Genomic DNA, 121,913 nt, shown 5'->3' on the forward strand with positions numbered 1-121,913 from the left:
AAGATAGCTGCTGATTAAATTGCCGTTATGATCTCTAGAAGATCTCTGGACGATTTTTACTTAAAAGTTCCACAGGATTTTGATTATTTGGGTCTTTCGGTAAAGTCACGTAAATAGGTTCAAAGATAATAACAAGAAAATTATTTTCTTTGAACCCATCTACGTGACTTTACCGAAAGACCCAAAGAATATGAATTCCTGTAGTCACGAAAGCTTTGAGTCAAGATTTAACTGCCTCTACGGGGAGGGTTTCCACACAACTATTAGATATTTTAATAAAATTCGAGACCAGAAGGCTCATCTGGTTGAGTCGCTAACATTCCTGAAGAGATGCCACGACACTAAGGTAATACCGATCGCCTTTACATTAACATCTGCTGCTGTCACTTCTCCCAATGCTAAGCGGATCTTGTTCAGGGCCGGCTTAAACCTGATCTCAGAGAGAATAAGATTGCTCCGATGTGAACTAGATAATTTAGACAATACTCTCCTGAAATAACATTTAACATTGACGGGAAAAATGTCTACATCTGATTGGGAACATGTAGATAACATAACAGCTTCTTCAGCTGCCTCAATGTCAGTTAAATGCAAAGATAACCTGATTTCCAAGTTCAATCTTTCCAAGAAGAAGCCGGATCCACACGTTAAATAGTTAGACGTTGACAAGATTGTTATCAATCAGAGTAACGGTCTAATTTCCGACAGCCTAAAATTGCTTCTAGCAGACGTGGCAAGATCGGAAAATGCTGCAATCCTCAAACGCTGACACCTATGAACAACATTAGTAAGGATGAGCGCTTTGAGCTTTCCGAATTATACAAGAGAGATGACATCGTCATCCTCTCAGCCGACAAGGGCAAGGCCACAGTCATCATGGATAAAACCACATACAATAACAAGATTCAGGACCTACTTAATGATGGTAGCTATACAAAATTTTAAGAGATCCCACCAACAGCCCCGTTACAAAAAACAACTATCATCACCGATTCGACATCTTTAATCGAACCAACCAAGTGGTTTTCCTTAAACCCTCTGCTGCTAGACCACCCAGATTGTATGGCTTACCAAAAATACGTAAAGAGGGTACAACCCCTTCGTCCTATCGTCTCCACTATTGACTCGCCCACGTACAAACTGGCCCGATTTCTATCTGAGACCTTACAACCATTCACACTTAAAGTGAGGGAAAAAAGTATTTGATCCCCTGCTGATTTTGTACGTTTGCCCACTGACGAAGAAATGATCAGTCTATAATTTTAATGTTAGGTTTATTTTAACAGTGAGAGACAGAATAACAACAAAAAAATCCAGAAAAACGCATATCAAAAATGTTGAAAGGTGATTGGCATGTTTAATGAGGGAAATAAGTATTTGACCCCTTTGCAAAACATGACTTAGTACTTGGTGCCAAAACGCTTGTGGGCAATCACAGAGGTCAGACGTTTCTTGTAGTTGGCCACCAGGTTTGCACACATCTCAGGAGGGATTTTGTCCCACTCCTCTTTGCAGATCTCCAAGTCATTAAGGTTTCGAGGCTGACGTTTGGGAACTCGAACCTTCAGCTCCCTCCACAGATTTTCTATATGATTAAGGTTTGGAGACTGGATAGGCCACTCCAGAACCTTAATGTGCTTCTTCTTGAGTCACTTCTTTGTTGCCTTGGCCGTCTGTTTTGGGTCACTGTCATGCTGGAATACCCATCCACGACCCATTTTCAATGCCCTGGCTGAGGGAAGGAGGTTCTCACCCAAGATTTGACGGTACATGGCCCCGTCCATCGTCCCTTTGATGCGGTGAAGTTTTCCTGTCCCCTTTTCAGAAAAAACACCCCCAAAGCATAATGTTTCCACCTCCATGTTTGACGGTGGGGATGGTGTTCTTGGGGTCATAGGCAGCATTCCTCCTCCTCCAAACACGGCGAGTTGAGTTGATGCCAAAGAGCTCAATTTTGGTCTCATCTGACCACAACACTTTCAGCCAGTTGTCCTCTGAATCATTCAGATGTTCATTGGCAAACTTCAAACGGGCATGTATTAGTGCTTTCTTGAGCAGGGGGACCTTGCGGGCACTGCAGGATTTCAGTCCTTCACGCCATAGTGTGTTACCAATTGTTTTCTTTGTGACTATGGTCCCAGCTGCCTTGAGATCATTGACAAGATTCTCCCGTGTAGTTCTGGGCTGATTCATCACCGTTCTCATGATCAATTGCAACTCCACGAGGTGAGAACTTACATGGAGCCCTAGGCCGAGGGAGATTGACAGTTCTTTTGTGTTTCTTCCATTTGCGAATAATCACACCACTGTTGTTAATTTCTCACCAAGCTGCTTGGCAATGGTCTTGTAGCCCATTCCAGCCTTGTGTAGGTCTACAATCTTGTCCCTGACATCCTTGGAGAGCTCTTTGATCTTGGCCATGGTGGAGAGTTTGGAATCTGATTGATTGCTTCTGTGGATAGGTTCTTTTATACAGGTAACAAGCTGAGATTAAGAGCACTCCCTTTAAGAGTGTGCTCCTAATCTCAGCTCGTTACCTGTATAAAAGACACCTGGGAGCCAAAAATATTTCTGTTGAGAGGGGGTCAAATACTTATTTCCCTCATTAAAATGCAAATAAACTTTTAACATTTTTGACATGCGTTTTTCTGGATTTTGTTGTTGTTATTCAGTCTCTCACTGTTCAAATAAACCTACCATTAAAATTATAGACTGATCATTTATTTGTCAGTACGCAAAAGTACAAAATCAGCAGAGGATCAAATACTTTCTTCCCTCACTGTAAGACCACCTCAGCATTACTTGGTAGTGTTAATTAAGGACATCTAACTATCTCCAGGTGATTTGCTCTTTAGTTTCGATGTAGTCTCTTTGTTTACCAAAGTTCCTGTGCCTGACACCATTGCAATTATTGAAGACTTGGTCCACCAAAGACTGAATGCTGATGTAGCAGCCCTGGTGAGACTGCCTCACCAACACTTCACCTGGAATGGAACTTTCTACAAACAAATTGAAGGTACCCAATGGGTTCTCCCTTATCTCCAGTTGTAGCCAATGTTTTCATGGAAAAATTTGAGATAGATTTCATCCAGACATCCACCCTACGTCCTTCCTTATGGAAGAGGTACGTGGATGACACGTTCGTCATCTTGCCACATTGCCCACCAGCTCTGAACCAATTCCTCAACCACATCAATTCCATACACCCAGCCATAAAATTCACCATGGAGGTGAAAAAGGAATGGAAGCTACCATTATTAGATGTTTTAATCGAAAGGAGACCAGATGGCTCAATGTCTACAGGAAAGCCAACCATACAGATGCATATCTAAAACCTGACTCCCACCACAATCCTTCCCAGAAGAATTCCCTAATCAAAACTCTACACCATAGAGCTCAAAGTATTTCCGACCATCATCACCTAGCCAGTGAACTGAAACATGTACACCAAGCTCTCAAGATGAATGGATATTCAAACTACACAATCCGTAAAGCTATCACCCCAATCGTTGGGAAAGAACCATCTGAGGACCCAATCAAAACCATCACCTTGCCATACATACAGTGAGGGGAAAAAAGCATTTGATCCCCTGCTGATTTTGTACGTTTGCCCACTGACAAAGAAATGATCAGTCTATAATTTTAAAGGTAGGTTTATTTAAACAGTGAGAGACAGAAAAACAACAAAATCCAGAAAAACGCATGTAAAAAAATTTTATGAATTGATTTGCATTTTAATGAGGGAAATAAGTATTTGACCCCTCTGCAAAACATGACTTAGTACTTGGTGGCAAAACCCTTGTTGGCAATCACAGAGGTCAGATGTTTCTAGAAGTTGGCCACCAGGTTTGCACACATCTCAGGAGGGATTTTGTCCCACTCCTCTTTGCAGATCTTCTCCAAGTCATTAAGGTTTCGAGGCTGACGTTTGGCAACTCGAACCTTCAGCTCCCTCCACGGATTTGCTGTGGGATTAAGGTCTGGAGACTGGCTAGGCCACTCCAGAACCTTAATGTGCTTCTTCTTGAGCCACTCCTTTGTTGCCTTGGCTGTGTGTTTTGGGTCATTGTCATGCTGGAATACCCATCCACGATCCATTTTCAATGCCCTGGCTGAGGGAAGGAGGTTTTCACCCAAGATTTGACGGTACATGGCCCCGTCCATCGTCCCTTTGATGCGGTGAAGTTTTCCTGTCCCCTTTGCAGAAAAACACCCCCAAAGGATAATGTTTCCACCTCCATGTTTGACGGTGGGGATGGTGTTCTTGGGGTCATAGGCAGCATTCCTCCTCCTCCAAACACGGCGAGTTGAGTTGATGCCAAAGAGCTAAATTTTGGTCTCATCTGCCCACAACACTTTCAGCCAGTTGTCCTCTGAATCATTCAGATGTTCATTGGCAAACTTCAGACCGGCATGTATTAGTGCTTTCTTGAGCAGGGGGACCTTGTGGGCACTGTAGGATTTCAGTCCTTCACGGCATAGTGTGTTACCAATTGTTTTCTTGGTGACTATGGTCCCAGCTGCCTTGAGATGATTGACAAGATTCTCCCGTGTAGTTTACGGCTGATTCCTCACCGTTCTCATGATTAATTGCAACTCCACGAGGTGAGATCTTGCATGGAGCCCCAGGCCGAGGGAGATTGACAGGTCTTTTGTTTTTCTTCCTTTTGCGAATAATCGCACCACTGTTGTTACCTTCTCACCAAACTGCTTGGCAATGGTCTTGTAGCCCATTCCAGCCTTGTGTAGGTCTACAATCTTGTCCCTTACATCCTTGGAGATCCCTTTGGTCTTGGACATGGTGGAGAGTTTGGAATCTGATTGATTGCTTCTGTGGACAGGTGTCTTTTATACAGGTAACAAGCTGAGATTAAGATCACTCCCTTTAAGAGTGTGCTCCTAATCTCAGCTCGTTACCTGTATAAAAGACACCTGGGAGCCAGAAATATTTCTGATTGAGAGGGTGTCAAATACTTATTTCCCTCATTAAAATGCAAATCAATTCATAACATTTTTAACATGCGTTTTTCTGGATTTTGTTGTTGTTTTCTGTCTCTCACTGTTCAAATTAACCTACCATTAAAATTATAGACTGATCATTTCTTTGTCTGTAGGCAAACTTACAAAATCAGCAGGGGATCAATTACTTTCTTCCCTCACTGTACGACCACCTCAGCATTACGTGGTCGCGTTAATTAAGGACATCTAACTATCTCCAGGTTATTTGCTATTAAGTTTCGATGTAGTCTCTTTGTTTACCAAAGTTCCTGTGCCTGACACCATTGCAATCATTGAAGACTTGGTCCACCAAGGACTGAATGCTGATGTAGCAGCCCTGGTGAGACTGCCTCACCAACACTTCACCTGGAATGGAACTTTCTACAAACAAATTGAAGGTACCCAATGGGTTCTCCCTTATCTCCAGTTGTAGCCAATGTTTTCATAGAAAAATATGAAGCAGATTTCATCCAGACATCCACCCTACGTCCTTCCTTATGGAAGAGGTACGTGGATGACACGTTCGTCATCTTGCCACATGGCCCACCAGCTCTGAACCAATTCCTCAACCACATCAATTCCATACACCCAGCCATCAAATTCACCATGGAGTTGGAAAAGGATGGGAAGCTACTATTATTGAATGTTTTAATCGAAACGAGACCAGATGGCTCAATGTCTACAGGAAAGCCAACCATACGGATGCATATCTAAAACCTGACTCCCACCACAATCCTTCCCAGAAGAATTCCCTAATCAAAACTCTACACCATAGAGCTCAATGTATTTCCGACCATCATCACCTAGCCAGTGAACTGAAACATGTACACCAAGCTCTCAAGATGAATGGATATTCAGACTACACAATCCGTAAAGCTATCACCCCAATCGTTGGGAAAGAACCATCTGAGGACCAAATCAAAACCATCACCTTGCCATACATACAGTGAGGGGAAAAAAGCATTTGATCCCCTGCTGATTTTGTACGTTTGCTCACTGACAAAGAAATGATCAGTCTATAATTTTAATGGTAGGTTTATTTAAACAATGAGAGACAGAAAAACAACAAAAAAAATCCAGGAAAACGCATGTAAAAAAATGTTATGGATTGATTTGCATTTTAATGAGGGAAATAAGTATTTGACCCCTCTGCAAAACATGACTTAGTACTTGGTGGCAAAACCCTTGTTGGCAATCACAGAGGTCAGATGTTTCTAGAAGTTGGCCACCAGGTTTGCACACATCTCAGGAGGGATTTTGTCCCACTCCTCTTTGCAGATCTTCTCCAAGTCATTAAGGTTTCGAGGCTGACGTTTGGCAACTCGAACCTTCAGCTCCCTCCACGGATTTGCTGTGGGATTAAGGTCTGGAGACTGGCTAGGCCACTCCAGAACCTTAATGTGCTTCTTCTTGAGCCACTCCTTTGTTGCCTTGGCTGTGTGTTTTGGGTCATTGTCATGCTGGAATACCCATCCACGACCCATTTTCAATGCCCTGGCTGAGGGAAGGAGGTTTTCACCCAAGATTTGACGGTACATGGCCCCGTCCATCGTCCCTTTGATGCGGTGAAGTTTTCCTGTCCCCTTTGCAGAAAAACACCCCCAAAGGATAATGTTTCCACCTCCATGTTTGACGGTGGGGATGGTGTTCTTGGGGTCATAGGCAGCATTCCTCCTCCTCCAAACACGGCGAGTTGAGTTGATGCCAAAGAGCTAAATTTTGGTCTCATCTGGCCACAACACTTTCAGCCAGTTGTCCTCTGAATCATTCAGATGTTCATTGGCAAACTTCAGACCGGCATGTATTAGTGCTTTCTTGAGCAGGGGGACCTTGTGGGCACTGTAGGATTTCAGTCCTTCACGGCATAGTGTGTTACCAATTGTTTTCTTGGTGACTATGGTCCCAGCTGCCTTGAGATGATTGACAAGATTCTCCCGTGTAGTTTACGGCTGATTCCTCACCGTTCTCATGATTAATTGCAACTCCACGAGGTGAGATCTTGCATGGAGCCCCAGGCCGAGGGAGATTGACAGGTCTTTTGTTTTTCTTCCTTTTGCGAATAATCGCACCACTGTTGTTACCTTCTCACCAAACTGCTTGGCAATGGTCTTGTAGCCCATTCCAGCCTTGTGTAGGTCTACAATCTTGTCCCTTACATCCTTGGAGATCCCTTTGGTCTTGGACATGGTGGAGAGTTTGGAATCTGATTGATTGCTTCTGTGGACAGGTGTCTTTTATACAGGTAACAAGCTGAGATTAAGATCACTCCCTTTAAGAGTGTGCTCCTAATCTCAGCTCGTTACCTGTATAAAAGACACCTGGGAGCCAGAAATATTTCTGATTGAGAGGGTGTCAAATACTTATTTCCCTCATTAAAATGCAAATCAATTCATAACATTTTTAACATGCGTTTTTCTGGATTTTGTTGTTGTTTTCTGTCTCTCACTGTTCAAATTAACCTACCATTAAAATTATAGACTGATCATTTCTTTGTCTGTAGGCAAACTTACAAAATCAGCAGGGGATCAATTACTTTCTTCACTCACTGTACGACCACCTCAGCATTACGTGGTCGCGTTAATTAAGGACATCTAACTATCTCCAGGTTATTTGCTATTAAGTTTCGATGTAGTCTCTTTGTTTACCAAAGTTCCTGTGCCTGACACCATTGCAATCATTGAAGACTTGGTCCACCAAGGACTGAATGCTGATGTAGCAGCCCTGGTGAGACTGCCTCACCAACACTTCACCTGGAATGGAACTTTCTACAAACAAATTGAAGGTACCCAATGGGTTCTCCCTTATCTCCAGTTGTAGCTAATGTTTTCATGGAAAAATATGAAGCAGATTTCATCCAGACATCCACCCTACGTCCTTCCTTATGGAAGAGGTACGTGGATGACACGTTCGTCATCTTGCCACATGGCCCACCAGCTCTGAACCAATTCCTCAACCACATCAATTCCATACACCCAGCCATCAAATTCACCATGGAGTTGGAAAAGGATGGGAAGCTACTATTATTGAATGTTTTAATCGAAACGAGACCAGATGGCTCAATGTCTACAGGAAAGCCAACCATACGGATGCATATCTAAAACCTGACTCCCACCACAATCCTTCCCAGAAGAATTCCCTCATCAAAACTCTACACCATAGAGCTCAATGTATTTCCGACCATCATCACCTAGCCAGTGAACTGAAACATGTACACCAAGCTCTCAAGATGAATGGATATTCAGACTACACAATCCGTAAAGCTATCACCCCAATCGTTGGGAAAGAACCATCTGAGGACCAAATCAAAACCATCACCTTGCCATACATACAGTGAGGGGAAAAAAGCATTTGATCCCCTGCTGATTTTGTACGTTTGCTCACTGACAAAGAAATGATCAGTCTATAATTTTAATGGTAGGTTTATTTAAACAATGAGAGACAGAAAAACAACAACAAAATCCAGGAAAAGGCATGTAAAAAAATGTTATGGATTGATTTGCATTTTAATGAGGGAAATAAGTATTTGACCCCTCTGCAAAACATGACTTAGTACTTGGTGGCAAAACCCTTGTTGGCAATCACAGAGGTCAGACGTTTCTTGTAGTTGGCCACTAGGTTTGCACACATCTCAGGAGGGATTCTGTCCCACTCCTCTTTGCAGATCTTCTCCAAGTCATTAAGGTTTCGAGGCTGACGTTTGGCAACTCGAACCTTCAGCTCCTTCCACAGATTTTCTATGGGATTAAAGTCTGGACACTGGCTAGGCCACTACAGGACCTTAATGTGCTTCTGCTTGAGCCACTTCTTTGTTGCCTTGGCCGTGTGATTTGGGTCATTGTCATGCTGGAATACCCATCCACGACCCATTTTCAATGCCCTGGCTGAGGGAAGGAGGTTCTCACCCAAGATTTGACGGTACATGGCCCCGTCCATCGTCCCTTTGATGCGGTGAAGTTTTTCTGTCCCCTTTGCAGAAAAACACCCCCAAAGCATAATGTTTCCACCTCCATGTTTGACGGTGGGGATGGTGTTCTTGGGGTCATAGGCAGCATTCCTCCTCCTCCAAACACGACGAGTTGAGTTGATGCCAAAGAGCTAAATTTTGGTCTCATCTGACCACAACACTTTCAGCCAGTTGTCCTCTGAATCATTCAGATGTTCATTGGCAAACTTCAGACGGGCATGTATTAGTGCTTTCTTGAGCAGGGGGAACTTGCGGGCACTGCAGGATTTCAGTCCTTCACAACATGGTGTGTTACCAATTGTTTTCTTGGTGACTATGGTCCCAGCTGCCTTGAGATCATTGACAAGATCCTCCCGTGTAGTTCTGGGCTGATTCTTCACCATTCTCATGATCAATTGCAACTTCACGAGGTGAGATCTTGCATGGAACCCCAGGCCGAGGGAGATTGACAGTTCTTTTGTGTTTCTTCCATTTGCTAATAATCGCACCACTGTTGTTACCTTCTCATCAAGCTTCTTGGCAATGGTCTTGTAGCCCATTCCAGCCTTGTCTAGGTCTACAATCTTGTCCCTGACATCCTGGGAGAGCTCTTTGGTCTTGGCCATGGTGGAGAGTTTGGAATCTGATTGATAGCTTCTGTGGACAGGTGTCTTTTATTCAGATAACAAGCTAAGATTAAGAGCACTCCCTTTAAGAGTGTGCTCCTAATCTCAGCTCGTTACCTGTATAAAAGACACCTGGGAGCCAGAAATATTTCTGATTGAGAGGGGGTCAAATATTTATTTCCCTCATTAAAATGCAAATAAACTTTTTTACATTTTTGACATGCGTTTTGCTGGATTTTGTTGTTGTTATTCTGTCTCTCACTGTTCAGATAAACCTACCATTAAAATAATAGACTGATCATTTCTTTGTCAGTAGGCAAACGTTCAAAATCAGCAGAGGATCAAATACTTTCTTCCCTCACTGTAAGACCACCTCAGCATTACTTGGTAGTGTTAATTAAGGACATTTAACTATCTCCAGGTGATTTGCTCTTTACTTTCGATGTAGTCTCTTTGTTTACCAAAGTTCCTGTGCCTGACACAATTGCAAATATTGAAGACTTGGTCCACCAAGGACTAAATGCTGATGTAGCAGCCCTGGTGAGACTGCCTCACCAAAACTTCACCTGGAATGGAACTTTCTACAAACAAATTGAAGGTACCCAATGGGTTCTCCCTTATCTTCAGTTGTAGCCGATGTTTCCTTGGAAAAATTTGAAACAGATGCCATCCAGACATCCACCCTACGTCCTTCCTTATGGAAGAGGTACGTGGATGACACGTTCGTCATCTTGCCACATTGCCCACCAGCTCTGAACCAATTCCTCAACCACATCAATTCCATACACCCAGCCATCAAATTCACCATGGGGTGGAAAAGGATGGGAAGCTACCATTATTGGATGTTTTAATCGAAAGGAGACCAGATGGCTCAATGTCTACAGGAAAGCCAACCATATAGATGCATATCTAAAACCTGACTCCCACCACAATCCTTCCCAGAAGAATTCCCTCATCAAAACTCTACACCATAGAGCTCAATGTATTTCCGACTATCATCACCTAGCCAGTGAACTGAAACATGTAGACCAAGCTCTCAAGATGAATGGATATTCAGACTACACAATCCGTAAAGCTATCACGCCAATCGTTGGGAAAGAACCATCTGAGGACCCAATCAAAACCATCACCTTGCCATACATACAGTGAGGGGAAAAAAGCATTTCATCTCCTGCTGATTTTGTACGTTTGCCCACTGACGAAGAAATTATCAATCTATAATTTTAATCGTAGGTTTATTTGAACAGTGAGAGACAGAAAAACAACAACAAAATCCGGAAAAACGCATGTCAAAAAATGTTATAAATTGATTTGCATTTTACTGAGGGAAATAAGTATTTGACCCCTCTGCAAAACATGACTTAGTACTTGGTGGCAACACCCTTGTTGGCAATCACAGAGGTCAGACGTTTCATGTAGTTGGCCACCAGGTTTGCACACATCTCAGGAGGGATTTTGTCCCACTCCTCTTTGCAGATCTTCTCCAAGTCATTAAGGTTTCGAGGCTGATGTTTGGCAACTCGAACCTTCAGCTCCCTCCACATATTTTCTATGGGATTAAGGTCTGGAGACTGGCCAGGCCACTCCATGACCTTAATGTGCTTCTGCTTGAGCCACTTCTTTGTTGCCTTGGCCGTGTGATTTCGGTCATTGTCATGCTGGAATACCCATCCACGACCAATTTTCAATGCCCTGGCTGAGGGAACAAGGTTCTCACCCAAGATTTGTTGGTACATGGCCCCGTCCATCGTCCCTTTGATGCGGTGAAGTTGTCCTGTCCCCTGAGCAGAAAAACACCCCCAAAGCATAATGTTTCCACCTCCATGTTTGACGGTGGGGATGGTGTTCTTGGGGTCATAGGCAGCATTCCTCCTCCTTCAAACACGGCGAGTTGAGTTGATGCCAAAGAGCTAAATTTTGGTCTCATCTGACCACGACACTTTCAGCCAGTTGTCCTCTGAAACATTCAGATGTTCATTGGCAAACTTCAGACGGGCATGTATTAGTGCTTTCTTGAGCAGGGGGAACTTGCGGGCACTGCAGGATTTCAGTCCTTCACAACATGGTGTGTTACCAATTGTTTTCTTGGTGACTATGGTCCCAGCTGCCTTGGGATCATTGACAAGATCCTCCCGTGTAGTTCTGGGCTGATTCTTCACCGTTCTCATGATCATTGCAACTCCACGAGGTGAGATCTTGCATGGAGCCCCAGGCCGAGGGAGATTGACAGTTCTTTTGTATTTCTTCCATTTGCGAATAATCGCACCACTATACTCTTAGCTCTTTCGGTAAAGTCACGTTGAAGGGAAACAACAAAATAATAAAATATATATAAAACAATAAAAATTCTCACGACGTTTCGACCATAACACAAACGGTCGTCTTCAGGTGTGTTGGTTTGCATAAATTTATTTTTAAACGTTGCATTTATTTAATTATAAAAAAACGTTAGCGCCACGCGCAGCGATTTGGCAGTTTATTTAGGACTAGTCCATCTATATTCTGAAAAGAGGAGGAGGGAGACGAAATTTTTTATTTATTAATGTATGCTGTCTGAAAGCCACTGTAAGCGTGAACAATCAATTAAGACCTGAAATGGGTTATCAAATCTTTCCAATGATTGCTAAGATAGAATCCATCTTCTCGGTTGAAATTGTCTCTGTGCTTGTATATGTGGATAGCCTCATGAACGAATCTCTCATGGTAGCCAGATGGCTTACAAAGAACCTCTGTCTTGGAAAAGTCAATGCCATGTGAGCCTACTGAATCATAACAATGATATGCCACGGCCGAGGTGTTGGTCCTACCGTGTTTAAGGTCTGCTTTGTGTTCACGAATGCGGTCCGAGACATGGCGTTTGGTTTCTCCAATGTAACTACTACCACAGAGGCAACTTAGTTTGTAGACACCAGGGTATTGTATGTCCGGAATCACATCTTTTACAGACGGAACCAGATCAGGGATTTTATGTAATGTGTTAAAACGGACCTGGATCTTGTGTTTATTCAAGATTTTGGAGATCTTTTTTGTGATCCCCGCAATGTAGGGTAAAGTGATGGTTTTGAAAGGCTCCTCAAGAGGGTCCTTCTTCATGGTTTGAGTGATAGCTTTGCGGATTGTATAGTCGGAGTAACCATTAGCCTTAAGAGCTTGGTGTACGTGCTTGAGTTCACTGCCTATGTGTTCCTGGTCGGATTTGCATTGGGCTCTATGATACAGAGTCTTGATGAGAGAATTCTTCTGTGATGGATGGTGGTGGGAATCTGGTTTCAGATAAGCATCCGTATGGGTAGCTTTCCTGTAGACAGAGTGGCTCATTGAACCATCAGGTCTCTTTTTAATTAGGACATCCAAAAAAGGTAGCTTGCCATCTATTATATATTTTATTATTTTGTTGTTTCCCTTCAACGTGACTTTACTGAAAGAGCTAAGAGTATGGATTACTGCAGTCACGAAAGCTTTAAATCAAAATTTAATTGCACCACTGTTGTCACCTTCTCACCAAGCTGCTTGGCAATGGTCTTGTAGCCCATTCCAGCCTTGTGTAGGTCTACAATCTTGCCCCTGACATCCTTGGAGAGCTCTTTCGTCTTGGCCATGGTGGAGAGTTTGGAATCTGATTGATAGCTTCTGTGGACAGGTGTCTTTTATTCAGATAACAAGCTAAGATTAAGAGCACTCCCTTTAAGAGTGTGCTCCTAATCTCAGCTCGTTACCTGTATAAAAGACACCTGGGAGCCAGAAATATTTCTGATTGAGAGGGGGTCAAATATTTATTTCCCTCATTAAAATGCAAATAAACTTTTTTACATTTTTGACATGCGTTTTGCTGGATTTTGTTGTTGTTATTCTGTCTCTCACTGTTCAGATAAACCTACCATTAAAATAATAGACTGATCATTTCTTTGTCAGTAGGCAAACGTTCAAAATCAGCAGAGGATCAAATACTTTCTTCCCTCACTGTAAGACCACCTCAGCATTACTTGGTAGTGTTAATTAAGGACATTTAACTATCTCCAGGTGATTTGCTCTTTACTTTCGATGTAGTCTCTTTGTTTACCAAAGTTCCTGTGCCTGACACAATTGCAAATATTGAAGACTTGGTCCACCAAGGACTAAATGCTGATGTAGCAGCCCTGGTGAGACTGCCTCACCAAAACTTCACCTGGAATGGAACTTTCTACAAACAAATTGAAGGTACCCAATGGGTTCTCCCTTATCTTCAGTTGTAGCCGATGTTTCCTTGGAAAAATTTGAAACAGATGCCATCCAGACATCCACCCTACGTCCTTCCTTATGGAAGAGGTACGTGGATGACACGTTCGTCATCTTGCCACATTGCCCACCAGCTCTGAACCAATTCCTCAACCACATCAATTCCATACACCCAGCCATCAAATTCACCATGGGGTGGAAAAGGATGGGAAGCTACCATTATTGGATGTTTTAATCGAAAGGAGACCAGATGGCTCAATGTCTACAGGAAAGCCAACCATATAGATGCATATCTAAAACCTGACTCCCACCACAATCCTTCCCAGAAGAATTCCCTCATCAAAACTCTACACCATAGAGCTCAATGTATTTCCGACTATCATCACCTAGCCAGTGAACTGAAACATGTAGACCAAGCTCTCAAGATGAATGGATATTCAGACTACACAATCCGTAAAGCTATCACGCCAATCGTTGGGAAAGAACCATCTGAGGACCCAATCAAAACCATCACCTTGCCATACATACAGTGAGGGGAAAAAAGCATTTCATCTCCTGCTGATTTTGTACGTTTGCCCACTGACGAAGAAATTATCAATCTATAATTTTAATCGTAGGTTTATTTGAACAGTGAGAGACAGAAAAACAACAACAAAATCCGGAAAAACGCATGTCAAAAAATGTTATAAATTGATTTGCATTTTACTGAGGGAAATAAGTATTTGACCCCTCTGCAAAACATGACTTAGTACTTGGTGGCAACACCCTTGTTGGCAATCACAGAGGTCAGACGTTTCATGTAGTTGGCCACCAGGTTTGCACACATCTCAGGAGGGATTTTGTCCCACTCCTCTTTGCAGATCTTCTCCAAGTCATTAAGGTTTCGAGGCTGATGTTTGGCAACTCGAACCTTCAGCTCCCTCCACATATTTTCTATGGGATTAAGGTCTGGAGACTGGCCAGGCCACTCCATGACCTTAATGTGCTTCTGCTTGAGCCACTTCTTTGTTGCCTTGGCCGTGTGATTTCGGTCATTGTCATGCTGGAATACCCATCCACGACCAATTTTCAATGCCCTGGCTGAGGGAAGAAGGTTCTCACCCAAGATTTGTTGGTACATGGCCCCGTCCATCGTCCCTTTGATGCGGTGAAGTTGTCCTGTCCCCTGAGCAGAAAAACACCCCCAAAGCATAATGTTTCCACCTCCATGTTTGACGGTGGGGATGGTGTTCTTGGGGTCATAGGCAGCATTCCTCCTCCTTCAAACACGGCGAGTTGAGTTGATGCCAAAGAGCTAAATTTTGGTCTCATCTGACCACGACACTTTCAGCCAGTTGTCCTCTGAAACATTCAGATGTTCATTGGCAAACTTCAGACGGGCATGTATTAGTGCTTTCTTGAGCAGGGGGAACTTGCGGGCACTGCAGGATTTCAGTCCTTCACAACATGGTGTGTTACCAATTGTTTTCTTGGTGACTATGGTCCCAGCTGCCTTGGGATCATTGACAAGATCCTCCCGTGTAGTTCTGGGCTGATTCTTCACCGTTCTCATGATCATTGCAACTCCACGAGGTGAGATCTTGCATGGAGCCCCAGGCCGAGGGAGATTGACAGTTCTTTTGTATTTCTTCCATTTGCGAATAATCGCACCACTATACTCTTAGCTCTTTCGGTAAAGTCACGTTGAAGGGAAACAACAAAATAATAAAATATATATAAAACAATAAAAATTCTCACGACGTTTCGACCATAACACAAACGGTCGTCTTCAGGTGTGTTGGTTTGCATAAATTTATTTTTAAACGTTGCATTTATTTAATTATAAAAAAACGTTAGCGCCACGCGCAGCGATTTGGCAGTTTATTTAGGACTAGTCCATCTATATTCTGAAAAGAGGAGGAGGGAGACGAAATTTTTTATTTATTAATGTATGCTGTCTGAAAGCCACTGTAAGCGTGAACAATCAATTAAGACCTGAAATGGGTTATCAAATCTTTCCAATGATTGCTAAGATAGAATCCATCTTCTCGGTTGAAATTGTCTCTGTGCTTGTATATGTGGATAGCCTCATGAACGAATCTCTCATGGTAGCCAGATGGCTTACAAAGAACCTCTGTCTTGGAAAAGTCAATGCCATGTGAGCCTACTGAATCATAACAATGATATGCCACGGCCGAGGTGTTGGTCCTACCGTGTTTAAGGTCTGCTTTGTGTTCACGAATGCGGTCCGAGACATGGCGTTTGGTTTCTCCAATGTAACTACTACCACAGAGGCAACTTAGTTTGTAGACACCAGGGTATTGTATGTCCGGAATCACATCTTTTACAGACGGAACCAGATCAGGGATTTTATGTAATGTGTTAAAACGGACCTGGATCTTGTGTTTATTCAAGATTTTGGAGATCTTTTTTGTGATCCCCGCAATGTAGGGTAAAGTGATGGTTTTGAAAGGCTCCTCAAGAGGGTCCTTCTTCATGGTTTGAGTGATAGCTTTGCGGATTGTATAGTCGGAGTAACCATTAGCCTTAAGAGCTTGGTGTACGTGCTTGAGTTCACTGCCTATGTGTTCCTGGTCGGATTTGCATTGGGCTCTATGATACAGAGTCTTGATGAGAGAATTCTTCTGTGATGGATGGTGGTGGGAATCTGGTTTCAGATAAGCATCCGTATGGGTAGCTTTCCTGTAGACAGAGTGGCTCATTGAACCATCAGGTCTCTTTTTAATTAGGACATCCAAAAAAGGTAGCTTGCCATCTTTATATATTTTATTATTTTGTTGTTTCCCTTCAACGTGACTTTACTGAAAGAGCTAAGAGTATGGATTACTGCAGTCACGAAAGCTTTAAATCAAAATTTAATTGCACCACTGTTGTCACCTTCTCACCAAGCTGCTTGGCAATGGTCTTGTAGCCCATTCCAGCCTTGTGTAGGTCTACAATCTTGCCCCTGACATCCTTGGAGAGCTCTTTCGTCTTGGCCATGGTGGAGAGTTTGGAATCTGATTGATTGATTGCTTCTGTGGACAGGTGTCTTTTATACAGATAACAAGCTGATATTAGGAGCACTCCCTTTAAAAGTGTGCTCCTAATCTCAGCGCACATTACACGCAACCTTTCAATAAATCGGCCACATCCCCCGCCATGCCAGGCCACACAAAATTGAGTCAGAGTGTGGCGAGAGTCTTGTGCATGCCCAAGTACAGCAACCGTTCGTGCACAGCCAATACAATTCTACGTTGTAGGGCAGTGGGCACAACCACGTTGTAACGGCACAACCCGCCGTCCCAACACAACAACAGTCCTTCCCGCATAACGACTGATGCAACGCCTCCCCGGCCTCCGATCACCACCGCCGCGCTGGCCTGCTGACGCAATTTAAGGAGAGAGATGTCTTCCACCTGGAGACGCCCCCATTCCATGAGGTCCAATCCGAGGACGGCGTCCCGCGCGACAAAATCGGTGGCCGTCGCGTGGGGGGGAAGAGGGGCTACCTCAGCCAATGCCGCAAGGGGTGGGAATACACAGTCGGTCGGCGCTCTACAGCGCCCCAAACCCTGGAACCACATGCACCTGTCGCTCGGTGGTAGTCGCGACAGGGCATCTGCATACAAATTCTGGGTCCCCTTCCGGTATGACACCGTGAAGGAGTAATCCTGCAAGATCTCCAGCCAGCATGAAAGTTGGCCCACTGGCTGGTCCACACGTAGCGCGTACTGCAGTGCCGCGTGGTCATAGCGCACCAAAAAGCCTCTGCCATACAGATAGGGCCGATACTGTTGGACGAAATAAATGATGGCGAGGAGTTCTCGGCGCGTAACGCAATAGCGTTCGGCCGGCGACAGCACCCTGCTGCCATATGCTACGATGCACTCCGCCTTGTCTACCACCTGGGACAGGACCTCGCCAATGCCGGTGTTGCTTGCATCTGTATCCAGGATGAACGGCACGGCGAAGTCGGGGTAGCGGAGGGGCGTTAACCAAGGCATCGCAGAGCGCGATAAACACGGCCTCCTCCTCTCCCCAGTAAAACTTCCGGCCCTTAGCTGTCAAGGTGTGAAGGGGCTTAGTGATGGTGGTGAACCCGGCGACAAAACGGCGATAGTACGACGCAAAGCCAATAAAATTGCAGACCTCCCCCACCGACGTGGGGGTAGGCCAGCTCTGAACACACCTCATTTTGTTGGGGTCCGTTGCAATGCCAGATTTACTAACAATGTGCCCCAGGTAGCGTACGGATTTCTGGAGCAGGTGGCCACCCACATTTTCAGGAAGACGGCACGTAGCCAGACGAGATGTTCCTCAAACGTCCGAATGAAGACGATCACGTTGTCAAGGTATATTAAGCAAGAGTCCCACTGGAGACCCACCAGCACCAGCTCCATCAGCCGTTGGAACGTGGCGGGAGCGGAGTGGAACCCCATCGGAAGCCGGTTAAATTGGAAGAGGCCTTGAGGCGTACGGAAAGCAGTTTTGGCCTTAGAGGCTTCGTCGAGTGGCAGTTGCCAAAAACCCGGACAGGAGGTCCAAGGTGTAAAAATAGTGGGCAACCACCAAAGCGTGTAGGGAATCGTCCATCCGTGGGAGGGGATAAGCATCTGCCTTGGATATCTTATTCAGCTTGCGAAAATCGACGCAAAACCACAAGCTGCCATTATGCTTTTTAACAAGCACAAAAGGGGCTATAGGAATAGGTTTTACCCTTTTAACTGGCACAAAAACTGACACCTTTATTCAAGGCATCATGTTTGCAATGACCACAACACAAGCAGTCAAAATGCAAACAAAAAAGACAACTCTGATAATAATATGCACTGTCCTTGAATTTGATTGGTCCACACCCGAGACAGCTTTTCTTAGAGCCTAGTCTCCATTGGTGTTGGACCAGAAGACGCCAAAAGGCGTAAAACTCAAAAACAGCGCACTATCAGAGTATTGAGGGCTCGGGGTGAGCATTAACATTATGAGACCTCCTTTGCCAGAAACAAGATATAGGAATAGGTTTTTAGGCTCCTCATGGGCTGGTGGATGGCAAGATGATATCCGCGTAGAGCATCTCGTCGACTGCCAGCCGCACGTGCTCCTTCTCCGCCAGGCTAAGGTAATAAGGGTTCTGTTGGATGGGAGCGGCATCGCCCGTGTCGATGTGGTGGCTTAAGAGTATGGTACGCCTGATATGAAACTTCCCCGTGCTAAAAATGCCTGCGAATTCGCGCAAAAGTGCCTTCAGCTCGATCCGCTGGGGCTAGGACAAATCCGCATACCCTGAACAAAGCGAATTGAGCCACCCCTCGTCCAGGTGCACCTGCGGCGGCGTGCGTGGTGGGAAGTGCAGGGAACGCATGTGTAGTGGCCTTATTGACGTCGAAGACTGTTTACTTGAGGCAACACGTATTTATTACAGATACTTCAATTACAGTAGCGACCCTGATACTTGAAGAGGTAACAGTCTCTTCACCCGTACTCTATAGAGGGAAGTGTTCCCCGAGCTTAAGCCCACGCTAGCTCCCTAGTTCCAGCCACACGAGTCCGGCCCTCAGAAGGACATCGGCCCTCGTGGCTCTGGTGTCGCACCCTGGCTTACTTTGCCCGGCCCTCAAAAGGGCAGCGAGTCAAAGGAGTTCCAGGGTCTGGCTAGTCGATCTTCATTCTTCACTGGCTCTTCATCTTGACTGGGTCGAACCCCCCCTCAGCTCTCCGGGTTCCGCCTTTCATACTGTCTCTCACTGAGGGGCGGGGCTGGGAGGGATCACAGCATCCCCCACAGCTCCCCAGGGTGGTGGCCGTAGGAGACGTGTTTGTGGCCACCGTTATACAACCGCGTGTCACCCTCCTGTAACACCTCTACACATGCGCAAGTACGGAGCCTTCCTGAACGATCAATGCTTCCGACCCGGTGTTAAGGACCTGAATGAAGGGTTCCTGGGTAGTGGACACCAGAGTTAGAGCTGCGACTAGCGATGCACTGTAGGCTGACTTCCCTGGCATTACCTCCCGTGGGCACTAGTCCACTCACACCGCATGTAGGCTCTATTGTCATTGCAAATGTAAAAGTAAAGAGTGTACACACACGAAATGGAGAGCGACTCCGCACTATTTAGTACAATAACGAGGGCAGAAATGTAGCATTAGTTAAAAAAATATGGAGGACTAACATTTCGGACCCAGGAATGCGACCCTTTATTTTCCACAATGTCTTCTTGTTGACCAGTTTTCTCTAACGCTACATTTTTCAGGAAAGTAACCCCCGTGTTCGGCAAAGTCTGTCTGTATGACCAAAACATAATTTTGTCCAGTCATCGCAGATTCTACTTTTGACCCTTGCACACACATTGTACCATGTAAACTAACCATCTAAAAGGCACCCATGATTATGTAAAAAATTGCAATATTTCACTGATTTACTGCAATATTTACTGAAAGCTCATCTCTGGCTGGATGACGCCTACCGCTGCATGCACTCCTGCAGTGAGAGGAGCCTGCGAGTACAGTGAAAGCGATGGAGATTCTTTGTGTCATCCTCCTGGTTACAGATCTTCCCAGACTCCACTTCACACGTGCAGCACTCTCCACCCACACCTCCACATCCACACACTCATGGTGGTGGCCTCGTTCTCCTTCAGTCTCCTCCTGCTTCACACTGCTTCCATAAACTTGGATGTCTGGTCGTGGAGTTATACCTTCATCTTAATATTTCACCTTCACTTCTTCACATTTCACTTTCACTCCTGGCCACGTTTCAAAGCAAGGGCGTATTTTTATTAGTTTTTCATGAGAGGACTCATTGCAGAACTTTAGCTTTCACTTGGTGATTTCAACCTCATCTTGTGGATTTTCTCACGTATGCTTCGAAATTCTGACCATGCAAATTAATTTCCACACAGCGCACTTGAAGGCCTTCTTACCCTGCGTGTTTTCTTGGGTACATTAAGATATCGTAAATCTATAAATGACGTCCGACACAGTGCAATTGAAGCGATTTTCAGGTGTGTGTGTTTCCTTGTGACTGTGGAGATTGGATGACCTTGAAAATACCTCCCTGCACATGGTGCACTTGAAGGGTTTCTGACCAGTGTGTGATCCATGATGTAGAAATATTGGCTGCATTGGTGCCTTTTATAACCAGACTTTGTTGAATGTCTGCAGATATACATTACACACACGCAGTACACCCAGCAGATATACATACACATCACGCGAAATTAGATGTTCTGATCCCAGGTGAGGTGACGGGAAGCAAAGAAACCCAGCAGATCCTGCAAGGACCGAAGGTGGACGTGCGACGATGCTGATGGATCACAACGGGAACAAATTATCTGCTATAGTTTTGGTTATTGCTGTTGTTCCTTCAGTTGTCGCTGCTGTTGTGCATACCTTTGATCAACGCCAGGAAGTAAAGCCCATTGGGAAGTGCAAAATGTTGGTGGTCCAGTCCCATGAGGGATTAACGCCTTTGATCAACGCCTTTAATCAGCGCCTTTCATTGATTGTAAGACTGTGTGATTGTAAGACTGTGTGTATGTACACTCGTGTGTCAATCAGTCTCGCGCTAGAAGGGCAATCTGCAGAGCAAGGAGGTGAGCGTCCAACCTCAGTAAAATGCCTCTCCCCCCTAAGATCCAAATCTTTTATCTTTCATGCTTAAGGTAATGGACCCGTTGTTCTTATGTCTGAATATATTAGTGCATCTGCGTAATTGTGCGCATACCTTTTCAAAGATGCGCATATCTCTATGTAATTAAGTGAATATTGCGAAAGAAGTTCCAACATAAATACGTCTAGACGACGAGGGTAACTTATTCTATTCAATAAGCCAAAATGTTTATAATTTCGGTCATGAACTTTTGAATAATCACCTTATTCATACAGCTTATAAGAGTGGTTTATAATCATGGATTGAGTGTGAGTTCATTCATGAGCAGTATTTGCTCAGGAAAACATCCCCGATGACACTTAACCATACACAATTATGGTTAAACAAAGTAAACTGTAGTCTCTCAAGTTCAGCTCAGACAAGATCATCGAAATTATTTTCAAAGACGTCTGAGGTCCTTAGCCATGGCTGGGCTTCGGCTCAACTCATAGAAATCATGAGCATATTTGGGACAACACTGTGCTTGCCTATATTATTTTCAAAAACGCCAGATAATCACTGATCATGACTTAAAATAGCTTATTTCAGCAAATTATTGCGTAACATTATGCTTTAACGTGTTGTGTATGTATTTCGTGTTTAAAATTTGTTTACGATATGAAACTGGCATAAATAAAGCCACTGTATATAGTATTTGACACTGAAATCAATCATATCTACTGTTTTTGTCACGCACATGGTGCCGATCGCCGGAGTGGTAACAGCCTTCAGAGCGGTTTCCCGGAACCGCCGGATAATGGTAAAAGCCAGATAATCGTCTTGAATAATATGCAAAACCGGGGGTCGGATATGCTAACTGGGGGTGCAGTATTAGATTCGCATTAGAATTATTAGAATCACACTATGCTTGTATGTATGATTTATATATATGTATGCCACACCGGGGGTCGGAAATGTGAACTGTGGTGTGCGGGATTAAAAATGCATCACAATGATTAGAATCAACCTGTGGTCCTATTATAATCACATTTCCCACTGCTGGGTAAATGTGCCATCTCAATGGAATCGAATATCTCTATACAGTATATATAAAATAAATTACCGGCACAGGCCTATTCAAAACTTACAATTACAATAATGATTGTCATAATTACTCTTGTAATAATTGTACATTACGCACAATTAAAAAATATATGCAAAACATGTAAAGTATACGGAGACCTACTTCCTCCGTACAATGGATAATATTCGTGGCAAAAGTCAATGTGTTAAATTGAGTGCTAGAGTTTGTTTGAGTTTTTTACATTGATGTGGTGCTTCGTGATCATTTAGGATTACTTGTTGAAGTGGTTTATAAGAGGGTTCAATTCCTGATATTACTGTCGTGCTTAAGTGGCCCTGTTGAGCTAAATTTGGAATGAGTCTGCGTTGACCACTATGCTCAACATTTTAAACATTGGTAAAAACGACTTCAGATAATCTATTTCAGGATGTACATGTGAAGGGGAATATAGAATAGAAGGATGTGCGAGAGTGGGTTAATCATTATCAAGATTGTGCAAAAAGAAAACCTCTTTCCAACGCATACAGTCCCCCTCACCCCTGCAGTCGATCACAGTGTCAAGGGTAAACGAGCTGGGGGCACTGGATATCCTGGGTCCATTCCTTAAAACATCAAGGTGAAATAAATATTTTCTTGTTGGGACAGAGTACTTGTTGGCCCGTCGCATGGTCACTACAAAATATGATGGCTGTGACTATAGCAGAGGCCTTTCTCCACGAGTATGTATTGGACAAAGGCCACCCTGAAAAACTGCTCACAGACCAGGGTCGATATTTTTATGCTAAACTGTTGTGTGATGTCTGTGATATCATGGGCACTAAGAAAATTCGAACTTTACCATACCACCTTCAGTGTGAAGGACAAGTAGAGGGGCTTAACCGCACGCTGTCCGCAATGTTGTGGCATGTTGTCACGGATGATCAGATAGACTGGGACTGACACATTCCAGGAGTCTGAGGGGCATACCGTAGCGCGCCACATGCATCGACCGGGCTCTCCCCCTTTTTTATATACGGTAGGGACCCTGGGCCACCTATTGAGGACCAACTGGTAGCTTTCCCTGCTAAATCGGTTTCGTGGCCAGCATCCCTCAGGCTGCCACTAGAAAAGCTGCGAGATGCTCGCGAAGCTGCGCTAGCGGAGTCTAGCAGATCGCAATCAGTAAACGAATGCTTGTGAAAAAAGACAGAAACACCAGTGCCTTCGAGCAGGCGGATCGGGCCTGGTTACACTGTTCCCAGGTCCGGGTGGGCATGTCAGCTAAACTGCACTGTCCCTGGCAGGGCCCGGTAGAGTTTGTCCAAATTCTCTGACCGCAAAGTGTAAGCATCCAGATGGGATGCTGGCGATGGGTGGTCCACCCGAGCCATCTGAAACCTTATGAGGAACCACCGACACAAGATGTTATTCCAGTTCAGAAGGGTCAGATTTGGGAGTGTCATGACGAAAGCCGGGAAAAAAAGAATCCTCCTCGGGAAAATACTGCCCCAGCACTCTCTTCCCCTCTTCTCAGGAACAACCACAATGAGGATCATCAGGATGGTGGAGGCCGACGGAGTCATCCGAGAAAGTGCCAGGGAAGTGCGTCGCTGGGACCAACGTGTCATTCAACCACACACACACATTGTCGGGTTGCAGCAGATGTGAGGGTACCATTGGTTTTGTATTGCTTCATGTTGTAATGTTCAACCTTAACAGGGTAGCCAATGCAAAGGTTAGCTTCGTTGACCATACCCGTGATACGAAGCAGTAAAATTGGGTCACAGCGCCTCCCCCCCCCTTGCTTCAAGAGCCTATGTTATGCGTTGACCTAAAAGTTCAATGCTAAGAATCCCATGTTCCCAGGGAAAATTCACTTGTGAGATCCCAAAGTAGGGGGCTGTACAAGAGAAGATCCTGGAAGGGCCCGTTGAGATGATTGAAAACAGGTGGCCGGAAGGCACTGTCATAAGTGTTATAATTAAGTGGGGGGCCTACTGTCCGATAGCAGCAGAATCGAACGAGTATATAAGGGGGAGTGAGGCCCGCCGTCGGGGCGCTTGCTTGGGGACTAATCGACGACCAGAGGTGGATGACATCAGGGTCGACTGTTCGAGATCGACATAGTGGAAACCATTGGGTTGACTGTTCAAGACTCAACTTCGTGGAAACCACCGGGGCTGAAAATAGCCATAGTCATGACGAGTGTGGCAGTCGTTACAATCAGACTGCATATACGTACGGAGATATAAATATCAACTCACCTGAAAATGGATGGACCATTCCTTCACACAAGTCTGCCCTTTAACTGGCAGCATCGTGGCTGCCCGCTGATCACACTCACTACGCCCAGGGGAGGGTCTCTGTCCACTCAGTGATGCTGTTAGCATCCCTGTAGTTCACTGTTGTGGTGCATTTACACATTCATCAACTTGTGTATGTATTTACACACGTGGCTCGCACATTATTTAATATCTATTTCGACCACGTAGCTAGTGAAGCATTCGATGGATTAACCGGAGGAATTTACATCTGGTACAGATACAATGCGAAGCTGATCAATCCGGGTGCGGTCAAGGGATGGCACCCTATTGGTCAACCACGTTATGTATGCTGATGATCGGGTAATTGCTGCTCACTCAGAGGAGGAGTAGATGGCGCTGCTGCTGAACCTGGAGCTTACCATCAGCTCCACTAAAACTAAGCACCTGCCTGGGTATTTGTGCCATCAGACACTCCACCCCCACAACTCCCAATTGGTGATGGAGCAGTTGCGGACAGTGGAGAGTTTTCCATACCTGGGTAGTATGGTCATGACCACCTTCGGTTTGACAGCAGAGGTCTCCTCCGAATTAGTCGAAAAAACATCATCTTGTCATCGGCTGCGTAACGCTGTGTGGAAGCTACCTGGTCTGTCGCTCCACATAAAGCTTCAGGTCTTCTCAGCCAAGGTCATGCCCTCCCTCCTCTATGCTTGCGAAACTTGGACCCTCTTAATATAACATCTTTGCCAGTTAGAAACAGGCTGGCCTTCCTACAATCCATCCTGGGTTTAACCTAGCTAGATTTGTGAGGAGCTCACAAATCCGTAAAAGATCTGGACAAAGTCCCATCGGTGAGCTCCTCCGGCAGGCAAGGCTGCGTTGGCTGGGTCATGGAGCCTGCATATCCCAGCCACCGCATGCCTAAACAGCTTTTGTTCAGCCGGATAGAGGGGCTAAATGGGCATTTAGCCCCCTCTATCCGGCTGAACAAAAGCAGCATGGACTAGAGAAGAGATGGAGTGATGTGTCACAAGAGAATGTCGAGATGAGTGGACTTGCCGATCGGCCTCTGTGGAGGAGGCTCGTGAAGGGCGCTACTGGGCAATTTGAGGCAGTCGCCCTCCAGCAACAACGGAGGGCAGAGAAGCGACGGTCCGAACGAGTGGAGCGCCTGGTTGCTAAAACATAGCCAGTCGACGCATGGCACCTGGGTCTGTCCAGTGACCTGCCAACGGGTGTTCGACATTTCACGTGGCCTTAACGTGCACCTAGCCTGGCACAAGCGTCGTGGTGACGTCACCACCACTTTGTAGCGAATGGCGGTTTTTGTTGTATGTTTATGTACACAACGTCTTGGGAGGGAATCAGTGGGGAGAGGTGCGTAGCGGCTCTCGCAAACAGCTCCCCCCTCATTCCACCCCTCCCTCTGTATAGCGCTGTGGATTGCGTGTCAGGGGGAGATGTGTCAGGCACAGGAGTGGAGGAGCCCCGATCGAGAGTGACAGGAGGAGGGAAGAGAAGCAGAGGAGAGGAGAGATGGGCGTGGTGCAGCGCGGCGTGTGCAGTGCGGGTGGCCACGAGGTCGACTCAAATGTGATGTTGAGAATGGTGGAACGTGTGGTTGAGGCACCTATACCCTCTCTAGCCTGTGCTGTTGGAGTCTCGCAGCGCGACGCTGGGCTGTGTGAGGGCGAGAGAGAGGCGTGCACAGGAGATTCGGCCTGATGCCACGTGGAAGATGGCATCTTCTGCAGCGTTGCATGAAGTATAACTCCGGCTCTGTGCAAGATTGCTGAGCCCTGAGTTGCCGATAAGCGATGGTCGGGAGTGTAGTAATCATAGTCTTACATTGGAGGGAATAACATGGTAAAATATTGTGTAGTCACAGACACAGGAGCGGGTTTAAAAACATCTTAATGTCATTACGGTGGGCACAGATGAGCCTTAAATAAGTTTACAAACATCGCAGAGTTCAGGGCAGAGAGCTAGTTTACATTGGTAATATGGCAGGCTTCAGGTGAATTGGTTCACTGGTCGGGCGTTTTCTAAATGTCAACAGGTGTGCCTTGATAAAGTGGTTTCACAGGAGGTTATTTTTAAAGGTAAAGCATTGGCTAATGTGATCATGTTTTTTTTTCCAGGCGGAGACAGAGTGCTTGATGAACGTTATTAGGTAGTTTTAGTCATTCAGGCAGAAAGAGTCACGGGAATGGTATCGATAGGTTACAGGGATTGCATTAAGTTCTGTGTTTTAGAGTTTAGACAGTGGTATTTAGGCCAACATAGTATCCACATGTGGTGGTTCGTGCCCTGCATCTACCGTGTGCCGTTGTTGAGGAACCTCCCAGGGCCTCCACATTTCCACAACCTGTGGGCCTTCGATGTCTCCAGTACCGCCGAGTAGGGAGGCGACAAGCCCCCCAGGCATTCGCGGTCACTTCACTGCATCGGATCCCAGGAGTCAAAGAGGCTGCTCCTGGGCAGCTCAAAGGTGGTGAGGCCGCGAGCCACGACCCTCTCCTCGGACTGGGACGGCGACCCCGAGAGTCGACTTACTGCAGTCACGAAAGCTTTAAAATCAAAATTTAAATCAAAATTTACCCCCACGCCGTTCGTTGGGTGGTGGACAAGAGCGCTGTTGTTTTTTTTGTGTGATTATTTATTCGTGTTGCCTGAGATGTTAGCGTGGTTTTCGACCGAGTGCTCTTGAGAGAGTGCGGGCCGGGCTTGAGACGGTGCTCCGAGCGCGTCTCTTTTGAGAGAGGCGCTCACGGTCCGCGAGCCTCACAATGAGCCGCTCGCTTGAGCTGCCATCAAGTTGTGATGGCCAGGCCGCTTCTGAAAAGGAGCCACAGTTGGGGCCTTGCCTGTTAAAATATATAATAACTTCGTCTTGGTTGAGTAGTTTTATAGTCGTGGCGGCAAGCCTGGATGCCCATCATTTTGAGGGTGCCTCAACGTCTGGCCTGTCCCCACGTTGCGCGTCGTTCCCCGCTTGATATTCCCCGTGTGGATTCTGGGTTCTTGAAAGACGAAAACGAACCACCGAGGAGCTGAGTTTCACCGTGGTCCCTAGCACTCAAATCTGCGAGCCATAAGCTGACGTTGACCGCGCACCCTAGCCGGGAAAACTGTCTGAGGCAGAGTTTCACCGCGGACCCTAGCACTCAAGCCTTAGAGCCATACGCTGACATTCTCTGCGCACCCTAGCCCGGAAAATTGTCTGAAATAAGAGTTTCACCGCGGACCCCTTACCATTGAACTCTATGAGTCGGCCTCTGATATTCACCGCGGACCCCCTTGAACCATTTTAACGCTTGGGGAGTCGGCCTCTGAGATTTACCGCGGACCCTGGAGCTGGAATCTGCCGCGCGGGAGTGAAACTGCGGGGCCGCGTTGCGAGCGACGGCGGCGACGAAGAGGAGGAGGCGAGGAGGAGGAGGCCAAGAGGAGGAGGAGGCCAAGAGGAGGAGGCCAAGAGGAGGAGGACGCCAAGAGGAGGAGGAGGAGGCCAAGAGGAGGAGGAGGCCAAGAGGAGGAGGAGGAGGCCAAGAGGAGGAGGAGGAGGCCAAGAGGAGGAGGAGGAGGCCAAGAGGAGGAGGCCAAGAGGAGGAGGAGGAGGCCAAGAGGAGGAGGAGGAGGCCAAGAGGAGGAGGAGCCCAAGAGGAGGAGGAGGAGGAGCCCAAGAGGAGGAGGAGGAGGAGGCCAAGAGGAGGAGGAGGAGGCCAAGAGGAGGAGGAGCCCAAGAGGAGGAGAAGGCCAAGAGGAGGAGGAGGAGGCCAAGAGGAGGAGGAGGAGGCCAAGAGGAGGAGGCCAAGAGGAGGAGGAGGAGGCCAAGAGGAGGAGGCCAAGAGGAGGAGGGAGCCACAGGTATCGCGACTGGGTGCGTTGGGAATCGTGACCTCGTTTCCCCCATGGCCGCGATGTTCAATTGAGGGAGCCTCACCTCGCGTGTGCGCTTGTGTGGCACAACCACCACTGCCGACGACCACCACCACCATTATCACCAGCATCATCACTATCATCACCACCATCATTATCACTATCATCACCACCATCATCATCACTATCATCACCACCATCATCATCACTATCATCACCACCATCATCATCACTAGCATCACCATCATCATCACTAGCATCACCATCATCATCACTAGCATCACCATCATCATCACTATCATCACCACCATCATCATCACTATCATCACCACCATCATCATCACTATCATCACAATCATCACCACCATCATCACTATCATCACCACTATCGTCATCATCACTATCATCACCACCATCATCACTATCATCACCACTATCGTGATCATCGCTGTCATCACCACTACCGTCATCATCGCTGGCATCACCACTATCGTCATCATCGCTGTCATCACCACTATCGTCATCATCGCTGTCATCACCACTATCATTATCACTATCATCACCACCATCATCATCACTATCATCACCACCATCATCACTAGCATCACCACCATCATCACTAGCATCACCACCATCATCATCACTAGCATCACCACCATCATCATCACTAGCATCACCACCATCATCATCACTAGCATCACCACCATCATCATCACTAGCATCACCACCATCATCATCATCACTATCATCATCACTATCATCATCACTATCATCACCACCATCATTATCACTATCATCACCACCATCATTATCACTATCATCACCACCATCATCACTATCATCACCACCATCATCACTATCATCACCACCATCATCACTAGCATCACCACCATCATCATCACTAGCATCACCACCATCATCATTATCACTATCATCATCATCACTATCATCACCACCATCACCATCATCACTAGCATCATCACTATCATCACCACCATCATCACTATCATCACCACTGTCGTCATCATCAATATCACCACTGTCGTCATCATCAATATCATCACCACTTTCGTCATCATCAATATCATCACCACTATCGTCATCATCGCTATCATCACCACTATCGTCATCATCGCTATCATCACCACTATCGTCATCATCGCTATCATCACCACTATCGTCATCATCGCTATCATCACCACTATCGTCATCATCGCTATCATCACCACTATCGTCATCATCGCTATCATCACCACTATCGTCATCATCGCTGTCATCACCACTATCGTAATCATCGCTGTCATCACCACTATCGTCATCATCCCTGTCATCACCACTATCGTCATCATCGCTGTCATCACCACTCGTCATCATCGCTGTCATCACCACTATCGTCATCATCGCTGTAATCACCACTATCGTCATCATCGCTGTCATTACCACTATCGACATCATCGCTGTCATCACCACTATCGTCATCATCGCTGTCATCACCACTATCGTCATCATCGCTGTCATCACCACTATCGTCATCATCGCTGTCATCACCACTATCGTCATCATCGCTGTCATCACCACTATCGTCATCATCGCTGTCATCACCACTATCGTCATCATCGCTGTCATCACCACTATCGTCATCATCGCTGTCATCACCACTATCGTCATCATCGCTGTCATCACCACTATCGTCATCATTGCTGTAATCACCACTATCGTCATCACCACTATCGTCATCATCGCTGTCATCACTATCGTCATCATCGCTGTCATCACCACTATCGTCATCATCACTGTAATCACCACCACAGTCTATTATCACCACCACCATCATCATCATCATCACCATCATCACCATCATCAACACCACCATCACCATCATCAACACCACCACCATCATCATCACCATGATCAACACCACCACCACCACCACCATGATCAACACCACCACCACCACCATCATCACTATCATCACTATCACCACCATCATCACTATAATCACCACCATCATCACTATAACCACCACCATCATCACTATCATCACCATCACTATCATCACCACGACCATCATCACCACCACCACCAGCATCACCACCATCATCACCACCATAATCACCATCATCACCACCATCATCACCATCATCACTATCATCAACACCACCACCATCATCACTCTCATCACTATCACCACCACCACCATCATCACTATCATCACCACCACCATCATCACTATCACCACCACCAATCACCACCATCATCACTATCATCACCACCAACCACCACCATCATCACTATCATCACCACGATCATCATCACTAGCATCACCACCATCATCATCACTAGCATCACCACCACCATCATCACTATCATCACCACCAATCACCACCATCATCACTATCATCACCACCAACCACCACCATCATCACTATCATCACCACGATCATCATCACTAGCATCACCACCATCATCATCACTAGCATCAACACCATCATCATTATCACTATCATCATCATCACTATCATCATCACTATCATCACCACCATCACCATCATCACTATCATCATCACTATCATCACCACCATCATCACTATCATCACCACTATCGTCATCATCACTATCATCACCACTATCGTCATCATCGCTGTCATCACCACTGTCGTCATCATCAATATCACCACTGTCGTCATCATCAATATCATCACCACTGTCGTCATCATCAATATCATCATCACTATCGTCATCATCGCTATCATCACCACTATCGTCATCATCGCTGTCATCACCACTCGTCATCATCGCTATCATCACCACTATCATCATCATCGCTGTAATCACCACTATCGTCATCATCGCTGTCATCACCACTATCGACATCATCGCTGTCATCACCACTATCGTCATCATCGCTGTCATCACCACTATCGTCATCATCGCTGTCATCACCACTATCGTCATCATCGCTGTCATCACCACTATCGTCATCATCGCTGTCATCACCACTATCGTCATCATCGCTGTCATCACCACTATCGTCATCATCGCTGTCATCACCACTATCGTCATCATCGCTGTCATCACCACTATCGTCATCATCGCTGTCATCACCACTATCGTCATCATTGCTGTAATCACCACTATCGTCATCACCACTATCGTCATCATCGCTGTCATCACTATCGTCATCATCGCTGTCATCACCACTATCGTCATCATCACTGTAATCACCACCACAGTCTATTATCACCACCACCATCATCATCATCACCACCATCATCACCATCATCACCATCATCAACACCACCACCACCATCACCATCATCAACACCACCACCATCATCATCACCATGATCAACACCACCACCACCATGATCAACACCACCACCACCACCATCATCACTATCATCACTATCACCACCATCATCACTATAATCACCACCATCATCACTATAACCACCACCACCATCATCACTATCATCACCATCACTATCATCACCACCACCACCATCATCACTATTATCACCACCACCACCATCATGACTATCATCACCACCTTCATCACTATCATCACCACCACCATCATCACCACCAATCATCACCGCCACCATCACTATTATCACCGCCACCGTCACTATTATCACCACCACCGTCACTATTATCACCACCACAGTCAATATTATCACCACCACCGTCACTATCACCACCGTCACTATCACCACCGTCACTATCACCACCACCGTCACTATCACCACCACCACCATCATCACCACGACCATCATCACCACCACCACCAGCATCACCACCATCATCACCACCATAATCACCATCATCACCACCATCATCACCATCATCACTATCATCAACACCACCACCATCATCACTCTCATCACTATCACCACCACCACCATCATCACTATCATCACCACCACCATCATCACTATCATCACCACCAATCACCACCATCATCACTATCATCACCACCAACCACCACCATCATCACTATCATCACCACGATCATCATCACTAGCATCACCACCATCATCATCACTAGCATCAACACCATCATCATTATCACTATCATCATCATCACTATCATCATCACTATCATCACCACCATCACCATCATCACTATCATCACCACCATCATCACTATCATCACCACTATCGTCATCATCACTATCATCACCACTGTCGTCATCATCAATATCACCACTGTCGTCATCATCAATATCATCACCACTGTCGTCATCATCAATATCATCATCACTATCGTCATCATCGCTATCATCAACACTATTGTCATCATCGCTATCATCACCACTATCATCATCATCGCTATCATCACCACTATCGTCATCATCACTATCATCACCACTATCGTCATCATCGCTGTCATCACCACTATCGTCATCATCGCTGTCATCAACACTATCGTCATCATCGCTGTCATCACCACTATCGTCATCATCGCTGTAATCACCACTATCGTCATCATCACTATCATCACCACTATCGTCATCATCGCTGTCATCACCACTATCGTCATCATTGCTGTCATCACCACTATCGTCATCATTGCTGTCATCACCACTATCGTCATCATTGCTGTCATCACCACTATCGTCATCATCGCTCTCATCACCACTATCGTCATCATCGCTCTCATCACCACTATCGTCATCATCGCTATCATCACCACTATCGTCATCATCGCTGTCATCACCACTATCGTCATCATCGCTGTCATCACCACTATCGTCATCATCGCTGTCATCACCACCATCGTCATCATTGCTGTAATCACCACTATCGTCATCACCACTATCGTCATCATCGCTGTCATCACTATCGTCATCATCGCTGTCATCACCACTATCGTCATCATCACTGTAATCACTACCACAGTCTATTATCACCACCATCATCACCATCATCATCACCATCATCACCACCATCATCACCATCATCACCATCATCAACACCACCACCATCACCACCACCATCACCATCATCAACACCACCACCACCACCATCATCACCATGATCAACACCACCACCACCATGATCAACACCACCATCATCACTATCATCACTATCACCACCATCATCACTATAATCACCACCATCATCACTATAACCACCACCACCATCATCACTATCATCACCACCACCATCATCACTATTATCACCATCAACACCACCATCATGACTATCATCACCACCTTCATCACTATCATCACCACCACCATCATCACCACCAATCATCACCGCCACCATCACTATTATCACCGCCACCGTCACTATTATCACCACCACCGTCAATATTATCACCACCACCGTCACTATCACCACCACCGTCACTATCACCACCACCACCATCATCACCACCATCATCACCACCATCACCACCATCACCACCACCACCACCATCATCACTATCATCACCACCAATCACCACCAACCACCACCATCATCACCACCACTATCATCACTATCATCATCACCACCACCATCATCACTATCATCACCGCCACCACTATCATCATCGCCACCACCATCATCACTATCATCACCACCACCACCATCATCACTATCATCATCACCACCACCATCATCACTATCATCACCGCCACCACCATCATCACTATCATCATCGCCACCACCATCATCACTATTATCACCACCATCATCACTATTATCACCACCATCATCACTATCATCACCACCTTCATCACTATCATCACCACCACCATCATCACCACCTATCATCACCATCACCACCACCATCATCACCACCAATCATCACCGCCACCGTCACTATTATCACCGCCACCGTCACTATTATCACCGCCACCGTCATTATTATCACCGCCACCGTCACTATTATCACCACCACAGTCAATATTATCACCACCACCATCACTATCACCACCACCGTCACTATCACCACCACCATCATCACCACCACCATCATCACCACCACCACCATCCTCACCATCATCACCATCACCACCATCATCATCACCACCATCATCACCATCATCACCACCATAATCACCATCATCACCACCATCATCACCATCATCACTATCATCAACACCACCACCACCACCACAATCATCACTATCATCACTATTACCACCACCACCATCATCACTATTATCACCACCACCACCACCATCATCACTATCATCACCACCACCATCATCACTATCATCACAATCAATCACCACCATCATCACTATCATCACCACCAATCACCACCAACCACCACCATCATCACTATCATCACCACCAATCACCACCAACCACCACCACCATCATCACCATCATCACTATCATCAACACCACCATCATCACTCTCATCACTATCACCACCACCATCATCACTATCATCACCACCATCATCACTATCATCACAACCAATCACCACCATCATCACTATCATCACCACCAATCACCACCAACCACCACCACCATCACCGTCATCACTATCACACCAATCACCACCAACCACCATCATCACCATCATCACTATCACACCAATCACTATCATCATCACCACCACCATCATCACTATCATGATCACCACCACCATCATCACTCATCACCAACACCACCATCATCCCTATAATCACCACCACCATCATCACTATCATCACCACCATCATCACTATCAACACCAGCACCATCACTATCATCACCACTACCACCACCATCATCACTATTATCACCACCACCACTATCACTATTATCACCACCACCATCATCACTATTATCACCACCATCATCCCTATCATCACCAGCACCATCACTATCATCACCACCACCACCACCATCATCACTATTATCACCACCACCACTATCACTATTATCACCACCACCACCATCATCACTATTATCACCACCACCATCATTATTATCACCACCATCATTATTATCACCACCATCATTATTATCACCACCATCATCACTATCATCACCACCTTCATCACTATCATCACCACCACCATCATCACCACCTATCATCACTATCATCACCACCACCATCATCACCACCAATCATCACCGCCACCATCACTATTATCAGCGCCACCGTCACTATTATCACCACCACCGTCACTATCACCACCACCATCATCACCATCACCACCACCACCATCATCACCACCATCATCACCATCATCACCACCATCATCACCATCATCAACACCACCACCACCATCAACACTCTCATCACTATCACCACCACCATCATCACTATCATCACTATCACCACCACCATCATCACTATCATCATCACCACCACCACCACCACCATCATCACTATCATCATCACCACCACCACCACCATCATCACTATCATCATCACCACCATCATCATCACTTATCATCACCACCATCACCACCACCATCATCACTATCATTACCACCAATCCCCACCAACCACCACCATCATCACTATCATCACTATCATCACCACCATCATCACTATCATCACCACCACCATCATCACTATCATCACCACCACCATCATCACCATCATCACCACCATCATCAACACCACCACCATCAGCAACACCACCACCACCACCATCATCACCATGATCAACACCACCACCACCATCATCACCATGATCAACACCACCACCACCATCATCACCATGATCAACACCACCACCATCATCACTATCATCACTATCACCACCATCATCACTATAATCTCCACCATCATCACTATAACCACCACCACCATCATCACTATCATCACCACCTTCATCACTATCATCACCACCACCATCATCACCACCAATCATCACCGCCACCGTCACTATTATCACCATCACCGTCACTATTATCACCACCACCGTCACTATTATCACCACCACCGTCACTATTATCACCACCACAGTCAATATTATCATCACCACCATCACCATCATCACCATTACCACCATCACCATCATCACCACCACCATCATCACCACCACCACCATCCTCACCATCATCACCATCACCACCATCATCACCACCATCACCACCATCATCACCATCATCACTATCATCAACACCACCACCACCACCATCATCACTCTCATCACTATCACCACCAACATCATCACTATCATCACTATCACCACCATCATCTCTATCATCACCACCACCATCATCACTATCATCACCACCAATCACCACCAACCACCACCATCATCACCACCACCATCATCACTATCATCATCACCACCACCATCATCACTATCACCACCACCATCATCACTATCATCATCACCACCACCATCATCACTATCACCACCACCATCATCACTATCATCACCACCACCACCATCATCACTATTATCACCACCACCACCATCATCACTATCATCACCACCTTCATCACTATCATCACCACCATCATCACTATCATCACCACCTTCATCACTATCATCACCACCACCATCATCACCACCTATCATCACTATCATCACCACCACCATCATCACCACCAATCATCACCGCCACCGTCACTATTATCACCGCCACCGTCACTATTATCACCGCCACCATCACTATTATCACCACCACAGTCAATATTATCACCACCACCGTCACTATCACCACCACCGTCACTATCAACACCACCATCATCATCACCACCACCATCCTCACCATCATCACCATCACCACCATCATCACCACCATCATCACCATCATCACCACCATAATAACCATCATCACCACCATCATCACCATCATCACTATCATCAACACCACCACCATCATCACTCTCATCACTATCACCACCACCATCATCACTATCATCACCACCACCATCATCACTATCATCACCACCAATCACCACCATCATCACTATCATCACCACCAACCACCACCATCATCACCATCATCACTATCACACCAATCACCACCAACCACCACCACCATCATCACCAACATCACTATCATCACTATCATCATCACCACCACCATCATCACTGTCATCATCATCATCACTATCATCACCACCACCATCATCACTATCATCACCACCACCATCATCGCTATCATCACCAACACCACCATCATCACTATTATCACCACCACCATCATCATTATTAACACCACCATCATCACTATCATCACCACCTTCATCACTATCATCACCACCACCATCATCACCACCTATCATCACTATCATCACCACCTATCATCACTATCATCACCACCACCATCATCACCACCAATCATCACCGCCACTGTCACTATTATCAGCGCCACCGTCACTATTATCACCACCACCGTCACTATCACCACCACCACCACCATCATCACCATCACCACCACCATCATCACCATCATCACCACCATCATCACCATCATCACCATCATCACCACCATCATCACCATCATCAACACCACCACCATCAACACTCTCATCACTATCACCACCACCACCATCATCACTATCATCATCACCACCACCACCATCATCACTATCATCATCACCACCACCATCATCACTATCATCATCACCACCACCATCATCACTATCATCATCACCACCATCATCATCACTATCATCACCACCAATCACCATCATCACCACCACCATCATCACTATCATCATCACCACCACTATCATCACTATCATCACCACCACCATCATCACTATCATCACCACCACCACCATCATCACTATCATCACCGCCACCACCATCATCACTATCATCACCGCCACCACCATCATCACTATCATCATCGCCACCATCATCACTATCATCACCACCATCATCACTATCATCATCACCACCACCATCATCACTATCATCACCGCCACCACCATCATCACTATCATCACCGCCACCACCATCATCACTATCATCATTGTCACCACCATCACCATCATCACTATCATCACCACCACCACCATCCACACTATCATCACCATCATCACCACCACCACCACCATCATCACTATCATCACCACCATAATCACTATTATCACCACCACCACCATCATCACTATTATCACCACCACCAGCATCACTATTATCACCACCACCATCATCACCACCAATCATCACCGCCACCGTCACTATTATTACCGCCACCGTCACTATTATCACCACCACAGTCAATATCACCATCACCGTCACTATCACCATCATCATCACCACCACCATCATCACCATCATCACCACCACCATCACCACCATCATCATCACCACCATCATCACTATCATCATCACCACCACCATCATCACCATCATCACTATCATCAACACCACCACCACCATCATCACTCTCATCACTATCACCACCACCATCATCACTATCATCACTATCACCACCACCACCATCAATACTATCATCACCACCATCATCATTATCATCTCTATCATCACCACTCGTCATCATCACTATCATCACCATTATCGTCATCATCACTATCATCACCACTATCGTCATCACTATCATCACCACCATCGTCATCATCGCTATCATCACCACTATCGTCATCATCGCTATCATCACCACTATCGTCATCATCGCTGTCATCACCACTATCGTCATCATCGCTGTCATCACCACTATCGTCATCATCGCTGTCATCACCACTATCGTCATCATCGCTATCATCACCGATTTCGTCATCATCGCTATCGTCACCGCTATCGTCGTCATCGCTATCGTCACCGCTATCGCCATCATCGCTATCATCACCACTATCGTCATCATCGCTATCATCACCACTATCGTCATCATCGCTATCGTCACCGCTATCGTCATCATCGCTATCATCACCGCTATCGTCATCATCGCTATCATCACCACTCTCGTCATCATCGCTATCATCACCACTTTCGTCGTCATCGCTATCGCCCCCACTATCGTCATCGCTATCGTCACCACTATCGTCATCATCGCTATCGTCACCACTATCGTCATCGCTATCGTCACCACTATCGTCATCATCGCTATCTTCACCATCGTCATCATCACTACCATCACCACCACCATCGTCATCATCACTACCATCACCACCACCATCATCGTCATCATCACTACCATCACCACCACCATCACCACCACCATCATCATCACTACCATCACCACCATCATCATCATCACTACCACCATCATCACTATCATCATCACTACCATCACTACCACCACCACCATCATATCATCACTACCATCACCACCACCATCATCATCACTACCATCACCACCATCATCATCATCACTACCATCATCATCATCACTACCATCACCACTACCATCATCATCATCACTACCATCACCACCACCATCATCATCATCACTACCATCACCACCACCATCATCATCATCACTACCATCACCACCACCATCATCACTACCATCACCACCACCATCATCATCACTGCCATCACCACCACCACCATCATCATCACTGCCATCACCACCACCATCACCACCACCATCATCACTACCATCACCACCACCATCATCATCACTACCATCACCACCATCATCACTGCCATCACCACCACCATCATCATCACTACCATCACCACCACCATCATCATCACTACCATCACCACCACCATCATCATCACTACCATCACCACCACCATCATCATCCTCACTACCACCATCATCATCATCATCACTACCATCACCACCACCATCATCACTACCATCATCATCATCATCATCACTACCATCGCCATCACAATCATCACTACCATCACCACCGCCATCACTATCATCACTACCATCACACCGCCATCACTATCATCACTACCATCATCACCGCCATCACTATCATCACTACCATCACCACCGCCATCACTATCATCACTACCATCACCACTGCCATCACTACCATTACCACTATCCCCATCACCATCATCATTACGACCACTATAAACATCACCATCATTAAAGCCATCACCAGCATCGTCAAAACCATTGCCACCTCACCATCATCATCACCATTACCATCAGCACCACCATCAAAACCATCATCAACTTCATCAACACCATCACCATAACTACCACCATCGATACTACTCTCATCATCAATATTATCACCATCACTACCACCATCCCCACTGTCATCCCTACCATGCCGAAAGGGGCCCGGTTCTGTTCTTTGGGTTTCTGGAGAGATGTTAACTCAACTGCTATACAGGAGGTCGTGGGTCCGATCCCGACCCTGACGCCTGCTCTATATTTTGAGTTTGCGTCTCGCTCCGTGATTGCGTGGATTTTTCTCCGGGTCCGTTTTTTTCCCTCTACATTTAGAAACGTGCGTTTGGCGTATTTGGCTGCTGCTATAAATGTCCACGCGATGATGATAAGCCACTTCGTTGAGCTGTCATTTGTGACAGCCAGGTCCCTTCTGGAAAATTAACTACATAGCTCAATTGGGCCTTTCACCTGGTAAATAAAGTGGAGTTTTAGTTTTGATCACCTCTGGAACCTTGATCAGGGTCTAGAGTTTCTTGAGATCAACATCTCGCTCCAGTGGGATTCGTTACGTGGCCATGTGGTAGCTGTCCCATGTGGTTGCGTGTTGCTTGCCCCGTGTGGCTGTGTGTGGTTATTGCCCCGTGTGGCTGTGTGTGGTGATTGCCCCGTGTGGCTGTGTGTGGTGATTGCCCCATGTGGTTGTGTGGTGATTGCCCCATGTGGTTGTGTGTGGTGATTGCCCCATGTGGCTGTGTGTGGTGATTGCCCCGTGTGGCTGTGTGTGGTGATTGCCCCATGTGGCTGTGTGTGGTGATTGCCCCGTGTGGCTGTGTGTGGTGATTGCCCCGTGTGGCTGTGTGTGGTGATTGCCCCATGTGGTTGTGTGGTGATTGCCCCGTGTGGCTGTGTGTGGTGATTGCGCCGTGTGGTTGTGTGTGGTGATTGCCCCGTGTGGCTGTGTGTGGTGATTGCCCCGTGTGGCTGTGTGTGGTGATTGCCCCATGTGGCTGTGTGTGGTGATTGCCCCATGTGGTTGTGTGTGGTGATTGCCCCATGTGGCTGTGTGTGGTGATTGCCCCGTGTGGCTGTGTGTGGTGATTGCCCCATGTGGTTGTGTGGTGATTGCCCCGTGTGGTTGTGTGTGGTGATTGCCCCGTGTGGCTGTGTGTGGTGATTGCCCCGTGTGGCTGTGTGTGGTGATTGCCCCATGTGGCTGTGTGTGGTGATTGCGCCGTGTGGCTGTGTGGTGATTGCCCCATGTGGCTGTGTGTGGTGATTGCCCCGTGTGGCTGTGTGGTGATTGCCCCATGTGGCTGTGTGTGGTGATTGCGCCGTGTGGTTGTGTGTGGTGATTGCCCCGTGTGGCTGTGTGTGGTGATTGCCCCATGTGGTTGTGTGGTGATTGCCCCGTGTGGTTGTGTGTGGTGATTGCCCCGTGTGGCTGTGTGTGGTGATTGCCCCATGTGGCTGTGTGTGGTGATTGCGCCGTGTGGCTGTGTGGTGATTGCCCCATGTGGCTGTGTGTGGTGATTGCCCCGTGTGGCTGTGTGGTGATTGCCCCATGTGGCTGTGTGTGGTGATTGCGCCGTGTGGTTGTGTGTGGTGATTGCCCCGTGTGGCTGTGTGTGGTGATCGCCCCGTGTGGCTGTGTGTTGATTGCCCCGTGTGTCTATGTGGTGATTGCCCCGTGTGGCTGTGTGGTGATTGCCTCGTGTGGCTTGTAGGTTGTGTGGTGATTTCTCCGTGTGGTTGTTTGGTGATTTCTCCGTGTGGTTGTGTGGTGATTGCCCCGTGTGGTTGTGTGGTGATTGACCCGTGTGGCTGTGTGGTGATTTCTCCGTGTGGTTGTGTGGTGATTGGCCCGTGTGGCTGTGTGGTGATTGGCCCGTGTGGCTGTGTGGTGATTGGCCCGTGTGGTTGTGTGGTGATTGCCCCGTGTGGTTGTGTGGTGATTACGTAGGTAAAAAATAAAACAACAAAAATCACGACGTTTCGGTCACAACACAAGTGGCCTTCATTGAAGGCCACTTGTGTTGTGACCGAAAAGTCGTGATTTTTGTTTAATTTTTTACCTATGTGACTTTACCGAATAGAACCAAAGAGTATGGATCCTTGCAGTCACGAAAGCTTTAAATCTAGAATTGTGTGGTGATTGCCTCGTGTGGTTGTTTGGCTGTGTGGTGATTGCCCCTTGTGGTTACATGCGGACATTTAACCCCCCCCCCCCCCCCCAGGTGCTGCAAGTCCTCGAGGCACCCGCTGAGATGTCAGGGTTGGAGTTGCAGGCGCACGGCGCCCTCATCAAGTGCGAGGAGGAGGTGGAGCAGCAGCAGCAGGAACAGCTGGAGGAGGAGGAGGAGGAGGAGGAGGAGGCGGGTACACTCATCTGCCAGTGGCTGGGAAGCCCCGGGGTGCGCCCACCCCTCACGGGGGCTTTCGCTAGTGGGTGACTCCCCTCCCTGCACTCAGACTCATCTCTTTACAACCGCTGCTGCTGCTTTTTGCTGATGTGTTTAGTTTTGAATAACCCAACCGGTAATGGATATCCATCACCTCCCCCCACCCCTGCTGGTACTGGCACCCGATTGGCTCACAAGTGACGACGTCACATTTACTCCCTCTGAGACAGAAACAGGAGGATTTCTCCAAAACTGTGGCCGTCACCTGATGAGGCTGAGTTGTAATTACCGCGAAAACGTCTCGGTACTCGAATTGTAAATGTTTTAGTGAGTTTATTTTTGAACACACCGGTGTGCTGAACTAGTAATGAATTGGCACGTTTTGCTTACGTGACAAGCCTTACTCCATTGGCTGTGTCGGGTTTAACGATGCATTTACGTGATCTAATGCAAAAACCTCTTATGAATACTATTGGGATGCAGGAGGTCGTGGGTTCGATTCCGGCCCGAACCCCTGCTGTATATTTGGAGTTTGCATGTTCTACCCGTAGACATGTGGATTTTTCTCTGGGTCCTCCGGTTTTTCCCTTAACATTTAGAAACATCCTCTTTTGTTCTTTCGGTAGTCACGTAGGTATAAAATTAAATACAAATGTATTTTATTTTATACCTACATGACTTTACCCGCAGTCACGAAAGCTTCAAATGAAGATTTAGAAACGTGCGTTCAGAGTAATTTGACTGCGAGAAATTTCCACACGATGTGCCACTTTGTTGAGATATCATTTGTGGCCAGGTCACTTCTGCTGCATAGCTTAGTGGGCTTTACCTGGTAAAAAAATTATATTTTGCCAATCATCCCAATCAGTCCTCCCATGGCACCTGGTTCTGTCCCTGTCACCTGACAGCACTTCGACATTTCACATGGTCTCAGAGTACACCTGGTCTGGTACGGCACGGGCGCAGTGGTGACATCACCGCCACTTAGTGGCGAATTGGCGGCTGTTGTGTGTGCACATGTCTGGTAGTGCAAGTGTGGTGGTGTGCATGAGTGTTTGTCTTTTGTGTTCGTGGACAGTGGTTGTGCAGTGGTTTGCCTAAACCTTGACTAGCTTTTTTTACATTTCATCTTCTGTTTTTGCAGTGGAAATAGCTCTCTTGTGTAGACTCAATGATTTTGACTTATTTTTCAACTTATAAGTTAATTTGATTGACAGTTATGTCGGTAAACAGTAGTTTTTTTACGGAATGGATTGAAAACGTTAACCGAGGGACTTCTGTACCAGAGATGCTTACAAAACCAGTAATGGGCCTCCCATAAGTCGATTCAGCCATGAAGGAGACAAAGGCGGCCAGGAGTGGCACTGTCCACACCACCGACTTGTGTGCCATGCTGGCCTTCATAGGTGCTGCAACACTTGCCCCAACAGTCTCTGTGGGTTAATCGGTGGAATCTTTGTTTTTATGGTTCTGCCAGCTCTGGGGGGAGACGACATCCATGCCACCACTTCCAGCGATGCCATAGAGGCCTTGCCAGATGCTCGTGGGAGCTGGGAGTGCACTGAGGAGGCGGTGAAGATGGAGAACATGAGCCAGGGTGGGTCCCCTCCTCCTCCCCTCCCTCCTCTCTGCTTCCATGTGCATCACCGAACATCCAGAAAACCACAACTCACCCAAGGGGTATCACCAAACGTTATCGCGAAGTTGTTGATTGGTATTAGCCCCCCGTTTATAAATCTACAGTTCCCCATGGTCGCTGCACCGCGAAGTTGGTCTCATGTGGCTTGTGACGACGCTTGAACGGAGGTAAACCAGGAAACACCGCCGCCGAATGGTAAAGTTCATCGAGCGATCGACACGTGGCTTGGCCGCTGGCTTGGGCGGACTGGTGCAAGGCCTTGCCTGGGATTGGTTAGAGAGAGACCCCATGAAGAGACTTGGGAAGGAGCTCCGTGATACCGTCTCCCTTCACGCCTCGTTCTGAGGCTCTTCTGGCTGTCTGAGTTCCTTTTCGTGGCAGTTCCGATGGCGCAATACAGACAAAATCTTCACCATCACTATAATCACCATCACTACCATCACTACCATCATCACCGTCACTATCACCACCACCACTATCACCACAATTACCACCAACAACAACCGCCAATTGCCACTAAGTGGCTGTGATGTGACCGCAGTGCTTTAAAGCTACATGAGGAGTGGAGGGGGTTGAGTGTTTGATGACACAAAATACCCAGGCAGGTGCTTAATTTTAGAGGGGCTGATGGTAAGGCCCCACCTCTTAGTAGAACACTCCAGGTCTCCTGGCTCTGTCAAATGGGGTGTGGCCAGGAGACGCCATAGACGCCTGTCCTCACGGGGCCTCCGGCACAAGCTTAGTTGGGTGACTGGTGATTAAATTGAAGGTGGAGGGGTTACCAGCCCCTCGCACCCATCTAGAGCCCCATGTTAGCTGCTGTGGTGGCGACCGTCAAGTACCACCGAGGAGGTAGGGAGGGGGTTGTTTTTTTGCCAGACACCATCATCCACCCTAACCAATCCACCATTACCACCAATACAGGTCGAGTCTTAACGGAGCGTTTGTGATTCGCAGTGGCGGCTCTGCGGCGCCCCGGCGACGAGGACGGGGGCTACTCGTGCCCCATCTGCTTCGAGGAGTTCCTCACCGAGCGCTCGATCCAGACCCACATGAGGAAGCACACGCGGCCGCCGCCGCCCGTTCGCATCCGTCGGGGCGAGCGAACCCACATCTGTACCACGTGCGGCAAGGGCTTCATGCAGTCGTCCAACCTCAAGATCCATGAGCGCACGCACACGGGCGAGAAGCCCTACAAGTGCACGACGTGCGGCAGCGCCTTCACCCAGTCCAAGGACCTCAAGCTGCACGAGCTGATCCACACGGGCGAGAAGCCGCACGAGTGCGCCACGTGCGGCAAGGCGTTCCGCAGCATGTCGCACCTCAAGAGCCACGAGCTGATCCACACCGGCGAGAAGCCCTACGTGTGCTTCGTGTGCGGCGGCGCCTTCACGCAGTCCAGCAACCTGCGCAAGCACCAGCGCATGCACACGGGTGAGAAGCCGCACGTGTGCGCCACGTGCGGAAAGGCATTCAAGCAGACGTCGTACCTCAAGATTCACGAGCGCATCCACACTGGCGAGAAGCCCTACGTGTGCTCCGTGTGTGGCAGCGCCTTCATCCAGCCCAACGACCTCAAGTTCCACGAGATGATCCACACGGGCGAGCGGCCGCACGAGTGCCCGACGTGCGGCAAGACGTTCCGCAAGCACTCGCACCTGCGCAGCCACGAGATGATCCACACGGGCGAGAAGCCCTACGTGTGCTCCGTGTGCGGCAGCTCCTTTATCCAGGCCAGCGACCTCAAGAAGCACCACCGCATGCACACGGGAGAGCGGCCGCACGAGTGCACCACGTGCGGCAAGGGCTTCCGCAAGGTGTCCTACCTCAAGGTGCACGAGCGCACACACACTGGCGAGAAGCCCTTCAAGTGCGAGGTGTGCGGCAGCGCCTTCATCCAGGCCAACGACCTCAAGGTCCACGAGATGATCCATACGGGCGAGCGGCCGCACGGCTGCACCGCGTGCGGCAAGACGTTCCGCAAGCTGTCGTGCCTCAAGAGCCACGAGCGCACGCACACCGGCGAGAAGCCCTTCAAGTGCACCATGTGCAAGAAGGCCTTCATCCAGGCCAGCAGCCTGAGGAAGCACGAGAAGGTGCACGCCGATGATTAAACGCTGCGGCCTAGGTGTCGGCCGGGCTGAGACTACCAAGATCGGCTTCCCTGGACCGGGATTAGCCCCCGGCGGCTGCAGACATTTTTAACCTCACCTTGGCCCATTGCCAGACCTGGGTGGGGTTATGACCATCTGCAAGAGATGTGGGCGAGAGCAAGTATTGATCTCGTCAACTAGTATTTTTAATCACTCTGGCTCCTTGCTGGCATAGATCAGTCATCTAAGGTGCCATTACACACAAAATGCAACAAAAATGTTCAGAGAAAATTCGTGTTTTGAAATCTAGCGTAAAAGCAAGAACACAATTCCTAAATGAATTTCCCCACCACCTTAACCATCTTCCTCACCACAATAATAAAGTGGAATTAAATTACTGAAGACCATGATCAGAAAATAGAAAGCCATTACACAGATGTAGAACAGAAGTGACCATGAAATAGCGATCATGATGTAGAACGTCCTGGTCAAGAACCCGGGAGTGAGGATCGGGGGAGGTAGGCAGTGAGGAACGTCGTGGGCCCAATGGCGTGGAAAAGTTGGAGCTTGGCTGCCTCTGTGCCATGACCTCTTAACACCCACGAGTGTCTCCCAAGGTGACAGGAGCCGCAAAGTTAATTGTTTGCACCAACGTAGAGTTTCCATTGCGTAGCATAACCTGTGGTGGAGCTGTTGTATTGAGATAGAGAATATCCATTAAACGTTGCAATCGTGAACAAACTTATTCTAGATTTCGGATTAATTCGGTCATGCATGTGAACAAGTGTAGAGTTGGAGATCGGACCCCTCTTGACGCATGTAGGAGTCGGACAGAGTGCAGTCAAAGCAAGGCACAGAGATGTGTGGAGCCACTGAACAAGGCAGACTTGTGAACAATTTAAACTTGAGGGACAATACGATGCAATGGGGGAGAGGCTGGGACGATCGAGGAGATGGGGAGGCAATCGGCCCGGAGCAATCGCCAAAGATGCTCGGCAAACTGCGACGTGAAAGGAGGAATATCGCTGATGGGCTGCGTCTGGCTGAAGGTGCTGAGGAGCCCGCATCGAGAACGGTGAGCGCCTCACATTCATTTGACTTGTCCAAACTTTATTTCTTGAGCGGCGTGAAACCGGGAACACCTGCTACAAAAATTTACTCTGAAGTGGGAGGAAACCAGTCTCCTACAAAACCACCGGTAGCATTGTGACCTGCAAACCTTCGGCGCCTAGAGAGGCATGGATGCAGACACGATGAAGGATGTGCAGTTTGTGTATCTCATCGGGTTATAAAGGACTGCTACTATATACTCTAAGATAGAACATAAAGAGCGTGAAAACGTGCATATTGAAAACCATGACCTCAGAGTGACTAGGACCGCCAGGCATCGAGCCAAACCCAGCGGCAGAAGTCGTGAAGTCGCCCTCCTGGGCAGATGCACGAGTGGTGCCCAAACCACGGACAGACCGAGGGCACCCAGGTCCCCAGTTGGCTGCTCCACGTCACGCATGGAGGGAGATGAGAATGAGAGGCTTCAGGAGACTCAGTCAGTCGCTCGGGAGATGGAGAGAGGACACCAAGTCGATGTCTGTGAAAGAAAAGTGCTTTAACTCATCGGATTCCTCTAGTATAAATAGATATTCTGATTCTAAGTTGGTGCTGGTGTGTGTGGAACCATTGGAGCTCATGGAGAAGAGGTGGCTCCAGGCTCTCTGGGTTTGTGAACTCGTGGGAGCAGTTGGAGGAGGAGCAGCAGGAGGAAAAGGAGGAGCTGTGGAGGCTCTGGATAGGAGCCTCGGCGTGGGGATCTGGGCCGCGGTGCTCAATGTCATCGGACGCGCCGGGGCCGAGAGCCGGGGTCGACTCTCGCACCGCCGTGTGAACTGCTCCCAGCGTGTAGTAGAATGCCGCTCCCCTTGGGGCAAAACATTGATCGCCCCGGCTGCTTCCCACTGGCAATAATGTCTTTCAATTTCGGCGTGGAGAAGCACATCTGCTGTATAGTTTTGGGAGTGCCACCAACTTCATGGCTGTGACATCCAGTGTCGAATAAGGCAACATCCCTTGGTGTCCTTGTCGACAGCGAACTGACATTCGCCACTCGCATCAGGCGCCTGACTAGACGCTGCTTCTGCCAGCTTCGACAACTGTGCACAGTCCGTCGTGCTCTGATTGTGGAGACTGCCAGAATGCTCGTCCACGCATTCATCATCGGCCGCGTAGACTACTTCAAGAGCATCTTCGGCTCTGCACTCGCTGTTCGCCTGCGGCCACTCCAGTCGGTGCTAAATGCTGCAACTCGTCTGATAGTTAAAAAACATAAATATTTTCCGATCACAAGTTTGATACGTGATGAGCTGCACTGGCTACCTATTAAATACAGGATTGTGTATAAGTTATGCTTAATTGTCTTCAAGAGTCTTCATCAATCTGTTCCATCCTATCTTACCAGCTTCAACAGACCCAAATCGACTCTGACTACGATCTGCGGCTCGGGGTGACCTGCTGTACCCGCGTGTAAATCGTGTGTGATACGGCCAGCGCAGTTTTGGGATCTCCCGCCCAAAGACATGGAACACGCTGCCAGCTCATGTTTGAGATTCATCCCTGAGTCTGAGCCAGTTCTGCAACAGACTCAAAACTGTTTCAGAGAGCCTTCTGCAATATGTGATTAATGCACATTCGTGATGGACTGGACTCATAAGAGTGCGCAATAACAAACATTCTTACTCCGATTAGCACGGTTGGCTATGTACGGTGTGAAATAAGTTAAACGTACATACACAGACATGCTTCAAAAAGGATAACATTGACATCACCTCAAGCCCACTGAGTATAGAGGAGTTGTCCTTTGGCAGTGATTGTGGGGAGAGGATTTCCCATCTGATGTATTGGTGCAAGCCAAAGCAGAGATGTCGAGTACGGGCAGAGGGTAGAGCGTTTGGCTTGCGATGAAGAGGCTGTGTGTTAACTAAATCCTCTTGCCAATGTGGCCATAGGATTGATTTAACAACTGTAGTCTGGTTGAGGTACTGTTATGGAACAGTGTAGTTTCCACATGTCTTTATAGAGGACGCGAGTGTGACTTCATGTGGACTTTGATGTCCCGGTGACTTGATGAGCCACACTACAGGTATGAACCCATGCAAACAAACCAACTGAGAAGGGACCCTCTTGCAAAAGAGAGCTGATGCTGCGGCGGTGGTGGTCACTGTACGGGGACTGATGACAGACACTGCTGGAGAGAGATGGCGTTGCGGTGAGTGGCGAATGTTGTGGATGTGGGTTGCTCGTTCGCTTCTAGTTTCCCAGTAGTCATCGGGGCCACTACATATAGTATCGTCGCGGAGTCCCAGCCTTCACACGCACGCTTGCGCCACATTTTAACCCATTTCCTACATGACGGCTAGGCATGGGAGGGGGGGGGGGTGGGATATTTGGGGGGGGGCAGGGGTATGGCAGGGGTGATTGTAGTGGAGGGGGGGTGGTGGTTGTAGCCGAGCCGATTGACCCGTAGCGCCTGGGTCAACGTGGGGGTCGCTGGGACTAATGGGGTTGAAGGATCGCGAGCCGCTGCCCATCTGCACCTGGGGGACGGATGGTGTGCAGTCGCGCAATGTGCTCCGGTGTATGCAGGCACGTGTAGTCTTAGAAATGTTCTTCATTGATGTTGGTCAAATGTAGTGTTGGTGTATTTTTTATGCTTTTGTTGCGCTGTGCTGCGTCTAGAGTAGTGCTTGAGTACGGGAGTTGCGTGTCCGTGAATTTGGGAGTAAAAACAAACTTGGCTCAACATAAGACCGGTCTGATGCATTTGTGTTGCTGCTCCTATTAACTCCTCACAACGCTTACGCGATAACGTTCTCAAACCCACGTGGGGGGGGGGGGAAGTCACTGCCTGGGCCACCCACCTGGGCCAATACTGTCTTCCCACTTGGTGAGAACATTTCAAACTGGAGCGAGAGTCGCCCTATGAGAGTGGCCCTGGGAGGCAATGCCGCACTGGGTGGGCGGAATGCCTCTTGCATGCTGTGCAGAGATTCGTCAGTGCCTTCCAGACATCCTTTAGCGTTTTATTCTTAATGCAGGAAGAATCCGAGCGGTCATTTGGTTGCGGAAGTGAGACCATTAACTCTCTAAACTTTACGGCATCAGCCCCCCCCTGTCCAGCCTGAGCGTTGCTTGTGACGGAGGAATTGAGAAGTTCTCTGCAGGTCGTCCACGTGGAGAGCCCCTGGCGCAAGGTGTCACGTGTGGCCTCGGCACTGGCAGTGATTTTGGAATGTGCAGGTCCCGCCGGACGAGGTTGGGATGTATGAACCTGCAGACCAACGCTGGGCACGAGGGATCCTCTCTCCTCTCTCCTCTCTTTTCTTCTCTCCTCTCTATTCCTCTTCTCTCTTCTCCCCCTCTGTCCTCGTCTCCTACCACCACCTCTCTCCTCATCTCCTTTTCTTCTCCTGCTCTTCCTCTCCTCTCCCTCTTCACTTCCTCTCTTCTCTCTTTTCATCCTCTCTCCTCCTGTTCTCTTCCTCTCTTCTCTCTTTTCATCCTCTCTCCTTCACTCTCATCCTCTTCTCACACTTTTAATTCGCTCCCACCGGTCGACCACACCTTCCCCGCTTGAAGTGCGGCTCAACACTGAACTGCGGCTCAACACTGAACTGCAGTAGTCCCCCGGTTAAGTAACATTGGTTGACTACGTATGGTGTGAATAGGGACTCCCATGGTTTCGACGAATGTTACAAATGTGATGAACGCTATGTTTATGTTATGCAGGTGGATTAATGTTTAGATATATTGAGTGTTTCAATGTTACAATAAACTATGTTTTTAGGGTTAAACAGTTCAACTTCCGATCGTCTTGGAACGGATTAATGCTTTTAACATGTAATTCCTACATTCGGTTTAACAGTTATTTCGGCTGACAGCAGTTTTTGTGGAACGCATTAAAAACGTTGAGGGACTACTGCACTCTTTTCTTTCACGGCTCTCTCGCCATCACAGACCTCGTTCCGTTTCTCCTTTCCCACCAAATTCATCGAGCTCCAGGCCAGACATTGCACTTGTCGTTACCACGGGAGGTGGCATGAGTGCTTTTTAATCTCTTCGTGTGGCCAGCAGCAGTAACTTCCATGGTGACTCTCTTTTGATGTAGTGGGGTTACATCAAGTTATTCACTCCTATTAGCTGTGCAAATGAATTTGAAATGTTTTTCCACCTTGTGTGGTTCCGATATCTGCTCTGGCTTGGCATAGACCGGATCAACGCCGGGGCGGCGATGGTGGTAGTGGCTACGCACGTGGCTGTCTGATATCCCACGCTGTAGAGACAGCGGCGAGGGTTGGTGGATCACGTGCATGTGAAGCTACCCTTCCATGTGTAAGTCTTAAACAGTCGGACTTTATTTATTCAGGCACGAGACACGCGCGTCTTCAAAGATTCCCTTTTCTCCAAGTGTCCCGAGGTCTACCGCTTCCCCCTCGTATATCCCTCAAGCCCCTTTTCTCAAAGGTTCCTTGACCAATTTTCCTTCCAGCCAATCACCTTCCACTTTCCCACTCTTTCCATTGGTATTTCTCCAGTCCCTTCAATTTCCATTCCTCTAACCAATCCCATGTCATGCCCATTCAGTACCAATCAGCGGCCGCCATTTTGTTGTCCGAGCGGGAAATTGTTGCCGACAAATTTGACTCGCCATTGGCGGCTTCTATGGGGGCGCTGTCCCAACGAAAGTGCCTGCCTCCCGTCCGCGAATTTGTCGCCGTGGGAGGCGACTGGACGGAGTTTCGGTGCCGCTTCAGAGCTGCTTGCACCTTGGTCGGGTGGTCCGACGCGGAGGCTCTGCGGGCCCTGCCCACGGCGCTAGATGACGACTCCCTGGTGGCGTTCGATGCCATCCCCTAGTCGGACCAGGCTACTCTGCCTCGGGCATGCGCTCAAACGGTCGCCATTTTTGACCCGCCATCCAACACGCGCCGCAGGGTCGTGCTGCGGAAGCGAGGGGAGGCCGAGACGCTTCTCGCCTTCCGCAGAGCGCGCTGCTGGCCTTGGGCCACATGGCGTACCCGCGCATGGAGCAGACCGCTGGATTCCCTAGCATTGGAGAGATTGCTGTCGCTGGCCCAGGAATTGAGCATCGCTCTTCCCGTCACAGAGGAGGACAACCTGTCGTCCCTAAAGGTGGCCCGCTGCATCCAGGCGCACATCAACTTGCAGCGGTGGCCCGGGGTAGCTGCTTGCGTGGGGGTCCCGGAGGATGTGGTAGGAGCCTGCGCCACTGGAGCCGGAGCGGGCCTGCACGTCGTTCATCCAATGCCCATGCGGGAGGAGAGTCGAGGGGGAGCGGCGGGAGAGGGGGAGGACCCCCTTCCAGCGTGGAAGTCCACGACCGCCTGCTTCAAATGCGGCCAGCTGGGTTACATCGCCATGGGATGCCGGAACAGCACCGGATCGCCCTCTTTTTTTTTTTACTTCCTCCGCCCCGCCGACAACCGCTTCCTCAGCCTCGCAAGATCCCAGCGCCTGATGCCCGGAGACCCACCGACGGCACCTCCGAGGGACGGACCGGGTGTAGGGGACCGGTTGCCATCTTCTTCCCGGGAGGGGCCGCGGCCGTTTGCGTAGTGTCCCGGCGGTCCCCTGTACGAAAATTCCCATTCTAGATGAGGGCCCGGCGGCTTCCTTCTGTTGAGCCGCTCCCTTTCCGTCATTCAATTGAGTTCCGACGCCGTCTGGCGGATAGCCGCAGACGCGAGCCGGACTGTGACTACTGGTTGATCTGGGGTCCTTCCCGATGCTCGTGGGCTGCGGCACGCTGGCGGATGTCAGAAATTGTTCATTTGCGGTTCGGGTTCATAGTTAAAAGTTCCCGAAGTTTAAACCTCCCTGTTAGGTAAATTGCTTTAGTGCATTCTTGCGAGTTTCCCCTCTCCGTGTGTATGTCAGCCGAGGCGGCTGGTTTTTTTTTCACGGGGGTGGGGGGGGGGGTGATGCAGTTCTGGCCAGGATATACACGATAGGGGGGATCTAGGGGAAATGTCACAGAAGGGGCCCACCAGGAACCCGCTAGTGAGTTCTAGAAAGGGGGCGTGGCCGGGGCGGAGCGAGGCCACGCTGACAGTATGAGAGGGGCCCCTGTGGGGGACCTCGAGGCTGTCGTGCTGCTGAAGTCCATCGTCACCGTTCTTCTTGTCGTTTTCATCATTCTCGTCGTTTTCACCATTCTCTTCGTCGTTACCATCTCGGGGCGCCGCCAGTCAGACAGCCTACCAACTGTTCTAACTAAGTGGCGTCGCCGATAATAGATGGACTCAATATTAAAAGTGTTAACCCCGATGGTGCGCATTAAATAAAGAAGTGCCTGCAAGTCTTATCGTCTCCGAGTTAGTCACTACACAAGGAAGAACATGCAGCAGCAGTATTCGAAAATATTATTTCAGAAGTGCTTCAACTTTGCTGAAACACCTCTATTCCTGATATTAAGTTGGAATCCGAAAATGTAAACTATAAACCATTTATATTTTTCCAGGTAAGGCCCACTGAGCTATGTATCTCTTTTTCAGAAGTGTCCTGGCCACAAATGATCACTCAACCAAGTGGCTTATGTGGAAATTTATAGCAGCTAAATACTCTAAAACGCTTGTTTGTAAATGTGGAGGGAAAAGCCGGAGGACCCGGAGAAAAATCGTGACCACGGGGGGAACATGCAAACTCCAAATATACAGGCGTCAGGGTCGGGATCAAACCCACCACCACCTGTATATCAGGCGAGGGAGTTAACATTTCGCCAGTGGTGCCCAAATTTATACGAACGTCGGTTCGCATACAGCTGGAGCCCATGGACATACGCTTGACGGATGACTACGTATGGTGTGAAAGAAGTTCGACATACGTACTTGCATGCGCTCGTGTGTCTGGTTGTAAGCCAAGCCTCGTCACAGGACCAATGGAATACATTTTTGCTCTGGGAGCTTTTAATGGGAATCCTGTGTGATAGGGTTGCCACCTTTACCACAGACCAAGCCGAGATGCATTCCTCGTGTGTTTCAAGCAAGACGCACGAGTGTCTGTGTTTGAAAGAGCGCACTGCTGTTGGCACATATGCAGATATCTCGGGCAACCTTGGTCAATACGAACAGCGATGCACAGCAATGCAGGTCAACGCAGTTCCAACAGATTCTGGGACAAACAAAACCCTGCCACATGACCACAAGACAGTTCCAGGGTGGGTGGAATGGGTTGTGTTCATAAGGCATTGGTAACGGTGCACAAGCACAAACAATAACACAACTTGACACATTCCGTGTCAATAACGGCACCGTGTGTAACCTAAACGTGAAAGATTATATGCGGCACCTTTCAGGCAATGATCCTTAATAGCATAAGCATTATTGATTGAACAATTGCACACCCGTGTGAGCAATTATAACTAGAGTGGCGGGTGTGTACATCATTCCTACTGAATACAGTGGTTAGTGGAGGAAGCGTTGGTCTCTTTGAGGTTGGTGGAGGGAGTGGTGATCTTGTGGAGATGAGTGGAGGGAGCGGTGGTCTGCATCTGGAGGTCGGTGGAGGGAGCAGTGGTCTACTCATGGAGGTTAGTGGAGAGAGCAGTGGTCTACTCATGGAGGTTAGTGGAGAGAGCAGTAGTCTACTCATGGAGGTTAGTGGAGAGAGCAGTAGTCTACTCGTGGAGGTTAGTGGAGAGAGCAGTTGTCTACTCATGGAGGTTAGTGGAGGGAGCAGTGGTCTACCCATGGAGGTTAGTGGAGGGAGTGGTGGTTTGCACATGGAGGTGAGTGGAGAGAGCAGTGGACTACTCGTGGAGGGAGTTGGTCTACTTGTGGAGGGAGTGGTGGTCTACTCGTGGGGGTCAGTCGGGTTTGTGCGAGGTCCGCGTCTCCGCCGCTACATGCGGATGTGTGCATACACCACTGAGCTGTCCTCCACTGCGGGCATTCTTGGCCTGGCTGCTGAAGCTGCTGAAGCTGCTGCCGCTGCCCCAGATCCTCCGTGCTGCAGCTCGGAGTAGAGAATCTCCCCGGGCCGCACCTACGTGCACAGAGCCATGGTGAGGACTCCACGGAGAGTGAGAAGAGAGGGCTCTGCTGCCCACCATGGTGAAACCTATGGCCCGTGCACCGTGCTAGTCCACTTTTATCTCACCAATGATGACATTGAACACGCTGCAGCAGTCCACACGCTGCTGTATTCTCTTGTGGCACGATTCCCTGGTTTGAACTTTCTAACAGGAATATAAATACAATGTAGCCTGTCGCTTGGTTACATTTTTGGCATAACTGATCCAAGGCTGTCGGGCGCTCTTAAGCTTCTGCACGCCCCCGGTGGCTCTTGTGACGTGTGCGGGCAACGATCACGACTTGATCGTCAGCTTAGGGTTGGGATAGCTAACCAGGTACCTGACTCGGCCTGGCGCTGAGCCCCCCTGTCTGCTGGTTCTAATGCAACTCGCCTTGGGTGGAGTCCACCTGGCCCTGCTTTCACACGTCTGTGGACCTGCCCTGGCGTAGACTATGGCCATCGTGCATGGAGGGCAGTAGTGCAACGAGCGTAGTGGCAGGGGGTGCCTTGCCCTCCCTCCCCCTGGTGACCAAAGCTATAAGTTAATAACCCCTTGACAACCACCATACGATTTCGGGAGCTGTAGTGGATACATTTTGCGACAGACGGAGTGCCCCTACAGCGTTAAACGTTCGAGACCATGAGCGTAATGACATGTGAGTAGGGCAAGAGGACCCGTGATATATAATTGCCTCTAGGGTGGGACCATGAAAAGAGACAAAGAAAATGTTGGGCCCCAGCAGACCGATTGATGCTGATGTCACTTCGGCCACTCTCCCAGGGCCTTTTATGCGAGAGCTGTGCCCTTGTACCATGGGCTTATTCTGTGTGTTCTGTGCCCGGGCAACTAAATTAAAACCTAAACTTTTTATTTTACCAGGTAAGGGCCACTGAGCTAGTCTCTCGATTAACGTGGTCAATCCGTTCCACAAAACTACTGTTAATCGATATAACTGTTAATTGAATTCACTTATAAGTTGAAAAATAAGTACAAATCACTGAGTCTAGAGGTCGATCTATGTTCCCACCCTCACCTGTGGTCATGAGCTTTGGATAATGACCGAAAGGATGAGATCATGGGTACAAGGAGCCGAAATTAGGTTTCTCCGCAGGGTTGCCGGGTTCTCCGTGATTGAGTGAGGAGCTCGGTAATCTGCGAGAGCCTCAGAGTTGAGCCGCTTCTCCAGATCGAAAGCAACCAGTGCAGGTGGTTCGGGCACCTGGTACGGCTGCACCCCCGGTAGACTCCCCCTGGAACTCTACCAGGCATGTCCCACTGGGCGAAGACCCCTGGGCCGGCCTCGGACATGCTCGGCTGGCCTGGGAATGCCTGGGAATTCCCCAGGAAGAGCTAGATTCTGTCGCCAAGGAAAGGGAGGTCTGGACCGCCCTAGTTGACATGCTGCCGCCACGACCCTCACCAGGACAAGCGGTTTGAGAAATGAACGAACGTTCTGTTTCCACTGTAAACAAAGCCAGTCGTGATCTGAACCGCTCATAAATGGTCATCGCTGATCGGCTGAGGGCATAGCTCAATCCTACTTGTGGGCGCTCGAATTGGCCGAAATTGACGCTCGAGTGCATAATGTAAACATAGCTTTAGTCGGAATGTTAACGTTAGTCGGCATGTTAACATTGGTCGGCATGTTAATGTAAGTCGGAATGCTAACATTAGTCGAAACCATGGGTCCTATGGGAGGCGAAATGTTAACCCAAAAACCGTGAACCGATGTCACCGTTAACCGAAGGACTACTGTTGCTCCTGGCCACAAATGATGACTCAAGCGCCTTATCATAACGTGTAAATTTATAGCAACCAACTACTCCAAACGCACGTTTCTAAATGTGGAAGGAAACAAAGCGGAGGACCCGGAGGAAAATCCACGCGGCCACAGGGGAAAACATGCCAACTCCAAATATAGAGGAGCAGGCATCAGGGTCGGGATCGTACCCACGACCTGCATAACCAATCGAGGGAGTTAACATCTCCTAGCTGCCGCGGCACCAAGAGCCAGTCTGGCGCCGGGCTCCTGGGCAATATGTGGGTTGACCATACCCAGGTCACCCAAGTTCACATCTGGGCTCGCGTTCACGGCTGCACTCGGCACGAGAAGCGACGACCTCCCTCCTATCGCGTAATGTGACCAAGGCGTACACGCGGCAGTGGATCCCACTTTGTGACCATCTCTCAGCCCCTTCTCCGTTCCTGGGGACCCGTGGCACTGGGGCTGTTCCTGGGCCAGTCCTGGTTACTGGGCCGGTCGAGTACGGCTCCCAGTGGCAATGGAAACGTGGGCCTCCTCAGGACCCGGCTCTCGCTGTGGGAGAAGGGGAATTGCGGCTGCACCTCATCCGTGGGGATCTCCTCCTGCTCCTCGTTCCTCACCTCCCTGCGTGGCTCCACTGTGCCTGAGGGAACAAATGCAGTTACAAAGGAGATGTGTCACGTGATGTTGCAACGTACGCGGATTGTAAATGTAAGAAGTTTACCGGAGTGAAAAATTATTCTAAACATTTTTCTTTTACAAGGTAAAGCCCACTGAGCTATGTCGCTCTTTTTCAGAAGTGACCTGGCCACATATGATAGCTCAACGAAGTAGCTTATCACGTAGAAATGTATAGCGAAATACTCTAAACACACGTTTCAACCTCTATATATACAGCAGGTGGCAGGGTCGGGATCGAACCCACGAGCTCCTGTATACCAGGTGAGGTAGTTAACATCTCCTAGCCACGGCGTCGAGATATTTCATGCAAGCACCGAGTGACCGATGGGCTGCATTTCTGGGCTTATGGACCGAGCGATGTCTGCCATTACCAATTTTTTAGGCAGCAAATGATGGCAGGGCTCTCGCACCCTTCTCCCCGTGTTGTGGCTGAGGCCACGGGAGCCCTGGAATGTGCCGCACTCCTCTCCCTCACGCGGGGTCCACTCAACGGCGCAGTGACGTCACACGGGCAGCAGCAGAGCACTGCCCTTTCGAGCCAGTTCGATTCCATCTCCGGGCGTGGAAGTTGAAGCATTGGCAGCAACTTGCTTAAATGTCCCCAATTCACCCATTCACCCTACACACCACTTCTTCCCACTCTGCAGTGGTGATAATGGGTCAACTGGCAAATCACTCAGTGTGGTGGGATGTAACGTGGGCACGCCCACCTGGTCTATGGAAAAGTGCTTCCTCGGTCACAATTGAATGGGAAATGGCTATCGCTGCAGAACACGATGTCCATTGTTATGGAGACTGGACACGAAGTCGAATACGCCATTTGCCTCCTTCACACATCAGTCCCTCTGAATAAAACATAAATATATGTGCTTGTACACATCCCATCAGCCACACGGTCTTCTGAGATTTGATTATTTCAGCAGCATTGGTTCAAGACTCGCAAAACCGTGGACAGGTTTCGACAAACTATTAAAGATCTATATTTTTATTGTACCAGGTAAGGCCCACCGATCTGCTCTAAAGCTTATTTTTCAGAAGCGACCTGGCCCCAAATTATTGCTCAACGAAGTGGCTCATCATGTGGACATTTAAGGCAGCCAACTACTTTAAACCAAATACATCCAGCATCTCATCAGCAGAGTCAGGCCCGCTTGAAACGATGCTGTTGAACTTCCAGATGTGTATAGGCAAGGACTGGTTGTGACATTCAGTGCGGGATCCATCTCGGTAGCGGTACCTGCCCGATTAAATGTAGAAGTGCCATAATTTGGCTCGCAGGGAGAAGGCAGTGCAACAAAGTTTCCAACTGTATGGGTGTAGAGTTTATTCCCACACTTATCATTAATTGGCTATTAGGAAGCCACTTTTAAATCATCTATATTGAAAACTAGTTTCTTGAAAACTGCTTGTGTTTAGTTTGTTGTTCTTCGCCCGCACCTACTATTAGCACGGTTCCATATGAATGGTGTGAAAGAAGTTCAACATACACATCCGCGAAAACATCTTAAAATACAGAAACCCAATGTGTGCAGGACCATCATAAAAAATAGTATCCCGACTCCGTGCGTTTCTCCCCGGGTTTAATAAGCACACAATTCATGATATTCTTCCTTGTGGCTGCTGATGTACACGCAGAGCAACTACAATTTAACATTCAGGTGGTCAAGCCATATAACTGCGCGAGGAGCAGTGAAGCAGAGTATCACCATAATCACCGCCTCCTTCGTATTTGTGGATCGGTGCACTGCGTGGTTATAAGTTGGTGTCCGCTCTGTTCTGAATGGCCACAGTCGCACCACACAGGAGAGTTTTTTTCAAGTTTCCATTTGTGCATCGGCATCTACTGCCAAGGTTTGTGCAGTGGGATCTTCTGGAAGACAAATTAGGGATCTTCTGGAAGACAAATCTGGGATCTTCTGGAAGACAAATTTGGAATCTTCCGGAAGACAAATCTGGGATATTCTGGAAGAACAAATCTGGGTTATTATAGAAGAACAAATCTGGGATCTTCTAGAAGAACAAATCTGGGATCTTCTAGAAGAACAAATCTGGAATCTTCTGGAAGAACAAATCTGGAATCTTCTGGAAGAACAAATCTGGGATCTTCTGGAAGACAAATCTGGAATCTTCTGGAAGAACAAATCTGGGATCTTCTGGAAGACAAATCTGGAATCTTCTGGAAGACAAAACTGAGATCTTCTTGAAGAACAAATCTGGAATCTTCTGGAAGAACAAATCTGGAATCTTCTGGAAGAACAAATCTGGAATCTTCTGGAACACAAATCTGGGATCTTCTGGAAGACAAAACTGGGATCTTCTAGAAGAACAAATCTGGAATCTTCTGGAAGAACAAATCTGGAATCTTCTGGAAGAACACATCTGGGATCTTCTGGAAGACAAATCTGGGATCTTCTGGAAGACAAATCTGGGATCTTCTGGAAGACAAAACTGAGATCTTCTTGAAGAACAAACCTGGAATCTTCTGGAAGAACAAATCTGGGATCTTCTGGAAGACAAATCTGGAATCTTCTGGAAGAACAAATCTGGGATCTTCTGGAAGACAAATATGGAATATTCTGGAAGACAAATCTGGGATCTTCTGGAAGAGAAAACTGAGATCTTCTTGAAGAACAAATCTGGAATCTTCTGGAAGAACAAACCTGGAATCTTCTGGAAGAACAAATCTGGGATCTTCTGGAAGACAAATCTGGAATATTCTGGAAGAACACATTTGGGATATTCTGGAAGACAAATCTGGAATATTCTGGAAGACAAATCTGGGATCTTCTGGAAGAGAAAACTGAGATCTTCTTGAAGAACAAATCTGAATCTTCTGGAAGAACAAATCTGGAATCTTCTGGAAGACAAATCTGGGATCTTCTGGAAGACAAAACTGGGATCTTCTAGAAGAACAAATCTGGAATCTTCTGGAAGAAAAAATCTGGAATCTTCTGGAAGACAAATCTGGGTACTTCTTGAAGACTAATCTAGGATCTTCTCGAAGAACAAATCTGGAATCTTCTGGAATAACAAATCTGGAGTCTTCTGGAAGAACAAATCTGGAATATTCTGGAAGATAAATATGGGATCATCTGGAAGACAAAACTGGGATCTTCTGGAAGAACAAATCTGGAATCTTCTGGAAGATAAAACTGGGATCTTCTGGAAGACAAATCTAGAATCTTCTGGAAGAACAAATCTGGAATTTTCTGGAAGAACAAATCTGGAATCTTCTGGAAGACAAATCTGGGATCTTCTGGAAGACAAATCTGGGATCTTCTGGAAAAACAAATCTGGAATCTTTTGGAAGACAAATCTGGAATCTTCTGGAAGACAAATCTGGGTACTTCTTGAAGACTAATCTAGGATCTTCTCGAATAACAAATCTGGCATCTTGTGGAAGAACAAATCTGGAGTCTTCTGGAAGAACAAATCTGGAATCTTCTGGAAGATAAATATGGGATCATCTGGAAGACAAAACTGGGATCTTCTGGAAGAACAAATCTGGAATCTTCTGGAAGATAAATCTGGGATCTTCTGGAAGACAAATCTAGAATCTTCTGGAAGAACAAATCTGGAATTTTCTGGAAGAACAAATCTGGAATCTTCTGGAAGAGAAAACTGAGATCTTCTTGAAGAACAAATCTGGAATCTTCTGGAAGAACAAACCTGGAATCTTCTGGAAGAACAAATCTGGGATCTTCTGGAAGACAAATCTGGAATATTCTGGAAGAACACATTTGGGATATTCTGGAAGACAAATCTGGAATATTCTGGAAGACAAATCTGGGATCTTCTGGAAGAGAAAACTGAGATCTTCTTGAAGAACAAATCTGAATCTTCTGGAAGAACAAATCTGGAATCTTCTGGAAGACAAATCTGGGATCTTCTGGAAGACAAAACTGGGATCTTCTAGAAGAACAAATCTGGAATCTTCTGGAAGAAAAAATCTGGAATCTTCTGGAAGACAAATCTGGGTACTTCTTGAAGACTAATCTAGGATCTTCTCGAAGAACAAATCTGGAATCTTCTGGAATAACAAATCTGGAGTCTTCTGGAAGAACAAATCTGGAATATTCTGGAAGATAAATATGGGATCATCTGGAAGACAAAACTGGGATCTTCTGGAAGAACAAATCTGGAATCTTCTGGAAGATAAAACTGGGATCTTCTGGAAGACAAATCTAGAATCTTCTGGAAGAACAAATCTGGAATTTTCTGGAAGAACAAATCTGGAATCTTCTGGAAGACAAATCTGGGATCTTCTGGAAGACAAATCTGGGATCTTCTGGAAGACAAATCTGGGATCTTCTGGAAAAACAAATCTGGAATCTTTTGGAAGACAAATCTGGAATCTTCTGGAAGACAAATCTGGGTACTTCTTGAAGACTAATCTAGGATCTTCTCGAATAACAAATCTGGCATCTTGTGGAAGAACAAATCTGGAGTCTTCTGGAAGAACAAATCTGGAATCTTCTGGAAGATAAATATGGGATCATCTGGAAGACAAAACTGGGATCTTCTGGAAGAACAAATCTGGAATCTTCTGGAAGATAAATCTGGGATCTTCTGGAAGACAAATCTAGAATCTTCTGGAAGAACAAATCTGGAATTTTCTGGAAGAACAAATCTGGAATCTTCTGGAAGACAAATCTGGGAACTTCTGGAAGACAAATCTGGGATCTTCTGGAAGAACAAATCTGGAATCTTTTGGAAGACAAATCTGGAATCTTCTGGAAGACAAATCTGGGTACTTCTTGAAGACTAATCTAGGATCTTCTCGAAGAACAAATCTGGCATCTTCTGGAAGAACAAATCTGCAGTCTTCTGGAAGAACAAATCTGGAATCTTCTGGAAGATAAATATGGGATCATCTGGAAGACAAAACTGGGATCTTCTGGAAGAACAAATCTGGAATCTTCTGGAAGATAAATCTGGGATCTTTTGGAAGACAAATCTAGAATCTTCTGGAAGAACAAATCTGGAATCTTTTGGAAGACAAATCTGGAATCTTCTGGAAGACAAATCTGGGATATTCTGGAAGACAAATCTGGGATCTTCTGGAAGACCAAATTTGTGTTCTTCTGGAAGACAAACTCGGGGATCTTGTGATTGGACAATCTTATGGCAGGTGCCGAAGGGGGGTGGGGAGCTCCTGACGCGGCTGGTTCCCATGAAGTTGCCTCGGCCGCCCGCGGCTCACAGGGGACGTGAGGAATGCGGCCCACCCACCCCCACCACCACCCAGCCACCCCCGTGTGGTCGCTCATTCATCCATGCCTCGCGACCCCGCGGCCACCCTCAGTCTCCCCCTCTCAGTCTCTCCCTCTCAGCTTCTCCCTCTCAGTCTCTCCTTCTCAGCACCCCCCCCCCTATCTCTTTTTTTTTACGATCAGAGGAAACAAGAAGATGCTCGGTGTAGTCGGCACTTTGCTTCGTTCATCATTTCGTTTCTTTTTTTTAATGCTTTGCTTTATGTCAACCCCCCTTTTAAAATGAAAGATTTCACAATAGATTTCACGCTCTGCTCTCCTTACCCCTCCCCTCTCTCTCTACCCCCCCTCTCTCCCGACTCCGTGTCTATGTTCCCCCTATGTTTTCCATGTAATATTTGTAATATAATATATTTTTTTTACGACAAGTGCTGCATCTGCACCCAGTCCTTCTCGCAGTCCTACGGCCTCTGACGGGTAGCTCAGATCTGCATGCACAGATCTCTCTACCGTCATCTGCCACCGTGCACACGGCCTCCTCCAGCGCCCACTGCTCCTTGAAGGCACGGCACGGCGTGGGTCAGCCGCGCGTGGCGGAACTCCAGCCCACACACCCTGGCTCCGACTAGAGCGCGGAAGATGCCCAGGCTGCTGGCCGGACTCTCAGTCTCTCTCCCTCTCAGTCTCTCTCCCTCTCAGTCTCTCTCCCTCTCAGTCTCTCTCCCTCTCAGTCTCTCTCCCTCTCAGTCTCTCTCCCTCTCAGTCTCTCTCCCTCTCAGTCTCTCTCCCTCTCAGTCTCTCTCCCTCTCAGTCTCAGTCTCTACCTCTCAATTCCCCCCCCCTCCACTGCCTCCTCTCTGCCCATCGCCATCTCGCGCTCCACTGCGTGAAATTCCACATTCCCATGCCGAGGGGCGGGGTTCGGGGGCCGCGTGGGGGATGGGCAAGTCCGCGAGTCTCGTTTTGACCGGTGGCGCAGCAGTTAGCGAATTACGCTACGAACGCGTTCCTCCGAATTCGATTCTCGCTCACGGCTACCATCAGTAGCGAATATCTGAACTAGTTTTGAGCTTTCCCTTAAGTTGACTCCGCCTCAAATGAGTACCTGAAGTAGTGTAAATATCAGCACTGTGGAGACAGCTGCGCTGCCAACCCACCCACCCCATCGTGTGCCACAATGCCGCCCTTCATAGCTGCTACTCACTCAGAGCACTTGCCCCAACTGTCTGTCAAGACTATATGGGGGATCTTTGTCCTTGTGTGTTTTTGCGTGGATGTGTGTAGGTTCGTGTGTGAGGCCATGTAGATCTGTGTGTGTGTGTGGATGTGTGTAGGTTTGTATGTGAGGCCATGTAGATCTGTGTGTGTAGGTTCGTGTTTGAGGCCATGTAGATCTGTGTGTGGATGTGTGTAGGTTCGTGTTTGAGGCCATGTAGATCTGTGTGTGTAGGTTCGTGTTTGAGGCCATGTAGATCTGTGTGTGGATGTGTGTAGGTTCGTGTTTGAGGCCATGTAGATCTGTGTGTGGATGTGTGTAGGTTCGTATGTCAGGCCATGTAGATCTGTGTGTGTAGATGGGTGTGGGTTCGTGTTTGAGGCCATGTAGATCTGTGTGTGTGTAGATGGGTGTGGGTTCGTGTTTGAGGCCATGTAGATCTGTGTGTGTGGATGTGTGGTAGGTTCGTGTGTGAAGCCATGTAGATCTGTGTGTGTAGATGGGTGTGGGTTCGTGTTTGAGGCCATGTAGATCTGTGTGTGTGGATGTGTGGTAGGTTCGTGTGTGAGGCCATGTAGATCTGTGTGTGAATGTGTGTAGGTTCGTGTGTGTAGATGGGTGTGGGTTCGTGTTTGAGGCCATGTAGATCTGTGTGTGTGGGGTCCGTGTGTGTTTAGCGCTGCGCTACGAACCTAGCGACCCAGGTTCAATTCCCGCTCACGGCTACCAATACCCAGTGACGATTATCTGAACCGGTCGTGGGCCTCCCCTAGGTCGACTCAGCCTCAAATGAGTGCCTGGTGTGTAAACATCCCCACTGGGGCGTGGTGCTGGCCACCCACCGCTCTTGTGCCGTGCCGTCCTTCATAGGTGCTCACTGACTGCACTTGCCCCCACAGTCTGTGAAGGCTATAAGGGGGATCTTTGCCTTGTTGTGTATGGATGTGTGTGGTCTGTGTGTGTGTGTGAATCTGTTTGGGTCCGTATGTGTGTGAATATCCGTGTGTGTGTGAATATCCGTGTGGGTCCGTGTGTGTGTGTGTGTGTACAAAATCCGTCTGTGTGTGAATCGTGTGGGTCCGTGTATGTGTGTGAGAATATCCGTGTGAGTGTGTGTGAATCGTGTGGGTCCGCGTGTGAATGTGTTTATGAAAAGGAGCATCATAATCCGTGCAATGAACTCACAGGCTGCTGATTGGCCACCTCGAGCCTGCCGTCTCCACACGAACACGAGGGCAGCCACGCAGGCAGCGACCAGCAGCAGAACCCCGAAGGCCGAGATCGCAGTGACCATGGCCGTGGGGAACGCGGCCCCGGTGGTCTCTGGGATTAGTGGACTCTGCATGGTGCCAGCAGTGGTAATGCAGCCACCACAGGCAGTGGTGCCTATAAGAGTCACAGCACAGAGACAGTGAACCCATCCACTCACCACAGAGTGAACCACTCGCCACAGTAACTCACTCATCCATCGACTCTGATTCTCTCACACTCTCATCCACTCACACTCACTCTCATCCACTCACACTCACTCACTCTCATACACTCACACTCACTCACTCCCATCCACCCACACTCACTCACTCTCATCCACTCACACTCACTCTCATCTACTCACACTCTCATACACTCACACTCACTCTCATCCACTCACACTCACTCACTCTCATACACTCACTCTCATCGACTCACATTCATCCACGCTCACTCACTCACCTATCCACTAACACTTATTCACTCACACTCACTCACTCTCATCCCCTCACACTCACTCTCATCCACTCACACTCTCATCCACTCACACTCACTCTCATCCACTCACATTCATCCACGCTCACTCACTCACCTATCCACTAACACTTATTCACTCACACTCACTCACTCTCATCCACTCACACTCTCATACACTCACACTCACTCTCATCCACTCACACTCACTCACTCTCATACACTCACTCTCATCGACTCACATTCATCCAGGCTCACTCACTCACCTATCCACTAACACTTATTCACTCACACTCACTCACTCTCATCCCCTCACACTCACTCTCATCCACTCACACTCTCATCCACTCACACTCACTCTCATCCACTCACATTCATCCACGCTCACTCACTCACCTATCCACTAACACTTATTTACACACACTCACTCTCTCTCATCCACTAACACTCACTCTCATCCACTCACTCTCATCCACTCACACTCTCATACACTCACACTCACTCCAATCCACCCACATCCACTCACTCTTATCCACTCACATTCATCCACGCTCACTCACTCATCTATCCACTAACACTTATTCACTCACACTCACTCACTCTCATCCACTCACATTCACTCTCATCCACTCACACTCTCATACACTCACACTCACTCCCAACCACTCACACTCACTCTCATCCACTCACATTCATCCACGCTCACTCACTCACCTATCCACTAACACTTATTTACACACACCCACTCACTCTCATCCACTAACACTCACTCTCATCCACTCACTCTCATCCACTCACACTCTCATACACTCACACTCACTCCAATCCACCCACACCCACTCACTCTTATCCACTCACATTCATCCACGCTCACAGACTCACCTATCCACTAACACTTATTCACTCACACTCACTCACTCACTCTCATCCCCTCACACCCACTCTCATCCACTCACACTCACTCCCATCCACTCACACTCACTCACTCACTCTCATCCACTCACATTCATCCACGCTCACTCACTCACCTATCCACTAACACTTATACACTCACTCACACTCACTCACTCTCATCCACTTACACTCACTCTCATCCACTCACACTCTCATCCACTCACACTCACTCTCAACAACTCACATTCATCCACGCTCACTCACTGACCTATCCACTAACACTTTTTCACTCACACTCACTCACTCACTCTCATCCACTCACACTCACTCTCATCCACTCACACTCTCATACACTCACACTCACTCCCATCCACCCACACACACTCACTCTCATCGACTCACATTCATCCACGCTCACTCACCTATCTACTAACACTTATTCACTTACACTCACTCACTCTCATCCACTCACTCTCACTCTCATACACTCACACTCTCACACACTCACTCCTATCCACCCACACTCACTCACTCTCATCCACTCACATTCATCCACGCTCACTCACTCACCTATCCACTAACACTTATTCACTCACACTCACTCACTCTCATCCCCTCACACTCACTCTCATCCACTCACACTCTCATACACTCACTCTCATCCACTCACACTCACTCACTCTCATACACTCACTCTCATCCACTCACATTCATCCACGTTCACTCACTCACCTATCCACTAACACTTATTCACTCACACTCACTCACTCACTCTCATCCACTCACACTCACTCTCATCCACTCACACTCACTCTCATCCACTCACGCTCTCATCCACTCACACTCACTCCAATCCACCCACACTCACTCACTCACTCTCATCCACTCACATTCATCCACGGTCACTCACTCACCTATCCACTAACACTTATTCACTCACACTCACTCACTCACTCACATCCCCTCACACTCACTCTCATCCACGCACACTCACTCCCATACACTCACTCACTCTCATCCACTCACATTCATCCACGCTCACTCACTCACCTGTCCACTAACACTTATACACTCACTCACACTCACTCACTCTCATCAACTCACTCTCATCCACTCACACTCACTCACTCTCATCCACTTCCACCCACTCTCATCAACTCACTCACTCACTCTCATCCACTCACACTCTCATACACTCACACTCACTCCCATTCACCCACACTCACTCACTCTCATCCACTCACATTCATCCACGCTCACTCACTCACCTATCCACTAACACTTATACACTCGCTCACACTCACTCTCATCCACTTACACTCACTCTCATCCACTCACACTCTCATACACTCACACTCACTCACATCTACTCACACTCACTCACTCTCATCCACTCACATTCATCCACGCTCACCTACTCACCTATCCACTAACACTTATTCACTCACACTCACTCACTCTCATCCAATCACACTCACTCTCATCCACTAACACTTTCATACACTCACTCCCATCCACTCACACTCACTCACTCTCATCCACTCACATTCATCCACGCTCACTCACTCACCTATCCACTAACACTTATACACTCACTCACACCCACTCACTCTCATCCACTCACATTCATCCACGCTCACTCACTCACCTATCCACTAACACTTATCCACTCACTCACACTCACTCACTCTCATCCACTCAGACTCACTCTCATACATTCACACTCTCATACACTCACACTCACTCCCATCCACCCACACTCACTCACTCTCCCCGACTCACATTCATCCACGCTCACTCACCTATCCACTAACACTTATTCACTCACACTCATTCACTCACTCAATCACTCTCATCCACTCACACTCACTCTCATCCACTCACACTCTCATACACTCACACTCACTCTCATCCACTCACACTCACTCACTCTCATACACTCACTCTCATCCACTCACATTCATCCACGTTCACTCACTGACCTATCAACTAACACGTATACACTCACTCACACTCACTCACTCTCATCCACTCACACTCACTCTCATACACTCACACTCACTCCCATCCACCCACACTCATTCACTCTAATCGACTCACATTCATCCACGCTCACTCACCTATCCACTAACACTTATTCACTCTCACTCACTCACTCTCATCCACTCACACTCACTCTCATCCACTCACACTCACTCTCATCCACTCACACTCACTCACTCACTCTCATCGACTCACATTCATCCACGCTCACTAACCTATCCACTAACACTTATTCACTCACACTCACTCACTCTCATCCACTCACACTCACTCTCATCCACTCACACTCTCATACACTCACACTCACTCCCATCCACCCACACTCACTCCCTCTCATCCACTCACATTCATCCACGCTCACTAATTCACCTATCCACTAACACTTATACACTCACTCACACTCACTCACTCTCATCCACTCACTCTCATCCACTAACACTCTCATACACTCACTCCCATCCACTCACACCCACTCAATCTCATCCACTCACATTCATCCACGCTCACTCACTCACCTATCCACTAACACGTATTCACTCATACTCACTCACTCTCATCCACTCACACTCACTCTCATCCACTCACGCTCTCATCCACTCAAACTCTCATGCACTCACATTCACTCCAATCCACCCACACTCACTCAATCTCATCCACTCACATTCATCCACGCTCACTCACTCACCTATCCACTAACACTTATACACTCACTCACACTCACTCACTCTCATCAACTCACACTCACTCTCATCCACTCACACTCTCATCCACTCACACTCACTTACATCAACTCACATTCATCCAGGCTCACTCACTCACCTATCCACTAACACTTATACACTCACTCACACTCACTCTCATCCACTCACACTCACTCTCATCGACTAACACTCTCATACACTCACTCCCATCCACCCACACTCACTCACTCTCATCCACTCACATTCATCCACGCTCACTCACTCACCTATCCACTAATACTTATTCACTCACACTCACTCACTCTCATCCACTCACACTCACTCTCTTCCACTCACACTCACTCTCATCCACTTACACTCTCATACACTCACACTCACTCCAATCCACCCACACTCACTCACTCTCATCCACTCACATTCATCCACGCTCACTCACTCACCTATCCACTAACACTTATTCACTCACACTTACTCACTCACTCTCATCCACTCACACTCACTCTCATCCACTAACACTCCCATCCACTCACACTCACTCCCTCTCATCCACACATTCATCCACGCTCACTCATTCATCTATCCACTAACACTTATTCACTCTAACTCACTCTCATACACTCACACTCACTCTCATCCCCTAACACTTTCATACACACACACACTCCCATCCACTCACACTCACTCACTCTCATCCACTCACATTCATCCACGCTCACTCACTCACCTATCCACTAACACTTATACACTCACTCACACTCACTCACTCTCATCCAATCAGACTCACTCTCATACATTCACACTCTCATACACTCACACTCACTCCCATCCACCCACACTCACTCACTCTCCCCGACTCACATTCATCCACGCTCACTCACTCACCTATCCACTAACACTTATTCACTCACACTCACTCACTCACTCTCATCCACTCACACTCACTCTCATCCACTCACACTGTCATCCACTCACACTCACTCTCATCCACCCACACTCACTCACTCTCATCGACTCACATTCATCCACGCTCACTCACCTATCCACTAACACTTATACACTCACTAACAATTACTCACTCTAATCCAGTCACACTCACTCTCATCTACTAACACTCTCATACACTCACACTCACTCCCATCCACTCACACCCACTCACTCTCATCCACTCACATTCATCCACGCTCACTCACTCACCTATCCACTAACACTTATTCACTCACACTCACTCACTCTAATCCACTCACACTCACTCTCATCCACTCACACTCACTCTCATCCACTCAATCTCACTCTCATACACTCAAACTCTCATCCACTCACACTCACTCCAATCCACCCACACTCACTCACTCTCATCCACTCACATTCATCCACGCTCACTCATTCACCTATCCACTAACACTTATACACTCACTCACACTCACTCTCATCCACTCACACTCACTCTCATCCACTCACTCTCATACACTCACACTCTCATACACTCACACTCACTCCTATCCACCCACACTCACTCACTCTCATCCACTGACATTCATCCACGCTCACTCACTCACCTATCCACTAACACTTATTCACTCACACTCACTCACTCTCATCCCCTCACACTCACTCTCATCCACTCACTCTCATACACTCACACTCACTCTCATCCACTCACACTCACTCACTCTCATACACTTACTCTCATCCACTCACATTTATCCACGTTCACTCACTCACCTATCCACTAACACGTATAAACTCACTCACTCTCATACACTCACACTCACTCTCATACACTCACACTCTCATCCACTCACACTCACTCCAATCCACCCACACTCACTCTCATCCACTCACATTCATCCACGGTCACTCACTCACCTATCCACTAACACGTATACACTCACTCACACTCACTCACTCTCATCCACTCACACTCACTCTCATACACTCACACTCTCATACACTCACACTCACTCCCATCCACCCACACCCACTCACTCTCATCGACTCACATTCATCCACGCTCACTCACCTATCCACTAACACTTATTCACTTACATTCACTCACTCTCATCCACTCACACTCACTTTCATTCACTCACTCTCACTCTCATACACTCACACTCTCATACACTCACACTCACTCCAATCCACCCACACTCACTCACTCTCATCCACTCACATTCATCCACGCTCACTCACTCACCTATCCACTAACACGTATAAACTCACTCACACTCACTCACTCTCATCCACTCACACTCACTCTCATACACTCACACTCTCATACACTCACACTCACTCCAATCCACCCAGACTCACTCACTCTCATCCACTCACATTCATCCACGCTCACTCACTCACCTATCCACTAACACTTATTCACTCACACTCACTCACTCTCATCCACTCACACTCACTCTCATCCACTCACACTCACTCTCATCCACTCAATCTCACTCTCATACACTCAAACTCTCATCCACTCACACTCACTCTCATCCACTAACACTCTCATACACTCACACTCACTCCCATCCACTCACACTCACTCACTCTCATCCACTCACACTCACTCTCATCCACTCACACTCTCATACACCCACACTCACTCTCATCCACTCACACTCACTCACTCTCATACACTCACTCTCATCCACTCACTCTCATACACTCACACTCACATACACTCACACTCACTCCTATCCACCCACACTCACTCACTCTCATCCACTGACATTCATCCACGCTCACTCACTCACCTATCCACTAACACTTATTCACTCACACTCACTCACTCTCATCCCCTCACACTCACTCTCATCCACTCACTCTCATACACTCACTCTCATCCACTCACACTCACTCACTCTCATACACTTACTCTCATCCACTCACATTTAACCACGTTCACTCACTCACCTATCCACTAACACGTATAAACTCACTAACTCTCATACACTCACACTCACTCTCATACACTCACACTCCAATCCACCCACACTCACTCTCATCCACTCACACTCACTCTCATACACTCACACTCTCATACACTCACACTCACTCCAATCCACCCAGACTCACTCACTCTCATCCACTCACATTCATCCACGCTCACTCACTCACCTATCCACTAACACTCATTCACTCACACTCACTGACTCACTCACTCTCATCCACTCACACTCACTCTCATCCACTTACACTCTCATACACTCACACTCACTCCCTCTCATCCACTCACATTCATCCACGCTCACTCACCTATCCACTAACACTTATTCACTCACACTCACTCACTCTCATCCACTCACACTCACTCTCATCCACTAACACTCTCATATACTTACACTCACTCCCATCCACCCACACTCACTCATTCTCATCCACTCACATTCATCCACACTCACTCACTCACCTATCCACTAACACTTATTCAATCACACTCACTCACTCACTCTCATCCACTCACACTCACTCTCATCCACTCACACTCTCATACTCACACTCACTCCCATCCAACAACACTCACTCCCTCTCATCCACTCACATTCATCCACGCTCACTCACTCACCTATCCACTAACACTTATTCAATCACACTCACTCTCATCCACTCACACTCTCATCCCCTCACACTCACTCTCATCCACTCACACTCTCATCCCCTCACACTCACTCTCATCCACTCACACTCACTCACTCTCATACAATCACTCTCATACACTCACATTCATCCACGTTCACTCACTCACCTATCCACTAACACGTATACACTCACTCACACTCACTCACTCTCATCCACTCACACTCACTCTCATACACTCACACTCACTCACACTCACTCACTCTCATCCACTCACACTCACTCTCATACACTCACACTCACTCCAATCCACCCAGACTCACTCACTCTCATCCACTCACATTCATCCACGCTCACTCACTCACCTATCCACTAACACTTATTCACTCACACTCACTCACTCACTCTCATCCCCTCGCACTCACTCTCATCCACTAACACTCTCATGCACTCACACTCACTCCCATCCACTCACACCCACTCACTCTCATCGACTCACATTCATCCACGCTCACTCACCTATCCACTAACACTTATTCACTCACACTCAGTCACTCTCATCCACTCACACTCACTCTCATCCACTCACACTCTCATCCACTCACACTCACTCCCATCCACTAACACTCTCATACACTCACACTCACTCCCATCCACTCACACCCACTCCCTCTCATCCATTCACATTCATCCACGCTCACTCACCTATCCACTAACACTTATTCACTCACACTCACTCACTCTCATCCACTCACACTCACTCTCATCCACTTACACTCTCATACACTCACACTCACTCCAATCCACCCACACTCACTCACTCTCATCCACTCACATTCATCCACGCTCACTCACTCACCTATCCACTAACACTTATTCAATCACACTCACTCACTCTCATCCACTCACACTCACTCTCATCCACTCACACTCTCATACTCACACTCACTCCCATCCAACAACACTCACTCCCTCTCATCCACTCACATTCATCCACGCTCACTCATTCACCTATCCACTAACACTTATACACTCACTCACACTCATTCACTCTCTTCCACTGACACTCACTCTCATCCACTAACACTCTCATACACTCACACTCACTCCCATCCACTCACACCCACTCACTCTCATCCACTCACATTCATCCACGCTCACTCACTCACCTATCCACTAATACTTATTCACTCACACTCACTCACTCTCATCCACTCACACTCACTCTCATCCACTTACACTCTCATACACTCACACTCACTCCAATCCACCCACACTCACTCACTCTCATCCACTCACATTCATCCACGCTCACTCACTCACCTATCCACTAACACTTATTCACTCACACTCACTCACTCACTCTCATCCCCTCACACTCACTCTCATCCACTCACACTCACTCCCATCCACTCACACTCACTCACTCTCATCCACTCACATTCATCCACGCTCACTCACTCACCTATCCACTAACACTTATTCACTCACACTCACTCACTCTCATCAACTCACACTCACTCTCATCCACTCACACTCTCATCCACTCACACTCACTCACTCTCATCCACTCACACTCACTCTCATCAACTCACATTCATCCACGCTCACTCACTCACCTATCCACTAACACTTTTTCACTCACACTCACTCAATCTCATCCACTCACACTCACTCTCATCCACTAACACTCTCATACACTCACACTCACTCCCATCCACTCACACCCACTCACTCGCATCCACTCACATTCATCCACGCTCACTCACTCACCTATCCACTAATACTTATACACTCACACTCACTCACTCGCATCCACTCACACTCACTCTCATCCACTCACACTCCCATCCACTTACACTCTCATCCACTCACACTCACTCCAATCCACCCACACTCACTCACTCACACTCACTCTCATCAACTCACACTCACTCTCATCCACTCACACTCTCATCCACTCACACTCACTCAGTCTCATCCACTCACACTCACTCTTTTCAACTCACATTCATCCACGCTCACTCACTCACCTATCCACTAACACTTTTTCACTCACACTCACTCTCATCCACTCACACTCACTCTCATCCACTCACACTCTCATACACTCACACTCACTCCCATCCACTGACACTCACTCACTCTCATCCACACATTCATCCACGCTCACTCACCTATCCACTAACACTTATACACTCACTCACACTCACTCTCATCCACTCACTTTCATCCACGCTCACTCACTCACCTATCCACTAACACTTATCCACTCACTCACACTCACTCACTCTCATCCACTCACACTCACTCTCATCCACTCTCACTCTCATCCACTCACATTCATCCACGCTCACTCACTCACCTATCCACTAACACTTATTCACTCACACTTACTCACTCTCATCTACTCACTCTCATCCACTCATACACTCAATCTCACCCACTCACACTCACTCACTGCCATACAATCAGAAACTCACTCTCATTCACTCTCTTCCACACTCATTCACTCACTCTCATCCACTCACACCCACTCACTCACTCTCATCCACACACACTCACTTTCATCCACACTCACTCACACTCACCCACTCACTCACTCTCATCCACACACACTCGCTCACAATCTCATACACTCACTAACTCTCACCCACTCACTTTCATCCACACACACTCACTCACGCTCATCCACCCATACACTCACTCTCAGCCACTCACTCTCATCCAATCACATTCACTCACTCTCATTCACTCACAGTCACTCACTCTCATCCACTCACAGCCACTCACTCTCATACACTCACGCTCATACTCTCATACACTCACTCTCATCCACTCACATTCACTCACTCGCATACAGTTATACACTCACTCTCATGCACTCATTCTCATCCACTCATCGCCACACATTATCATCTCACTCTCATCCACTCACACTCACTCACTCTCATCCACTCAGTCTCATCCAATCTTACTCACTCAATCTCATGCACTCACGCTCATACTCTCATACACTCACTCACACTCATCCATTGACACTCACTCTCATCCACTCACACTCTCATACACTCACACTCACTCCCATCCACTGACACTCACTCACTCTCATCCACACATTCATCCACGCTCACTCACCTATCCACTAACACTTATACACTCACTCACACTCACTCTCATCCACTCACTTTCATCCACGCTCACTCACTCACCTATCCACTAACACTTATCCACTCACTCACACTCACTCACTCTCATCCACTCTCACTCTCATCCACTCACATTCATCCACGCTCACTCACTCACCTATCCACTAACACTTATTCACTCACACTTACTCACTCACTCTCATCCACTCACACTCACTCTCATCCACTCATACACTCATACACTCAATCTCACCCACTCACACTCACTCACTGCCATACAATCAGAAACTCACTCTCATTCACTCTCTTCCACACTCATTCACTCACTCTCATCCACTCACACTCACTCACTCACTCTCATCCACACACACTCATTTTCATCCACACTCACTCACACTCACCCACTCACTCACTCTCATCCACACACACTCGCTCACAATCTCATACACTCACTAACTCTCACCCACTCACTTTCATCCACACACACTCACTCACGCTCATCCACCCATACACTCACTCTCAGCCACTCACTCTCATCCAATCACATTCACTCACTCTCATTCACTCACAGTCACTCACTCTCATCCACTCACAGCCACTCACTCTCATACACTCACGCTCATACTCTCATACACTCACTCTCATCCACTCACATTCACTCACTCGCATACAGTTATACACTCACTCTCATGCACTCATTCTCATCCACTCATCGCCACACATTATCATCTCACTCTCATCCACTCACACTCACTCACTCTCATCCACTCAGTCTCATCCAATCTTACTCACTCAATCTCATGCACTCACGCTCATACTCTCATACACTCACTCACACTCATCCATTGACACTCACTCTCATCCACTCACACTCTCATACACTCACACTCACTCCCATCCACTGACACTCACTCACTCTCATCCACACATTCATCCACGCTCACTCACCTATCCACTAACACTTATACACTCACTCACACTCACTCTCATCCACTCACTTTCATCCACGCTCACTCACTCACCTATCCACTAACACTTATCCACTCACTCACACTCACTCACTCTCATCCACTCACACTCACTCTCATCCACTCATACACTCAATCTCACCCACTCACACTCACTCACTGCCATACAATCAGAAACTCACTCTCATTCACTCTCTTCCACACTCATTCACTCACTCTCATCCACTCACACCCACTCACTCACTCTCATCCACACACACTCACTTTCATCCACACTCACTCACACTCACCCACTCACTCACTCTCATCCACACACACTCGCTCACAATCTCATACACTCACTAACTCTCACCCACTCACTTTCATCCACACACACTCACTCACGATCATCCACCCATACACTCACTCTCAGCCACTCACTCTCATCCAATCACATTCACTCACTCTCATTCACTCACAGTCACTCACTCTCATCCACTCACAGCCACTCACTCTCATACACTCACGCTCATACTCTCATACACTCACTCTCATCCACTCACATTCACTCACTCGCATACAGTTATACACTCACTCTCATGCACTCATTCTCATCCACTCATCGCCACACATTATCATCTCACTCTCATCCACTCACACTCACTCACTCTCATCCACTCAGTCTCATCCAATCTTACTCACTCAATCTCATGCACTCACGCTCATACTCTCATACACTCACTCACACTCATCCATTGACACTCACTCTCATCCACTCACACTCTCATACACTCACACTCACTCCCATCCACTGACACTCACTCACTCTCATCCACACATTCATCCACGCTCACTCACCTATCCACTAACACTTATACACTCACTCACACTCACTCTCATCCACTCACTTTCATCCACGCTCACTCACTCACCTATCCACTAACACTTATCCACTCACTCACACTCACTCACTCTCATCCACTCTCACTCTCATCCACTCACATTCATCCACGCTCACTCACTCACCTATCCACTAACACTTATTCACTCACACTTACTCACTCACTCTCATCCACTCACACTCACTCTCATCCACTCATACACTCAATCTCACCCACTCACACTCACTCACTGCCATACAATCAGAAACTCACTCTCATTCACTCTCTTCCACACTCATTCACTCACTCTCATCCACTCACACCCACTCACTCACTCTCATCCACACACACTCACTTTCATCCACACTCACTCACACTCACCCACTCACTCACTCTCATCCACACACACTCGCTCACAATCTCATACACTCACTAACTCTCACCCACTCACTTTCATCCACACACACTCACTCACGATCATCCACCCATACACTCACTCTCAGCCACTCACTCTCATCCAATCACATTCACTCACTCTCATTCACTCACAGTCACTCACTCTCATCCACTCACAGCCACTCACTCTCATACACTCACGCTCATACTCTCATACACTCACTCTCATCCACTCACATTCACTCACTCGCATACAGTTATACACTCACTCTCATGCACTCATTCTCATCCACTCATCGCCACACATTATCATCTCACTCTCATCCACTCACACTCACTCACTCTCATCCACTCAGTCTCATCCAATCTTACTCACTCAATCTCATGCACTCACGCTCATACTCTCATACACTCACTCACACTCATCCATTGACACTCACTCTCATCCACTCACACTCTCATACACTCACACTCACTCCCATCCACTGACACTCACTCACTCTCATCCACACATTCATCCACGCTCACTCACCTATCCACTAACACTTATACACTCACTCACACTCACTCTCATCCACTCACTTTCATCCACGCTCACTCACTCACCTATCCACTAACACTTATCCACTCACTCACACTCACTCACTCTCATCCACTCACACTCACTCTCATCCACTCATACACTCAATCTCACCCACTCACACTCACTCACTGCCATACAATCAGAAACTCACTCTCATTCACTCTCTTCCACACTCATTCACTCACTCTCATCCACTCACACTCACTCACTCACTCTCATCCACACACACTCACTTTCATCCACACTCACTCACACTCACCCACTCACTCACTCTCATCCACACACACTCGCTCACAATCTCATACACTCACTAACTCTCACCCACTCACTTTCATCCACACACACTCACTCACGCTCATCCACCCATACACTCACTCTCAGCCACTCACTCTCATCCAATCACATTCACTCACTCTCATTCACTCACAGTCACTCACTCTCATCCACTCACAGCCACTCACTCTCATACACTCACGCTCATACTCTCATACACTCACTCTCATCCACTCACATTCACTCACTCGTATACAGTTATACACTCACTCTCATGCACTCATTCTCATCCACTCATCGCCACACATTATCATCTCACTCTCATCCACTCACACTCACTCACTCTCATCCACTCAGTCTCATCCAATCTTACTCACTCAATCTCATGCACTCACGCTCATACTCTCATACACTCACTCACACTCATCCATTGACACTCACTCTCATCCACTCACTCTCATACACTCATACACTCACTCACTTATCCACTCACATTCACTCTCATACACCCACTCACTTTTCCACTCACTCACTCTCATCCACATACATCTATTCACACTCAGCCACTCACACTCGCTCACTCTCATACAATCACACGCACTCATACTCTCACTCATTCATCCACTCGCGCTGATGCACGCATATACTCACTCACTTTCATCCACTCACACTCACTCTCATACACTCATAATCACTCTTATCGACTCACTCCCATCCACTCACTCACACTCACTCTCATCCACTCACACTCACTCAATCTCATTCACTTATACACTCACTCTCATCCACTTACACTCATTCACTCACATCCACTGACAACAACAACCGCCATTCGCCACTAAGTGGCGGTGACATCACCACGACGCTTGTGCCAGGCTATGTGCACCTTGAGGTCACGTGAAGTGTCGAACGCCCGCTGGCAGAAGGTCACGTGGCAGACCCAGATGCCACGGGTCGACTGACTGAGACGACTGGCTGATGCACCTCCTGTGCCCCCGACTGTGCCAACTTGCTGTGCTATAGCCACCCGGCACTCCGCTCGTTGTTGTGAGCGTCGCTCCTCCGCCCTCCGTTGTTGTTGGAGCGCGACTTCCTCTAACTGCCCAGTAGCGTCTTTCACGAGCCTCCATCACAGAGGCCGATCTTGACACCGCTGCTACCAGTCATTGACAAGTCCACTCAGCTCCACATCCTCCTGTACCACATCACTCCATCTCTTCTCCAGCTAGTGCCGCAACCGTTTTGCCCCCTCGATTCGGCCGAACAAAAGCTGTTTAGGCATGCGGTGTCTGGGCATGCGGGCTACATGGCCCAGCCAACGCAGCCTTGCCTGCCGGAGGAGCTCACCGATGGGACTTTGTCCAAATCTTTCAAGGATTTGTGAGCTCTTCACACATTCCAGCCATGTTAAACCCAGGATGGATCGTAGACAGGCCAGCCTAAATGTTTCTAACCGGGGAAGATGCTCCATTAGGGGGGTCCACGTCTCACAAGCGTAGGGGAAGGGAGGGAATGACCGTGGCTGAGAAGACCTGAAGCTTCGTGCGGCGCGTCAGACCAGGTAGCTTCCACACAGCGTTACTCAACCGATGAAAAGATGACTCGTCTGATTCGGAGTGAGACCTCTGCTGTTAAACTGGAGCCGGTCATGAGCACACTTGCCCAGGTATGGTAAAATCTCCACTCTCTCCACAACTGCCTTATCACCAATTGGGAATTGTGGAGGTGAAGTGTCCGATGGTACAAAATACCCAGGCAGGTGCTTAGTCTTGGTGGGGTTGATGGTAAGGCCCCACCTCTTAGTGGCAAGCTCGAGGTTCAGCAGCAGCGCCTCCAACTCCTGAGTGAGCAGCAATTATTAGATCTTCGGCATACATAACATGGTTGAGCAATAGGGAGCTATCCCTTGACCGCACCTGGGCATCGATCAGCCTCCCGTTGTATCTGTACCAGATGGAAATTCCTCTGGTACAGCTATTGAAGGCTTCACGAACTACGTGGTCGAAATAAATGTTAAATAATGTGGGAGCCAGAGGACATCCCTGTCGCACCCCAAGGTGTACAGGGAATGGCTCCGACTCCCGGCCACGTAGTTTTACCCGGGCCCGCTCACCATCATGAAGGTCCTTAATGATCATGGGCAGAGGGTCAGGGACTCCAAAAGCACTAAGAACAACCCAGAATCCAGGCCTACTAATGGTATCATAGGCCTTGACCAGGTCAATAAAGCAGAGATGTAGGTCTTGTTGGAATTCCCCACACCACTGCTGTAGCAGACGGACAGAAAATATTGTATTTGTGCAGGACCGCCCTTTCCTGAAACCGCATTGGGGCTCCGCAAGCCTCTCCTCAGCGTGCCTAGCAAGGCGATGTTGAATAATTCTTGCCAGTACCTTTCCCGGCACACTGAGCAGTGAGATGCCCCTGTAGTTGTTACAGTCTGTGCGGTCCCCCTTCTTAAAGAGAGGGACCACCAGGACATCCTTTCAGTCCTGCAGAACCCGTCCAGTGGTCCAGACTGTTCTTGTGATGTCATGTAGGGCAGTCTGTGCAAAAATGCCACTCTCCCTCAGCATTTCGCTTGGGAGATCATCTCCGCCCGGTGCCTTTCCTGGTCTCAGCCTCTGGATCGCCTTCAGTACTTCCTCAACAGATGGCACCTCAGCCAGCCACTCCAATATTTGAGGCACTGCAGCCTCGGCAGGGTCATCCCCACTTTGTCCCATGTTGTTATCCAGGCTGAGGGATGTCCCCTCCCCCAGAACCTCACTGAAATGCTGAATAAATCTGCAAACCTGTTCTTGGGGGTCGGAGATTGGATAACCGTTCTTTTCCCTAATGATGGTAATAGGTGTGGCGCTGCAGGTTACTTTTTTGATGGAATTAAAGAGTGATTTGTGATCGCAACGCTTCACGGCTCTCCTAACCTCCGAGCGAAGGCTGCGGTAATCCTCATTCTCTGACTTGGGATGCTGTAGCCAATGAGATTGGGCCTGTCGCTTTTTCTGAGCCAGCTTGAACACCTCTGTCAGCCAGGGTCTCTGGGGAGGTCTGAACCATGTTCCCAAAGCAGCCATTGCAGCTGCATGAGCCACAGTCCTAAATATTGCCCATTTCCCCTCGACATCAGAAGGGGTGGGGGACAATGCCAACCCCAGCCGCAAGCGATGATTAAATTCTCGCTTGCAACTTTCATCAGCTAACTGAGTCCATGCCACTAAGGGTTTCAATGGGGTCCTGGGTGTCCACCCATCACTAGAGTGGAAGAATGGCAGGTGCATCTTACAGATGACAAGTCGATGGTAAGTGGGCAGATCAGCTCCACGGTAGGTCTTGGTGTTAAGGACATGGGTCCGCATCCGCTGTTCCATCACTATGTAGTCCAGCAGATGTTCTTGCTTGGACCCAGCATGCATCCATGATGTTGTGGATGCGCCGATGCCGGAACAGCGTGTTGGTAATTACAAGCACATGGGCTGCACAAAAATCTAGCAGCATCCTGCCATTGTTATTGAGCTGATCTGGCCAATGCCTTCCAATTGCTCCAGACCAGGTCCCAGCATCATGACCAACTCGGGCATTGAAGTCACCCAAGAAGATGACTCTATCCCGAGGGGCCACTTTAGTTAGCACCTGTAAAAGGAGTTTATAGAAGGCATCTGATTCATCGGCCTTGCCTGCATCCCTCCACGGATGGTCGTCTTCAGTAGTGACATAAGTAACCATGACCGCCACTCCTCACCTCTGGTTGATGGGAAGTCGAGCCCCGAGAAGAGGACTGTCCACCCGTCATGGTGGCAGTAACCAGAGCCGGTCCACCGGACCTCCTGAATACCACAGAAATCCAGGCGGTACCGGTCCAGCTCCCGACAGAGGAGTGGCAGTGAGCGTTCAAACATTGCACATGGCCACACCGTGGTTTTTTGTTGTTTCTGGAGGGTTTCCTAGGGTAAGGATTAAGTTTCCTGGCTCCGACAAATGGGGATGGCCAGGAGACGTCATCGACGCCTGTCCCCCCGGGGCCTCCGGCACAAGCTTATGAATAAAAAAAATCCGTGGTGGTTTAGCAGCAATTAATTGAAGGTGGAGGAGTTACCAGCCCCTCGCACCCGTCCAGAGCCCCATTTTGGCCACTGTGGTGGTCACAAATACCACGAGGGGAAAGGCCAATCGGAATTGGCCTTCCCTCCACAGCAAAGCCCACGACAGCGTTGCCCGTCCGACACCACATACACTCAAACTCAATCTCATCGACTCACTCTCATCCACTCACACTCAATACCACTCACTCTCATCCACTCACATTCACTCAGGCTCATACACTCACTCGCGCTAATCCAATCACAATCACTCTCATGCACTCACTCTCATCCACTCATAGTCACACATTATCATCTCACTCACACGCACTCACTCTCATCCACTCACTCTCATCTACACTCACTTTCATACACATACTCACGCTCACCCACTCACTCACTCACTCTCATCCACACACACTCACTCACGCTCATACTCTCATACACTCACTAACTCTCACCCACTCACTTTCATCCACACACACTCACTCACGCTCATCCACCCATACACTCACTCTCATCCACTCACTCTCATCCAATCACACTAACTCACTCTAATTCACTCACACTCACTCGCATATAGTTATACACTCACTCACTCTCATGCACTCACTCTCATCCACTCACAGTCACTTACTCTCATCCACTCACACTTACTCTCATCAACTCACACTTACTCTCACTCACTCTAATCCACTCACACTCACTCGCATACACTCACTCTTATCCACTCACTCACACTCACTCTCTTTCATCCACTCACACTCACTCAATCACATTCACTTATACACTCACTCTAATCCACTTACACTCTCATCCGCTCACACTCACTCACTCCCACTCACTCACTCTCATCCACTCACTCACTCCCATCCACTCACGCTCACTCTCATACACTCATTAACGTATCCACTCACTGACTCTCATCCACTCACTCTCATCCACTCACATCTACTCACACTCATCCACTCACACTCACTCACTCTCATCCACTCGCACTCACTCACGCTCACTCTCATCCACTCATCCACTCACTCACTCACACTCACTGTCATCCACTCACATCTACTCACCCTCACTCATCCACTCACTCTCATCCACTCACATCTAATCACACTCACTCATCCACTCACTCTTATACTCTCATACACTCACTCACTCTCATCCACTCACTCTCATCCACTCACACTCACTCACGCTCACTCTAATACACTCACTCATCCACTCACAGTCACTCACTATCATCCAATCACACTCACTCTCATCCACTCACATCTGCTCACTCTCATCCACTCACACTCACTCTCATACACTTATACGAACTCTCATCGACTCACTCTCATCCACTCACGTACACTCACTCTCTCCCATCCACTCACACTCACTCAATCTCGTTCACTTATACACTTGCTGTAATCCACTTACACTCATTCACTCTCATGCACTCACCCTCACTCACTATCAGACACTCAAACTCAATCTCATCGACTCACACTCATCCACTCACACTCACTCCCACTCACTTTCATCCCCACTCCCTCACGCTCATATACTCATACACTCACTCTCATCCCCAACAACAACAACAACCGCCATTCGCCACTAAGTGGCGGTGACGTCACCACGACGCTTGTGCCAGGCTATGTGCACCGTGAGGCCACGTGAAGTGTCGAACGCCCGCTGGCAGGAGGTCACTGGGCAGACCCAGGTGCCACGGGTCGACTGACTGAGATGACTGGCTGATGCACCACCTGTGCCCCCTACTGTGCCAACCTGCTGTGCTTTAGCCACCCGGCGCTCCGCTCGTTGTTCTGAGCGTCGCTCCTCCGCCCTCCGTTGTTGTTGGAGGGCGACTGCCTCCAACTGCCCAGTAGCATCCTTCACGAGCCTCCTCCACAGAGGCCGATCTTGACACCGCTGGTACCAGTCATCGGCAAGTCCACTCAGCTCCACGTCCTCCTGTACCACATCACTCCATCTCTTCTCTAGCCCGTGCCGCGCCCGCTTAGCCCCCTCAAGCCGGCCAAACAAAAGCTGTTTCGGCATGCGGTGGCTGGGCATGCGGGCTACATGACCCAGCCATCGCAGCCTTGCCTGCCGGAGGAGCTCACCGATGGGACCCTGCCCAGATCTTTCAAGGATTTGTGAGCTCCTCAGACAATACAGTCTGGTTAAACCCAGGATGGATCGTAGGCAGGCCAGCCAAAATGTTTCTAACCGGCGAAGATGTTCCATTAGGGGGGTCCACGTTTCGCAAGCGTAGAGAAGGGAGGGAATGACCGTGGCCGAGAAGACCTGAAGCTTAGTGCGGAGCGACAGACCAGGTAGCTTCCACACAGCGTTACGCAACCGATGAAAAGATATTGCCGCTCGACTGATTCGGAGTGAGACCTCTGCTGCTAAACTGGAGCCACTCTCATCCCCTCACACTCACTCACTCTCATCCACTCACACTCACTCTCATCTACTCACACTCACTATTATCCACTCACACTCACTCATCCACTCACACTCACTCACCCACTCACATGCTCACTCACTCTCATACACTCACGCTCATCCACTCACACTCACTCACTCTCATCCACACACACTCACGCTCATACTCTCATACACTCACTCACTCTCACCCACTCACACGCTCACTCACTCTCATACACTCACACTCATCCACTCACACTCACTCACTCTCATACACTCACTCACTCCCATCCATACACATTCTCTCACTCTCAAACACTCTCTCACTCCCATCCACACACACTCACTCACGCTCGAACTGTCATACACTCACTCACTCAGTTAAACACTCTCATCACACTCTCATCTACACACGCTCACTCACTCCTCCAGTCACTCTCACACTCTCATCTACACACACTCACTCATCCAGTCACACTCATTCACACTCTCATCTACACACACTCACTCTCTCATCCAGTCACACTCACTCACACTCTCATCTACACACACTCACTCACTCATCCAGTCACATTCACTCACACTCTCATCTACACACACTCACTCACTCATCCAGTCACATTCACTCACACTCTCATCTAAACTCACTCACTCATCCAGTCACACTCACTCACACTCTCATCTACACACACTCACTCACTCATCCAGTCACATTCACTCACTCATCCAGTCACACTCACACTCTCATCTACTGTACACACGCTCACTCTCTCATCCAGTCACACTCACTCACACTCTCATCTACACACAATCACTCACTCATCCAGTCACACTCACTCAGACTCTCATCTACACACACTCACTCTCTCACCCAGTTACACTCACTCACACTCTCATCTACACATACTCATCCAGTCACACTCACTCACACTCTCATCTACACACAGTTGTATGCACTCACACTTTACAGGACGGGGTGGAAACACACAAACCTTACCTTGAACAAGCAGATCCGTTCCTGGAATTATCTGGAACACAAAATGCTTTGACGGGGTGTGTAACATTATTCGGCAGAAGTACGTGTCCTGGTCGCTGCGCCTCACGTTCGTGATCTGTAGCGAGGCCTCGTGTTTGTCAGGATCTCCCACCAGGGTGAGGCGGTTCGTGAACAGCTCGCTGATAAAGGTCGGGTCGCCCGTGTTGTTAAAGATGGGTTCGCCATGAAAGGTTCCAATTCTCCACGTGACACTGATTCGGCTCGGCATCACGCTTTCAGGGAACGCGAATTTGCAGGGGAGAGTGGTGGAGCCTCCCTCCGCGGCCTCCACAGTCCTCGCCACGCACACATTGTAGCTGTTACCCTCGGTGCAGATCTCGCCAGCTCCACCACCTGTGGACGATAGCAGGGAGGGCGGAATTGACAACAGCCGTGGGTTTGTTGCGCTGGAGAACGCCACGGGCCGACTCCATGTTACAGTCACGTAGAAGGGAAATAATAAAATAATAAAAATAAAGAAATAAATATATGTTTGTATTTTATTATCGAATGTGTCATATTTATTATTTAATTATTTTCCTTCTACGTGACTTTACCGAAAGAACCAAGAATATGAATCCCTGCAGTCACGAAAGCTTTAAATCGAAAATTTTAAATTCATGTTACAGCTCCACCGGCACGGGTGACGAGGGCCTCTCTGCTCTACCGCACGCGTCTGCGGGCCGGTGTGCCGTGTGCCTGGTATCGTTCAGAGAGCCATGACAGGCCGATCACTTGCCTGTTGTCTCAAGACCACAAGAGAGAGAGACCTGTCTAAACTGAACTAAAAACAATTTTTACTTTACCTAAACTAAACTAATTTTTTATTTGTGGAGCTCTTTTTCAGAAGCGACCTGGAAACAAATGGAAGCTCAGCGAGTGGCTTATCACGTGGAAATTTAAAGCAGCCAAATACTCTAAACGGATGTTTCTACAGAAAGCGTCAGGATCGGGATCGCACCCGCGACCTCATATATACCAGGCGAGGTCGTTAACATCTCGTAGCCACCGTAGCACCATTATCATCGAGAAAAAAGGTTGGGGATCTGTGTTGTCGTATGCTCAGACCCCCGTTCCTGGGGTAATCGGGCTTTTTCCAGTGCAGCTCCAAGACAATGGAACGCGTTGCCTCTGATAATTGTCATAAGACAATCAGAATCTTTAGAGATATTTAAAATTTGCCCTGAAATTGCACCTCTTTAAAATTGCATTTCCCTAAGAGTTGTGGTGGTTTACCGCTGGATCTGTCTTATTCCCTGCTTTCCATACACGGCGCATTTGGATCCTTGATTGAAGTGCGTCTTAGAAATGTAATGACGGAAAATTACCCCCAAGCCAATATGCAGCCTAACGGCTGTTTGAAAATAAACAAAGTTCTCCGATTGGTAGAAAGAGGCCTCTACGGTGATCCGTCAGGGGGCACATTTTTAAAGGGATTTTAAGAATAAGGTCTTATCGAGATAAATCGAAAACGGAGAGCGTCCGTTAGAGGGGAAGGAGAGGGATTTGCGAAGGAAAAACGGACAAGAAGGTTCCAGAAAGGGTGCCCGAAGAATTTTAAAGGGGAGAGCACGAGGAGTGGGGACGTTTGGAGGAAGTTACAAGCTGAAGACAAGCACGAAGCCTCGGGTCCGGTCTTGTGGCTGCGTCCCAATAAAGTGGCTCTTACGACATCATTGTCAGAATCGGTACACACATGTTAATTATTATTATTGGGTGAGCGAGCGTGCTATAATTAGAAAAAGTGTTACCGGCTGGAAAACAGGTATACGTCAAGTGACTGCAGGCTGTATTAAATGAAGTCATGGGACCGTATGCTTCCCACCCTTGGTCTAGAGACCTCCTCATACTCGACCTGGCTGTCTAGGTATTGTTTGGGCATTCCAGCAAGGACCATTATGTTGATTGTCTGGTGATCCCTTCGGAGACAATGCGGCTGAATGCATGCACGCCCAGAGGGATGTCTTGTGGATGATGAGGTAGGAAAAGACGTGTTGTTGTTTACGTGTAATTGTGTTGCTTATTCTCCGCAAAGATGCTCGTGATTATTCTGTGTTGTGCATTAAATGGCTTTTACCCTTGAACTAGGACCCATATCTAACGGAGGGTTCCTTGCCCACGAACACATGGCAGTTCATCTGCACTGCTCCAAGCAAATCTGGCTGCTGATGAGACACTGAATGTAAAAACTAGTCCAGGGATTTGGCTTGTATTAAACCCAACGCTTCTGAAATCATATACTTGCAGATGGAAGGCCTTGTGGCTGATGGAATGTGTAAAAATAAGTGTGCATTTTTATGTAGAGCGACCGCCTGTGTAGTTGTGCTCAGCCTCTCCAGGTTGCACGCTTCACTGCATTGACATCTAAGGCACGTCTGTCGAAAGTTGTTTTTTTCTTTTTGGATGTCCAGTGTCGTCTAGCCGTGAGAACCTAAATTTTATTAGCCGCGTGGTGTCGCGCCGTGTGATGTCACGCCGCGTGGTGTCGCGCAAAATGACGACGTCTGTTATGACGTCACTGGCAGGGGCGGGATTGGGGTGGTGCCCGCCCACCACTCGCCATTATGACGCAACCATCATCAAAGCGAACACTTTTACGCTAGTTTGTGTGCGTGTCTCGTGTGTGTGTGTTATGGGTGTTATATGTGTTGTGTCTCTGTTGTGTCTGTGTTGTGTGTGTGTTGTGTGTGTGTCCCAAGGCTTGTGATTAAAACGCTGGCCGATGCAGTCATTCCCACGATGCCTTTCATGCATCCTGGCATGACCCACACTCAGGGGCGCAGCTATGGGTGGGTGGATACGCGGCAGCGTAATGCGATGCATAGGGGCCCAGTCGGCCACGAGGGGGACCCCGAATCAACAGATAACATTTTTTTTAAATCCAATAATTGACCATGAATGCCAACAAACAACATTGTTCCAAATTAAAAATTACACACAGCGTAACATCTAGAAGCGCTACTGCTGTTTGTTATTGAACAGCAGGCTGTTTGCTGACTGACATACACGCGCATGAAAGCAAGGATCACGATAACTTAATAGTGAGCATTGTACATTTTCTTATTAATATTGTCACTGTGAGGCTGTCTTCCTCTAAGCCAATACACGGTGCAGCAACTAACATTATATGTAGAGATACGCCTACACATTATGGTATACGGGTAAAAAAAGACATCCGTAAGTTACGTCAGTAAAAGTGTGTCGGGAGAAAGGAGGGGGCTCACAGTCGGATTCTGCACGGGCCCCCCACCCACCCCCACCCACCCCCACCCACCCCCACGTTGTCATTTGTCGCTGAGCCCCTGCCATCACACACTGCGGGACAAATGAACACTGCCTTTGGGCGACAGTGATGACGCTCGTACCTGACAGCAAGGAGCACCTGGGGTCGAGCGCCCTCCCTGTGTGGGGGTTTGTGTGGTCTCCCCCTGTCCTGCAGAGTGTTTTAGTGGATACAAAAGCAAGTGTGTGTGTGTAGATGAGAGTGTGAGTTGTGCGTGGATGAGAGCCTGAGTGGGGGAGAGGGTGAGTGAGTGTGAGTGGATGAGTGGATGAGAGTGTGAGTGGGGGAGAGTGAATGGATGAGAGTGTGAGTGGGGGAGAGTGAATGGATGAGAGTGTGAGTGAATCACTGTTAGTGGGGAAGAGCGTGAGTGGGGGGAGGGTGTGAGTGAGTGTGCATATGAAGGTATTAGTGAGTGTGAGTGGGTGAGAGTTTGAGCGAGTGAGTGTGAGTGGATAAGAGTGGGAAGCGGTGGTGTAGCGGTTAGCGCGCTGCACTACGAACCCGGCTACCCCAGTTCGATTCCCCCTCACGGCCAACACTAATGACGATTATCTGAACCGGTCCTGGGTCTCCTCTAGGTCGACTCAGCCTCAAATGTATACCTGATGAGATGTTTAAACATTGCCACTAGGGAGACAAATGCGGGTGGGCGTGGCCACGCAGCCCATCGTATGCTGTGCCGGCCTTCATAGGTCCGACTCGCGAACAACATTACGGGGGATCTGTGAGCGGGTGAATTAATTGATGTGTGTGTGTTTGGCGTGTCGATGTTCTTCCCCCTCTTCTCTACGAATGTATTCCCGATTTCTGCAGTTTCCTCTTAAAGCTAAACAAAAGCCACACGCAGTGTAACCGCTAATGACCGAACCCACCAATGTTCTTTCAAATTACTCAATTGGATTAACACTCAGCAACATGCAGGGCGCCGTGGAAGCTGGGAGATGTTAACTTCCTCGCCTGGTATACAGGAAAACGTGGGTTCGACCCCGACCCCTGCTGTATATGTGGAGTCTGCGATGTCGTTCTCCCCGTGGTTGTGTTGATTTTTCTCCCTCCACGTGTATAATGAGCATCACCGCGCGTTCACAGAGTATTTATCTGCTGCGATCCCGACCCTGGCGACGCCTACTCTATATTTTGAGTTTGCATCTCGATACATTTGCACGTGATGAGCAATCATCTTTGATCGGCGGGTCGCTTCTGATGAAGAGCTACTTAGCTCAGTGGGTCTTACCTCGTCAAATTAAACGTCGTTTAAATGTAACAGCGTTGTGCGACGCATAGGGTGTACAGTCGGCCACAAGGGGGACACGAATCAACAGAAAAGCAAGGACAAACATGTTCAGATTTGTTTTAATATAAATTTTGATTTAAAGCTTTCGTGACTGCAGTAATTCATATTCTTAGTTCTTTCGGTAAAGTCACGTTGAAGGGAAACAACATGGACCAAGCCCAATGGTTAGGGCATCTGGCCATCGTATCAACAGAGCAGTGAAAAGTTGCCAGATCCACCACCCCCTTTGAGGAAATCATAGAGCCTATAAAGCCGAAAAATTCACACAGCGTAACATCTCGGAGCGCTACTGCTGCTGTCTGTTACCGAACAGCAGGATGTTTGCCGACTGACATGCGCATGGAAGCAAGAATCACGATAACTTAATAGTGAGCATTTACCTTTACACCTTCTTACTAATAATGCCACGGTGATACTGCCTTCAACTTAAATAATATATATAGTAATACGCCAACATATTATTGTATACCGGTTACAGAAACATCCGTAGCTCTTTCCGTCATTGTGAGTCGGGGGAAAGGAGGGGGGGGGGGTCCAGCACAGCCCACCCGCCCCCCCCGCCGCCACGTTGTAATGCGTCGCTGTGACCACCCCGCGCCTCGAGAAAGGCGACGCGATCTCGCAGAGGACCGCGTGGGCACTGAGACCCCGACAAGACGTGCGCGTGGACGAGCTGTTTCCCCAACTCACCACGATAGCAATCGGGCATCGGAAGTGTATTTTCATCCGAACAAAACATTAACTGAATTTATGCCGATGAGTAAAACAAAAACAACTCACTCCTCTGTAACGTCATTTTTCTTGGTCGAAAACTTTCCACTATCGGGATGGAGTAGATTATCTACTTTTATTATCACCGCGCCGAAACCTGCAACTATATCCCAGTTCCTTTCGACCGATTTTGATTCACCCCCCCCCCAGCGTTGTCCAGAAAGTGCCGCTCGTCTCATCGAAGCGCAGAGTGATCAAGACGCCGGGTCCCCTGTTTCGGGAAGTCGGGAGTGGGGGGCGCGTGTAGGGAGCAGAGGCGCAGCTCCACCCCGACGCGTTACCTGCAGCGCGAGCTGCGTGGAGTAGCAGCAGCAGCAGCGTGGCGGGGATCGGGGAGCGACGCCTCCAGCCCATGCCTCTCTCTCTCTCCGCACGAGCCGCGGGGTCTGACAGAGCCCCGCGCAGGATGCGTCGTAGACGGGGGCACTGCACGTGCATGGGGAAGTTCCCTGCACTGCCAGGCGATTGCCTTCCTCAAACACTGGCTCTAAAAAACACGGAATTGATGATTGCAAATTTCCCCCATTGCCCGTTGACGAAGCATGGGGGTCGCTCGGAGACAGGGCTCCTGACTGTGAAGGAGGAGGTTGTAATCTGTAATCTCGATCGTGTTGAACCCAACGCCATCGTGTGTTGTGACTGGGTTTCGAGGATTGGATGAGGATAATTATGATGATACATTTCAATAATAATTTACCTAATTATCCAAGGAACTATTTTTTTCAGAAGCATCCTGCCACATCGGAATGCTTGTTTTAAGATGTTTAGAGACTATTAACGATGTGTGCATATTATTCACGTTGGAGGACACCTTAGAACCCTTTTTAAAAAGCACTCTTTATGCGAGGCAGCACTCTATCCCCATACAGATGTAAACAGATGACCATTAGTCCATTTGCTGCATTGCCTTCTCCTTGCGAGCCAGGGTATGGCACCCAAGAACTATGAACTTTCTTTTACCAGATAAGGCCCACTTCGCGATGCAGCTCTTTTTCAGAAGCGACCTGGCCACAAATGATAGCTCATCGAAGTGGCTTATTACGTGGACAATTAATACGGCCACATTCTCTCTGTATATTTCTCAAATGTGGCAGTAAAAAAACGGACAAAAAACTTCACACGATCAGATAATCAACACGAAAAATCACAATATACAGGCGTCAGGGTCGGGATAGAACCCACAACCTCCTGTAAACCAGGCGAGGTAGTTAACATCTTGCCACCGTAGTGCCCTCAATGCCCTCGAGAAGGGAGTTTCATAATATTTATGCGATCCACCAACCCTCACCTCCACAGTGCTGGATTACATGCCATCTGCAGAGACACTGAGCGATTGAGAGGGTAGGAGAACCAATCAGATAGTTTAGTCCTAAGGAAACCAATACAGGGAGAGACAGTGACGAGCGGCAGTGGAGATCGGTGAATTATCCAAGTGTAGTGCAGATTTTCTAATTCGGATTTTATGCATGAACATGGCTCAATGTAGATTTCTTCTTCCATATAGTGATGAGAGATTGATACTCTTTGGTTATATTTGGTAAAGTTACGTAGGTAAAAAATAAAACAACAAAAAATCACGACGTTTCGGCCACAACACAAGCGGCCTTCATCAGGTGAAAGGATCAGGCTGTCTCGAGGACAGCGCTGGAGTGAAACACAGCCACGCTCAGACCGCGACCTTATTGATGGTGTGAAAAGGGAATTTAAGAGCTGCGAAAGTTTGGGGTACCACTACTTGAAAAATATACTGTACCATTGAAAATTAGTTTAATGTTTGGTTCGATTTAGAACATCTTTCCAATGGTTGCTTAATTTGAAACCATCTTCTCGGTTGAAATTGTGTCTGTGCTTGTAGATCTGAATTGCCTCGTGAACAAATCTCTGATAAAAACCCGTGGGTTTGCAAAGAACCTTGGTATCGGAGAAAATTATATCGTGATCACCCACAGCGTTGTAACAATGATCAGCTACGGCAGAAGAATTCGTTTTACCGTGTTTCAAATCTGATTTGTGCTCGCGAATTCGGTCAGAGACATGTCACTTTGTCTCCCCGATATAGCAATCACCGCAGGTACAACTCAATTTGTAAACCCTGGGGTACTGTAAGGCAAGAATGACATCCTTCACGGATGGGATCAGATCACGAATTTTGTGTACTCTATTGAACCGAACCAGGATCTTCTGTTTGTTTAGAATTTTGGAAATCATTTTAGTAACGCCTTCTATATATGGTAGTGTGATGGTTTTGACCGGAGTATCAAGTGGTTGTTTCTGTATGGAGGGAGAAACAGCTTGGCGGATGGTACGGTCAGAGTATCCATTCCTTTTGAGGGCCAGGTGTACATGTTTTAATTCAATGGTCAGGTGGTGTTGGTCCGAAATGCAATGAGCCCTATGGTATACAGTTTTGATGAGAGAATTATTCTGGGCTGGGTGGTGGTGGGAATCAGGCTTCAAGTAGGAATCCGTGTGGGTGGGTTTCCTGTAGACAGAATGCCCCAATGAGCCATCAGGTCTCCTCTCAAACAGAACATCCAAGAATGGTAGCTTGCCATCTTTCTCCACCTCCATGGTGAATTTGATGGCGGGATGTCTGGAATTGATGTGGTGTAGGAAAAGGTTCAGAGCTGGGAGGCCATGTGGCCAAATGACGAAAGTGTCATCCACATATCTCTTCCACAGGGAAGGTCTGAGGGTGGAAGTCTGGATGGCGTCTGATTCAAATTTCTCCATGAAAATATTGGCTATCACTGCTGACAAGGGGGATCCCATGGGCGTACCCTCATTTTGTTTGTAGAAGGAGCCAAACCAGTTTCCTCGCACACAGCTTAAAGGTCGCGGTCTGAGTGTGGCTGTGTTCCACTCCAGCGTTGTCCTCGAGACAGCCTGATCCCTTCACCTGATGAAGGCCGCTTGTGTTGTGGCCGAAACGTCGTGATTTTTTGTTGTTTTATTTTTTACCTACGTGACTTTACCGAATAGAACCAAAGAGTATGGATCCTTGCAGTCACGAAAGCTTTAAATCTAGAAAAGATGAGAGATTGACCTTTAAGTAGAGGTCACAATGGTGGTTCCTGAATGGTACATCCAGCGCAAACCCAAGAGCAGCATGATAAAGGGTATGTTTTTTGTTTGCATGTTCACGTGTGGTTAATGCAGACAGGATTACTTGAAAAAGGATTATGTTTGGTGTTTTAACATCTGAACACTTGTTTTATTGCCAGAAAGGGTAAAACCTATTGTTATATGGGGTTTAGTCTGTTTAGTGGTTTCTTAGTAGCTGATCTGTAAGCAGCGTTACAGTAGTCAAACAGTGGTAAAAGTAAAATGATAGCTTCAACAATTTGCAGGTGGAATAGAATGGGAAAACAGTGTTTATCTCTGCATAATAACCCTATTGTTATATTATTGTGTTTAATATATGATTAATGTTGGGTTTGAATGTGAGTTTGCAATCAGTAAACCCAAGTATTTGAAGCACTCTGTTTTACAATTATTCTGTTTCTGATATCTGTTATAGGTGGAGGGCATGAAACTGGATTTTAGTTTGAAAAAAAGATCATGATCTTAATTTTTGGTGGATTTACGAACAATTTTAGTGATGAAAATTGATGATAAATGAAGTCAAAATTGTGTTGGAGATTTTGTTTGACTTCGTTCACAGATTTATCCCGATAATAGCATGCCAATGTAATCAGCAAAGATATTTGATTCTCAGTGATTTAAGTTTAGTCCAAGATTGTTATCATGAGAATAGAATTGGATCCAGGTACACGGCATCTCTATGTACCTTTCAAGAATGGTCTGAGAGGTACCGTTGAAATCTCTGGCAAACCTCCCGGTTATTACCAGAGATTTGTCCACGAGGCCATCCAGATATACAAACACAGACACAACTTCAACCAAGAGGATGGTTTAAAATTAAGCAACCATTGGAAAGATGTTATAAATCAAGTCACACGTTAGCTGCCTTTTAATTGTACAGCAATTTTCAGTGGTGGTATGCCAAACTTCAGCTGCTTCTTTCGTTTTGAAAAATGGGGCGTACTCGCATGCCATCGCCTCCCCCCGAACCCCCTCCCCTGCAGCTTAACAAAAGGCGGCTTAACTCAGCCCTCCTGTCCACCCACGTTCCTTTCTGGCTCCTCCCCCCCCTTAACCTATATATATAAACCCGATCGTCTCAGAGCTATGCACTTGTCACAGATATTCTGCTGTGACTATTCCACCTGAGGACGGAAGCTTGTGTTGCCTCCGAAACGTCGTGATTTTATTGTTTTCTTTTATTCTATTTTACCTACATGACTTTACCGAATAAAACCAAAGAGTATGAATCCTTGCTGTCACGAAAGCTTCACATCTAGAATATTTATCATCATGGTAAAATAAACTCTCAACACGGGGCTGGACGAGCCATGGTCCTCCTCTGCTGTCACTCCATCTCAGAATTTCGCCGTATATCAACACAAGAGGAGCTCGGTTATCGGAAAGAAGAAAGAATATGGGTTATAATGAGCTCGCTTGCCAATCACCCTCTACCCCTGTGACTCATCCATAGACAAACACAAAACATAGCAGCCCCTTGTCTCGTCAGAGGGAGAAAAGAGGAAGTTACAACCCCATCTGCCTCTCTCCTTGCACAACAATATCGGCAAGCTCACACCACCCCACAGCCCCTCATATCCCTATCCAAGATAGCAAACTGCCTTGCGAACATAGATCAAGATGCACGCACCCGATGGATCGCGATGCACGCACCCGATGGATCGCGTGGATTGCGTTAACGTGCCTGAAATCGACGTTTTCATGCATCACTGAAACTATGCTCGCGTCTAGAAAAAAAACACACAAACTCAATTGGTATTTTGATTTAAAGCTTTCGTGACTGCAGTAATTCATATTCTTAGTTTTTTCGGTAAAGTCACGTTGAAGAGAAACAACAAAATAATAAAATATATATAAAACAATAAAAAATTCTCACGACGTTTCGACCATAACTCACCGTTTGAGTTATGGTCGAAACGTCGTGAGAATTTTTTTTATTGTTTTATATATATTTTATTATTTTGTTGTTTCTCTTCAACGTGACTTTACCGAAAAAACTAAGAATATCAATTGGTATTGATAACTTGAATTCCGCAAGAGTGAACAGGCTCTCGAAGACGGGCGCTGGTATAGTCTACGTACACCAGCGACAACGCATGTTCTTCCCTCCATTCGACCATGGGTAAGGATCACCTCAACCCCCTTTGACTGAAGATAACTCTCCCCGGCAACCAACACGTCATTATCTATGGAACTCTTTTTTTCCAGTATCAAAAAATATTCAAATATAAGAATAGGGTTGACTCTTTCTGGCAATAAAACGGGTGTTAAAATGTTAATATGTTAATGCAGACGCGATGCCTTGCAGAGGTATCTGTTTGGTGTGTGAACATATTAACTCGGCTCCTGTTTTATTGAGAGAAAGGGCAAAAACCTATTCTTATTTTTCATCAACACATTCTTGTGTGCTGATACTTGCCATCAAAAAGCTGTGGTTTCAAGTCGCTGGGGCATACACGCACGCCATCGCATCCCCCCGAACCCCCCTGCAGCTTATCAAAAGGCAGCTTAACTCAGCCCTCCCACCCACCCACGTTCCTTTCTGGCTGCTCCCCCCCCCCCTTAACCTATATATATAAACCCGATCGTCTCAGAGCTGTGCACTTGTCACAGATATTCTGCTGTGACTATTCCACCTGAGGACGGAAGCTTGTGTTGCCTCCGAAACGTCGTGATTTAATTGTTTTTATTTTATTTTACCTACGTGACTTTACCGAATAAAACAAAAGAGTATGATAAATATTATGAATGGGATTTTTGGCGTAAACTGAGGTTTTGTGGTTCCATACCCAGCGCATGAATTTCTGGGAAATGGCAACTAAGGTGGCGTTTCCCAATTTGGTGCCATCTGCTGTTAGAGTGAAACGCTTTAAGGAAGTTGAACTGCTTGAAGAGGCGAAATAGCGCTTCGTTTTTGTAAGGAAAGTAAATATCACACCGAAGAAGATACGGCGAAGAAAAGAGAGTTAACGTTCAATTTATCGTAAGGACAAATTATATGCCCGAAGCAGAAGCTTCTGGCATACTCATTGCATTATTGGTCACTTTGGTGTTCGAAATACGAACTCTTCTCTGCAAAATTAATCTTACACTGCACTGTACTGCAGTGTGGTTGGTCCGAAGGCCACACCACCACCCCTACCGCCACCACCCCTCCCCTCCATCCCCCCACACCACCCCTGCCCCCACCACCCTCCCACCACCCCTCCCCCACCCACCCCGCCCCTCCATCCACCCCACCACCCCTACCCCCACCACCCATCCCCTCCATCCCCCGACACCACCCCTGCCCCCACCACCCTTCCACCACCCCTCCCCCAACCACCCCGCCCCTCCATCCACCCCACCACCCCTCCCCCAACCACCCCTACCCCCACCACCCCTCCCCTCCATCCCCCGACACCACCCCTGCCCCCACCACTTTCCCACCACCACTCCCCCACCCACCCCTCCCCTCCATCCCCCCCACCACCCCTGCCCCCACCACCCCTGCCCCCACCACTTTCCCACCACCCCACCCCACCCCTCCCCCACCCACCCCGCCCCTCCATCCCCCCCACCACCCCTCCACCAACCACCCCTGCCCCCACCACCCCTCCCCCAACAACCCCTTCCACCCCCCCACCCGTGCCCCCACCTTCCCCCCCACCACCCGCCACCCCTGCCCCCACCACCCACCCACCACCCCTCACCACCCCTGCCCCCACCACCCCTGAAAACAATTACAATGGATACCCATTCACACGCACTGTGATAAGAGACGTTAACTCCCTTGTCTGGTATATAGGAGATCGGGGTTCGATCCTGACCTCGATGCCTGTTGTATATTTGGATTTTGCATGTCTCTCTCTCTCTCCCCGTGGTCGCGTGGATGTTCTTCGGGTCCTCTGGGGTTTTCCCTCCACGTTTAGAATCAATGTGCGTTTGGAGAATTTGGCACCTGATGGCATCATCCAACTTCGTTGGGCTGTCATTTGTGATGGCCAAGTCGCTTCTGAAAAAAGAGCTACATCGCAGCTCAGTGGGCCTTACCTGGAACAATAAAAACAGTAGTAGTAGTATTCTTAGCTCTTTTGGTAAAGTCACGTTGAAGGGAAACAATAAAATAATAAAATATATATAAAACAATAAAAAATTCTCACGACGTTTCGACCATAACACAAACGGTCGTCATCAGGTGTGTCGGTTTGCATGAATTTATTTATTTTTTTAAAGTGTATTTATTTATTAAAAAAACGTCAGCGCCACGCGCAGCGATTTGGCAGTTTATTTAGAAGGACGAGTCCATCTATGTTCTGAAAAGAGGAGGGGGGAGACGAAAAAAGAATGTATGCTGTCTGAAAGCCACTGTAAGCGTGAACAATCAATTAAGACCTGAAATGATTTATCAAATCTTTCCAATGATTGCTAAGCCAGAATCCATCTTCTCGGTTGAAATTGTCTCTGTGCTTGTATATGTGGATAGCCTCATGAACGAATCTCTCATGGTAGCCAGATGGCTTACAAAGAACCTCTGTCTTGGAAAAGTCAATGTCATGTGAGCCTACTGAATTATAACAATTATATAAATTAAAAAAGAGGGATGATATTGTAGTCCTCTCAGCTGACAAGGCTAATGCTACTGTCATCATGGATAAAATAGAATACAACAAAATTAAAGAATTACTCGACGATGGTAGTTATACAAATATAAAAAGAGATCCCACCAACAGCCTCGTCACATAAACCAACAAAATAATTTCTGATTCAACCGCATTAATTGATCAATCTAAACAGTTTTCGTTGAAACCTTCTGCTGCAAGGCCACCAAGATTATACGGCTTACCAAAAATACATAAAGTAGATACACCGCTTCGTCCCATCGTCTCTACTATCAACTCCCCCACCTACAAACTGGCTCGTTTTTTGTCTGAAATACTGCGTCCTTTCACTGGAAAAACCACCTCTGCGGTACAAAATTCTACTCACCTGGTATCGACAATCAAGGGTATTTCCCTGTCCCCAGACGACCTGCTTGTCAGTTTTGATGTAGTTTCCTTATTCACCAAGGTTCCTGTACCTGATACCATCGCAATCATTGAAGACTTGGTTCATCAAGGACTAAACACTGAGGTACCTCCCCTGGTGAGACACTGTTTAACCAATACATACTTCACTTGGAATGGAACTTTCTACAAACAAACTTAGGGCACCCTAATGGGCTCCCCCCTATCTCCGGTTATAGTTAACATTTTCATGAAGAAATTTGAGACTGACGCCATCCAGACTGCGACTCTGCGCCCAACCTTATGGAAGGGGTACGTGGATGACACTTTTGTCATCTGGTCACATGGCCGGCCTGCTCTAGACCAATTCTTCGACCACATCAATTCCATACACCCAGCCATCAGATTTACCATGGAAGTCGAAAAAGATGGCAAGCTACCTTTTTTGGATGTCCTAATTAAAAAGAGACCTGATGGTTCAATGAGCCACTCTGTCTACAGGAAAGCTACCCATACGGATGCTTATCTGAAACCGGATTCCCGCCACCATCCATCACAGAAGAACTCTCTCATCAAGACTCTGTATCATAGAGCCCAATGCATATCCGACCAGGAACACATAGGCAGTGAACTCAAGCACGTACACCAAGCTCTTAAGGCTAATGGTTACTCCGACTATACAATCCGCAAAGCTATCACTCAAACCATGAAGAAGGACCCTCTTGAGGAGCCTTTCAAAACCATCACTTTACCCTACATTGCGGGGATCACACAAAAAAGATCTCCAAAATCTTGAATAAACACAAGATCCAGGTCCGTTTCAACACATTACATGAAATCCGTGATCTGGTTCCGTCTGTAAAAGATGTGATTCCGGACATACAGTACCCTGGTGTCTGCAAACTAAGTTGCCTCTGTGGTAGTAGTTACATTGGATAAACCAAACGCCATGTCTCGGACCGCATTCGTGAACACAAAGCAGACCTTAAACACGGTAGGACCAACACCTCGGCCGTGGCAGATCATTGTTATAATTCAGTAGGCTCACGTGACATTGACTTTTCCAAGACAGACGTTCTTTGTAAGCCATCTGGCTACCATGAGAGATTCGTTCATGAGGCTATCCCCATATACAAGCACAGAGACAATTTCAACCGAGAAGATGGATTCTGGCTTAGCAATCATTGGAAAGATTTGATAAATCATTTCAGGTCTTAATTGATTGTTCACGCTTACAGTGGCTTTCAGACAACATACAATAATTTTTTCGTCTCCCCCCTCCTCTTTTCAGAACATAGATGGACTCGTCCTTCTAAATAAACTGCCAAATCGCTGCGCGTGGCGCTGACGCTTTTTTATAAATAAATACACCGTTTAAAAATAAATAAATTTATGCAAACCGACACACCTGATGACGACCGTTTGTGTTATCGTCGAAACGTCGTGAGAATTTTTTATTGTTTTATATATATTTTATAATTTTATTGTTTCCCTTCAACGTGACTTTACCGAAAGAGCTAAGAATATGAATTACTGCAGTCTCGAAAGTTTTAAATCAAAATTTAGTGGTAATAGTATTGTAGTCGTAGTGATAGTATTGTAGTCATAGTAATAGTATTGTAGTCGTAGTAATAGCATTGTATTCGTAGTAATAGTATTGTAGTCGTAGTAATAGTATTGTAGTAGTAATAGTATTGTAGTAGTAATAGCAGTAAATTGATGTGGCGGAGGTTATCTTTCGATCCAGGTGCCAGTCGCCACTGATGTGGGCCAGAAATGAATCTGTGCCCCCATCCCTTTGCACATCCGAAACGCAAATGCACCTCTGACTTTTAAGAAACAACTTAAGGCCTCTTTCTATCTCTTGGGCCAAGCTTTCAAGCGGCCCTGAGCTTGGCGCCTCTGAGTTAGTTGACTAGCCTGCCAAATCTGGCGCCTTCTAAATGTCATCAATATTATTGTACTGGGTTCAAACTTGAGAGGACTTCGCTCTTCTAGAGGCAGCACGTTTATTTCAACATTACAATAACAAAAAGGGGTACGGCCCCTTCCACCCGATACCTAGGGAAGTATTCCCTCCGGGCTAGACTGCCCTAACACTGGTTACGCTCTAACCTCTTCGCTGGTTAAGCTTTGAACCGACCCTAGCCAGGGGTTCGGGTTCTGCCCTTTGGGCTCTTCCCTTCGGGTCTTCAAGGTGGCAGCTCAAGGGTGGCTGAGTCTTCAGGTAACGGCGCTCCCAGTCCCGTTCAGGGGACCGTCTTTTATACTGGTCTCTGGTTCACTCCGCCCCTAGCCACTCCTCCCTTCTGGAACCGTCTGGAGGGGCCTGGGGAGTAACATTATCCCCCAACCCCCTTTCTGGGGGTCTGGAGGTTTTGTACCTCTGGTCCCGAGCAGCCTTGGGGTTGACGTTGGCCCAACGACCTGACTCATCATCATTAGACTCCCTTCTGCCCCCTGTTGACTCGAGGCCGTTATTACAGGCTACAAGTGGCAATCGCGTACAGCGCTCTACGATGGCGCTACATTATTATTATCATCATTGCACTAACCGCAGGGCATGGGCTGATGTTAATCTGTCTGGTGGACGTGGCAGAGTTCCTCGCGATGCTGCGAGCTATGCATTGAGTTAAAAAAGAACCGCATCTCATCACCAAAACCCGCGTTGTTTTAATTGATTTCTTTTCTTTGTTTTAAAGCTACCTATCTACGCCGGAATGAGTCGCACTGCATCTTAGGAAACTGTTTTCAGACAAGTAATAGCAAATTCATTATAACGATTTCAACTTGTTAGGCGCCGTCCAGTATTCGCTCGCTCTCGTTGAGACAGAGGGAGGCTGGTGCGGCCCAGAGACGCGAGGAGCAACAACAGACGAGCGGAAAGGCAGCAGATATGCGGTTAAGACCCGGCCACATAATGAGCGTTTGTACATGTGGGAGAAACCCTGAGTCACCCTTTTCAACAAAGTGAAAATGTGAACTACCTCGCCTCGTATACAAGATGTCGTGAGTTTGATACCGACTGTGACGCTTATTGTATACAGTGGTACCTCGGTTTTCGTCATTAATTCGTTCCAGAAGGTAGTAGGACTTATACCGAAAATGACGAACACCAAACGAATTTGTCTCATAAGAAATAAAGGGCCGTTCCAGAGTATAAGAAATTATATTTTATATGGCATATTAAACATTAATGGGGTTGTATAACATAATTTAGACACTACGTAGTACTAAAATGCATACATACATTAAAATAAATTGAAAACAAAATAAAATTTACCATCACTTTACCTTGCTGAGAGGAGTTGATAGCCTACGAGGATGGTGGTGAGGAAGGGAAGGAGGAGGAGATGTTATTTTTTGGAAGGAGAGTCCCCTTCCATTAAAACTTCAGGAAGCTGAAATTCTGGGGGGGTTCTTTCTCTTTTCTGTCTTTTCTCTTGACTTGGATCTGGTTGAGGCTCACTAGGTTTGAGTTTTACTAAAAACCTGTCCATTGAAGTTTGTTTTTGCCATCTTCTAAGAATGTTCCTGTAGTGTAACATTGTCTGGTCATTCCACACAATACTGTTACGGCTTGTTGGCTGAGGAGAGGCGCTTTGTTTCAGTCGTGAACGGGGTCTACGCGGGTACGCGTGACTCATCCCGACCCATACAAGTTCTAGCAAGCGCGTCGTATTCCAAGCAAGACATTTTTTTATCGTCAAAACACGACTTATACCAAATTCGACGTATTTCAAATCAGTCGTATACTGTGGTACCACTGTATTTGGAGTTTGCGTGTCTTTCTCCCCGTAGTCGTGAGGATTTTTCTCCGGGTCCTCCGGTTTTCCCCCCAGATTTAGAATCACGTGTTTCCTGTATTTGGGTGCTATAAATGTACACGTGATAAGCGACTTCGTTGAGCTATCATTTGTGACCAGGTCACTTCTGAAACAGAGATACATACTTGCTCAGTGGGCCTTACCTGCTAAAATAAAATATTTTAGTTTTTTTTTTGTCGAGCACCGAGAGACATTTAATAGGACGTAAGGTGAGCTTCTAGGGTTTAGTTTGTTTACCCGTGGAGTCAACACATCCATCAAGTATTCCGCCGCCTTGATAAGAAGGACTTTGTGCACGAACAAGGCACCAGTCGATACTTGTGGTTATTGAGAGACGTAAAATTTGCGAACACAGGTCACAGCGGTGAGTCCTGTATGGGATGTCCAAAGCAAAATCTAAGAGCAAAATTCGCAAAATGGCTTAACTTTATTTTAACCATGTACTAGAGGCCAATTCGTGAAATGATCTCGCAGTAGTCGAATGATGGTGGAATGGTCGCATTTACCAAATCTAAGCAAAACATGGTTGGACAACAACGTTTCATTTTTGTACATAAAGCCAATTTGTATTTTTTTCTTGGCGATGATATAAATGTCAGTTTGACATTTCAAAATGGTGTCTATGATGCGTTGGTTGTATATTACGAACAATTGTTTTATTTGACCAGGTAAGACCCATGGAGCTACATCTCTTTTTCAGAAGCGACTTGCCCACAAATGATAGCTCAACGCAGTGGTCTATCATCACGTGGAAATGTATAGCAGCCAAATACTCTAAACGCTTCATTATAAATGTAGAGGGGAAAACCGGAGGACCCGGAGACAAATCCACGTGACCACAGGGAGAAGATGCAAACTCCAAATATAGAGGCATCACGGTTGGGATCGAACCCATGATGAGGTAATTAACATCTCCTAACCACCATGACTCAACTCTTTGGAGTCTGAAGCCAAGTGGGGCGTCAGAACATCATCAGCACGCTTGACCATCCCAATCAATTGGAGAAAAAAATCACGAACCCCTTTCATGGAAAATATGGCACGATACTTTCATTACCCTCGCGAGAATGGAGCACCTCAGCCATACACTTAAGGGGAAAGTACAGAAGTATGATTCGAAATGGTCTCCGTTTCTCCTAAACCCAGCGTGAGCGGACAGGTAAATGGGGGCCGGGGGAAGGGGACGAAACTCCTGCTGTCACACTTCCTCGGTAAACATATGGTGGCCGTAGCTCTAGGGGATGTGTAACATAGACAAAGTCACTCGGCGCATGGATATTATTTTATATTCTGGTTCTGTGAAAACAAAACTTACAATCTATTTAAAAAAATACTTGGCTCCCAATCATTGCCCGGTGAACCCAGTCACATTTGCCGGTTCCTATTCCAACAAGGGCTCCTGGCCCCGGGTTCGTCCCTCGCTAGTGGGTTGTGTTTATCCCTCCCCGACATTCGCGTTCTGTATTGGGCTTTTTTGTAGTAAAAAAATAAATTATAAGGGCAACATTTATGAAGTCGAACTTGGTGGATGTCGTGCAGTAACTTTCACGGAAGCCTGATTCTTGGAGGTGCAGCAACTCATTTGCAGCGCGGTGGAGGCAGCAAACGAGGGTTGGTGGATCAAGTGCGTGTTGTGTGGAACTCCATTCTCGTGGGCGTCGAGGAAGTGTCATACCCTGGCATGCCAGGATAGGGCAGTACAGCAAAGTGTTGACTAATCTCCTGTTTCCATCTGTACGGGGGGTAGAGTGTTGCCCCCTCGCACAAAGGCATGGGTTTTCTCTCAGGTGGTCCACTTTCCTCCCACACGTACAGTATAATAAACACAACTCATCATTAATTGTCCGAAAACATCTATAAATAAATAAACACCCAATTTGGCAGGACCTTTCTGAAAAAGTCCTACGACTAAAGTGTGTTGTGATCGAAACATCGTAGTTTTTTGTTATTTTGCTATTTTCTTTGAACCTATCTATGTGACTTTACCGACAGATCCAAATAATATTTAGCTTGTGCATGTTTCACCATCACGTGGCGTGGCGGGTTTTTCCATAATCTCATCCGCTGAAGTCTTCCCGAGTGATGTGGCATGGGACTCAGTTATAGCACAAGGTGACAGTGGTGGTCGAGGTGTTGGTGGGGGTGATGATAATAATGATGGGATTGGGTTCAACACGGTCCAGATTCCAGTTCACAGAGGAGGTGTTCCAGATAGTTGAGAGAAAAGTGGTCGGCCTACTCCCACCATCTACAACGTCCCACGTACGAGAATGAGGTTTACCGTAGCCATATAGCACAGCACGGATTAGTGGTGCGAGCTATTGAGGAGATGGAATCTGCCTCAGAATCTCGTACTCACAAGTAACTCTTCAATTCCATCAAAGGAGTAACTTGCAGCGCCACACGTATGACCATCCTAAAGAGAAACAAGAGAGATGTTAACTCCCTCGCCTGGTGTACAAGAGGTTGTGAATTTGACCCTGACCCCTGTATATTTTGAGTTTACGTATTCTCTCATGGTCGTATGGATTTTTTTTCCAGGCCCACCGGTGGATGGACCGGCTATGCGGACACGCTCTAAATCGTCGTGGTTTTCTTAAGCTATTCTAGATTTCACTTTGCGTGTTCTCTTCCGATGTGTTGTTGTTACTTTGGGGGGGGGGGTCTAAAATTCAATTTTATATCACTTTCCAGTTGCGTTCTGTTCAGTGGCTGATGGCATTGCCTTTCCTTAGCCGGGACGGCTAGATTTTTTTTTATCACGGGGGGGGGGGAGGGTGATGTAATAAGAGCGCCATCGCCTGGATTATCGGGGGGGGGGGGGGCGTACATTACTTATACAGTCCATGCTTATCCATAGTGGGGTTTATATCTGGGGTAAAAGTGAGGGGCGGCTCCACCAGGGAAGCCTCTGGAACGTTCGGGAAGGTTCCAGGAGGGGCGTGGCCAGAGGCGGGGCTTAGCCTCTAGAGGGGGGATATAAGCGTGGGACACAGCAACGCGAGGAAGAGGAGCCCCCTGCCGCTGCTGCCTCGCAATCCCCATCGGCCACGTGGCAGCTCGTCCGCCAGCCGCTCAGGCGCTCCCTAGCGCGCCACCAGCCAGCGGTGCGTCGGTGAGCGGGTGAGCGCCACGTGGCGCGGGGCAGCGTAGCCACAAGAGGGGTGGACGTCTGCAAGAGAAAGAGACGGAGACAACGTGGCTGTACCAAGCTTCATTGACTAAACAACCGAAGTTACTTACCGTGTCAGAGACACTCGTTACACTGGGATGTGCGTGCGACTGAGAGTATTAGGCCGTGCGAGAGGATCTGGCTCCCCTCATGTCCAGGAAGAAGGCCACTGGAACTGCTCCCGCTGCTGCTCGTTGTGCACAGAGAAACATCCCTAACCTGCCTACACACCCTTCATAGCACCCGGGTCTTACAAATTGAGATGGGGCTAAGGGCTGACAAATAACCCTAAAGTTTCTTGAGAAGTTTGTGTCGATGCCTTGCTTTGCAGAAGTGATGTAGAGAGGGGTCATATGTAAACAGTATTGTTTGGGCCCTGTTTGGCAGAGACTACGTTGTGCTAATTGCTGTCATTGTGCTCGGGGTTTGATTTTACTTCGCTCATGGATACACCACACACAAGCACATACATGGGAGAAGAGGCTCCTGGTCGTGTGTGAAATCTCCTCACATGCACACAGACTGCGTCTGTGGTGGCGTGTAAAGAGACGTAGTTATACTTTGGAAAGTAACTCAGCCTAAATTTTGATTTAAAGCTTTCGTGACTGCAGTAATTCATATTCTTAGTTTTTTCGGTAAAGTCACGTTGAAGAGAAACAACAAAATAATAAAATATATATAAAACAATACAAAATTCTCACGACGTTTCGACCATAACTCAAACGGTCATCTTCAGGTGAGTTATGGTCGAAACGTCGTGAGAATTTTTTTTATTGTTTTATATATATTTTATTATTTTGTTGTTTCTTTTCAACGTGACTTTACCGAAAAAACTAAGAATATAACTCAGCCTATTTGAACTTAAAAAAGGGCTATTTCATGGAAAAAAGCTGAGGTTTCCACCTACGTCAGTGGAAACTAGGCGAGTACGTGGTGGTGGTGGGGTCACATGTAGAGCATGCACAGAGCACCACCACAATCACCTCGAGGAGGTACAGTTTGTCAGTACATTTTTCACTCTGGTGAACCACACACATGCACTGCACAAATGCTCGCTTGAAGGATTCACTTCACGAAGTGAATTACTACATCGGCTTCAAATGCGATGGCCCAGTGGTTAAATCCGGTCATGAACGACTCTTCATTGACAATATACATACGTTTGAGCGTTGTCAGTTTATCCAATATTATCCATAAGGTTTTTTATTTGTAAGATCGCGATAATTTAAATGTGTCGTTAAACCCGCATCACCCGACAAAGACAAGGAATAAGGTTTGGCATGTAAACAAAACGTGCCAATTAGTTACTAGTTCAGCACACCGGTTGCGTGTTGGAGAGTAAACCCACTACAACATTTACAATTCTAGAATCATGACGTGTCGCCAGTCATTACAACAACCAGCAGGCGACAGCCAGAGTTGTGGAGAAATCCTCCTCCTGTTTCTGTCTTAAATAGAGGGATGATTGCAATGTCGTCACTTTGGAGCCAATCAGGTGTCAAGACCAGAGTGGGAGGAGGGGTGTGGTTACCGCTGTTAGTGTGAGGCATGGTAAAATGTATTATTTTATTGGGCGCCGCGGTGGCGAGATGTTAACTACCTCGCCTGGTATACAGGAGGTCGTGGGATCGATGCTGACCCTGACGCCTGCTGCACATGCGGAGTTTACGTGCTCTCCCCTTGGTCGCGTGGATTGTTCTCCAGGTCCGGTTTTCCCCTTCCACATTTCGAAACACGCGTTTAGAGTATTTGGCTGCGAGACATTTCGTCGAGTTATCGTTTGTGGCCAGGTCGCTTTAAAAAAAAGAGCTACATCGCTCAGTGGGTCTTACCTGGTAAAAAAAAAACAGTTTAGTTTAAAGTTTTTATATGAATAGTAATTTAATAATGGTACTGTAATATTTCTTTCTAGAGCACCTTTCATACCACGAGGTTTCAGGACAGTTCACTACAAGTGTAGTGACATCACTGGATGTCACCATGTTGTGCCGGCCCTACAGGACACGGAGTGCGTTGAGCAACATCGCTGGATGTCACCATGTTGTGGGTGTAGTGCCGGCCCTACAGGACACAGTGTGTGGGTGCCGACCAAAGGGGAAGGTCGTGTGAGGCCACGGCACTCCTGTGACCGGTGAAGATGACAAGAGGGGTCACGTGATTGGGACCCAGGCCCTTCCCGATGGTTCTGGAAGGTGGGTGTGGCCAAGGGCGAATACGGCCACGCCGCAGAGATTATAAGCCGAGTCCCAAGAGGGACCGGGGTTGTTCATCCCGGTAAAGAAACCCTTCGTCTATGATCTCCGTTCTACGAGTCTTCCAGCACGTGCACCCGGGCAGATGCTGTTGGTACCGGGTCCGTAGTAACAGTTACGTGGTAACTAGTGAAGTAACTAGTGTGGTAACTAGTGTGGTAACTAGTGTGGTAACTAGTGTAGTAGCTAGTGCAGTAGCTAGTGTAGTAACTAGTGTAGTTACTAGTGTGGTAACTAGTGTTGTAACTAGTGTAGTAACTAGTGTAGTAGCTAGTGTAGTAACTAGTGTAGTTACTAGTGTGGTAACTAGTGTTGTAACTAGTGTAGTTAGCCGGGTTATTCTGTTAAGGGGAAGTTACCCCGTTACTAAATACATGCGCTGCATCCAAATGCGACTCAGTTGAACCCACTACACAAGTAAAGATGAAACAGTACTCACGTGTAATATAAAAAAAACATGAAAATGAAAAAAATGAGAATAAGACGGTAAAATAAGCTAAGATGCCAGAATAAAATCAGAAAACTAAATTATGGGAAATAGCCACTGTGAACGAGCTTTTGGCGTGATTGTGCACAGAGTTCCAGCTGTAGAGCGCAAAGACAAACGTCCACCTCTCTCCCTGTAGAGCGGGGGGGGGGGGGGCACTACAACCATCTGACCTCAATGCACACCAAAGCTTAAAACGCAATGACTTCGAGATGTCATCTGGTACCATCCCGTGATGTGCTTCGAACGTCTGCAATGTAATTTAAGAAATGCCGAATTACGCTCAAAACATCTGTAATGCACCGCGCATTCTCACGCGCGGTGGACATTACATGTTTCGATTTAAAGCTTTCGTGACTGCAATGATTCATCTTCTTTGGTTCTTTCGGTAAAGTCACCACGTAGAATGAGAATAAAATCATACATTGATAAAATAAAATAACACAATAATATTCTCACGAGGTTTCGGCCACAACACAAGCGGCCTTCATCAGGTGAAGGGACGAGACTGTCTGGTAGGACAGCGCTGGAGTGACATTAAATGCGTTCAAGTTCTCGCTTGGGAAGTGGCTGAACTGGGGGGCCTTCGTTCTTGAGGCTGTCTGGGAGAGTTCCACGCGATGGGGACCCGTCAAGTTTCACGCAGCGCGCAACACACAGCGCCTGTGTGCACCAAAAACCCACGAGCATCTCGTGAAGAAGTTCATCGTCGTCTTTACGTCGAACATCGCGATTCAAAAGGCATTTGAGCAAATGTGACCGACTGATAGGAGCAGTGATGGCAGTGAGTTTCATAACACAAACACACCCCTCCCTCGTGTGCCGAGTCGGCCTTCATAGGCACAGCGCGCTAACGGCACTTGCCCCAACAGTCTGTTACAGGCATTACGCGCGTTTTTGTCTCTGAATACACCAAAAGATAATGACTTTGCACTTAAGAGGCTGCTTAAACGCGGAGTGCATTTTGTAATATTAAACCCGGCGACCCGAGTTCGACTCCCGCTCACGGCCAACACCGGTGATGATTACCTGAATCGGCTCGGGGCCTCCACTTGGTCGACTCAGCCTCAAATGGGTACCTGGTGCAGTGTGTAAACATCGTGCCTCGGGAGACAAAGGCCGCCGGGCGTGGTGTTGGTCACCCACCCACTCGCGTACCGTTCACAGGTGCTACTCGCTAACAATATTTTCCCCAACAGTCTGTTACAGGCTACACCGTGGGACATTTGCTGTCCAAGCAAAAATAAAGTGCCTTACCAAAATGACGTTTCCGACTCCCTGGTGGCAGTGGTTGGATACAAGATCATAGTGAAAGCTGCCTGGTTCGCTTTCGTTCTTATTGTGGCGTTTCACATTGACGCATGACGTTTCCGACTCCCTGGTGGCAGTGGTTGGAAACAAGATGATAGTGAAAGCTGCCTGGTTCGCTTTCGTTCTTATTGTGGCGTTTCACATTGACGCATGGACTGGCGGTTCTCTGTGGTATCTGTTTCTGCAAAATGCACATGGAGGTGGTTCGTTAAACAAAAAATGTTGGCAGAATTTGCGTCACTCGCCATATGACAACTGTTAAAGGATGATGTTTCTGATTGCCAGGTTCGATGGATGGTTTGATGGGTGGTGGTATGTTAGGACAAAAATGATCGTGTTCTGTTCCGTGGCTTAAACAAAGTGACAGTGGGTGATGCCTATCCCCTGCTGTGCACCGAAGAATAGTAATGTCCTCTCATGCGATCCAGCCTTCTGAGGTGATATTCATTTATCAAGATTCCAGATGCCTTTCTCCAGATTTCAGTGCTGATATTAGCTATTACCGGTTTCTTTACCTTTCTTGAGTCTTCCTCTCTATTTGTACTTCTTCCTTCATTCTCTCAGCAGGAACAGTTCATGAGGTGTGTCAAACGAAGCAATAGCACAGCGAATGCATGTTGAGTCAACACAGCCGTCTGTTCATAATAGAAGCGTGTGGGTTAGATCGCGAAGATACAAATGTGTCGTTAACCCACCACCACCTGACACAGCCAAATAGTAAGGTTGTCGCGTGAAAAAAATGTGCCAATTAGTTACAATTTCACGACACCGGGTGTGTTGAATTACGTCGATTTGGCATAATTGTGAAGAAGTCTTCCTGTTTGCTGTCTGAAATAGAGTAAGGTGATGTCATCACTCAATGTTTATTAAGTGTGAAGATCAGAGTATTTCATGTAATCGTATAAATTAAGTGGACCAGAGTGCATCCTTGCGAATCTGTATATTAAACCCCTCCAGTTGGTCTAGATATGTGGATAACACATTGGTGGTCTGGCCACACGGTAAAGATACACTTAATGAAATTCTAAATGATCTCAACTGGCAAAACCCATCCATCCAGTTCACCATGGAAGTGGAGGTGGATAACTCTCCCATTCCTGCATATTCTGCTCAGACCTGGTCCAAACATAAAAATAATACGCAGCGATTACCAAAAGGAAAATGCACTCTGACGCTGATATGAATGCAGCTTCACACTACCACGCACAGAAATCCTCTCATCAAGACGCCCATACATGGAGCTAAGAAAGTGTCAAATAGTGAAAGTCTGAAGAGTGAGATTAAATCTGTTAAATCATTGCTGCAAGTTGAATCAATTGAAATCAACAGGGCATTGAATGCCATAACCAAATCAAATAGCACAAACGTTGAAATTAATTATAATACCGTACATTGCAAGACTAACTTATAAACTATCCAGATTTCTGGAAAACAAAAAATCCGAGTAAGATTTGGCACGATACGTAAAATACAAAAACTGATACCGGGTTAATTGACTTTCTCCTGTGGCAAATGGTATGTTGGTCAGATGGGACGAAAGATTAGCCTGAGTACTAAAAGAATACTCACAAACACAATTGTCGGCAGTTGCAGAACATGCTTGATAAAGTGGATTTTTTGTGTAAGACGTATTATTACTGGACAAGACAAATTAGATAATATTTTTAAATAGATAGAAATACAAATTAGTTTAACCGTTCTGATAGCTCCAGGCTCTGCATATTATTAAGTAATACACCGTTTCACTGCATGCCTATGCAGGTCATCATATAATGATGAATCCAACCGGTGATATGTACTGCATATTATCACATTAACAGAATCCATTTTGAATTATACGATTACATATTAACGACACATTTATGTTTACGCAATGCAACCCAAAAACCTTTATAACATTGGTCCCGAAAGCCGACTACATGTACAACTGACAACCTGCCTGTGTTATTTATTTATCGTTGAGCCGAGAGTTTCCCCCACGCGGAACATGTGACTCAACCACCTTGGTTTCCTGAGTGAGCTCGCTACCAATATATAGCGGAGGAAACTTCTTCACACGCTCACCGCTTCAACATTCGCTCTTCATTCTCTCGACGCAGCCTGCGCAAGCCTCTGTCAGATCCCGCGGCTCGTGCGGAGAGAGAGAGGCATGGGCTGGAGGCGTCGCTCCCCGATCCCGGCCACGCTGCTGCTGCTGCTACTCCACGCAGCTCGCGCTGCAGGTAACGCGTCGGGGTGGAGCCGCTCCTGCCACTGCTATTCAGTGGCCTCAAATCAAATGCATCGCTCTGGATGACCACTGCAAAGTATGATATTGGGTTTTTATTATAGTGTGCTGATCTTTAAATGTGCATTGAAAATTTTGATACGCCTACTGATACTCCTGCTGTTATGGAGTGACTCATGCTGCCAGCAGATATGGCTGCAAAGTTTGGTCGTACATGTTATGTATATCATTTATTGTTAAATTTGAATCACAATTCCTATGATCACTGTTACGTTGTTTTTATAGCTTTATTTTGGTGATTTTGAAAAGTTTTGGTTTAGCCATTTTTGTTTGTTACAGTACAGAGTTAGCTTGATAACTTTAATCTAAATTGTCTTATGGTTATAATCTTAGTTTTTTCGGTAAAGTCACGTTGAAGGGAAACAACAAAATAATAAAATATATATATAAAACAATTAAAAATTATCACGACGTTTCGACCATAACTCAAACGGTCGTCTTCAGGTGTGTTGGTTTGCATAAATTTATTTATGCAGACCGTTTGAGTTATGGTCGAAACGTCGTGAGAATGTTTTATTGTTTTATATATATTTTATTATTTTGTTGTTTCCCTTCAACGTGACTTTACCGAAAAAACTAAGAATATGAATTACTGCAGTCACGAAAGCTTTAAATCAAAATTTGTCTTATGGTTGTTATTGTTTGACTTGCATCCCACTGGGATTGTTGCACACAGCGTTGATATACGGTGCTTTTTCTGGAAGACTTTGCTGTTTTTTCCTGGATTTTTCTGTTTCGCGTAGTCACTTTAAGATGTTTTCTTGTTCATGTTTTTGTTTGTTGCGGTTGCACCCGAGTCAAGAGCCGAATGGCTCACAGGGCTATACCTAATAAATTAAACTGAAATGAACTGAACTCCTCTTGCTCCGTCCACGCTCCTCCACCCCCGCCTTCCCAAACAGGGGGTTTTGGGGGGGCTCGGGGGGGAGGGGGCTCCGTGCCCTAGGCGCTCAAGCCTTGGGCACGAAAGACTCGATAACTCTGTCCGTCAATAGGACGAGGGGGGCTTTCTGGACGACGCTGGGGGTGAATCAACGCTCGTTGATCCGGAATGAATGAATCGAAAGGAACTGAGATATAGTTGCGGGTTTCAGCGAGGTGATAATAAAAGTAGATAACCTACTACATCCTGATAGTGGAAAGTTTAGACCAGAGAAAAATTACATTACGGAGGAGTGAGGGAATGAGTTTTTTTTTTCAACGGTTTTACTTAACTTGACTCCTATGTTTGTCGTGGTCAAGTCTTGTAATACAAATGTAGTCGATTTCCTGTTGTCCAATCAATTCCAAATTTTGCACATGTACTCAGATCCGGTGACAATGCATGCATCAATTAATCAATTCATTCGCTACTTTAAAGCAATTTACATTTTGTATGGACGCCTTATTATTTATATAAAAATTTGCGTAGGTTAAAAACGCCGCGGTCCCTAAACTCTCGAATTGCCTGCTCCGTGCGAACGAGTTACGGAATTAATTAATTAATTCGAGTAAGCGTTGATGTGGGAGCAGGCGCCGATTTATTGAAGTACTTCTCGACCGTGAGTTAAACGAAGTTGTTAATAAAACCGTTGTTTTAAAAACAACTTTTTTAAAGGAGTTTATTTTACTCACCGGCATAAATTCAATCTAGATTTGAAGTTTTCGTGACTGCAGGGATCCATACTCTTTGGTTCTTTCGGTAAAGTAACGTAGGTATAAAATAAATTAAATCACGTTTCTGGCGCAACTCAAGCGTCCGTCATCAGGTGGGACAACAAGAAACAACTGCTGAAGTGGGCAAAAGGGCTGCCGTGACAAGAGGCTAAATAGGCTATATAATTCAGTGAATGTTTTTTTAGGATGCAAATACACCTCCGATTGATACCGTGATGAGTTGGGGCAACAGCTGATTACTGGAGAAAAGTAGATAACCTCATACATTGCAATCGTAATTTTTTTTCTATCAAACAGAAATGACAGATTATTGAGGAATGGCTTTTTCTTTACTCTGCATAAATGAAGGACGTGTCAGGATACAAAGGTACTTCAGATGTAAGATTTTAACTGTGATTAGTTGGGAAAAAAAAAATACAGGTACCAACCTTATTACAGTGGAAATCTTGTGGGATTTTAATTGTTGATGTGATACTTGTGTAATGACATGATGACACCTGCTGGTTGGGAAAGGGAAGCACTGGTATGGGCACGGTTAAGATAACATCCAATCGGAGAGGGAGAGGTATGTGGGGTAAAGGTAACATGTGGGGTTGGCCGAGATGCTCCGAGAATCTGCTCGAAGGTTGCACGAGAGGGCCTGGCCGGAGGCGGGGCCTAGCCACGCCTGGGGCCCAGGGTTCGTGTGCGTATTCTTGGGTTTGGACTGCATCGTTGCTTGCTGTTATCTCTCTCCGTCGTCCGGCCATGTGGAAGATCTCCTGTGGGGTTTCCATCGCGATCCTTCTCATGCCACCAGCTAGCGGCGTTGCCGAGTGAGGGCGGTGGGACCACGCCGAGTGATCGGCTGTGAGTAGCCAGTAAAGATGTTAATATCTAAGTGTTGTACTCAGAGTGCGAAGAATAAGGTTGGCCTGTGTTGTGCCCGTGTGAGAAATAAAAGTACCATCTAATCTAGATTTGAAGTTTTCGTGACTGCAGGGATCCATACTCTTTGGTTCTTTCAGTAGTCACGTAGGTATAAAATAAAATGAATTAAATCACGACGTTTCGGGTGCAACTCAAGCGTCCATCATCAGGTGGGACAACCACAGCAGGAAACAATTGCTGAAGTGGGCAAAAGGGGTGCTTGTATCAAGAGGCTGTATAGGTAAGAGAGGGGGGAGCGGAGCCAGGGAGGAGAGATAGAGAGGGTGGGGGTGTGGGGTAGGGGGAATGGGGTGCTGCAAGCATGGCAAAATGCCGGGGCTGGGAAGTAAGCGGGGCTGGGGGTAGGAGGCTGAAGAAAACTGGAGATGCGGATATGAAGGCAAACTATAAAGCAGTTAAGGTTTTACCTGATTATTAACATCCTTCCAGTGATTGCTCAATTTATATCCATCTTCTCGGTTGAAGTTACGTCTATGTTTATATATCTGGGTGGCTTCATGAACAAATCTTTGATAGTAGCCGGAAGGTTTGCAGAGCACTTTGGTCTCGGAAAAAAACAATATCATGAAAGCCCACAGCGTTATGACAAGATCAGCAAGGTATTGTGGTTAATTTGTGGCAAACACTTTGTGTGTAATGAGCGTGACCTCGTAATGTATTCGTTTGGCAATCAAAAGCCAATGCAGCTCAGTGAGCACTGGACGGGCATGGTCGAATCTTGCAGTACCTGTCACGACACGTGCCAGAAAATGTTGTACACGCTGCAGCTTGGTAATGTGTTTTGCCAGACTTCCCATAGAGTAGTGAGTTGTAATTATCGAGCCTTGCCGATACTATGCTGATATTAGAAGCCATTTATTTTGAATGTGGATACTAGTGGAGATGTACTCGGAGGAATGTTGTCTCAGGTAAAGGATGCCAAAGAAAAAGCGATCGCCTATATGACAAAAATATATATATATATTCGGTCCGTTAGGAGTAGTTGTGTACTGTATTTCTGTTGACATTTTTAACCATATACAGTATACATGGTAAAGAGTTCATTTGGTGCACTGGATTCTTGCAATGCCTTAAACGTTTAAGGTAGCTTGTGGGAGAGATGACCCGTGACACTGAGGAACTTGCAGGAGTATGCATTTCACGTAGATCTGGGCAGCAGCATCAAAACATCAACTCTATGTCGCAGTCGTGATTGCGATACGAAACTCCTGTGATCAATGATTCGAGGCAAAAATGAGGATGAAGAGATTAAAAATATGTATGTTGACCTTCATTCGCACCGTACGTGGCCAATCATTTTCATAATTTTTTATCCTCGCAAAAAGGTCCCAAAGATATAATTAACACTTTAATTGCAGCCTTCACACACACCTGCCCGCATATGTTACCGTGTTACAGATTGCTCGTGGCGAGGGATTTGTCCTAAATGGTACAAACAGCCGACCTCTCGCACTGCACGTGATCAGCAAGCGCCTGTCCCCATCCCCCGATACGTTCATTTCACTGCCCTCTTTTTATGAATTAAACAACTGTTGTGGCGCAGAAATTTGAGTCAACCGTGATGGTGGAGCTGCAAATGTTGCCGCCTCTTGCTGTTCTTTCCTGCCCAAACCCATACCCGTGTCAATCCCCCTTTCCACGACTGCCTGCAGATTCTGAAACTGGGGAGACCTGTACCACATTTGGAGCCTATGAAATGTGCGTGGAGAAGACTGTGGAGGCGACAGAGGGCTGTTCTGCCACTCTTCCCTGCAGGTTCCGATTCCCTAGTTCTGAGAAACCTAGTAGAATTAGTGTCATATGGAGAATTGGAGACTTCCTCGGGGATTCGATCTTTGATAACACTGACAATGCGACCTTTGTCCAAGAGCTCTTCACAGACCGCCTCACCCTGGTGGGGAATCCCGACGAACGCGAGGCCTCTCTACAGATCAGAAGCGTGAGACGAAGCGACCAGGACAAGTACTACTGCCGAATAATATTACACACGGAATCACGGACAATCCCGTTTGAGACCCAGGATGGAACTAGTCTGGTGATAAGAGGTAAGAGTGGGGATTAATAAATGATAATAAAAATATATTTAAGATGAGTACAACACCCATCCGTCTGAGACTTCTAAAAAAACGGTATTGTCTAACCCATTTTAACACGTAGGCTTTCGCGACCATTATCCATAATCGAGGTTTTTGGGTTAGATCGCATAAATATATAAATGTGTCGTTAAAACCCGCCACCACCCGACAAAGCCAACTAGTAAGGGTTGTCACATAAACAGAATGTGCCAATTCGTCACTAGTACAGCACACCGGTGTGTTGGAGAGCCAAGCCACAACATTTACAAACTGAGTACGACGTAGAAGTGAACTAAGTCCCACTTCTAAATCACTAATGTCCTTATGAGTAAAAATGAGTAAGTCTCTCGACAGATCACTGGAATATAATCGACACAATTACACAGCAATCTGCTGATAATCTATTTAACAAAACTAACACTACCCAAATTAACAAATTTGCTATATTAACTAACAAACAACTCCCAACTACAAATGAACATTTCATAAACAATACGGTTATCAACATGACTAACGTTGAATTATCTATGGTACAGAGTCTTGATGAGAGAATTCTTCTGTGATGGATGGTGGTGGGAATCCGGTTTCAGATAAGCATCCGTTCATGAGGCTATCCACATATACAAGCACAGAGACAATTTCAACCGAGAAGATGGATTCTGGCTTAGCAATCATTGGAAAGATTTGATAAACCATTTCAGGTCTTAATTGATTGTTCACGCTTACAGTGGCTTTCAGACAGCATACATTAATTTTTCGTCTCCCCCCTCCTCTTTTCAGAACATAGATGGACTAGTCCTTCTAAATGAACTGCCAAATCGCTGCGCGTGGCGCTGACGTTTTTTATAAATAAATAAATACACCGTTTAAAAATAAATACATTAATGCAAACCAACACACCTGATGACGACCGTTTGTGTTATGGTCGAAACGTCGTGAGAATTTGTATTGTTTTATATATTTTATTATTTTATTGTTTCCCTTCAACGTGACTTTACCGAAAGAGCTAAGCATATGAATATAACACGCAGTGTTTACCAAAAGAAAACACATACTGACGCCTATCTGGATGCAGTCACATCATCACCCGCACAGAAATCTGCTCTTATCAAGACGCTCATTCATCGAGCAGTTGCTTGGTTACCCCTGCTAGCAATTGGCCGAGAGAAATGGGTGAGCGAGGGAATGGCGCTAAATCGTGGATTTTCCACGAGATTTAGATTTGGTTTATTTCAACAGGAAGGGCCCAATAAGCTGTTTGCTTCGATGTCGTGGCCGTTCTGACGACACAGATGTTATACAGGATAGGTATTGACCGTCTCGCACAAGGGTGGATTAACACGCACCTGATAGTCGATTTCTATGCAATCAGTAAAATTGCATTGTGCGTATGGAAAGAGAGGTGCGTGTTTGCAGCTGGCCCACATTGGCTGATCCCATCAGATATAACAATCTAAACTACCATGTGCACACTCAACGGCCATTGAAGACAACACGGGAAGAAGAGTGTTACATTGGGGACAGCCAAGTGAGAGCCAGGGCATCCAAGGACAACAGGGGTAGGTGAGGACAACAGGGGAAGGACAATGGCACCTGAGGACATGAGAGCAAGAGTCAGCATAGGTAGGCACGAGGAATACTGCGCTTCTGCAGCTCTTCCTACCGACATCTAGAATGATAAACCATTTCCTTAAAACTGCTTTTTGTGTTTAGATTGTTGTCCTTCCTCTGATGAGTACGGTGGGTGTTGTATATGTAGGTTATGAAATTTTGATGAAAATAATAAAAATGTAATGAAATTTAAATAAGTTATCCAAAATTATGTTAATTAGCATAACCGGACCTGGATCAAACACAAGGTCCAGGTCCGGTTCAATACAGTACACAAAATTCGTGATCTGATCCCATCTGTGAAGGATGTCATTCCTGACTTACAGTACCCCGGGGTTTACAAATTGAGTTGTACCTGTGGTGATTGCTATATCGGGGAGACAAAGCGACATGTCTCTAACCGAATTCGCGAGCACAAATCAGATTTTAAACACGGCAGAACGAATTATTCTGCCGTAGCTGGTCACTGTTACAACACTGTGGGTGATCACGATATAATTTTCTCCGATACAAAGGTTCTTTGCAAACCCACGGGTTTTTATCAGAGATTTGTTCACGAGACAATTCAGATCTACAAACACAGACACAATTTCAACCGAGAAGATAGTTTCAAAATTAAGCAACCATTGGAAAGATGTTCTAAATCGAACCAAGCATTAAAGTAATTTTCAATGGTACAGTATATTTTTCAAGTAGTGGTACCCCAAGCTTTCGCAGCTCTTAAAAATTCCCTTTTCACACCATCAATAGGTAAACTCCCCCTCCCCCCCTCGCCAACCGGCATGTTCACCTGCATGTACACCACCTCTACACCGTTCATCATGCTAAGTCGGCCAATCAAATGCTAATCTTTATGCTAATTCCTTTGTCAAGGCACCTTGTTTCCTCGCACACAGCTTAAAGGTCGCGGTCTGAGCGTGGCTGTGTTTCACTCCAGCGCTGTCCTCGAGACAGCCTGGTCCCTTCACCTGATGAAGGCCGCTTGTGTTGTGGCTGAAACGTCGTGATTTATGTTGTTTTATTTTTTACCTACGTGACTTTACCGAATAGAACCAAAGAGTATGGATCCTTGCAGTCACGAAAGCTTTAAATCTAGAATTCTGAGTGATACTTTCTTCCCTGCCCTGGACTCACTTTCGTTGATACATCGCGACTCAGCGATCCTCGCTACTCAGCGAGGCTCGCGCTCCTTGGAGCCAGCCGTTAGCTGCGACTGCTCGTGCCTGTCGACTTCTTGCACGTTGATCCGTCTCGACTGAACTTTTGGAAAATGCGGCTGACCGTTATATTCAAAGACATCCTTCTCTGCGCAGTGAAGGGGGGGGCGTGGTCTGTGTGTGTGTGTGCGTTCGTGTGTGTGCGTGTTCGTGTGTCTGTGTTTTACAATTCTGGAGGGGAGGAGGGGGCGACCCTTCCCTTGACTGGTTTATTACTGTTTATTGCTCATCTGGATTTTCTGGTTTAATGGCCCTATTACAATGGGCATCTGGTTTTCGTGTGTGGCTGGCTTACGTGTTTTATTAATTATTTGTTTTTGTCACTTAAAAAAAATA

General features: G+C 47.3%; 2 protein-coding genes across 4 annotated transcripts; one reads left to right on the forward strand and one right to left on the reverse strand.

Annotated features, from left to right (window-relative positions):
- Window positions 1–23,668: 23,668 nt before the first annotated feature.
- LOC116958505 (uncharacterized) lies at window positions 23,669–50,448 on the forward strand. 2 transcript variants are annotated; one of them, XM_076057127.1, is made up of 4 exons: window positions 23,669–28,562; window positions 42,754–42,961; window positions 44,396–44,515; window positions 45,515–50,448. In XM_076057127.1, exons 2-4 carry the CDS (start codon window positions 42,784–42,786, stop codon window positions 46,669–46,671), a joined length of 1,455 nt encoding a protein of 484 aa, XP_075913242.1. In that variant the 5' UTR covers window positions 23,669–28,562; window positions 42,754–42,783; the 3' UTR covers window positions 46,672–50,448. The 2 variants fall into 2 exon arrangements, with proteins under 2 accessions (XP_075913242.1, XP_032837022.2); XM_032981131.2 differs by having other exon boundaries at window positions 23,669–28,549.
- Window positions 50,449–54,604: 4,156 nt separating this feature from the next.
- LOC142907517 (paired immunoglobulin-like type 2 receptor alpha) lies at window positions 54,605–93,153 on the reverse strand. 2 transcript variants are annotated; one of them, XM_076057133.1, is made up of 5 exons: window positions 92,944–93,153; window positions 87,273–87,665; window positions 65,796–65,996; window positions 58,121–58,143; window positions 54,605–55,704 (listed from the first exon to the last, which is right to left on the reverse strand). In XM_076057133.1, the coding sequence occupies exons 1-5, from the start codon at window positions 93,098–93,100 to the stop codon at window positions 55,561–55,563; spliced, it is 918 nt and encodes a 305-aa protein (XP_075913248.1). In that variant the 5' UTR covers window positions 93,101–93,153; the 3' UTR covers window positions 54,605–55,560. The 2 variants fall into 2 exon arrangements, with proteins under 2 accessions (XP_075913248.1, XP_075913247.1); XM_076057132.1 differs by having other exon boundaries at window positions 58,082–58,143; window positions 92,944–93,149.
- Window positions 93,154–121,913: the final 28,760 nt, after the last annotated feature.

Source organism: Petromyzon marinus, chromosome 79 (assembly GCF_048934315.1).
Source record: "Petromyzon marinus isolate PM22_M1 ecotype Great Lakes invasive population chromosome 79, UKy_Petmar_22M1.pri1.0, whole genome shotgun sequence".
NCBI lineage: Eukaryota > Metazoa > Chordata > Hyperoartia > Petromyzontiformes > Petromyzontidae > Petromyzon > Petromyzon marinus.

Excerpts from the sequence above, each read along its gene's own strand:
- LOC116958505 (XM_076057127.1), top strand. The coding sequence starts at position 42,784 with ATGTCAGGGTTGGAGTTGCAGGCGCACGGCGCCCTCATCAAGTGCGAG. Across the intron at positions 42,962-44,395 it reads CCTCACGGGGGCTTTCGCTA|CTCTGGGGGGAGACGACATC; the intron begins GTGGGTGACTCC and ends TGGTTCTGCCAG. Across the intron at positions 44,516-45,514 it reads GATGGAGAACATGAGCCAGG|TGGCGGCTCTGCGGCGCCCC; the intron begins GTGGGTCCCCTC and ends TGTGATTCGCAG.
- LOC142907517 (XM_076057132.1), bottom strand. The coding sequence starts at position 93,100 with ATGCACGTGCAGTGCCCCCGTCTACGACGCATCCTGCGCGGGGCTCTG. Across the intron at positions 87,666-92,943 it reads CCACGCAGCTCGCGCTGCAG|GTGGTGGAGCTGGCGAGATC; the intron begins GTAACGCGTCGG and ends TATCGTCCACAG. Across the intron at positions 65,997-87,272 it reads AACGGATCTGCTTGTTCAAG|GCACCACTGCCTGTGGTGGC; the intron begins GTAAGGTTTGTG and ends TGACTCTTATAG.